Here is a 125,277-nt window from a genome sequence, read left to right on the forward strand (position 1 = left end):
CACACTGTTGTTGGCCCCACCGGTAACAAGCAACAATAAATCAAAAATGAAGAAAAGACGAACTCTGCGATTCCTGGATGCACAGGCCTGTGAGCAAATGGGGCGCTATTTATGCGAGGTCTGACATCTACTGTATGATGGGAAAATCCTCTCCTGTGGGAGAATGGTGTCGGTAAACACTCCCCCCTCCCAGGCTGACTGGCTGAGAGCAGCCCCCGTCTGGCCGTCACAGGCGTCGCCATTGGATGTCTCACACGGCTTCTTTTGGACGGTGTGCAGATCACCGGCCTTCTGTTGTCGAAACCTTCCCCTTCAAGCTACTCTTCTCATTCTTCGATATCAGATCGGCTGCAAGCTAAATAACTCCATTCCTAATGCTTAAGAGAAAGGCATTGTGAATTATTAATTCTGGCTCATATAAAAATTTAATCTGCGTTATGAAAGACATTGATGGAAAGTGAGTGAAATCAAAGTGTAGCCCCCTCACTGGCCTCATCATACGTGGAGAAAATGCATTTTTTCACTGCCCAAGTCGGTTCTCAGGGTGCCAAGGAAATATGAGAGCAAGACAAGAAAATATAGACGTGATTTAGAGGGCGAGCTCATCCTGATATATGCTTGTTAGGGTATGGTGCCGAATGTTTAATGAGGTTTCTGCCTAAATTGGCATTTCACGGGTGTCCATAAGTCTTTGGTCCTGTAGATGAAGGTTTCCCCAACAGTCCAAATTATATATTTGATTTTTTTTTACGATGACACAATCTGTTCGCGTCTGAAAACAATGGAAAAGGTAAGCCCCCCCTGGCCGGTTTACTGGTCTGTGAATTTTTCATATGACGTAAACTGGTCCACGGACAGTTAAAGGCTGGGAACTCAGACCCTTGCCGGATGCCCAGTATAACTGACGTCCCTTTGAGACATCTGGGAAGTTCGTATCCCAGCTGGGTTCTGCACACCCTGTGCCAAGTTAAATGTCGGGGCTGCCCCATTTACTGGAGATATGTCAGGGAACAGCACACTTTCTCTTTCTCCCTCCCAAAATGACAGGAAAATATTTTGCGGAATGGATGGACAAGAGGAGAGGAACTGAGGCAGAGCCTTGCATTCACTGAATGAAGCACTAAGGGAGAGGTGTTTATAGCAGTGTTGTCGAACCCGGTCCTTGGGGACCCCACATTTTGCTCCCTCCCAGCTCCTAATTTCAGTTGAATTTCATATCTCCAGCCGGCCAGCGGGTGTCCTCTGCAGCAGGTCTTCCTGCTGTCACGTGACCACGCCGGCCAACACTCCTATTTTCCCGGGAATCGCCCGGCACCTTCCGAGGCCATCTCCCAGCACCCTCCCGTTTTGTCGCTTCTCCTGGGAAACTCCCGTAATTTGCATGGCCCTCAAACTTTATTATGAATAATTGTCACACACGGATTCATAAGCTTCGTATGTTTGTCTGATGTTACCCAAGCTGCCAGATTGTCTATGCAACACATTCTAGACACACAATTCACACACTATATGCAATTTCGACCTATCTGTCACCACAATCTGGCAACCTGATCTGGCCAGTCGAATGCTGAATGAATTAGCTAATTTAGCTGGTGTCAAAATGTCAGGGAAGGACAGAATTCCATCAAAAAAAAAAGAAATACACCTACAAATTTATTTGCCAGTCACCAGGATAGTGACCATGCCTTTTGCACAGTCTGTAGGATTGATTTTAATGTAGTGCATGATGGGAAAAATGACATGAGCCAACATATCAGCTCCCATCAGCAAGGCTGAGGCATAGAAGGGAACACCGGCAATATCGACCGTCATCACCAAGGGACAGACAGAGACAGAAAATGTCTTAACTGCCGAACTCAAGATGGCTGTGCTGATTGCAAAGAACATTCTGTTTTCAGTAACACAAGTAACTTATGGCGCTATTCCACTGGCATACAGGCACCAAGCCGTACCCAATCCTCCATAAAGAGAGACTAGTTACAGCGCGGTTCCAGCTCACTTCGTTTTTCCACTGCAGAAGGGTCGGTTTGGTAAAGGCACCACTGGGTTTGGAGAGTGACAGACATAAAACCAAAAATGATGCTTATTTACTGTTTACATGGTGTACATCATGATTTACTATGTGCTAATGTCCACCAGCAAGTCTCTGAGAATCACTGTTTTATATTAGCATGGAACGCTAACGGAATTAGCATTAGCTTGCAGAAATTTGCATTTCGAATCCATTCCATTCAGCTGTTCTGTGGCACTTTTTAAGTAGGTGGGTGGAAATTTTTTAGTTCTGAGTAAGGAATGAATCAATACATTGGAATGTGTGATACTACTAATAGTGAATAGTATGTAGAATATATCCTTTTTTCCTTCAGATAATCCATGCAGATTGATGCAGAACACCAGTTCTGTATTTCGACCAATCAGATGATAGTAACACAACCAGCTCGGACTGGTCACACTAATGAGCAGGGCCATGTCAGTGCTGATATGGCTTGAAAAATGTACAATGCAAAACCCTCAGTTTGCGGTACAGCTCAGGTACAGCTGGGTTCTTAGTGGCAGTGAAAAAGCGCCATTTGTTACTCCGTTACCACTCTAGAACAAATCAGGAACTACAGTTCAATCATATAGTTGCAGCATGAAATACATGAACTGTCATGATTTATTAATGATGAAAGAACATGGGATCAGTAAATAACTAGCACTTAGTTTCTGGTTAATTAATACATCAAGTAAGCATGTACTACTACATTATTAGTACCCCCTCTAGTAAAGTGTCACCCTCTTTTCATTTTGCTAAGACTTCTGTGCAAATGTGGCAGGCATGTTCCCTGATTACACAATAACCAGAAAATACTCTTTTGGAAGGATAAAAACGACTCAGTTCCTCAAAGGTAATTTTATTGGGCTAATGGCACCGTTATGCCCTTTGCACACTGACTGTGTGATTGCTTGGCTTGTCAGAATACCGATGCTGTCAAAGAAATAGCAGCTGTGCCTGTGCATAGCCTGTATTGTACAATCGTTAAATTAATGTAAATATGTGTTATTTATGCAGAGATTTATGCAGTTTTTGTTCAATGCTGTAGCTGTAGATATTGAAACAAACAATTGACATTATTTATAACTTTTTTTTTTTTTTAAATGTTGTAAGCGCATTTGCTCTGGGGCTTGATTAGGAGGTCAGAACCAGACCAAGGCGTTTGGATTACTTACTGTGCGATGAGGCAAACAACATCCACAGAGGCGTAGATCTTGTGAAACTGGCAAGAGCGTATGATGGGAACAGTCCTGAGGTTGTCGCCAAGTTCATTGCCAGTCTGCAATGTGGCACTACAGAATTTTTTTTTTTTACGAGAACCTGGTGTTTGTCCACCCCCCCCCCCCCCCATAGTACATGACACCGAAAGCGCATTTGTCAGAAGTGACAGAATGCAGACACTAAACTTATGGTGTTTATGGGTGTCCATCTTAATGCCTGATTGCAGAGAAAAAAATACCCTAGATTCTTTATTTTCTAGTGAATCGGGCTGATAGGGACAGTGATAATTCCATGGTGAGCGTGACTTTATGAGAGCTGGCGTTTAAATCATCTTAGTTGCTAATGACGCTATAGTGCATGCATCATTTCCACTCACAGCTGCATGGGTAATTACTCAGCTTTCAAATGAAGCAGTTATTTGCTTTGCTAAATTAATCAAAATAATGACAGGCTTTAGTATGGGGGACTTCCTGTTGCTTCCAAATTTTACAAGGGGCAGTTTAAGAAATATTGCTTTCCAAAAGCAATTTCTACTTTAGAGAAATATAGGTGTTCTGCAGTATTGGTCAGTAATATGCTGTATTTGGTTTGGTACAACCTTATAAATAATACATACTGCATTCTGATCGATACCGGCAGAAGATTGCCCAGGAAGTGCTTAAAGGGCCAGTTTCTTCAGATCGTTTCAGAGTAAACATGGGAAAATGTCTCCACGTGGCACATTAAAAGTCTGCAGACTTTCTTTGCGAATCGTTCAGTTCCACTGTCAGCTAACTCTGTCACTGCTCATAAAAAACTGGGAAAAGCAATAAGACTAACAAGTTTTTTTACAAAGAGCTTGATAATCTATTCAAAGTTAAAGTCACTTAGTTTCTGTCCAACATGTAGAGCTCTCTCGCAAACTTCATAACACTTATACACATGGGATATTCCTGCAGTGCTGCCCGGAGTTGATAACTGTCTTTCAGAGCCATCTGAACTGGCTTGTAAGAAGGCACTTCATGAAATCAAGGGGCAATTTCAAATGTAAAGCACCAGTCAGCTGAGCTCACACAGCAGGGAAGCAGATTGGATACGCTGGTATGAATTAAATTTGGACTCCGCAAGGATCAAAATTGTTTCTTTTAGAGTCTTTTACTCCCAGCAGGTTTGGGCATTCTGGGTTGGTAGAAATAAATGTGCCTGCATATTGATGACGGGCACCATGGGCGCTGAAGGTGTCTCTTGGTTTTGCCAACACTCACGTTCAAAAATGCAGCCTGCAGGATCTGCTCTGACTTTACAGCAAATGGGCAACAACTCATTCCCTCAGCAGCACTAGACGTGAAAATAAAAACCAAACAGAGATGAGGCCTCTCGTAGCTCAACTTTCTGATGAACGCGGGTGCCACCAAAATGTGGCAGTCAAAAAATGGAAGAAAAGGTAACGCTTTACATTAACTGCACCTTCATAATGCTTTTATATCGCATTCATAAAACGTTCAGTACACCTTCATAATGTATTCATTAAGCATTCAGAAATCATTCATAAACATCATGCATGTATACCTTTACATCCTAACATCCCTTAACAGTTGTAATAAACATTAATAACAAACATTATATAATGATAACAAACATTATAATTGTATCATGTAATGTTTGTTATTAATGTATATTAAAGCTGTTAAGGGATGTTAGGATGTTAAGGTGTACTTACATGCTGCTTATGAATGTTCTATGAATGCATTATGAACGTGCACTGAATGTTCTATGAATGCATAATGAATGCATTATGAGGGTGTACTTAATGTAAAGCGTTACCGAAGAGAATGTATCTGAAAGTAACTGCCAGTTTATGCCTCATCGATGGACGGAAATTGTGCGACGTTCCCGCTCTTGGTTCAACTCCCCAAGGTACATTGGACAGGATGCTGTCATTCTGAATCGTTCTTGGATTTGAATGGGCACAATCTTCCCTGAGCATCTGGCAGTTTGAGGGTCTGGCTATGAAAGCAGCAAAGGCCATAGACGCATGAGTAGGTGGAGCCATGTGGAGTAGGAGCTGAGTGTGTTACACTCAGATGACGCACGCTGGACCACGCTCTCGTCAGATGAACACAAACTGGTTTCCCTGGGGACCCCACTGGTACAAGATCTATAAATGAACACCTTGGCCTTTCTGCTACAATCGCATGTCAGAAGGCAGCGAGGTAGATCTCTGTTCTCTTCTCCCCACTGGGCCCCTTCTGGTGTAGCATTTGAGGGACCCTAGGCAAGCAGAGGTGGATAGTTCAGGTTCAGAATGTAAAAATCCAGGCTAAGATTTCGTTTTAACCAATACTCTGTGACTGTGACTCTTTATACTCATCTGGTTGGTTGAAACAAAATCATGGTCTGGATTTTTACTTTCGGGACCTGAACTATATGCATATGGAGTTGGGCCCGCGCTGACTGAGAGGGACGTCTCGTGAAGCCAGATCGCCAGGCAGAGGGCTCCTGACCTTTGGCAGTGCACGGGGCCTTGTTCACCTGTGACATTTTATGACATTTCTGTTTTTATGGCACCCCCCCCCCCCCCCATCCGGAAGACGGCATCCTTGGCCAATTCATGTTCCAGACATCTCATTATAACACAATGACATCTGTCTCATCCAGGTCACAGTGCCTCTAACCCCGGGGTTTTAACTGAGCCACTCTTACACAACAAAACACACTTGATCTGTTAAGGTGCATCACTACTGGTTACCGGGACAACCAGAGAAAACTCACTAGCGCCCCCTCTGATAGTTTTTTCGGGAGAACAACGGGCACAGTAGTGTGTTCAAGACCTCTGATATCTCGGGATGGTGAGTGAGATGCTCAGAAACCCATCCTGCAGCAGCCCAGTCAAGAGGAAATGACACGGGTTACTGCAGTCGCTGAAGTCCCCTTAATCACCTGGGCACATTAGACACGCTCCTCGCAGACCCCACAGCTCACCTTCCTCGCCGCTACTCAGCATTTATGTCCTCCGCATATCCATTATATGCAGAGATAAAAGCTGCGCAGAAGTTAAAACTACACAGAAATGCTAAACCGAGTTCCCTGCTGCGTAGCCCCTAGTGACTCTGACACTTAACCACAGAAGAATCCAACTGCATTAAACAAACAAATGAACGAATGTTACATTTGTATAGTGCTTTTCAAGACACCCAAAGTGCTTTACAGAACCAATGGGGATCCAGAACCAATCCTACTGTTTCACTGTAACATTAGTGACACATGCATGATTATAGGAGACTGACCAATCAGCACACAGCAAGAAGATCACACCTTCCTGACTGTGTTATTTTTACATCTGGCCTGTAATGTGTTATCTGTACAGAACAGTCTGACTTTAGGCCATGACCCAGTAAAGACCCTCTTGTACCTTCACATGTAAGCCTTCTCCCATGTAAGCCTGCCAAGCTCAGCCTGAAACAGCCACATGGGCTCCTCTGGTAGCTCCCCACCCCCTAGGTGAAAGATGGGGGCCCATTTGGGGGGTAGACATGTGTGTGAAAGACTTTGATGGATCAGACCGGCAAGGGCCACTAGAGCTGGGAATGCGGAATGTCACCTATATGTGATTCTGTGGATTTCCAAATTCCCAAGTTAACGACAGACCCAATGTCCCAGTAAAGAGATTCACCCTGTACATAATATTTTATACACTATTTTAAAAATGGAATTCTGAGGGGTCGCTCTTCGTTTTCGAAAGTTCTCATTTACTGCAGACGATGTGCCCTTTACGGAGCTTCTCTTCACTCGGTAACATCACAGGTGAACCAGCTCTGACTTACACACAGACTCCCATAAGGCCTATCGAGCTTAAAAAAATCGGTAAATATGATGGTTCGTAATAACGAAGGCGTGCGATACTTCCTGATGCTTGTGAAAACACAGCCTGGCTACGGCGGATCGCTGGCTCATAGTACAGTACAGCAATTATTACGGCATAATAATAATCATTATTATTATTATTATTATTATTATTATTATGTACTGTGTTATTTTTCAGACTAAGTCGACTTAAAGACGAACTTACGGAACGATTTCATCGGTAACCTGGGGACTGACTAATTACACGCGAGGATTAACCCCTTCAAATGCAACAGTGTAACACTTGTGAGCCTGACATCACACAGGCGTTTGCTGTTTGTTTAGTTAGTCTTGTGTTTTTATCTATGTGATTCCCCATCCCCCTTTTATTTTCGGGAGCTAGCTTCTGCAAAGAGGGCTTTTTTTTAAACGTCGATATGTGTTTATGTATTCTGATTACACGCTAAACCCTGGCAGTCTCCGGAGCCCTTTTCCGTACATGGTAGCTGCCTGCTTGCTTATGTCGACTGAGATGTTCAAAGGCCGCAACTCAAATTTCCTCTGAGACACCTTCTGCCTGCCTTGCTTTTTCCAGCATTAATATCCAGTGTCTCCATGTTCCATCACTGCATTCACGTCGTTTCCTCCCCCCCCCCCCCTTTTTTTTATATATGGACAGAAGACGGCTAATGACCATTACATGCAACCTAACGTTGCTGGTTCAGACCCCAAGACCACCTGCTGAAATTCCCAGCTGTAGAAACCTGTAAGCCGATTTCCATATAAAGCTCGGCAAAGTAATGTAGCGTACAGATCGGCCACGACGTCGGATGGCGCGATAATAAGACAGGCGGCAGTGTATCTCAACCACAAGGTGGCGTTTTTTGCGCCCGTACACAAAGCTATTTACATTAATTATAAGCTGCCATTGGTCACACTGCCTGCCAGATCCAGCCAGCGCTACAGTATGTTTACGTGAATCTAGCTGCTCAGTAATATCAATTGTGCAATGTATTTGAATCTGATTTTGTGGCATTGCATTCAGCTATGAATGAGACTGCAAATCCATGTCACATCGCTGAGAAGGATGTCCAGAAAAGGTCCTTACAAACCAGTGTAGCTGTATGATGGCGTTATAACCTTCTCCTCCCCTCGATCTATTCTTGGCACGCATTCCCTGAGACGAATGCGGTGGGTGTGTGTGACACCCCCCTGCAGCGAGAGGTTCCATTTTGGCTGGCTCTGTGTTTCCGCCCACCCACAGCTCACAGCGTGACACGGGCCTCCTGCCCGCAAGGCGGCGGGGACACCTGACCCGGCCCGTGTCGTTTTCCAGTGGGTCCCGGGCGCGGCACAGCGTGGCCTCCCCGCCCGCTGCCGTGACAGGACGTGACCCCAAGCGCCCCGCTGGCTCTATCGAACACCGAAATTTCGATGGAATGGTGATGTTTGCCTCCTGGCGCACACGGAAGGGCGCGCGGCAAAACCCACGTGCAGTGCATTCTGGGTAATAAGAAATTCTATTTTTAGAGTTAGCTAAAAAGTCATTAACAATGAAGTAGCCTATAGGCATTTTATTATCCAATTTAAATATTACTTTAGCTTATTTAGGAAAAAATAAAGGTTGAAAATAATCAGTGGCTGTTCTGGTGATGTAACACTATGAGACGAGGGCTTTTATTTGGACGTCTTTTACGTAAGACTTGCTGTGAGTCTAGATGGAGCAGTCAGTGATCTGTCACCACTGCTGTTGGGGAGGGGCATCCTGCCACCTGCTGCGTGTGTGTATTTGTGTGTGGATTTTGCATGTTTGTGCAATTTTCCACCTGTCACCATGCAGTCAGCTGGATCTCTGTAAATGTGAGTGTGTCCTGAGATGCACTGGCGCCCCCTTCAGGGTGTTCCCAGCATAGTGCCCCTGCCTCCTGCAATGGGCTCCAGGCACAGTGTGATCCTGGAACAGAAGATGAATAGGAGTCTTCAGCCCTTTGGCTGCTCTGTTCCTGCAGGTATCTCTGGTTCTCTCTCTGAGGACCCCGGAGGAAACGTCCGTTTTGGTCAAGGAACTGCCCCAATAGGTGACATGAGGCAGGATGTTGTTTCCTCAGTGTAAACACCCAGGCCCATACCCCAGAAGCCCTGACAGCTGTGACCAACAACACTGTTTGGCTCCGTCAGCCCCACGGCAGCGAGTCCGTCACCCTGTCAGCCGGAAACGCAGCACTCCGTGAAATGTGGCTTTTTGCCGAATCGCTCCTGGTGAATTTATGGTGTGAGAAATCAAACCGAGTCGCAGAGGCTTGTGGTTTTTTTTTGTGGTTTAACCACCCCCCCCCCCCCCCGCCCCGTGCATTGGGAGTGCCCCTCAGCTCTGAGCCGTCACTGGCTTTCCGATATTTGCGGTCAGTGATGCACAGTGTTTATGTTGGGGCAGCCAGTAGGTTATAGGCTAATGAAGGATGGTCCCACTGGATGAAGGATGGCCCCACTGGATGAAGGATGGCCCCTCTTATGCCCCTCTTTTTGCCCCATCTTAAAAAAAATTCACCCCTGGATGCTGTTTCAGTTCAGAAGTGTCAGATCGTGTCAGATCGCAGGTGTGACACAGCAGTGCGTCCTTCCCAACAAGGTTTTGCAAGCGTTTTAGTTTTATTACACGCTCATCAAACATCTAATGGTAGTTTGACAAAATTATTCCATCCATCCGTGGATCCGTTCCATATCGTCCATAGCTGCTTATCCAGAGCTGGGTCATGTGAGGCTAAGCCCCTCCCTGGAGGCATAAGACTGGGAAAGGCCTAGTGGGGATACCTGCCTGTCCATCAAGAGGGATGACTGTCAAAATGATTTGATAGGCACAGATAAGCAGTAATTATAGGTGTTTATGTACGTGGAACGGATAACAAATGGATACAAGTGAGCTGCTTTAAATCCCAGCATCCCGTCGGCGTTCCTGAGGCCGGGAGCCTGGGGAGATCAGAGAGGAGGGGCTTTGCCGCCCGGCCAGTCTCGCCAAACGGGACATCGCGCGTGTTTTATTGCTGTCTAAGAGCGTCTGTGCTGATGCGCATAAATCGGATTAGAGGAAATAGCCGTGATAAGATGCCGCTGTCGATTGTGCATTAGCGTCACTGGAAGTGAGAGCCGCGGGATGCCCATTATCGTTAGGCTTCTGGGAGGGCCGAGGCCTCCTTCCGTCCTGTCATGTAAAATTAATGCTGCACTCGGGTGGCGGGGGGGGGGGGCAGCTGACCGCAGATTGGTGCGGACAGAAGCTCGGACGTCCACTGCAAACCAGGGCGTCAGTACAGAATGCTTCTACAGGTAATTTACCAGGAGAATACGTAAGCCTAAATAAAGCTACAGTATGCCACACTGACATCACTTTTTATTATTAAGCTACAACCACTCATTTAACCAATTATTAAACACACAACTATAGCTACATCCTCAGCGTGTATAATTGACTGTATAATTGAAGCATTCTTGTATGCTGACATGTTACAGGGGTGCGTATTTTAATATTTTTTCTGTTGTGACAGAAAACTATTTCTGCTACTGCTTTCATTATTTCAGTACATTTGCCGCCTTGTGCATTTCAAAGCAATATCCAATTTGCGATTTTTGTTAAATTTCCACATGCAAAAACACAATCTCAAGCCAGGAGCTCAGTGTATCGCTCTTTCTGTGACACTTCAGTTCACCGCATGGCGTTGGTTACTGAAAGACACCATCGATCCTGCTTCCCCTTCTGAGGTCGGAGACCAAGGTGAGGGGGGTACGAGACGGGAGACCACAGCATGGGGGCTGCAGGGGGGGACCCAGCATCTCAGACAGGAGCCGACACGTCTCTCTAGGTGCTGCCCATTTTCCTTCTCTGCCACTCACATCAGTCTCATCAAGGTCCCCCACCGCTCTATAGCTTTTTATATAAAGTCCAGGGGCCAAAAACGTAAGCAGCACCAAGGACAGAGCTTAGAACAGGGTTCTTCAAATCTGGACCTCAATCCCAAATCCAGGCCTTGTTTTCAGTTCTCCCAGGTACTGTAGTTAGTTTAATAATTACTGATTCTGATTGGTCAGAGGCTTCGCACCTGGCTCACAGGTAAAGGAAGGCGAGAAAACCAGCAGTGCTGGGACCTCGAGGACTATTAGGGGCTTAGAAAAAACCCTGGTAGTTTTCTTTCCCAATTCGCATTTATTTTCTCTTCTGTAATCCATTTTTTAACGCAGTGTACTTTTCTCATCTGTTTAAATCTGTAGGCGCATATTTCAAAGCTTCCTGTAGGAATCAGGTGGCAAAAATGTCGTCAAATATCATGTTGCAATGAGGACATTAATGCAGAAGTTCCTGGTTTTCCACAGCAGGGAGGAGAGAAACGCTGAATAAAGGCAAAGTCGTACCTGAAGAAGGAACTTCACACAGTGCAAAGTCTTCAGTAAATTATTGCAAATTTATTGGTTTTATAACAAAATCATTACTGTTTAAAAAATATATATTACATTAGAAACAATCAGTAGTTTTAAGTAAAATATTCATTTCAAGTAGTGACAAATAGAAACCCAAATTATAGTTCTAATAGAGCTGCTCTGATTTAAAAAGTTCATTGGCAAGCAGTCTCATTGGGTGCTTTTTAATTAGGGACACCTTTGCAATAACATAAAACAGAAACATTTGTGTTTAATATCCCTTTGGGGGCCAATGACTGCAATTGCAATCAACAGCACAATGGCAAGAACGGAACTGAATGAGTCAGTCAAAAAACATCATGGCGCTTATTAAAAAAATGTCTGTGCAGGAGATTTGTGTAGATGTGGTAAATATTGCTTGTCAATGGACTTTTGTTATGAAACCAGTAAATTTGGAACACTGTCACAGAAGTCAGCATCCCAAGACTTTCTGTGAGCTCTGTAATTACTGAGGTTCAGGCTATGATTGAGGTGTTCTGATGCTGGAAGGAAGGCAGCTCAGGAGGATCATGGATCTTACTGTGGGAATGAGGAGGCTTTTCTCCCTTCGCGGTAAAATGCAAGGAGCGCATGTGATTAGGGCTGGTTCTAAAGCTGCTGCATTACTGCCTCCATTGCAGACAAAATGCACCTTTGGGGGTGGGGTGGGGGGGGGTCTGATTTACTGCAGATTGTGTCTGTGACTATTTTCTGAAATATAGCTTCCCTTGACCCTCACCTTTGATGTAAAGCAGCTACACCCCACCCCCAGGGCTCATGAAAATGCGTACTGGTGCGCGAGGGGTGCTGATGTTATTATGGTGCAGTGTGTCTCGGTGAGGAACCCTCCATCACGGCACCACGAGCAGGCGACCACTGGCAGCAGAGAGCGGGGAAGCCTTCAAGCCCAGCAGCTCAGCGGCGGGTATTAAAACAGCCATTTTAATCTGCTCTGTCACCTTGCATTTGCAGCTCAGTCCCGGAAAAGCGGCCGGGTGAGAGAGACGGTAAGGGAGCATCCGGTTTCATAACAAAGTGGAAAATATGCAAAGATCCCTCTTCTTTATGATTGAATCAAGCGAGGCTTTTTGGGAAATGGACAAACCATCTGGTACCTTCATCATACCTGGTGGCACGGTGACGGAGGGGGCAGTGGTGTTACAGTGTGTTATTTACAGTGTCTTTGCAGCCTACTCCAGTTCCTTTACAGTGTACGAGGGTATAGCTAGAAATTCTGGGCCCCCTGACAAAATGTCACCTTGCCCCCCCCCCCCCCATTATAATTTTATAATTTTAAGTGCTCAAGGGCCCCTGTAAAGTGCAGCCCCCCTGAATTTGCCAGGACATCCGTGCCCCTACTTCACCCCTGTCATTGTTCCAAAATTGCCCACTGTGAGTGTGCCCTGCGATGGACTGGCATCCTGTCCCCTGCCTCGTGCCCCGCGATGGACTGGCATCCTGTCCCCTGCCTCCTGCCCCGCGATGGACTGGCATCCTGTCCCCTGCCTCGTGCCCCGTGATGGACTGGCATCCTGTCCCCTGCCTCGTGCCCCGCGATGGACTGGCATCCTGTCCCCTGCCTCGTGCCCCATGATGGACTGGCATCCTGTCCCCTGCCTCGTGCCCCGCGATGGACTGGCATCCTGTCCCCTGCCTCGTGCCCCGCGATGGACTGGCATCCTGTCCCCTGCCTCGTGCCCCATGATGGACTGGCATCCTGTCCCCTGCCTCGTGCCCCGTGATGGACTGTCATCCTGTCCCCTGCCTTGTGCCCTGTGTTCCCAGGCTCAGAATCATCCAGAACCATCCATAAACAATTCAAAAATGGATGGACCTTTATTTTACCAAATAAATTAACGCTGGATGATTTGACTGTAAGTTTCACATGGCATGACATTAAAAATGTACACATAAAACATGAAAAACAGAACATTCTAAATGAACAAACACATGTAGACTACATTAATCTGGTCAATGTTTGTAAAACACCTCCATTCCTATCGGTTGTTTGAAAATCAGTGAGATCAAAGTGGGCCAGGTAGCCTAATTCACAGGTTCTGGCGCTGTTCGGTCTGGCCAAATTACAACGGCATTTTCAGCTATGAGAGTGAAAAACTCACTGGAACATGTAAGAGGCACTTAATGAAAAGGGGCAGTTACTCGACGCTCTTCCTGCCACAGCCAGTTCCGTCTGCCCCGGAGCCCTACTCAAACAGAACCTCGTCGATGGGAACGTCGCCATCGTGCACCGGGATCTGGGGGCATATCTGCTCCCTGAAGGCCAGGCCGATGGTGTAGGGCATGCCCCCGGGGTGACTGGCACACCGCCCCAGGTAAGTGTCATAGAAGCCCTTCCCGCGGCCCAGCCGATTGCCCCCCCTGTCGAACCCCAATCCGGGCATCAGTATTAGATCCAGGCCCCCTGTGAAGAACCAAGAGAAAAATGTAATCAGCAAGTTTCATAATGCCGGCCTTAATTAAAATGTTGCTATCATTCTGGTTGCACCAGAAATACAAGCGAAACAGCAACCAGCCACTGCTTATACCCAGCAAGATCTGCGGGAAAATGGAATGAGATCAGCAGAAATTTACACAATGGATATAGTGACACGTGCTGACTTCACACTTGACAATCTGACACTCAGACATTGCCTGCAATGCTGTGTGTTTAATCAAAATGCATGCAGAAATGTATTTATGCAAACATATCAAATATATCAGACAGTGTATTGGACCAGAAACAGCAACTCGAAGTTGCCATGTGTGGTTGTCAGCGCCAGAATATAAATGCTCGCTTCCGTTTCAGCGCAGAGAGAATGACCTTTATTAATCAGTCACATTTCAGTGGGTATCAAGGTTATTAAACCCAGCTGTGTGTGACAAACAGAACAACCTTTTGTATTTAATTAAAAACTAAATAGATACTGTTGACCTCAACAGCTGCTCAGAATGGGGCTGGCAAATGGGGAGCGATTGACTCGCACCAGCCGCTTTACTACTAATCTCCCAAATTCTGATTGGTCTTCCATACTTCCTGTTTCCTACAGCTCAGTAATGCACGACTGACCTCAGTTAAAGCAAGATTTTTCATTTTTTTATAGGCGTTTAATTTCATCTGAAATTTGACTGGTCATGCTCAGTTTAACGGCATTACCGTAAATCCACAGGAGTGATCATTTTTCAGCCATGTTTCGAGGCCATCTGACTCATATTAACTGTGCCGAGCAACCGGCTGAACAGCAGTTGTTGAAGTAAATCAAGGCTTTGAGTCAGGCGGTTTAAGATTAACGGAAGATTAGGATTGGAAGCAAATTTGCAGCAGTAATAATCACAGTGACGTTACTGATAAACATGTATGTATCATAACATTTCCTGTGTGAAAGACTTAAAAATCAAAGGGTTTGCTCCAAACTCTGCTGCAAGGAAAATCTAAACCGATAATCATTCTCATTAGAGTGCCTCAAAAAATTCAGTACTTGGTACGTGCAAAGATCCTGTAACTTCGTGTAAAGCAAGAGCATTTTTACATCACGTACTGCCAAAATATGCTTTTGATATAAATCATTCAGAAAGCCTAGACATACACATTCATTTCTCAAAACTACTTAATTATAGATCATGGTAGAACAATAAATGATGCACGAAACCCAGAGTGGGTGGTGATATGCTGTAGGCTGTCAATCACCGATTTAATATATTTGTGTTCTGGCTCCCATTAAGTTAAACTTAAACCCAGTCCCACCCACACTGGGATTTGAAATTTAATTTCTTCCAAAAGAATCACACAGTGTCCATGTCCTGAACTGGCATGTTACTTTCTGCCCATGGTGAGTTTGTTCTAAAACAGACCGTAATTAATTGCTTTCAGCAAGATTAACATAAATGCCCATTACTTTATAATGTAGATTATTTAAAATAAATTAACTTCTGCCAGAAGTCCTCAGACAATCCAAATATAATCTTTGAAATGAATTAAAATCGTGAAAATATGTAACAATTTAATTTTACCCGAAACTTTTCCAATTATTCCAGAACTAACCAAATTACTCTTGAAAGCCTGTTGAAAGGTAACTGTTCAGAGGTCCTAAATGATGCTTACATAACTGGTACTTAGGAAGCCTTTCCGGAAGATTCCCTGTGCCACTGCAAAATTCTCAAACTTATTGTGGTGATTTTCATTTCCCTCACATTCAACCCTTGTTGTGCCCAACCTGCCACTCAAAGAGTCTGATATTTATTGAGTCGCTGCCGATAACCTGGTGAACGGGGGCATGATACAGAAATAAGTCACCCCCCATTATGTGGCCAAATCTGAGAATATTCATTTATAATCTGTTTCTGATGCATCATTTTTATCTCATGAACTGGATATTTAAATGTAGCACCATCTCACACTAAAATAATCAGCGTTCACGTGAAAGATCCCATGGAAGGATTTCATTACGTCTGAGCTTTTTAGCATTTTTTTATTTTGAGCTAATTTTGGCCCTCAGAGTACTCTGCAGCCTGAAGAGCGAGGGGATCGGGTAAAGAGGAATCTGCCGTGACCCTTGTGACATGGCCGTTATTGTCCCCCGCGCGTCCCCATCGGCCAAAATCAAGCTTGGCAGGGTGGTGGATTAACTCATTACCAGTTGGCGGGGTGGTGGATTAACTCATTACTAGGGCTCTTTGTTTCCCGGAGGGGGACACTGGGGCGACATTTGCAGGCTGTCAGATTTACTGTGTACAACGTAAATTTAATAGGACACACGCGTAATGGCAGCAATCCCTCTGAAACTCGCCTGCTGACCTTTGACTTATTCTCCTGCTCCGCAGATTGGTGTAGCTACAAGGCTAATACATGCATGTCAGTTTTTGAAAGGTTTAACATTTAGCTATATTGTTCCAGCGTTTTGGGGAAATTCATTTAATTATTAAAAATGGTGCGATGTATTTACAAACAATAAGAAGAAGGAGAAAAACAATCAGATTAATTCAGCTATAATATTTATTCACAATATAACATGATTGGGTTTCTGTTTAATTCAGGATAGCAACATACAGAAGCCTTTCCTGCGTATTAGAAAATATCCAATTTATCTGATTAAAGTAATTTTGAACGTATTGATACACGTACAGAAGTATGTTGGTATGTTGTGTGGATTGTTTTTTTGTAAGGTGCCCTTAAGGGCCTTGAAAGGCCTTTAAATAAAACGTCGGCCTATTATTTTTATTGAGAAATCCTGCTTGGTGGCCGCTGCCCTGAAAACTTAATTTCATCACCAAACACCTTTTTTCCCAATTATCCAATTACTTAACACATGTAATTTAACAATGCAACATTGCTTTAATCAGAGCCCATGAGGGCTAGGAGATGCACACCACGTAAGACATGCGGTATCCATGACCGTGATGAGGACACGACGGAAATAACGCAGAAACATCCAGTATTTAAATAGCAGCCTATATTGTCTCTGCTTGGACGCTTTTCCGCTTGCAGGAGCCGTGTAATGGTACCTCCTTTTCAATATAAACGTATTGATGTCACGCAGGGGCACCGTAAGACGGGGCAAAGTTAGGACGATTCCAATGGGGGGGGGGGGGGGGGGGGGGGGAATGTGATATGCCTTCATGGAGCCCAGAATCTCTAGTAACACCCCTGAGCTCAGGTGCTGAAGGACCTCCAGCAGCAGCAGACCCCACCACCAGCTGCTTTACATTCACGCTTGGTAACTGTGTCCGATGCAGTCGCCAATTCGTTTCTTCTCCAAGAAAAATACAAACAAAAGGCAATTGGAGAGGTGGAGTACTGAGAATGTGAAGCCTTAAAGGCACAGGTGTTATGCCGAAAAAGGCATCCCTGCCATAGAATGCATGCCGGTGTTCTAATGAGTTGAGCTTTTAGGAGTTTTTTGGGGGTTAGGGTTTTAGGGGTTTTTTGGGGGTTAGGGTTAGGGTTAGGGCTATCATTTAGCACTACAGTAGCCTAACTCGACAAAGTAGCTCAACTTGTTTCAGATCAGCGACCAATCGGTCATTTAGAGACAGGCATGCATTCTACGGCAGGGATGCCTTTTTCGGCATAACACCGGCAGCCGACAGCGACCGAAGCGGCGTTTCGTCACCCCCCCCCCCCCCCCCCCCACCCACGGGTGCCAGTTTAACAATCAGCACAAATATTGACTGCTGTATCTTATCGGGTGAAAAGGTTTTACCTTAATTTTAACACGTTTAGTATTAATTGTTTTTCTAGTATTTATAAGAATGTCTTGCACCGGTTATCTTGGCAATAAGGCGGGGGGGGGGGGGGGGGGGGTATTTCCTCTAGGCTAACTGATACTGGGGCTGCCCTCCAGGTCTGCCCTTTCTCTGATATATCCCTCTGTGGCATTAAGTCCAGCAGTACAATAAACATTTCTGAAAGCATTTCAGTCACGGCAGCACTAAAGCCGATCAAGTTTTGTGCAGAGTTTAAAAACACTGGATAGGGGCGGAGAGCTGGACGGAAAACTGAGACGTGAACAGATTGGCTTCAAACTACAGTTAATTGGACTTTCATTGTGTTCCGCTAAGAGCCAGCCGGACTGACGGGCCTAGACAGGCTGCAAGGTGTTGCGAGATAACGGCAGCTTCTTTGTTCCGTAAAGGTTATACTGTCCATAAGACTTAAACAGGTGTTATCTCCACATTTTCCTTCCTAATTACTTTATCTCGACATACCTCAGCATTTTATTTTAAAATCCCATGTGATGGAACTATGTCGCCATAGTAAAAGTACCTGCAAACAATAAAAACGCCTTTCCTCTTAACACTACTGTCAAACATTAATTAAATCAATTTTCTTGGAAACGACTCCTCTTAAGGCAATTTTTCTGCATGAACGTATAACCGAGAAATTTAACGTCACCATCGTTCTTTGGTTTTGGCACAAATTAGCCACCTTCTGGCCCACTGTAGGGATCACAGCGCCATCTTCTGGCAACGTTACGTACATACTGTTGGTAATCTAAGGTAGTATGAGAACACCGTCAAGTCGTTACAGGGGAATTTCACCAAAACGGCTCCACGGTTGGCTGCTCGTACCTCACCCCCAACTCTGTGAATAGAGCTTGACTGTACACTGGGAGAGTAATTTAATACTTCAATTTTTCAACATTTCCAGAATTTTTTTTCTTTTCACTAACAAATAAGTAATGTGTCAAAGGTAACAGAAACGCACCTCCACTGCATCCTGTATTCATTATTAATTCCATTGTAATGTGACTATATTCTGCTGAGCACATTTAAAATTGGTTCTGGAAGCAGACATCATGAAGACGTGAGTAAGCTATGTGGGGTGGGGCACAGTGTGGAAAAACACTGAAGCTAATACAGGAAACTGCAAGAAAGGCAGCAGACATATGAAATGGACTTGGGAAGGTTTTCTGAGTCAGGAGTGCTCAAGTGAGAGTCAAGATCAAGCCTAAATTCACCCAAGACAGGAATGAATCCCTTAGTATGTGGACTCAGTCACACCTGAGTACCGCAACTCTATCAATTACATGATGCTCAGTCAACATTGTGGACCAAACCTGCCAAAAAAACCTGGTAATCTAGTTTGATGTAAAAGTACACTTAAAAGCTTAATTTCATTTAAAATGCATTCACAGCTAAGCACTAAGCATTTTAGGCTATGTGATTCTTCAGTATTCTCACTTTTTATTAACCTTTTTAATACAGGATGATGGTGAAACTACTACAAACAAACAGCCTTACCTGTGGCTAACGCCTCCTCTCCCTGCTCCTCATCTCCAGGCTGGCGAATGTTCCACGACGTCACTGGCAGAGACTGAATGTCTTTGGCTTCGGTCACCTTCAGCATGTCCATGTGGCTGCTGTTGGGTAGGTACCTGGGAATGAAGCACACCTTGCCCTTCTGGAAGATGTCCTCGATGATTTCCTCTGTGTGGATCTCATCCGGCATGCTGAGGAACACTGCAATCCTGCAACAGCTCTCGTACTTCGGATGTTGGAGTAGCTAAGGAAGAAAGACTAAAGCATTAACGTTTTCAAAAGCTAAATAAACAAACACAAATAAATAAGCAATGTTCATTTGTTTCAATGTTCTATTTAAGGAATTTCGGAAGCAGATTTAGATTGTAAATGTAACTTTTTAGACATTCATCTATTATTTACTGGTGAACTCTAGAGCAGAGGCTACAATGTGTGGGTCACTTCGTAACAGTTACCACCAGAGGGCGCCATTGCACTCATAAAACTGTGATCTAAGTCCGACATTTATATATTTAAATCGGATGATGTGCTCCAAAGTTATCGCGTAGGCTACCTCTTGTGTCCTACGATAAATATTAAACCATCGATGAAACAAAAGAACCTTGTGTAAAATCTTTAATATTTAGTTTTCAATCCTGTCCTCTATTATTCACAATGCATGCATGTATTTGCACCGAGCAGCCATCACACTATTGCGATGTTTCTGCAGCGCGACACCACAGCGCTGTCACCAACCCGCGTCGGTAGACCGATACCCCTTTTCGTCTCTTAGATACGTACCTTCTGTGTAACGATACGAGACTGTCGACGTTTCTCCTCTGCGCCTATCGCGGCCAGTCGTGTCTTGATCTCCTTCCTGAGCGCTCGCTTCGCTGCATGCAAGGCGGCCATGCTGACGACGTCTCCACGGTCGGTGTCGCGCAGTCCCCGTTTCACCCGTGGTGCGAAGGCCGGCCTTCAGGGAACAAACTCTGACGTTAGATCGATACTTACCGATCACTTTTCACGTCTAGGAAAACACTCAAGAATATGCCTTACCCTGAATTTTCATTATACATGTTAAATGGGTTGGTGATGATCATATATAAAAATGACCCGTAATAGTGTTTAGACAGAGACAGCGATAAACACTGCTGTAAACAAGTTGGGTGAGTGCAGAAGTAACCAGCACAGTCACGTAACTAGTTATGGTTATGCATAGGCAGGATTTACACAACCTCTAAGATTTCTCACTTCAAGCAACTTTATATATTTAATTAACTGGTTTTCTTCTTGTATTATTGCTTGTTGCTGTTGTCAATCAACGGCTATGATGAAAACTTCACAAGCATTCTTTTTTGTCGATTTAGTATCAGTCTAAATATCATGTGTATTTCCTTTTTAATGCCTGTCAACAAAATCACAACAGGTGGTGTCTTCAGTCAATCAATATATATATATATATATAGTACTGTTTTAACCACATTGTCTTGTAATAGTAATAAACAAATGAAAATGTATCCATGACGTATTTAAGAATTTGAACAATATAGTATTTATCCATCAGTAATGTCAGCTAAATTTAACTTTGAACAATTTAGTAACCACAATACTTACAAGATAATTCATACATTAATTCGTTTAGGAGTTTTAGATGATAACGTTCATTATTTGCATTTTCAACAAACTATTTAATGGTTTGAGAAGGTTTCCCATACCCAGGTATATTACTTTTGTTCAGTTAATACTTAATTAAATTGATTTTAACTAGTAATTAAATGATATTATACTTCTGGGTATCTGCCATGCTTTTTTACATCCAGCTACCCTGTCCAGAATAAGAGGTTGGAGGATGGATGGATGGATACTTAATCGCAATAATGAATTGTACCTTTAAGACGGCTATTAAACATTTTCTGTTCGCGTAACCTACCTTTTCATAAAACGCCATAACTATGATTGATGTTTCCGCTGTGCAATGAGAGATAAGAAGGGAGGGGTGAAGTGCAATGTTCTCCAATCGAAACGCAGATTCTGTAAGTCCCGCCTCAGACGGTGGGCTTTTGGCGTTTGTAGTCAAGCTGGACTCGGTGGGCTGACGGAGAGAGGCGTAGAAAGGGGCACTAAATCGTCGGTATGTTTGATATAACGCTCGTTACCCGAGAGGAAACCGCTCAGTTTTTGTTTTCCAGTAAAAAATAACGGTAAATTCTGACGTTTAAAACTTTGCTTATTATTTTTCTCTCAGATTTCGCCGGTTACAACCGAACAAAAAGGGCACTGTTGCGACAGGAAAGAAAAGGTTGTTAAGGCGATTTGGCGAACCGGGTAGGTTAGAGACCGCTAGTCAGAAGTCAGCTTAGTCTTAGTTAGTTGATTTGCTACGAAAAATGACGGGCGGCCTTGCATGTACCAGTTTGCTTTTATGTCTTTATGTCTGTTTGTGTGAGTTTGGGAGTTGCTGAATTTTCCCCTTAACTAGCCAACTTGCTGGTACGTATACATGGCAGGCGTTTGTTAGTTACTGTAACTAGTTACATTTGCTGTATTAATAGTTAACCCAGGTATCAGCCACACTAACTAGCATAGTCGTATGGCTAAAACAACTCGGTGTATGTTCGGCTTTCTGTGCGCGGCCGTGCTCAGATGTGGTCGTTTTACCTGGCAACTAATTTTAAAGTGATTCAACCCCACTGGTCTGTCCCCAGAGGTACAGCGGTTCCCCGGGCAGGGACTGTTTGGGACAGACGTGGATAGAAAGTAATACAGGAAGGCTTTGCGGGGACATTGTAGGAGGGTCATTATCTAAGTCGCTTCTCTCAGGTGATGGAGCCCGCGTCCTGTAGCTTAACATCTTAATCCTCACAAACACTGTATTATTTTACTTAACATTCTCAACGCATTTATGCTCTAAGTGTATGAATTGCTCTTCGGGCCTTGTCACCTATTTAAAACCTGCTATTTATGATGTTTTTAATGTTTGAGGATTGCTGTGACTCCGATGGCTGAATGGTACCTGATGCTGAGAACTTAAATTTTGTTTGTGTATTCCAGGAAATTACTTAATTTTGTGTTTATTAAAAAAAATACAGAACATATGTCTTGTTCAGTTTGTTGCTGTCCGTTATTAAATTTCAATGTACAGGCTCTTTCCTCTCTATAGTTCCATTTCCTCTTCATAGTTCACTATGATTTTGCATATTTTTGTGTCTAACCAGGCTGATTTCCAAAGTTTTTGATAACGTTATGGATTTTAATAGTAGAAGTGTTTGTTGCTTCGTATCTGTCCGGGGAGGTCAGAAGTAATGTACCTGCTTCCTGGGTGTCTGTAGAGATTGTGAATTCCATTTTCATGCTGTTGTAGACTAGTACTATGGAGACGGTAAAAACATCCTTTGGGAATGACATTTTGGTTTCTTACAGGTGTCAGAAATGTTACAGAAGTGATTTCCGGCAAGTCGTTGTCACTGGGGTGCAGAGCTCCAGTAGTTATTAATCTCGTAATTGTAATATATATATATATATATATATATATATATATATATATTATCCAGATAGTAAATGGGCCAAGTAAAATGCTCATCATTTAAGAAGGAAAAGAAAACACAATCCAGGAACTGTTTTGCATTACTTGCTTGAGCTTTTTCATGTAGTGGAGGGCATTTCGTTCAAGTGTGGAGCTCTACTGAAGTCTGGTTCTGGGCCTGTGATCTGAAAGTGGCCTGATCTAGCCCGGACCGAACTTGTCATGCTTGTTGTCGTATCCCCCTGCTGGCAGTTGAATAAGGCCCTTGGTTTGTGCCCTTCAAACCGGGCATGATTGAGGTCATCTCTTAGAACTGGTCTTGGGATAAGCTGGTATAATTGTTTAGTAAGCTTCATGTGTACAATACCTGGCAATGGCTCTTAATCCTGACTTAAGAAAATTGATTTGCATGAGTTCCTTGAAGTACAACTGTGCAGCCATATGTGTGTTTTCACCAGAGCAAGTAAAAGTGGAGTCTGCCTTTTCCCCTGTTCCCTCACCTGCTGAGATGCATGATGACCCCAATGCAGTTTGTCTAAAGAGGCCATTCCCACAAGGTGTTTGTTGACCAGTTTGCCTTGGATGACATGTGGAATGATCTCACTTCCTGCTCCCCACACAATGTGAGGCCTTAGTATGTGACTGACCTGGACCGATACCAAAATGTTCCCTTAGATACCAGCTTTGGTACCTTGGTGTTAAGAAATCAGTCCTGTAGACAACAAATTAAAAGTATCAAATGATTGCTGAATTTAAACAGAAAACATTGTGTTTCCCCAAACTATGTCAGAGACACTTTGAAATAAACAAGCCTATTTCTGATTTAAACCAACAGGAGTGCAATATAGGCTTTAATATACTATTTACATTATCAGTGAAATATGCATACATTAATTAAACTCCATTAAATACATTCTGAAATTAATATGGCCTCATCCATTACTAAACCTCACTGATAACATATTTGTGTTTGATCTGTTCTTTAGCCTAGCCTACTTTTTTTACTGGGGAAAGGGATATGAATGAATTGTTATTTAAAATAAACATAACTTTTAAACTGAACCAAAACAACATAACTACTAAACTACGTCACTATGATGCATCTTATGTCCGTTATCGTCAGAATTTAGGTCCAGAGCGTAAGAGTTCAGACCAAGATTTTGTTTCAAAAAACCAGTTGATTATAAAGAGTCAGAGAGTACTCAACTGGTTGGTTGAAACAAAATCTTGGTCTAGACTTCAGACTAAACTACACACCTGTGCTTATGTACACCTGACAATCTTTAAATTCCTTATATTAATCCGGGTGAGCGACAGACAGATGCTTCGCTGAGTTAGACGTGTTTCCCTCAGCGTTTGCATACTGCAGCTGTCAGGTCTATAGGTTCACCATTTATGTTTGGTTTTAAGCAAAAATGATGCCATATCTCACTTCTGCATCCTGTCTATAAACTTCAGGTGGGCAGTAGGTAACAGTGATTTGGTTTTGTGTAGAGACTCATGAAAGTGGTGTGTTTCTCTCCAAAGCACATGATGTAACTGCGTGAAGGGGCTGTACTTTTTGATGTGTGCAATAGAGATGTACAGTACAATTTCATCAATATCCAACTGTGCAAAATGATAGAATCGTTTCATTTTTTGGTGGCTCTGTGTGATACTGATACGGTTTACTGAAGAGGGTTAATGCGCAGCCCTCATCATTGATCAGCTCATGAAGGCTTGGTATTGTGGGGCTTTGGGTGTGGGCTATGATACCAACCTCAGCCTCATCTCCTTGTTGAGACGTGCATGTTAGAGAGGAGCAGCCTGCGGGGATGTTTTGCTCCTTGTGAATGCAGATTTGAATTGTTTCATCAGATAATTTGCAGGCTGCTGTTTTCTGTAGTAAAACACTACAGCATCATGCTAATTACTGCATGTATTTACATGCTGCTTGTTTGACTGTATTCTTAAGTGGTCCAGTGATATGCTGGCAAGTCAAACAGGTTCTCCTGAATGCTCTTTTGGTGACAAAAAGACCGCCGCTTATACCAGTTGGCACAAGAGTGGGTTTCTCGCTGTGCCCCAGCGAGTTGGACGTGTCACTCTGCTGTCTTTTTTTTTTTTTTAAACACAACCTCATGACTATTTTCTGTGGCCTGGCAGATGCAGCCATTGCAGCTAATGTGTCATTGTAACATTGCAGGGTGGAGATGGCCCAAGAAACGAAGCAGACCCAAGTGCCAATGCTGTGTGCGACTGGGTGTGGGTTTTATGGGAACGCTCGCACGAACGGGATGTGCTCCGTCTGCTACAAAGACTCCTTACAGAGACAGAACAACAGCGGCACATTAACTCCACCAGGTGAGCCTCAGCGGGGAAACTTGGCAGCGGCAGTCGGGTGGCTTGCAGGTCCCCCCTCACGAGGACACTTTCAGGCTGGCGGGGAGTCACAAGGCAAAGTTTTTATAGAGTGATCCGCCGACTGGTTTGTGGGGGCTGCCGTCTCGGAGCGCCGCCATTACTACAGTGGCAGTTTGTAGCCTGCAGACGGCTGCAATAATAGACGGAATGACAACGTAAGACGGTAGCAGAGAGGCACCAATGAAGGAACCTTATATGGATGGAGATCTTTATGTTATTCAAATTTTACATATTAGATATTGGTTATGACAGTATCCAGAATTAGAGAAGGAATTGTTTTACCATCCACTACATAACTGCATTAATGCCACTACTAGCGAGATTGCATTACATCATTTAAAAAAAAAATATATATATATATGAGTTTATGACTTTGTAGTTATTCAAGATTATTTCATTGATCATCAAGCCTGTGACGAGCAACAAAATCCCAGCTACAGGTCGGTCAAAGAACTTCAGAGTTAATTAAGCGCTGGATGGGTTGGCCTAATATTGTACACTGTAACAGATGATGAGCACATTATTCGGATACCTGTCCGATACTCACAGTCCATTAACAACCATCATAATGTCGAAGTAGCTGTGAAGTCTGGGATTCCATGCAATGTCACAACTGAAGCTCTAGAGTTGTTTGCAACCAGGAATAAATACTATTGGTTTCTATTACAAATCGTTGAGGTCCTGATTTTAATGCACAATAACAGTATAGCGGATATTAAGGGTGTGCTGTCATCCCATATCGTTTAGAGAATGGATAAGTCACTGCCCTTTAGGGATGGCACGGTTCATGAAAAAAAACCGAACCGTTCGGTTCGCTTGTCTCGGTTCGGAGCATACATGCGTCGCACGGTTCGACGGTTCATGACATGCGCAATGTATGTGACGTCAATGTGTTTCCCTTTCGCGCGAAAGAATAGGCTATATGCACAGAGCGGTGTGACGTAGTTCCGGTAAAAGTTCAGCCAGCTAAGTAATTTCCGGTAGCCTTTCGTTTGCTGCGTTTAGTTCGTGTTTTCGGCGTTACCACCCTGTCTCTGAAGAAAACGTTTAAATTTCAGCCAACCGATAGCACAACATCTGAACACTGTTGTGTGCCTTTGTTGTGTGACTTTATTTAATGTGCGGTTAGGCACTTTGTTAAACCCTGTGTGGATTCCCGGTGTTTACCAGCTGTTCCTGATTGTTGTCAAATTTGTCATTACTCCATTGTATTTAATCCGCGTTTCCGTTTCTTTCTCCAGTCCGGTCATTATATTGTAATTCTGCTTTACCGCTCATCTGTGTTTCTTTTGCTCATTAAGCCCCGCATTCCCCCGATCCTAGGTCTCCTCGCCTCTGCTTCCCCGGTCAGCGTGCAAACAGTGAGCCTGCTTCCATGCTGCAATGTGAACATTTGCCATGTTCCTAAAAATTCTGTTTATTGCACAGTCTGACCACACAGACCTACAGGCTATTGCCAGATGATCATACTAGACATATCAACTGGACATATTTTGCACTATTACAGATTGATGTCTTGTACATACACAGAAACTGATTTTATCGATTACTCAAGAACATTCAATATAATTAATACCAATTTTTTATATATATATAACGAACCGAATCAGGCTTAATCGAGATAGGTAATCTATCATTTTAACGATCCCCAATTAAATTAACCCCGTGGACCGGACAAATACAAAACGAATGATTAAACATTATATGCGTCTCTTTTTGTATGTTTTCTAAATAAGGCCGCGTGCCCATACCCAACTGTAATAGCGATTAAAGCGATCTATTCTTTTAGCATTTATGTTAAGGCAAGACTTTTATTTTATTACTGTTCTGGGATTAATAATGTTTAATAATTTTTATAATGTGCTTTAAGTCAAGTCAAATTCAGTTTATGCATGATTACATGATATAACTTTTTTAATACTGTATCCTAAATTGTGGATAATTAAGCTATATATCATATGCTGAAGTACATTTCTGGAGTGTTAAAGATTAAAAGAAAAAATAACAAGAACCGTACAGAACCGAAAACCGTGACCCTAAAACCGTGATACAAACCGAACCGTGGGTTTTGTGAACCGTGCCACCCCTACTGCCCTTGTGTTTTGCACTCGCTTTTCTCCAAAATTTCTGCTGGTGTTTGAGCAGTCAATGACAGCACAAGTTCTTCCTGATTTCCCGGACATGTTTGTCAACATAACGTTAAATATACATACAGATGCCTCCGCAGTATTGGCAGCTTCTTTACTTCTGGTATTTTGCCAGGTTACTCTCTACAGCTGCCCCATATGTTTTGGTGATATTACTATGTAAGTACCAAGAAACAACCAATTTTAACTTGGTATACTAGTATTTTATGTACATCAGCCCATTATTGTGATAATAGTTTTCATATTCTAATTAAACTGTGTAACACCCTTATTTCAGAAAATTGGATTTTCGTGTGTAACTGTAAAGGCTGATTTATATTTTGGAGTAGCTGCAAACCCTGCTCCATAGCCCGATGTGCACCCCCCCCCGAAATGTAAATGCATGCAGACTGCCACAACTGTCATTGGTCTGCTTGGTACGTTCTGCGGTACCCACTTCCCCTATGAGACTGTGTTGTTGTTTATTGTTTCCAGCTGGGGGGATTTTAGTGTGTGACAAATTCTGTTTTGCTCATTGTTAGTCTGCTGTTACCGCCATGGTTGCAGCCGTTCACGCTGGCAAAAAAGAAACACACACACACAGTTGTAGCTGTTCACACTAGGACTGTATTATATCGGAAAATTTCAAATATTACGATGTGATATTTTTGCAATAAATAGTGAGGTTTATAAAGCAGTTCAAAATAATACATTATTCATAAACCATCTATGACTGATTTAAACAGTGTGGATGAAAATAATGATGATGCAGAGCTCATGCAAAAGCAGCAATAAACTTTAAACTGATATTTAAATGTATACTAGACAATACTGAAAAGGAACAGTCATTGAAATTGCAGAGCTTGCAAAGTTTTGTTTTTCGTGATGGAGGAAAAATGTTTTGGTGACACGTACAGCCTCCTGTGCTCAGCCAATGCACAAGTATAAATGCTCACGATGCACAGGCCACTTATGCAGGCCAGAATGTAAGGTCTTCACACCCAACTACAAATCAGCCTTAAATAATAGCAGATAACATGTTTAAGAACTTAGAACAGTTTCCTGTTCATTCTTTAGGACAAAGAATAACCTTGAGTAAAGTTTTTAACCTGAGCTGCCCCAGTAAAACGTAGCGCTGGGTAAAAACATCATTGGGTCTCAGAGTCAGTGTGGCTGACGCTGGGCACTGGATCTTCCCTTCCAGTGGTCGAGGTCGGCAGTAGTGAAGACTGTTTGCCCGCACAGCATTCTGAGAGCGGCGATCCACACTCAGCCCCACCGTTCCCTACGACGGACACCCCATCGGAGCAGAACAGGTACCAAGCTGGGTCTTGTTTGGATCCAGCTATGCACTTCTGCCAGAGCGATGTCTCTGCCCTCAATTCTCACACCCTTTCTGTCGCCTTTTTGGTGCAGTTGAGTCTCTGCTCTAGTTGTCTCACAGACTACAACTAAAATAATAACTGAAATGATTTCATCTTCTCCTGTAATGAGGTGGGACTGTAAGGACCCTAGTCCACTATGGCAGCCCCTCTGAATGCGTCATTGCATGCAGCAGAAATGCACCTTTAGTTCTATTGCAGTTTTTTTTTATATATATTTATAAACACTCTGGGCTTCTTGTAGCGTTGTGTCCAGCCTGACTCTGTCATCACAAGCCTCACTAACGTGTTTGGAAGAGTGTGAGCCAGCGGTGGACAAAGGACACAGAACAGAAGAATTAAAGGGTACAGTGTTTTTCTCAAGTACAACTAACTGTCTCCTTGTCCTGCCTTCAGTCCTGGGTCTGTAAAAGCTGGTCCTCGTAAGCAGATTCTCCCCTGTGGCGCGTGCTGAGAGATGCAGTAACACACACTGTCACAGACGCACATCCTGTAGTGGAAATCAGTCTCTCTTCCTTCAGGTGCTGTTGCCATTTAAAGTCTTACAGCTACAAACTCTCAAAGTATGAGGGAGTGTATCAAATTAAGACCAGGAAAGGTAATTGCAATGAAACTAGACACAATTTTAGTCTGTATCCTAGCCTTGGGTGTTTAGTTATGTTGTTTGACACATCTGGATTTATTTACCAACTTTGAATGCCAAAAATGAACCAAAGCGTGAGGAACATCAAATTGGAACGACAGACCCAGGTATAGCGTGGAACGTAAGCATCGCTTGCTTGTTTGTAAACGCCGATGCTAAGAGGAACTGGCACCGCGGTCTGCCGCTCACTCGCTGATTGTAGACCACCCAGCTTGGCGTGCGGTCATGTACTTCATCACGAACCTCAGGGAGAGGCTGGTGATGCACAGTTACTATAAAAAGTATGTAAAAATGTTTACTCTGTCTAGGAGGAAAATAAGACAACTGAGCAAAATTAACGTGAAACTGGTTAGTACGTTTTGATTTCATATTTTGTGGTAAAAATGTAAGATGTGGTTCATTTCTCTGGAGAGAGACTTGGTGGGAGAAACTCTCTTTAATGCTAAATCGCCCACTTCTGGCTGACTGTTGTCACTCCCCTATGGTTTTGTTAATGCAATGGTTTTGACAGGGGGAGACTCGTTTCATGAAGGATGGACCCCATTACAGGTTTATTTGCATGACTGCTGGGGTTGTGATGTTTCTCACCGTATAAGCGACCGTCAGCTTTTCTGTCTACCTCTCTCTGTAGCTGTGGCCACGGTCTACCCAGACCCAGACCCAGACCAGGGCTCTGCAGAGGCACGGGACGGAACCCTGGAGAACCTGAAGCAAAACAGAAGTCGCTGTTTCATGTGCCGTAAGAAAGTGGGACTCACAGGTGAGGGGAGGCAGTCTTGGTGTTTTAATGCTCACTTCCTTAGAGAGGACTTGGCCTCGCCTTAGAGGGACACCCCTCTTTAAGGGGCTATTTTCAGTGGCAGTAAATAAGCAGTACTAATTGTGAAATGCATTGAAAATGTGTGTTTTTTAATTTGCCAGGCACCAATCTGAGGCTGATTATGTGCATTGCTAACATTTTGTATGATCTGGGTTCACTTATGATGGTTTGACTGGGCAATTCTAACTAAGAATCGTTTGATTTGTGCATGTAAACTAACGGTCTAATATTACAATTATGATTTTCAGTTTAAAACAAATATATCTTCATTGTGGCACCTCCCTGCCTTGCATGGCTCTGCTCTTCTCCAGTGATTCCCTCCTTAATCCCCTTCCTTTGTTTGCATCTCTGTTGCTATAGTAACCTGCATTTGAAGGCATTTTAAAGGTTGCCATGTAACATTCCAAACTTGGTTAAATATCAGTATCTTATACCTATGAAGTGGGTTTTCATTTGCGTTCAGATCAAAGGTAAAGAGAACTTACAACTGTCTCCCATTACTGAAGAACTGCCGTTCTTTTCAAAGCAGGACAATCACTTGTGTGTGTTTGTGTGTATTTTCTTTAACACAACCAGATTTTATTGACGTGAGATTAACACTTTGCTTTAGGAGGTTTGCCATAACGCTCATATCACCCTAACAAATCATGCTTGATTTCACCTGGTTTTTGATTTTTTTTTTGCCATGTTGCTCTGTTCCTCTCCATTAATGTGGACTGCAGTGATGCATATATCATAAAAACCGATGCAGTGTGCCCTTGTTATTGGGTTTGAAATGGTACCGGTCCCCGGATTCTTTACCACGGTTAAACAAACGCCCAGACAGCTCTGCTGAAAGAGCTGCTGCCATATCTGGAGTGCTCTGTCAAGGCAGCCGGTGGGGAATACGCATTGATTTTGGGTATGATTTCGTTTTTGGGGGGTTCATTTTTAAATTTTGTTTTACAGGTTTCGACTGTAGATGCGGAAACGTGTTCTGCGGTACCCATCGATACTCTGATGTCCACAGTTGCACCTTTGACTACAAAGCAGACGCCGCCGAGAAGATTAGGAAAGAAAACCCTGTAATTGTTGGGGAGAAGATCCAGAAGATATGAAAGCCCTTCGCTGGACTTTGCTAAAGCCAGTTTAGATATGCTTTTTCTTTCTTTCCTGAAATCGTTCCCGATTTGTTCTACATAATTAAATTATGCATGGCACCTACAACGCGTCGTTGAAACTGTGATTCTATTAAGTTGCGATTATTCGGTTTCTTTTTCTTCTAAATGTTGTGCTTTGTGAAATCGAGTTAAATTGAATGAATACAATTTAATGCCGGCGTCTTCGAATCATTTAGGGCTGTCTTTGCGATTAGGTTGGACGCCTGCAGTGCGTCGTGTGAAATGCATGTCTTACGTCAATCACCAGTCACTTTTATACTGTAAATAGTTTCTACCAATAACTGAATGTATGATGGGGCAGATGTCCAAGTGCGTTTTTTCATTAACGGCTAAAAAGCGTTTTGCGTACGTTGGAACATTTTATTTCCCATTACTGTAGGTGTGTATGTGTTTCCTTCGAGTGGTAAAGTCAGATCTCTGCATTTTCTTGCAGTCTTTGAGTGAAAGCGTGAGTATACTTAATTTCAGAGTCCGAGATAAGTATGACCTCACAGTACTTTTGTTAGTTTGTTCAGTTTTAACGTTTATTATAATAAAGTTTAATCAAAATTTTCCCGTTTGTTTGAACAACACATGTGCAACTCATCTGTGTTTGTTTTTTAAGTATAAAGAAGGTAGGTATCTGAATGAAATAAGCATGAGTCTCATAGATGCCAGTAAATATAGCGCAGTTGCATCTTTAAGATGTGTATCATGAAATATAGGCTATATAATATTTCTGCGCTTTAAAATTAATTGTGTTGGGTTGTATGTTCTTAAGCAAAAACAAAAGAATCAGGTTTATTGGACAAGTGTGTGTGCGGCACACACAAGGAATTTGTTTGTTGGTGTCTTACAATGCAATAGAATAAAACAGTACAGATTAAATACAATATAAAACACATCTTATTTACAGACAGACAATCAGGTTTCGTTACGAGCTTTGCAAAATGTGTTAAAGCACTAAGGAATGGTAAATTACGATACATCGAAGTAAGACTTCTCCTTTCAAAGTGCAATTTTGCCGAGTCATTGAAATTTGCGTTTAATTATTTCCCAAGTTTGGGGGAAAGGGTGGGTATCGTAAGGGAAATCCCTATTGGTTACTCATGCAGAAGGGGGCGGCCGTCACTGTGAACATCTGGAGAAGGTTACTGGTTCTCCTGCTTGGACTGAAGAGCATCCAGGAGCCGCACTGCAACTTCAAAATGTCCTTTATAAAAGTTGACGAAAACTCTGACTTTTCATTTCATAATCTACCTTACGGCGTGTTTTCGACGCCAGATAATGTAAGTCAAATTAAGAAAAATAGTTGTCGCCTCGCAAACATTTAGGTTTATAGCGATGTATTTGTTATAGTGTTGTAACATAGATAAAAGCTACAGGATACTATCACAGACGTAGGAGCTTGATTCAGATTGTTCCGCTAGTTATTCGAAGCTGTTTTGTATTCTGTATACGCATGCAATGTCATAGTTATGCATGTGAAAACGGATTGCTGAGAAGTATTGGCGCATGCATTTTAAGTACTTGTGGACGTGTTTACGCACGGTTATGTATAGGCTTACTTAAATCAATAAGCACTCAGCAGAATGATGTTTATCACGTGCTCAGCCAAAGCACAGGATCGGTGTTGCAATCGGCGACCAGATCCTGGACCTCAGCGTGATCAAGTTTCTCTTCGACGGAGCGGTTCTTTCCAAGCACCAGGATGTGTTTGACCAGGTGAATAAAACGTTAGCAAGTAGCTCTCCCACATTTAAGCAGCTTTCATTAATAACTCCCTGCAATTTACAGCATTGTAGAAACACAAAATGTTCCTGTTTTTACACACTTGTAGGCGACGCTCAACGCGTTTATGGGGCTGGGACATGAGGCCTGGACTGAGGCGCGCAGCACCCTCCAGCGGCTGCTCTCTGCAAACGAGAGCACGCTGCGCGACGACGTCAGCCTGCGGAGCAGGTAGCCCAAGTCTCTCCTCGTCTTGCCTGTGCATGTGCGTCTGCAAAGGTGTGTTTCTCTAATCCAGTGGTTCCCAAATTGTGGTAAACTCAGGGCTGGTCTGGGATTAAAAATCTACCCTGGACTTTGCAGTCTTCGCGATAAATTTTGCTGATGGGGTTCCCCCACGATAATGCCAGGCATGCCAGATGTCCTGTTCAGGTACACTGAGTGCACCAAGGGGGTACGCTAGAAGACTGTGGAAATGTGTCCACTGAATAAAGCTGGAATTGAAAACTGAAATCAGCTTAAAATTCCTTGATGATATAATTATTTTCAGATTGATTATGATATTTTTCATGTCCTCTATAATAACACATCTAGAACAGGTTAACATAGCCTATTCAATACAGCACATGGAAATTGCAGAGCTTTATTCTGCGTTTAAAGCTGACAGCACTCATCCCTCATATCTCAAAGCATTGGCATGCCATACAGGCTCACCCTTATTGAAATGGTGAAGTCTGTGTACGTACGTACACACGTGTATGTGTGTGTGTATGTGTGTGTGTGTGCGCACACACAAAATTCACTCTGCTGCTGGGGTAATAAAATTGATGTGATCTGGGTGTTTCCAGAGCCTTTGTCCACCAGAGTTTGGCAGTGATGCACCTCCCATCAGAAATTGGTGAGCTTTCCCCTCATCATCATATCTTATATATCCTTTTTCTTAAAATTTTACTTACAACAGTCATAGTAATGTACTATACATGCCTTCATAATGCATTATAATGGTTTGTATAAGACATTATAATGCATTATGAAGGTATTTATAGTGCATTATAGATGAGCTTCATAAAGCATACATAATGCATAATAAATATGGCTATAATGTCTTATGCCTTTTTATAAATAGCTATAACTACGTTTGTAATACTTTATGTATGAATGCATTATAATGCATTATGAAGGTATGTATAATGCATTATGCACAGGTACTTTAAGTAAAATGTTACTCTTCATTCCTTCCTTCATTCCTTTTAAACAGACTCCAAAATAAACCGTTTCAGCTGTTGCTGGACGTGGTTGATGTTTGAACCAGATTAGATTTAATGAAAGAAATAAAACCGGGATAGTATTGTTGCATTTTTCTCCGTTTACAATGATTGACTTTTTTTTTTAGTAAAATGAATGTATCAAGCCACATTATGGACGTAACACCAACCAACTACAACAAGCTGTTATGTTGCCACCATCCGTCTGCTTTTAACCGAGTTACTGAAGTAATTACGATGGTATTTAGTTACCTCGACTCTTGGCTCGGCTGCCCTTCCGCTGGTAATTAAAATATATTCCCTAAAACTTGCAGGACAGCTCAATTACTTTTTTGCAGCATATCTTCCTCAGAGAGTGTGATTTAGAATATTCACCATAAGGGGGCGTTCTGGACCAACATATACTAACCTAATCAGAATTTGTTTTATTCGAAAGCCTATCAACATCCAGCGTTTCCCGTTACATTTTATAAGTGAAAATTCTTCTTGTGACTTTTTTTATATTATCGCATAATTTAATACGCTTGTATGATTTGACATCTTGATTTTCACCCATAATCCTTTTCAGGGGACTACACTGACTTCTACTCATCCCGGGATCACGCCACCAACGTCGGCATCATGTTCCGGGGCAAAGAGAATGCCCTCATGCCTAACTGGTAATGCCCCCCAGGCGTAGCCGCTCTGAAACCCCGAAAGCTCTTTGAATTGCCCTGTTTCTCAAAGTGCATTAATAGAAAGTCATATTTGTTTCCCAAAAACTAGTTTTATAATTGTGTCACTAGGGAATAGCAAAGCCACATTGTGACAATCTTTTTTCTTCTTTAATTGATTTTAATTCTATGTTGTCTGGGCATGTAGAGAAATGATAGTCCACACAAATCAGAGCCACGTTCATGCCAGCTCTAAGTAACTGAAACACACACACACACACAGAGGAAGTGTTAAATCACCCAGGTACCCAGTGTTAAATCACATCAGGTATGATGACTCTGCCATCACCTCTGTAGTGCCTCTGCTGTCCCCTAAGGATCTCATCAGACTCTCGTTATCTCCGCTACTTCCACATTCCGTCTTTCTGCCCCAGCTCCTCAGGTTAAATAACCCTCTGCAGCTTAGAGTCCTAAATACACTCCTGATGCTTTGTTCCCCAGAGTGTCCCGCATGCAGCTGCCATCCACCGGCAATGTGCAGAAAACAAAAGTCATCATTATCCATTAGCTTGAATCTGACCGTGCCCCCCCCCACACACACTCTGTAAAAGAGCAGGGTCCTGTGCCATTTATACCCTGGAATCATTGGACTCCCCACTTTTAAAAATCCCCGGTGTCCATCCGAATGAGAGAACCTGAAAAATAATGTGGAAATGTGGAAAATCGCAAATCTTTTTGGGTCCAGTGGCTCCAACATTATGTAAATGCGGCACCTACTCAAACAGTCATTACCTCCCGCTCGCGCGGCTGGCGGCTGATGATCCATGACGTTCCCAAGTTTGAAAACACGGCAGATGAGAAATTGCCCAAGTTTGCAAGTAAGCAGCCCTGCCACCACGGGGAGTCTCCATTCGCCAGGGCCAGATGACACTCTTGTGCGCCAGCACAACTGGGCATTTAATGAAGGAGAAACGCATGAGATCGCGCACGTTTGAAGGGGAGCGTCGCTGAAACGCGCAGCTGTCGCCATGGAGCGATGTTTACCTGGATTTTAGCCAGTCGAGAAGAAACGTCACCCTCAGGTTCCTCTCGGCATCTGTCTGATGCGTCGGCCCCGCATCTCGCTCAGCCATTTTAGAAGATGTTCTCTGTGACCTTTGTTTGTGTCGGTGGTGGGGGTGTCAGCTGTGGGATTTGGGGAATGTCTCCATAGTCAGAATCTCCCAGTTAGGTGGGAAGGGAGGAGACAGATGGGAAAAGGGTCAGAAATTGGTGCCTCAATGCCCATAGGAGCAGGATGATGTCATGCCCAGCAGGGGGCGACGTGCTAACAGGGTCTTTGACGTGCCCAGCAGGGGGTGACATGCTAACGGTCTTTGACTGCAGGCTCAGGCTGCCTGTTGGGTACCACGGCAGAGCCTCGTCGGTGGTTGTGTCTGGGACGCCCATTCGGAGACCCATGGGTCAGATGAGGCCCGATGCAAGTAAGTGGGACGAACACAGACGTCTCTGCACGTGTGTGAATGTGTGCCGCCCTGGTGAAGGGGCTGCAGACCCTTGACACCTGTGTTTCCCGTTCTCCGTTGCAGCTCAGCCTCCTGTGTTTGGGCCGTGCAGGCAGCTGGACCTCGAGCTGGAAATGGTGAGTAGCTGATCCACATGCCGTTCAGTTTTACCAGATCTCTCAGGTCCATCTCTCCGATTCAGTTTTTATGTGCCGTTACATTTTCATTTGAAAAGCAATATTTAAACCTGGAATTAAAACAGGAATATGGTGCAGCTGCATATATGTAACAATGAAACTATTAATCCTAACCGAATGTTGTTTTGAAAGTTTTCTGTGCTGGGATCTGAATATTCACAGTAGTTTTCCTAGCGCTCTGATGAAGGTTTTTCTGGAATGGGAACTGGAGATCAAAGGCCTGTCGCCTCGGGCAGAACCTCCACGTCAAATATGTACCGGCCAGATCGTCGGCGTTATACCCTTGACTGTGACGTGTTTGCTTTTTGCTCCTGTTTTTGGCTTTTTTAGAGCTGGGGGCCTGGAACTCCAGAACTGGACCACTGGAATGCTTTGAAAGTGGCCCAAAATGCAAATAACTTCTGAGAACCCAACCCTTAGAAGCGAGAGCTAATACAAACCTTACAGTTGTTATGTTTTATCCCTAAATGGAAAGTGAATATCAAAGGACCCGGGTTACTTTTTTTCCAGCTCCACTTGGAGTTTCAGAAACCAGAGCAGAACAAGAGCACTGTGCTGACATGTTCTTATTAAATTCCCATTCTTGTTTTTCCCATATTTACCACTGTGGAATTGCTTAGCTTACTCTTAGATTTGGCACTTTAGCACAGGAGCGGCTCAAGTCGCCTGCTTGCATGAACAAAGGTACAAGAGCAGAAGACCTGAATCCCCGTTTCTGGTCTCCCCCGCAGGCCTTCTTCGTGGGACCAGGCAACAAGCTGGGCGAGTCGATTCCCATCGATAAAGCGCACCAGCATATCTTTGGGATGGTGCTGATGAACGACTGGAGCGGTGAGGCTGACCCCCCTCGACCCTTCACCCTGACCTGAACTGGTCCCCGGGACCACCGCTCGCACTGACCGTGACCCAAGGCCGCTTCCCTTACAAAGCAGCTGGTCATATTTAGTGTGGGCTTATGCCACGCTTGACGTGTCACGTCAGGAGGTCCTTCTGAACCCAGTGGACCTTAACAGTAAACATCACGCTAGGAAGAACACCATGTAATGATACGCGTGTTGGAAATCTCGGGGCTTTCAGACCCGTGCTCTCACCAGCGAGGAACCATCATGCTGAGCCCTTCACGTTGCTCTCCCTTCGTCCTGTGTCCCACCCCGTGCGTTTAATCTCAGGCGTGTGATAAATCGGCAGCCGACAGGTCCTTCTATGAAGTAGACTCCTAAACAGCAGCACAGATAAAAGATGGAAGCTTCTTCTTTTCTTCGTCTTTAGATACAGATCTTCACCCGTTTTTATCCTTTAATCTGCTGCTGAGCATCTGCAGGTCATCCGCTGAATGTCCCAGTCGGATGAGAACTTGGATGGGATGAATGACACAATTGTCATCTTCAGCGGTGGTGAGCCAAGGGCTGGACAGAACTCTGCTTGGCATGGAGTGTGCTGTTGCCTCCAATCCCTCCTTTCAGACTTTTTTTTTTTTTTTATACGGCTGTCCGTGGCAGAGTGCGTTTCTGGTCTAAAGGGGCATTCTTCACCTTTGATTGTTGTAGAGTTTGGTCCCAGAGAGTCGTCACTGTGTCTCAGTGACGGGTCTGACTGTGGGATGGAGGAAGGGCTGGGTACTTATGGACGTCACAGACACATCCGTACCTTGGAGGGACCTTCACCACATCCACCTTGGCAAACTCCGAGTTTCAGCCTGGGCTCGCCGTGATTTAATGACAGTGTTTGTCAACGTCAAGTAGCTTTTCTCGGTAATGAATGCCGTTAATTTCTTTCATTATTCCTCTGTCAAAGCCAGGGATTGATTTCCTCCGAGTATGCAAGCCGCCGTTGGACTTTTATGACCCATCTGTAGATCCGTGGAGCCATGAAAAGTCAGTGCAGTTATGGAAAGCCCAGCATAAGCAACACATACCTTCGATTGTGTATATAGCGACTCATGTGTCTGGGTCCCCAGAGAGTTAAACTCCACTGGGCCGTCTTACCTGCTAAAGTATAGCCTTTCGTTAAATCGCCTTAGTACACTGTCTTCAATATCCATCTAGCCGATGACGTGTATGGATTGTTTAATTTGTTAGAACCACATCTGAGCTGCTTCCTTATTAACTAATGATTTCCAGAAGAATTTATCGCTCCCTTTGCAGTTCATGTGTGGCAGGAATCCTTGCAGGAGACATATATACATTAAGCAGATTTGCCTGTTGTTATGATAGTTGTCCTCACATGACCAAGTTTTTTTGCCCGGTTGTACCTAGACCCCCCTCCATTACAGCACCAAGGATTTCCTGTAGAACTGAGAATCATTTTTGTGTTTTAATTAATCACCCCATTACCCTACAGGAATCTTTTTTGTACTGAGTTAATCAACATATTGATGGACTCAAATGCCTTTGTGAATGCAAGTAGTGGGTGTTAATACGTGATAGAAACTTTGCAAAGCACAGTCATTTTTCTACACAATGATTTTAAGTGAAAGGGAAGTTTCTCCTGGCTACAGCAGAAGGTAATGGTTATCTGAAATTAATGTGCCAGGTCGAGATACGCACAGTGCAGTTTCCATTGGGGATAAAATGAAAATGAGTGTAGCATCAATGCAAGGGAGGAGGGTGTCCTTTTAAGGGCGTAACACTGCCTCCTGCCCATTGGCCGGAGTGAAATTCTTGTATTAATGGTGCAAGTCTATTGGTGCCTTTATGCACTTATCAACAAGGGCCAGCTGCTCTGCTTAACTGCCTCCTTGAATTGTAGGTGTAAGATGGACCATCAGTCACATGTGATGCATCCAGAGAATGAGCTTCTTTTTGCTGTATAATGGAGTTTGGAAATGGAACTTGTGTTTCATGATTGCATTTTGAGGGGAGTATATTGGCTTTTACTTTTAAAATCTCTCCATGTGACACAACCATTATTAATAGCATGCTTTATTATTTCTGTGTATGTGATGCAACGCATCAAAAGATTCTGCTTACCTGAGTGTGTTTATGGACATCGGCGTATGAGTGCATGGAGAGAGAGGTGGTTGACAGGACCTGTCCGATGTCTCCCGCCCCCCCATGTCTCCTGTGTCTCTTCTCCCAGCACGAGATATCCAGGCCTGGGAGTACGTGCCCCTCGGACCTTTCTTGGGCAAGAGTTTTGGGACGACCATCTCCCCATGGGTCGTGCCGATGGAAGCCCTGCTTCCCTTCGCTCAGCCCAATGAAGCACAGGTGAGGAGATGCCGCTGAGAGGAGCACAGGTCGCCAAGGAAACGACGTCTAATAAGAGTCAGCGGGACTTCTTAGTAGCCACATTATCCCCTGGACAGGAAATTAAATTCCTTTGTAGGGGGGCGACAGGGGTGTCCTTATCTCTGGGCCCAGCTCACCTCCCCCCCTCCACCTCCGCAGGACCCGGAGCCGCTCCCATATCTGCGCCACGATGACCCCTACACCTTTGACATCAACCTCTTTGTCTCAGTAAAAGGTGACTGTCCCCCCGAGCGTGTTAATTAAGTTCAGGCGTGACCGCTGTACCACAACCTCGAGGGCCACGAGAGGTCATCAGAAAGCCTGCATCACACCCGTGAGGCTAGGTTAATATTACGCCTGGCTCGACTTGCTGCTGTTTGATTTGCTTGTCTGAGTGTCTTAGAATGTGTGTTTGTGTGTGTGGAGGACAGATATACATTACATTGTGGGGACCAAATGTCCTCACAATGAGATAAAGACCTGTTATTTTGATGTTGTAGGGACCATTTTTTTCAGTTCAATTGTATAAAAATCTGTGACTGCAATCAAATAACTAAAAATGCCAAAAGTCTTTTGTTTTTGTTATGTATGGTTAAGGTTAGGGGTTAAGGGTGTCATAGTTGGGATTAGGGACATGATTATGTGGACTGTGTGTGTCCATTTTGGGGCACTTGCTGTGCTTGAGGATTGAGAATTTATTTAATTCTACGACTGTTTAACTGGCTGATATCTGTAGCGATTTGCTAATCTCCGTATCCTATGTGAGTCAAACGTGAGGGTCGCGCTGCGAATCGGGCATCGCCGTGGGCCACCATTGTGCAATCGGGGAGGCTGCCAGAGAGCCCCGTCCCGTATCTATGCAAATAACAGTTTGTGATGCCACAGTGGGCTGGGGGGGGGGGGGGGGACGGGACATTCCATTAATCGGTAACTTTCCTCAAACAGGCGACACGATGAGGGAGGCGACCACAATATGCAGGTCCAACTTCAAGGTAAGATGCTCGTCTCTCACCCGGGGGACGAAGTCTCTGGCTGGAGTCAAGGTCGGAAGGCACTGAAATAAAAGCGCTGCAGTTCTGGCACGTTTGTGCTCTTGGGGAGTGAGATGGGGAGGGGGGGGCGGGGGGTGCCGGCAAGCAGGGGAATTTGCTCGTGTCGTTCTGAAGTTCTCTGAGTCTGCTTATCTGTGGGGACGTGACATGGGTGAAGGAGAGAGATGATGACACGTCACTTCCAAAGTGGCCAGACAGGCAGGATCTGGAGACGGCAGGTAGCACAGGGCTTAAGTCCCCCCCCCCCAGGTACCTTAGAACAAGACGCTAAGCTGGAATCGCAGGCATGGATCAGTGGTGCTGCTGGCTGAGCATAAAAAATGTGAATGAATTGTGTATATATATATAATGATGATGATAATGAATAATAATAATAATAAGTCATTCTCGTAGTACATGTATTGGACCATGAAGCAGCAGCTGGCCCACCACACTGTTAACGGCTGCAACGTCAGGGCCGGAGACCTGCTGGCTTCCGGAACCATCAGCGGCCCGGTGAGTAAGGGACCCCTGTCTGTGCGGTGGCCAGGCGCACTTGGGGCAGAGCCAGCGCACGCCGGCCTCACATCTTGCCAAATTTTGCCGCTCAGGATGCGCACAGCTACGGCTCCATGCTGGAGCTCTCCTGGAGGGGCTCCAAGACCATCGACCTGGGCGGTGGCGAGACCCGCACCTTCCTGAAGGACGGCGACGAGGTCTCTCTCACAGGTCTGCGCCGCCATTTCAGAATTATATATTGTAAAAGGTTAATATTTACATACTGTGAAAAAGGTGTTAATTTTGAAAAGTCAGTGTATGTAAATAATGCAAATTAATAACCAAACCACATAGAATTGACCCAGGTATTTGACCTAGTTCAAAATAGGAGGGCCACACCTGAGATTTGATGAAGGACAGACCGTCTCATCCATCTCTTCATAGCTCTGTATCCACCAGAAAGAACCAAGAAAAGTATAGCATTAAAACCTGAATGTGTACCAGATTGGGAGAGTTTTATTCCAAGTAAGAGGCAGTGTAGCCTTTTAGGAGATGTGATGTCAGGCTGTTTTTTTAAGATAAAAAGGGAGCGAAGAGTGACTTCCTTCAGAACACTGTGACTCAGGAACATATCAACACCGGCTCTGGTTCCTGCTTCAGGTTATTGTCAAGGCAATGGGTACCGTGTGGGCTTCGGGTCCTGCAAGGGGGTCGTCCTGCCTGTACTGCAACCCTGAGGCACCGGCAGTGGCCTGCGGGGTGGAGGAGCCGGAGCTGGATGGGGGCGGCAGAGGAGGTGCAGCATGGACGTTTGCGTCAGGGCGCCTCCTGTAGACGTCTAAGGCTCTTTAATTAAAACCATGGTGAAGACAACCCTCCGTTGCTGTGTTTCATTTTATTTTCACAAGCGTTTTGATCATATTTTCAAAGACAGCCCTTGTTTGTAATTCTGAGACATTATCTGCCGAATTGTTTGTGCCGTCGCACGTGTTTTGAAATTTAATTACGCGGTCCTCATCTGATTTCTCCCTGCGCTATCAGTTCGGCCCATTTTGTGCCGTGGTGATTAATTAGCCCTGATTCTGAACATGTGCCGATTATGCGGCCTACGTACAAAGCGCGGTCTGGGAAACCATATGCAATTAATGAAGATAAACGAGAGAGGAGGTCTCCTGCTTCAGAGAGGACCTAGATTTAAGATTTATCAGATTTAAAGAAAAATAAACAATGCATTTGTGCACTGGAACTGTTACAGAACGCCTTGGACTACAGCACCCAGAAACATTGCTGTTGTTGGTCATTGAGTCCTGTTCCCTTTCTGGGCATGCATGACATCCAGAATGGGCTGTGGCCGGGTTCTTCATTCTAATTAAAGAGGACAGCAGTGGTATATTGGGACTGGTTAGTTTAATTGGCCAACTACTGGCATAGCCTATGTTAATTATACTCAAATTGACATAATTATGTATTCCTTTCCTGACCTCAATAATTGGACATGATTTGTTCATTACGTTGAGCATTCAGTTAGTCACTGAGATCAGTATTCATGTGTTAATTTTGTTATAATCACATGTCTTACGGTGGGGCATGGGGAAGGAGAAATTAGCCATATACTGTAGCGGCTCCAACAAACCAGGGTTTATTTAACAAAACAGAACACAAAGAGAGAACGAGAACACAAAGGGATCATGAGTCAAAACTCAACTAAGTCAGGGAGCAACACCAAGAACAACAATACCAAAGGAAGGGAGTAACTAACATGGGGTAGCAACAACTGATTATCAGACAGCTAACACAGGAAAACAGCCACAATAAACCACTGAGAAACAGAACAAGAGCAGACACTTAAATATATTACTAATAAGATATGGTGCAGGACAGGTGAGAACCTTAACCAAATGAACCAATAACCAGGATTCAGGGCAACAAGGAACAGATGAGAACCTTAACCAAATGAACCAATAACCAGGACTCAGGGCAACAAGAAACAGATGAGAACCTTAACCAAATGAACCAATCACCAGGATTCAGGGCAACAAGAAACAGATGAGAACCTTAACCAAATGAACCAATCACCAGGATTCAGGGCAACAAGAAACAGGTGAGAACCTTAACCAACTGAACCAATCACCAGGATTCAGGGCAACAAGAAACAGATGAGAACCTTAACCAAATGAACCAATCACCAGGATTCAGGGCAACAAGGAACAGATGAGAACCTTAACCAAATGAACCAATAACCAGGACTCAGGGCAACAAGAAACAGATGAGAACCTTAACCAAATGAACCAATCACCAGGATTCAGGGCAACAAGAAACAGATGAGAACCTTAACCAAATGAACCAATCACCAGGATTCAGGGCAACAAGAAACAGATGAGAACCTTAACCAAATGAACCAATCACCAGGACTCAGGGCAACAAGGAACAAGTGGGGTATATTACACCTAAAATGCACTAGAGACTAGGAAACATTAACAACGACACTAGGAGCACAAGTAAAATAGAAAATAAGGCACGGGCAGGGTAACCATTAACAAGGACTCAAAAGCAAAGACATTAGCAATACCAGACATGTGGGGATTAAATAAAACTGAAATACTTAAGAAGAGGTGAGACTGGCCTCGGGCCGCCCTCAAGCTAATGATGCAGGGGGTTTCTGCCTCTCAGGGACATGCACAGCCCACAGAGCCACGCTGTGGCCCCAGGAGCAGAGGGCAACACTGAGTGGGATGACCAGCGGGAACTGCTGGCCAAACGGGGAAGAGGCAACTGGGACAGGGCCCGACAGGCACCGACCCTGACTAAGTCCCTGTGGATGAGTTTTTCTAGAACATCATTAACTCATTTACTATAAGCAGCTTCTTTCATTTGTTAGATGCCAGAGTTTTCTACTATTCATGTGGGCTCCTGTGGCCACAAGTAAAACCATAGGCCTAGTAAATTCATTCAAGCATAAAAATATGTCACACCTTTGAAAAAACAGACCAGTTTCCACTTCGTCTGGTCAGTAAGGGAGCGACTCAGCTCAGTGATCACCTAGGTCAGGTTTTAAAAGTTTTTTTCCTCATTTAAACTCCTCACTATTCAGACATACCTCAGGTAATAATGAGCTTTTTCCCGCGCAGCATAAATCACACGGGCTCATATATTGACGGCTATATCTTTCACATCTTTTTTTTGTCTGTTTTGAGTTTCCTTAAGGATTCCCAGAAAGGAGGAACTGAGTGTAGAATTGCCACCCGTCCCAATCTGAAAAATAAAATGCTGTGTGTCATTTTGTACCAATATGGGATGCGATTTCTCCGGTATTTTCGAAGGTGGTCACCCTAATCGAGTGAAATGCAGCCATAGTCCCAGGCGGCTTACATTCCTTCACTGTTTTTTCCCAAATGCTTCACGTACCTTTTCTGTACAATTCATCCAGATGGAGGTTATGATTATTATTGAAATAGTCCGGACAAGCAGTGCCACTGCCCGCCCCAACTCTCGGGTGAACGGCTCTCATTTGTCCATACCAAGTGATAATCTCACTTAATGCCTGCCTGTACCCCCCCTCCCCGACCCCCCCCCCCCCACACACACACCTCCAGCAGGGATTCTGAATATGGTGCCTCATACTCCGCAAAAACCCAACACTCTCTAGTGAAATCATTCATGCTCACACAAACGATGCAAAAATGTGATTTACCTTTAATGCCACATTAATATAATAATTTGATCAAACCATTCCAAACCGTTTCCAAATACCATTCCAGCAATAAAGCAAGACCAGAGGCACGGCTGACTTGGTTACACAGTGCAGTTTCAAGAAAACAAACAAAAAAAAAAATTGCCTTGCAGCATGATAGCTGGTTAACTCAACATCTGCAAACAGGGAGAACATTGCGAAATGCGGTTGGAAAAAAAAGTCATAATTATGCATAATAGATGCACTCCTTTCCACATATGGAAAATCTGAGTGTGCACAGCCCTGATCCCAGTTAACGCCGGCAGCAGAAGAGGCCAGATATAGCAGAACCGCCAAGAAAAATACAGGGATACGGCATAGATGTTGATAGAAATACAGTAAACCTACAGGAGATATTCTTGACAAGGAACAGCCATGGAAGGATATACATATATTAATATACATATGCACACACCAACCTGCATACTCAAGTAAATAAAATGTCTTGCCACATGCAATATATCATATTATATATAATTAATTTATCATATTAATATCAGTGGTTTATGCTTCAGATTTCCAATCATTGATCAAAAAAAACGGAAATCTGTTTGCATTAAACAAGGGCTGAACTCAGCGGATCCAATGAGCTAAAGTGAGTTAGAGCTGCAGGCGCGAATCGGCCTTTTCGGCTGCTAGCCTCCCATCCATAAATCAGTTATCACTTCATTTAACGTTCGAACGAGCTCTCGGTGTCTCGCACTCATGTCCGTTCATTCATAAAAAGATTTAATACGCTTGTATTAAGTCCTGGAAGTGCTGGAAATACCTGCTTCTTCGGCTCAACAAACATTTATCCCGGATACAGAAATATGTCTCCATGCTGGTCAGTAAGTAATAATCCACTGTCGGGTGTAGGTCTACTTAACCCGTGTGTTGTGGGCCCGATGTCAAAAGGTATTTATTTACTTCATGCGTAAAAACTGTAAGGAAATGAATCACCGATTAGGTTCACGATTCTAGCTGTCCGAGGTTTAACAGTAACCCGTTTTTTAAACGTTAAGTGACATTAAAATGATAAAAATGAACCAGCCTAGAGGATGTAACCAGTGAAAATATTATAAAAAAAAAATAAATACAGAACTCGTGCGTATTTTAATACTGATTTTAATGGTCAGTTTTTTTGTCTGCTGAATGTTACACCCACTACAAGCTGAATTTTGCTTGTCAATGTTTGCACTGCGCTCTGTGGTTCTGCCCCTCACAGTGTGCTGAGGTTTAAAGATGGTTCTGTGGCTTTGGCTAAGGCTCTTTGTGGCATGCAACCGAGGATGTGATCTTGTGAGCGGTTTGAAACACTTCTCAGAGACATAACTCAACGGTACCAGAAGGTACTTAGAGCAGCTGACATGGCTGCTTGGTCAGACCCCTTAAGCATGGGAGAGACAGTTTGATTTGTGCCCCCGTGTTACTCCTTCAACCAATAGTGCTCATGACCGCTTTGGTTTTCAGTGCTGGAACAGAATGTCCATTTTCGCTCTGGCTTCAGTAAGATGGTCTTATATGTGATTTTATAGACAGACCTATACTCTCAGAAAGTCACCTGCAAATGACTGGAGGAGAGCAGCTACAGAGACTCAAAATTATAACTCAAATCATCACGCATATGAATTAAATGTTTCCAGGAAAGTGAGTAATGAATCCCGTGGCTTTTGGCAGTCAACTGTGGGGCCCCCTGCTTATGACCAAACATTTCAAAAACCTCAGCTAAATTTCCCAAAGTCAGTTCTGGCAACTTATGCTGTCTAGGTATATCCACAGAGCTAGCGGTTAAACCAGAGAGTGTGAATACAGAAGTATTATGAATGTTACCTTTCGTCCGACAGACCTGCCAAAAATATCATCCTATTAACCTGAACAATATGAAAAGCATATAAGTGAGATGTTTTGGCAAGATGGATGATGTTTGTGTTTACAGAGACACGCTTCTTTAATTCCAATGTGCAGGTAACATTTTTGACTGGATGAAACATAACCACTTCCCCCGATCTGGAATGATCCGGAATGATCCGGAACGGGAAATGGGGAGACGTCTCCCCATTTGACACAGGATCTGTTTAACACGTCCATCATGAGGCTCTTCGTTGGCCCTCTCTTTTGGGGGGTTCTTTTAATGGGGTCAGGGTCCTTATAATGCAGGGTAAAAATGCCCCCCCACCAGATCAAGCCAGACTGCAGGCCTTTTCCCTCCATCAGGCGAGGCCCATGGGAATCTCTGGGGCTTCTCTGCCCAGTTTCTGCCGGTTCACCGGCACGTCCCGGGGGGGCTTCCCCCCACCCATCCGCTGCGCCCCCCCGTTAGTCATCCAGGTGCTGCTCCTCCCAGGTGGAGGTGGGGATGGCGCTGTACGGATCCATGATGACCTTGGCGCAGCGGATGATCATGGCCACCAGCAGGAAGCAGAGGAAGGCGATGCATGCCAGGGTCAGCCCCTGGTCCACGTCGACAAAGGCCGGGTCAGGGGTTGTCTCCTCCATCGCTTCGGTGTGTCCTCATTGGCCGCCTCGGCTACCATCCTGCTGTTTCACCTGAGAAGCACAGCGATGAAGGATAGACGGCAAAATGATCTACTTCAGCGTTTCCCAGTCCGCTCCTTGGGGACCCTCAGACAGTCCGTGTTTTTGCTCCTTCCCGGCTCCCGACTGTCCGGCAGTCGCCAAGGGTCGGCTTGGCAAACACTGATCTCCTTCACATAGCGGCCTCTGTAGAGATGTTGTTAATGGCTAGTACATGTAGTTTACCTCATATTTACCCGTAATTGCATAGGAGCAGGATGATGCATCTTTATTAACCCAGTCTAAAAAGTCTAATCTAAATTTACAGTTGCTTATATAGCAGAGAGTTATTTCCAAATTGACATGCAAGTGAAGCAAATAGCACATTACAAACAGAGTTGTATTTTTATTAAAATAAATGCTAAAAGACATCTGGTACTCATTGAAGTCTGAATTTTAGGCATTTGTAACATACTGATAGGTGTATCCATCACGCACAGTAGCTCAGTGGGTGGGCCTACAAGTTGGTACCTGATTACCAACCACGTGCGGGTGCCCTGCATCGGACTGACATCCTGTCTGGGGTGTTGCCTGTACTGAACAGGTGATATGTAAGATGGATCTGTCAAGCAATCAATATATAACACTGGCATTTCAATTCGGCACATTTTAAGTCTGAAGAGGAATAAAATCTTTAGGATCAATTAACGATTAATACTCCATGCACATCTTTTAAAAAAGGGCTACATTAAAAAACAACTGCATAAACGTGTCTGTTCAAAATGTATCTTGACCGTGTAATATACAGTGTAAAGAGTGTATGTTTATTTGCCAGAGTGTTGTCCTATTGCAGTTGGCACCGTATCCTCTGTGATGCATCGCCACTCAGAATATCCTACAGCTGATGATGCCCCCTACGTGCACTTTGGTACCGGTCCAGATCCCGCAGCCAGATCCGCGCTGGTGCTGCCAGGGCTTGGAGCGACCCTGCCTGTGCAATCAGTCTGATCTCTCTGCGCTCAGAGGTCACCCGGTCCTGGATCTAATAGAATCTGATCAATCGCTGGGGGCAGAGGATTCAAATCAGTGTGTCAAGAGAAACGGGGGCAGATTAAAATTACACTCGAGGCAATTTAGTGCGGGGGGGGGGGGGGGGGGATGGGTTACTGCTTGGTTGCTGTAACTGCGCGAAACCCAGGGTGGATAATAATGGGCTGAGAGGATGTGCTGCAACAAGCGGGTTGCTCGCGGGAGGCTTCTCGTGCTACGCAGGTCAGCGAGCTTGGGCGTCATTTACATTCACATTTACATGTATTCATTTAGCAGCCGCTCTTTGTCAAAGCAACGTACAAGCAAGGCAGATAACACACCACAAGCAGGTGAGGGACCTCAGCGAGGCTAAGCTTCCAGTGAGGGACCTCAGCGAGGCTAAGCTTCCAGTGAGGGACCTCAGCGAGGCTAAGCTTCCAGTGAGGGACCTCAGCGAGGCTAAGCTTCCAGTGAGAGACCTCAGCGAGGCTAAGCTTCCAGTGAGGGACCTCAGCGAGGCTAAACTTCCAGTGAGGGACCTCAGCGAGGCTAAACTTCCAGTGAGGGACCTCAGCGAGGCTAAGCTTCCAGTGAGGGACCTCAGCGAGGCTAAGCTTCCAGTGAGAGACCTCAGTGAGGCTAAGCTTCCAGTGAGGGACCGATAAATGCTGGACAGTGGTTTAGCTTCCGTTTGGAACGTTTCTCAGCATGAAAAGTGTAACAATACTAATGCTTCAGTTTATTAATGTTGGAGGTTCGACATGGCTGTCTAAAATGAGTTTGCATTGATGAATCGCACACGAACGCTTCGGCTAATTAAGCTCAGTCTGTAGGTTACTGTTGTAATTGTGTCCCTCAAAAACAGTGCAGCCTGTGTGTGTCTAGCTATTCAAATTTAGCTGGGATCCAGTTGACCACAGGAAAGTTTTCCGGTTTGGGAGCACTGGGGAATTACCGCACCCAAACGTGACACGGGGGCGGGAGCAGCCTCCTCCAAACCTGTCAGCTGCCCAGTTTCTTTAACTAGTTTTGTATTTTTGTTATTTGCCACTGAAGTAAACTCACAAACAACATGATCTGATGCTGCTTTACTAGCTGACAAGTATACAGTTTTACACAAAAGATGATTGGAAAAAAAAAACGACATAGCTGAGCTTAAATTAAGGGAATTGCGGTCTGGGGACTATTGTGACATGGTCATCAGTTGAAGTTGTTGAAAACCACACAGTAAAGATGTGCTGGAGAGATGGGCCTGGTTGAAGGAATTCACATTATCTTTTTAAGGCCTTAATGCTTAGAGAGAGCAAATGTTGCTCTCTCAGCAGAGCCGTATCTATCATCCTCCCCAGCAGAGCTGTCTGTATTGTTCAGAGGTAGATTAGTGTAAAGTGGCTGTCTATCTGCCTCAAGTGCAGCCCACTCTCTGCACACTGCTCTTGGATGTTTGGGTACCAGTGAAACCTTGTGTGTCGATTTACTAAAGCGACTCATGCAGCCGTTTATCCGGAATCGAGGGCTTGTGGAGAAAGTCTGCAGGTTACAAAGCGAATGACCGAATTCCAAAAATGTAGCATTATAGCTGAATTAGCAGGGTCAACTAGATCACCTCGTGGACGCGGAGTGCGGCCCTTTCGTCGCTAATTGCATCATTTCTGAGTCACTCTGCACCAGATTCTGACCACTTTTTTAGGGGCGAGTCAGTAGAAAGCTCATCAGGCTCTCGTGGGGAGTGCAGACGGAGCTTTGTGATGTACTGCGATGCCAAGTAGTGGGCTGATAGTGTCTCTTTGACGACGGTGCCTCCGGATGCATGCTAATCGCCTGTGGCTAGCTGCAGCTGGAGTCTACGTGCCGCTTTATCTTATTTTGTTATATACGACCTCAACAGAAATGCATTTCTTTCACTTTCAATCTGCTGCTACTCTTCTGACATTAATATCCCAGAGTCCAAAGAGTCTGAAAATGCCATCTATCCATGACTCCCCAGGGTAAATGTTTACTTGACTCCTTATACTTGGTGATGTCAATTATTTTTTAAAATACCTCTATTCCACCCAAGGCTTTGACCAACTGAAGTCCGTTCTGGGTCATTGCTGATTGGCTGGCCTGTTCTTCTCCTCCGGGAAAGCCAATCCCAATGCCAGTGTCTATCATTCTTCATTCTGATGTGTCCATACAGACTCACGCCTCTCTCCCTTTTGGCATCGGGTTATTCGGGCTGAACGGTGAAGGAATTTGCTCCCCTGCATGCTCGCTCCGAAGGCAGGACCACTGAAACGCACGACCTCCCGTGAATCGGAGTGTTTAAGGCAAACGATGTCCCAAGCATTCTAATAACTATATTCCTCAAAGTCATGAGTCAATTCCCACAAGAAATGCAAAATATAAATAGGATAAATGCTAGAGTTTATGAATAAGTAGCTTTGGCAAATGTTGAGAGAAAACAGTAAAAAAAAAAAGGTGTTTGCACCCTTTTCAGGGAAACTCTGTTATTTCGTAAAAATAGAGAGTGACACACAGGTCACCTGTGTTAGTGAACCTGGGTGTTATTCAGAGACCTCTCAGAGCGCCCCCTACTGGCTGGCTTGGGGCTGACACCTGGGGCCCTAAAACCCTTGGCTCCTGCTTGAACTCAGACAACGAGGAGGCCCCTCTGTTCCCTCCCCTCCTTCCCTTTCGGAATACCATACCTGCTTTATAATACTGAGCAATTTTGTTTGCCAGACATTTCTACATGTGCTGTTTCTGAGCCATAATTATTGCTTTTTTCAAGTACTTGGGCAAGTGTAACCTTGGTGACAGCATTAGCAATTTAATGGAAAATTAGGGCTGACTCTGTCAGGCAAGGACCCCTGTACAGGTACCTTTCATCTCCGCAGTGACTCAGTTCTGATCAAACATTTTTAGGTGGTTCTTTGATGTTCCATCTCTGCATTATGCTGCGGACTCCCGTCTACAGAACATTACCCCCGTCTCCCCCTGTTGATTTTAAAGCCAGGCGCTGGGGTACGCAGCTCCAGGTCGGGCTGTCATATAGCATAAGGAAGGTTAATTTATTCTGTTTAAAAATCAAGCTGATCAGAGCTAAGTGGCGTTTCCAGCATTCATATTTTCTGCACGTCACAGAATTGTTGTCGGAAGGCGAACGGAATGGCACATAAATGCCGTAAGAGGATATGTGGCTTTTGTCGTGAAATTCAGGAAATTCAGAGTGTCACGTAATGCAGATGCTGGTCTCTCAGCGGGCTCCGCAATTGAGCTGTGGGGTCGTTTTATCCAATGTCCATTAAAGAAACATGTCCGGCTACAAGGAGCACTGAAAAATGGGGCTCTTAGAAGGAGGTGGTGGTGTGGATTCTCAGGCAGGACAGTCAGGGGGAGGGACAAAGCAGATGGCGGCAGCCGCCGGGGTGCTGGGAGCCGGTGCGGCTCAGATGTTCAGGGATGCAGAGATTCCACACTGACCCCTCCCACGCTGACCCCTCCCACACTGACCCCTCCCACACTGACCCCTCCCACGCTGACCCCTCCCACGCTGACCCCTCCCACACTGACCCCTCCCACACTGACCCCTCCCACACTGACCCCTGCTAACGGTCCGCGGCTGCAGTATTGGTGCAGCATGCTGCAGCTCAGATAATCTAGGGGTTTCACCCCCACCCCGCAGCCCTGTCACAGGAGATGGATGACCCACCCCCTCCCCCCCCCCCTTCCTGATTTAGACCTTGTTAATGCACGATAAACAACCTCTTTCTGGGAATTCACTGCCAACATTCCAGTGTGCATCCTGGTGTCCCGAGGTATCTGGCGGTGCGTGTTCCAGGGCCCCGAGGTATCCAAGCCCCGAGGAGGCCTTTTGGGGCCATAACGGAGTTACGAGTGCTTTGATTGGTCACTCCTTTTATTCATTTTTCCTCGACATAGTAATGGCAGTTCTGCAATTTCCGTCTGCTACGAGGAAGCATAGAAAGCCGCGTCTGCTGTTGGTGACATTACGGGAGGAAATAGCTTTCCTCTCAACCGCAAATCGATGCCTCCGATCGCACAGATATGCTTGTCCTGTCCTCCTTTCAGTGCGTAAAATGGTTTTTGTGTCCTCCCGAATTCATTAAGGGCTGCCGGATGTCCCCTTTTTCACAGACCGCCAGCGGCACCGAGGTGTCACTGGGATGGTGAGAGGTGGTGTAGAGCGGAGGTAATGCTGCATAATCGATGGCAGAGCTGAACGAACGATTCACCACTACGTAGGTTAATCGTGGTCACACCAGAATTCTGCGGGGATTCATTTTGCAGGCCGCCACGTCCCCCTGGGCTAGTGTATTAATAAGATCTACTGACCTGGCAAAGTTTTTACAAAAGAGTGTTACAAAAAGACTAACTATTAAAGATGACCAAACTGCTTTTGGAACTTCCTGGGCTACCGAGGGTCAGCCAAGGTCGGCGTCCCACTGGCTTCCTGATTAGTTTCCTATTGGTTTCCTGCTGGCTTCCTGTTAGGTCTGTTGCCATTTTAGCATAGTTAAGGTCCTGCCGGGGCCACTGGGGATCTCCCGCTGTAGCCCGCTGTCCTAAAGTAGGCTGCTACGGGAAGACAGGCGTGTTTGTCCTAGAAACGCCCACTGTGTCTGTTTCGGAGTCCCGGGCCCTGCCTCTGTGCCCTTGTCACCTTTGGTGGGGCTTTCTGATTCTTAAGAGGGCGTCAGGGGTAAAGTGCTGAGCTGATACAGGCATCCTGACAGGTTGGGATGGCCTGACTGTGAGAAAGAGAGAGAGAGAGAGAGAGAGAGAGAGAAGAGAGAGGGAGAGAGACAGAGACTGGGGCTTCTCCTGAGAGAGAGAGGGGGGGGGAGGGAGAGAGCGAGCAGGGGGGAGGGAGAGAGAGAGAGAGAGAGAAAGAGAGAGAGACTGGGGCTTCTCCTGAGAGAGAAAGAGGGGGGAGGGAGAGAGAGAAGGAAGGAGCTAGAGGGAGAGAGAGAAAAGGAGAGTGAGGGACGGGGGCTTCTCCAGAGCTTTCAACTGCCAGGTGGACCTATCTGTGAGCTTGCTGTCACAGAAAGGGTCGATAGGATGACAGGGAGGATAGTGTGACAGGAACAATGAGTGAAAGGCAATAGTGTGACAGGGACAGAAGGGCTGATTTAGTGACAGGGATGAAAGGGAAGATCTGTAAACTGAGAAAGAGGTGATGACCATCATGAGCCAACTGTAACCTTAATAATGCAGCATCTGGAGAGATGACTTCTGTGAGACACTTCTGTGAGCAAAGGTCTGGCATAGTGCATAGTTTGTTCATCATCTATCAAATCACTGTGTACTGATTCAGTATCTGTGATCGCTCAGTCTTTGGAATGGTGCCCTTTTATAAGAGATTAAAGAGCCATAGGTGCACCTACTGATAGCGATAATCATTCTTAAATAGTCTCTTAATCTTAATGGCAGCCCATCCTGTGGGGGCCAGTGGGCTCCTACCCTCCACCTCCCAGGCTCCGCACTAACCCTCGCCTGCGTTCCAAGTTCTGGGTGCCAGGCGAAAGCATTCGGGACGTCATGCTGCCTGATCGCGGCTCCGCTCACCCACCGACGGGTCTGGCTGCCCGCCGCACCTTTTTATGAAGTCAAATTTATGAAGGCATGTTTCGTAACGTACGACTACCTCTCTGCCAAATCGTAACTCATTCGTATGATGGATGGCTGAGGATAAATCTTCTCGGAGAGTTAAAGTCGGGGTAATGCAGCGGTGTTTGGCACCGAGCTCCGAACTCGGGCAGCAGTGTAGAGGAAAAGCGGGCCGTGTTCATGGTAAACAAAGAACGACAGAACATGGAACCGTAAAAAACAAGAATTAAAGAAATGGGTTTATGCATCCTTGATCATGGCAGAGACCCAGTTTTAGCTGGAACCCCAGTAAAGTTCTGGCTGCCCCGTCGTCACTGGTGTCACGCAGGATAGCGCAGTGGACCGGGGGGGTTAGGTACGCCTGGCTGCCCCTAGAACCTCACTGCTGAGTCTATCACAGCTCACCTTCACGCCAAACAGCCCCGTCAGGCTGCACGACACCTCCATCACACCTGCCGGAAAGACAGCCACCTGCCACTGGGATCCTCTGTCCCCACCTGCCACTGGGATCCTCTGTCCAGTGCCCTGCGTATTAACCGACTCAAAGACTGACGCTTATAAATTATGGACACTGCAGAAGATTATATGATATTTATTCCCTGCATGTTATACTGAAGCAGAATTTGAAATCTGCCCCTAAATGAATGATTTTCCCCTGCTTATCAGTTCCATACCTTTATTCTTAATGCCTGATTTCTATGAATACTGACAACTTAAAGCGAGCAGTGTTTCTGATGTGATGACAGCCCACTACATCAAACAATCATGTTGCAGACACAAACAGATCTAATTTCATCATGTATTTTTGTAAACACCTTAGAAGTCTCTTGACCCGTTATTAATCTTTACAGCTTTTCATACGTAGTCAAAATATAATACGTCAAGACCAAGAGAAAATTGTCCATGACAAATTGGTCTCCTTGCCATGTTTAGCTGGACCAATCAAACTAACATCTACATCAGTACATCAGAACATGGATCCTTGGGTTGACAGAAACTTTAAATCCCTGCATGTTATTTTCCCTATGAAATGCTTCCACGTACCTTGTTTCAAAAATGATTCTGTGAACTTTTCTGGTGCTCAAACGCAGAACGTGCCCCTTTCGGAATAAAGCACGGGGGCACTGCATGGCCCGGACGGATCAATCCAGAAGCAGTCCATAACATGCCCCCCCACGGTCTCCCCGGGGTCCCATGCAAATTGAGCGGAGGGCTTTCATCCTACAAAGGCTCGGGCAGTGTGAAAGGATAGCTGGCCCTCACTCCGAGGAAAATCCCAACTGCCGACACAGGAAGCACAGAGAAACCAACGACCCGGCACTGGGCGACCAGTCTTGGAACGGAACCCCCCCCCCCCCCCCCCGATACGGTTTGAATTATATCGAGGAAATGAGGCAGAAAGAAGAAGAAAAAAGTACCTCCTGGTTGCCACGGCAATAAAAGAACAGCTTTACCTGACCGCTCTCACATCCTGTGGAGGGGAAAGTAGCGACGGTGGTTTGCAGCGCGGCACCGGTAGCCGGAGTGCATCGCCTATTGCTGCATCACATCAGGGCCGATTCACTGCATCTCCTCGCCAGCGTGGCCGGGGAGCGCCGACCGGCTCGGAAGGCAGGAGAGGGAATTCCATCCGCCGGTGCTGCCGCTGACTCCTCACACGCGTCCTCTGCCTCTCACCCGCCGGCGTGCTCCCAGCCACCACTGTCTGTGCCGTGCGCGCGTGTCTGTGTGTGCGTGTGTGTCTGCGCGTGTGTCTCTGTGTATGTGTGTGTGTGCGGCTGCACCACAGTCTGCCCATCATCCCACCCAGGCTGGACATTCTGAGGCTTACTGGCTCCCCCCCCCCCCCCCAATATTAGATTGCTCTTGGGCCCACTGTCAAACTCAGAAGGCTGCAAGGGGCCAAGCTGCAGGGGGTGGGGCAAGACCCTGGCAACAGGTGACAGAAACCATGACTCAATCAACCTTATCTGTCCCCCCCCAGGTCATGACGGCTCAAGCCACTGTCAGGGACCATCCCACAAGCGACTCCACACCCAAGGACGACCGGGGGGGGGGGGGGGGGTGGTAAATAAATGCACAAATAAACATGTCCCCTTCAGATTATCGTGACGCTTGTTTCCATAATTACCACATCATTTTTTGCCTGGTCAATAAATGTATTCTCCACTTTGATTTACAGTCAAATCCCATTGTAGGAGAGAATAGGAGCCAATGACAGATAAGAGAAGTCCAGCATAATTTATTGTTTCAGTTCTGTTGATTAACTATAGATGGACTGCAGACATTTTAATGTGCATGGCTTTATTTTCTCTGTTTGCCAGGTCACTGCATTGTACTGCCTGATTGTTAATGAGGCATATTCACCACTGGTTACGTATTAGTCACTTGGCATGTCCGTAAAATACCAGCCATGGGATTGGGACCTCCTACATAAGGACACACCTCAGTGCTGGTAAGGACCCAGTTAACCATGGTTGTCAGGGTCGCATGTGGCCTAAGGATCTGATCTATGGACCGGATCAAAGCTGCTTTTTGTTTACAGATTCACAATCGATAAGATCTGGGAAGGGAGGGAGGCAGGAGAAATGAAGCGAAAGGAGGTCAGTACAGCGCCAAGCTAAGACGGCTTTGCCAGATGTTACAACTACCCTTTGCTGAGGCAGTCATAGCCTCTGAGGCAGTCATAGCCTCTGAATGTTCATCAGGCTCTTCAACAGATATGTACTGGATTAGGTAAACCATAGTAAACCATGGACTGCAGAATCGTGGGGGGTGAGGGGAGTGGGAGGCCATGCCAATGTCCCAGTAACTTTCGGAGCATCTTTGAGAATGCAGTCATGAACAATCATGAAAAAATTACCTCCAAATAATTTTATGCAAAACAATTAAGTTTTTATTTTTTTAAAAAAAAAGCCTAAATTATGTCCTTGCATTTTTTTTAGGTGAGGCGAAAAATATTGCCAGGTGTTGCGATTTGATATCTGCCAATCAGTGGTATTTTTAGACTTATATTTAATGTCACGTCATCATGGCATTGGCAGGCATCGGGAGGAGGGGAGCAGCCTTTGACGGGTTAGGAAAAAAAACAGGAGGCAGAAGGTTATATCTGAGTTTCCATGACTTAATTCCCTCTCCTTACGCTCGCCCCCCAAAATGTGTCCTATGGATCATGAGGAAAACACCAAAACCCATTTGGGGAGACTTCTGTAATCCGTAGCCCTCCCTTGGTGTGATTGCATCCTGCCATTTGAGAAAACCAGTCTTAATTCCCATTAATTGCAATATCTCTGCACTACTGCTCCGAGAAGAAGTCAAAGGAAATCAATCACTGGGAAAGAGAGGCTGGTTGCTAGGTGATTATTGACTTATTAATAACCATTTGTCATTTAAACTGAAATGCTCTGAGTTTATATACTTCATACACGTTTCTGAATCTATCTGCTAGAGCAGAGAGGAGGCTTACTGTGCGACTGGCTCACCGTAATCCTCTGCTGGTCGGAGTGTCACGTCCTACAACTGTTAGATCTCATGAGAAAGTGCTGCCTTGTACTGTTTTACAAAACAGCTCCTCACATGGCCTGTGCTGAGCATGAAGTAAAAGAGCCAAAATAAAAAAGGAGAGTGACCACTGACTGCTACTCCTGAAGGGTTTCTGAAACTGGGCGTGACCTACATTCTGCTCCCAGCAGCACATGGGGGGGGGGGTTACATCAGGAGTATGCAAAAATCAAAAATAACTCCTGCCAGCTTAGAGGCTTGCCTTTTGCCTGGCATGTGTGTGCGAATCTTGCCTTGGGTTGGGCCGCTTAGGTTGGCACTTTCAGTCTGACAAGATACGAGTCCCACGATATGATTTTGCAGAGTTGGGGGGAAGCTGATGGTAGGTATTGGGCTCCTGGAAGTGCCAGGGTATCTATACCCCACTAACCACGGTGAAGAGTGGATTGGTGAGTGTGTGTCCGCTGACGGACTGGCTCCTGTCTGGGATGTCGCCCGCTTTGTGCCACGGCGGCACTAGGAGCCATTATGGAAGATTGTCAGGGTTGGTGCCTGTCCGACCATGTCCTATGTGTCTTGTCCAATTTTGGCCAGCAGGTGTCGCTGATCATCCCGTTTCCACCCTCTCTGTCTTGTAGCCCTTCAGCTCCTATAGCTCCCCCATTCAAAACTGGCCCTCGATTCCAAATCCAGACCTTGTTTTCAGTTCTCCCATGTAGTTAGTTTAATAATTACTTTATTCTGATTGGCCAGAGGCTGATTCACAGGTAAAGGAAGGCCCTTGAGGGCCGTGATTTGCATAGCCCTGTCCTCGAGTGTTTCCCTGCTCCCCAGGCCGCCGTTTAGCTCAATGGGTTGAGTGAGCGGCTCTGAGGCTGCCCCCTCCAGTCAGGAGTCACCTGTTATTTAATATGTATTGGTTACAGTCCTGCTTTTTGTTGTGCTCTGGTGCCTAAAGTTTTGTTTACTTTGTGGTTTCTTTAGTTTGTTCTTAATTTTCCTGTTTTGTTTTTGAGCCCTCATTGTCCCTTTATTTTGTGGTTTTCCCCTCTGCATTCTGTTTTGGTTAATAAATCCCTTTTCGTTTGAGGCACTCTGTGGATTGTCCCTCTTTTCCCTCCTTCACCCACCATAACGGAAGATGAATGTTTCTGCTTAGGCATCTTCAACATCTAAACCTAAACAGGAGGTATGCAAACTATCTAAAGCTAAATTAGCAATACTGATGTATAAATATGTCTCCTTAGATACGCATCTATTATATCAGTAATGATAATTCTGAACAAAGATAACTATCTTTTTGCTTCATTTCCTCATGGTTAATTCATTTCCTTCAATTAGAACCTAGGGCATAACTTTGGGTTGAGCACTGGGGGGTTGAGGTCTCCGTCCATTTAAGGGGGTCCAGGGGGTTGTATTGGCTGGTTTTGATTATTGGGCGAGGGGTTACAACCCCCCCCCCCCCATCCCCCATAATTTACGCCCATGATTAAAACCCATATAATTCCTAGCTCTCCTTTGTGTACCTGACCAACGTGGCAATTATAATAGCACCAGCTGTTCATTAAAGTAAAATATATTACCGTAAATTAACAACCTATATTTTCATCCGGTGATAAATCGCTGTAGGGAAATGTGAGAAAGGTCCGTTCAAGTCGAATAAAACCTAAATGAAATTGAACTCTTTCACGCAAGATCTTTATTTAAAAGCATTGTCACACATATAAAACGGTGCCAGTACGGCGCAGGGAAGAAATTAATTTAAAATATTTATAAAGCCTCAGCGAAAGGCCACTTGTGTCCCTCAGCATTCCTGCTAAAGTTAATGTTGACTATGTAAACAGGGGAACAGACCAGTGAAGGATTGCTGCTTATGACCCAAATTAAGTTAAATTACAATCTATTCACGACATAATCTTAATCGTTGCGTCGAAAGGGATTAATCGGGAATTCCCGATGGACATTTAAAGTAAATTAATCCCTGACATTGACAGCAGCGTCCTTGGGAAATCCCATCGGGGACTCTGCAAAAAAACACGTTATGTTTCTCGCAACTGGTACCAGTTACGCCGAACATGCAGCGGGGATACCACGGAAACAATACTAATTCACAATACTAATTTCAACTATTAATACTTAAAGGCCTATATCTTCTAATCAATATAATTTGTAATTATTATGCAGAAATATATGAGTCTTGGTAACCGCATACAAGTTTTAGACTAAATTATATGTCTTTGGTGTAAACTTTCGTTTACTCCCTTACCTGAACTAAAGCTGACTACATTTATTCATATGCATCCTTAAATTAAATTTGATTTTACATAATTTTATATGTCTGTTTTAATAAAAGCACCAGTCGCCTTTTTGGGGGTTTGACAGTACCAACCCGCGTTTGTCAAGTACGTCACTGCATGTTTTATGTTAATCGTATACCATAACCTGCGTATACCATAACCAGCGTATACCATAACCAGCCCATATCACGATAGCGTGAGCGCTCGCTGGCACGGACGGGACCGTGACGCAGCCCGTCCAGATCCGAACCGTCCAGGCTAGACTCCGGCTCTTCACTGTATTAATTAATTCAGGGCAAGTCTCGCGGTGTTACCTCTCAGACATCTTGCATTTTTCAGTCTGAGAAAGAAAGAGGCGATTTATCGCGTAGTCCGTCCGAAACGGGTCGCCGCTCGGTCCGGAGCAGCTCCGCGCTTCGAGGTGCAGATCGCTTGCCTGCCGCTTGCCGTGCCGAACCCGGCAGCGGCTCGCCTTCCCCGGGCTGTCCTGAGTCCTGCGTCATCATCTTTTCTGCATTTTCGCCTTTTTCTCCCCAATCCGAGACAACATGGCAACACCCGCCGCTGTTAATCCGTCGGGTAAGTGTAACATTCATTTTGAAGGGAAGCGATCGGTCGCGTTAAAAGCGACGTGAGACATCGCGTGTAATGTTGGCTAATTTTTCTACGGTAACAAAAGAATCGCAGCTCCGGTGCCTTTTTTCCCTCCGACATCAGAAGGGACTGGCTGCCTGCATATGTGGGGGAAGGGGGGATGCTGCCTTTATAACAATCTAACATTTAACTCATAAGAGCTGATTTTTCATTTTTTTGTCCCGTGATCTGCCAATACATGATTATTTGTCTCTTACATTTTCCGTATCCTGCTAAAGTCACTAATTCTGACTTGCATGCGATAGTTTGCGACGATCAAAGGTTCTTTTTTTGTAAATGCAAATTGTGGATTTTCTGAATACATTAGACAGCGAGCAGTACGTGATTGATTTCCTTGATTAATCTCCTTAAGAACACAAAGGTCCTTTTTGCGCAGGCTAAGGCTTGCCTTGCGGGCTTAAACCTCCTTCACTGTTAGTCGGACGCTGCCCCTTACTTTCACTGCCTGTTGATTCCAACATATACAATCGTTCTTTTAATTTTTTTCCTTTTACTTGCGGTTGATTATTTTAAAGCAAACATATGCTACAAAAAAGGGCATTTGGCGCTACAGTGTAACTGTTGGTGAAGAGTTTAGACAATGCAGATGGGCATGACTGAAAGGGTTATGTAACAGGCAAAAATTGGTGTATCGGTCCGCTCTCCTTATGCGCGTGTATGTGTTTGGAGGTTGGTGTGGAGCACGCAGCAGATGGAGTTTCTGGCATCTGCAAAGATGCTGTGGTTGGTTTCCATGGAGCTAAAAAAAAAGAGTTAAGTCCGGTGATATCAGCTATGTCAGTAGGCAAGCGTGGGCTGATGATGATAATTGTGATAATGATCTGGGCTTCTGCTGTTTTGGAAAAGCATTAGGAATGATTCAACAAAGGTGTGTATATATACATATACATACATATATACATGAGGGCAAGTTTGAGGCTCAGGAACTGAAAATGGACTCTCTGCCATTAGTTTAATTGTTTACTCATTACCTACCGCAGAGAGATCAGTGTGCTGTCAGCAATCACTAACAGCATCACCCTGTAAGGGCTGCGGTAGCCAGCAAGTGGAGTTTGGCTTTTAGGTCAGTGCTAAACACGACCGATTCGGACTCGGGAGGGCCTGTTTGTTCAGGTGGGGTTGGAGTATGGTGAGGAATAGCAGGCCAACAGCTGAGAGAAGGCTGATGTCAGACATGGAGGAGGCGCAGGAGGAGTGGAGGAGGATGAGGAGGTGTGCTGCTCCTCTTCAAGGCTACGTCAAGCGTCTGTCTGGAAAGGGGGAACACTATCGGCATTCAGACATGACTAGACTATGTGCTGTTCACAGCCACTGCTGTTTATTACCTGTGTAATGGTGCCCAATAATCATTTTGGAATAATACTAAACCACATAGAAAGTCCTGTAGTGTTATGAAGAAATGGCAATTTATATAATTAAAATTCTGATTAACACCGATATATCGCATGGTGTGAAAATACCTACAGAGTGCAAGCAAAGTCTAGGCTGATATTCCCATCATCAGATTATTTAAACTGAAAAATAACCAAAGAAATCCTGGTGTAAAGGTATGTTTACATATAACAAACATTTTCGAGTACGATTTCTCAACAGTGGCACTTGTCAGCTGGTGGAATGACTTGGGCGAGACAAATGTGTATTTTTTGCGTCTGGGAACAGAGTCACTTCCACAGTCACCTGTGTGACAGCTGGAACGGTTTAAAGATCGCAGGCATTGCTAGGATGTGCTGACGACATGTTTTTTTTTTGTGAACCTGTTTATTTGTGGACAGGTATAACAAGATTGTATCAGAATTAGATTGTAAGGTTGCAATGAACTATTAGGTCTAGCGAAATTACAATCGCGTTAGCCTGGTTAGCATGACTGACTGCTGTATCTTGCAGCATAGAATCACACTATACCGGTGACTAAAACCAGCACTAAACAACATTAATACTGAACAACGCTCATTCATAACAAGCCCATTCTTTGGACTTACTTCAGTCTAAAGGTTTTTAATTTGTAGCAGAGCTACAACACAGCTAGCTCTGTTGTTGTGGAAAATGAACAGTAACCTTGTCACTTCTTCATTGTGGTTTTGACACTTTGTCTCAGTGGAAGAGCCTCTTCTGAACAGAGACCATTAGTTGTACATAATAATCTTATGTTTTGCAGTTTTAGTCGATGCTGTTGTTTATGACTGCAGCTAATGACTTCCCTTCCTGTTTATGTAGTGTTTGGTACCACTCTGCCTGGAGTCTCCTAAGACCTGTCAGGGCTGGGATGTTCAAATAAAATCACCTGGGATTCTTTTCCGATACGGCCATAGAAATTCTGTGCTTGTGCCTTACCTACGTAGTAACGAAGGTGACGGCGTGATTGATCTTAAGCAAACAAAAAAGTTCAAGGTCTCTCTGTCCCAAACTGTGGCCCTTAGCTGTTCCATGTGTCTCCCATGTCTTCACTTACATGTCTGTAAGCTCTAATATACATGGAAAGCATTTTTCACACTTTCTGACACTTGACAAAAGCTTCCCTGTGATTTGCTTGTGAAATGTATTTTTGTTGACACTTCACAAGATTGGTGAGGTGATTTTTAATTCCTCAGATTCTCTATGTAGGTTCAGGCTTTTCTTGTATGAAACGCCTGATTTATCTGTTTAAACCACATGATAATTTCCATTAGGCAGCTTTTAAAACACACAACACTCCTTCCATTTGTTGCGTTGGTATTCACTCCACACAGGCGCTGCTCATTCAATCCTGAAAGCGCAGCAAAGGTTACATTAATCATTTGTTAAAATACGGAGGCTCGACTCTCCATCAGTAATTATAGTGCAAATGAAAGCTTTATTATGCAAGGAACGAGGGTCGTGATTCATAGCCGTGGTTACAGGAAACAGAATCGTCAGCATATATAAACATAGCCTGTGCTAGAATGGAATGTGTCTACGAGATTTTTACTATGCTAAACAAATAAAGCGAAACAAAACAGGCGTGGTATTGTAAAGATGGTGGAAAGAAAATGGTTGTTGTTGTTGTTAAGCTGTTTGGCATGGGGGGACGGTGCCATGAGAAGCATGTACACATCCATTCCGATTTTTTCTGTGACAGGCGCGTGTTGAAGGCCATTCGGCTGCTTGGTTTGTTTGGGGCTGAAAGACTGCTGAGGTAACAGGACATAGGAGGCCTGCGGCCCAAAGTTTTTTTTTTTTTTTTCCGTCCTATGAGATTTGATCAGTGGCATGAAGTCTTAATTTTAATTTTGTAATTATAGTTGAATACTGCCTACAAATCCAGCTCCAATTCTGTCTTCTGCCCCCTGCTGGCAGATACAGTAAATGCAACTCAGACAAGAATGTTGACAGCGAACAATGTTAAATATAGAAAGGAGTAAATTTCTTTTGTTTAGTTTTTTTTCCCAGTTTGTTTGACAGCAGCTTGTTTGCTATGAAGAGAATGAATGGAGTCCACAGTAGAGAATGTTGATTTGGCCCTGGAGTCAATTACAGCAGCTGCCATTCGTTTGTTTGTTCTGTCTGTTGCGGCCAAATGAACACAAGCACCTTCTGGGGTGGATGTTGATTTTTGTTCTGTTCGTGTTGTCATGTGCTGGCATGCAGAGATGGCCACGGACCTCCCTGGACCCGTGACGATGCCGGGCACTGTGGTGGGGGCAGGGCAGGTACGGATGGCTGGTTCGATGCCCGGCCGGGGCGGCAAGAGGAGATCTGGAGGGTGAGTATTTGGGAATAGTGAACCAGTCTTCCGTGGGGAATCTGGCGGTCATGCGGCTATTTCAAAAAGGTGACTGTAGCGGGTTTGCTGGCCGGCTTGGGCAGGTGGGCGGCCTCATCCTCCCAGCGCTGTTCTGGCGTGCGCTCGCCCACGCCCCTGTCCGCACGACTGGCGAGCCCTGGTACGAGTCAGAGCTCGGAGCCCCCTGTGCGACAGCCCACTCGTCAGCGTGCGTCTGAAGCCTGAAAGCGGCCCTCGCACACGCTCCTGTGGGTGTGCTTCAGAACGGCCTGTTCCTGGCGCTCCACGTCCTGTTACGTAAATAGCATGGAGAGGGAAAGGTGCCGTGGAAATGGAAGTGATCATGGATCTGATTGGTTAATTGTATGCTTACGTTTCACCCACTTGGGTCACGCGGGGGGCAGATTGATGTTGCGATGACTAATAAGAGTAAATAGGTTCTTTGTTTTTCATCAAAGGGGAATGTTTATATAAAATTATTACAAATTTTGTTTCCTTTTCATGGAGAAATCTGGAGTGAAGAGCAATAGAAGTTAAAAAATAATATATAAAAATAAATAATAATGGTTGTTTAAGTCTGTCCAGTAACCAGAGTTTAAAAGGAACAGATTGTTCCCTGTGTTAGTTTGTTAGGTGATTGCTGTGCTGATGATGTCCACATGAGAAAAGTTTCCCCCCTGTGAGAATCTGGATGGTTCTGCCCCATGAGGCCAGCAGGTAGCTTGTTGAACTTCCAACAGCATCATGGCTATGTAAGCCCTGATGATCCAAAATAAGAATTTTTCTCTTTGATTTGGAATAACTATGGATTATTTGAAGAAAAAATAAAAGATTATTCAGTCATCTATTTTTTTAAGTTTTTCTGATCCCGCTTTAATTTAAATGTTCTTAGTTCTTAGTTCTTAGTTTTAAAGCACTAGGAGGAAATCTTGAGTAAATTTGAATGCAACAGAAAAGGAGTCTGTACAATATAAAATCAATTGTAAACCGACAGTCTAATTTCGTGCAATCCTAAATGTAGCAGCCTGACATTTATTTACATTTCAATCGACTTGTAGGTGTTTGATAGAGGATGTCGCATTGGGAAATTTTTCACCTTCGTACAAGAGCTATAAGATTAACAGCTGACAATTAAACTTCATTTTCTGAATGGGGAATTATAAGTGCGCTGCGATTGACCTTGCACGCTGCAATACCGTGCGAATCGTTTCATAAATGTTAACCGCAAAAAATGTCACGGCTAAAAGATGTTTTCCAAACAAGCTGCAATAGGCTTTTTGTTGTCTGTAAGTGGACGTGTTGCAGTTTTCAGCTTCACGTTGATATTATTGTAGCTACTAGGCCTAAACTAAACGCATTATTTAGACAACAGCCACTGAATTAAGCAGTTACATTGAAACTCGGGTTTTCCTGGAATGGAGACAGTTCTGCTGTTTTGCTGCCGTATTATACAGTCAGGAGTGCGTGACTAACCCGCCCACCCAAATGTGTCAGATTGTATTAACGAAGCCTGATGCTTTCACGTTTGGCGAAAAGCCGGCCGGTAAATTAAATTTGCGATTAACCGCGTCCGCAATTTAAGGCGATTCTTATACTACAAAGACGCCATGTTCGGATTAGCGCTCGGCTTTATTTCCACACACTTTACGCGACAGGGACGTAGATGGAGTGGGTTTGGTGCTGAGGAGATCGATCGCGCGCACAGCACGTGGCGCGGGCAGCACTCTGCGCTTCCCGCGGGCGAAGAACACGCGCCTCCTAATTATAATGTACTGATAAGTGCATGGAGGCTGTGTTACCTGTAGATGCGTAAAACCGTGTAACTAAAGTTATCTCTAGTAGACTGAGCTGGTAAATTTGCAGTCAGTGTTCGTTAAATGTTAATCGGTCCAGAAACGTTGAATGAGTAGCGCCATTAGGAGCCCTTCCTTTTCTCACTACTTTATTTAATAACATACTCACTACTCAGGCGTTTTAATGTTTTCAGTTCTATTTTGTTCTGTCTGCAGTTTGAATTACGTTTTTTTTTAAAGTACACGTTTCAGGCTTGTTAGAAAAACGCATAGGTTCCTCCAAGGTGACACTTTTACCCAAACAGGCTTACAGTTTTACTCCAGTTTATATAGCTGGCTGTTTACTGGAGCGATTCAGATTGAGTGTTTTGCTCCAGGGTATAACAGCAGGGCCCCTCTGAGGATTTGAATGACCAGCAGTTGCATGCATGCTGACTGCTACGCTATAACCCGATGCCCAGGTAGGAAGCAAGTGAGCTGATTGATGCTGTATGTTACGTGGCCATCTCAGCTACTCCAATCTTTAAGTTTGAACCTGACAGCCTGTTTCTGCGGCTCGTTTTGACGTGTTAGAGTTGGGGACTTCTACCATCCGGCACCTCCATCCATGAGCGTTCTCCCTTTCTGTCTCACGCACATCTTCTAATTCTGCGGAATGTGACTGAAATGCCTCATGGGGTGGACAGGGAGACAGGCATATTATTGGACCTCTAAAATTAATGTTATGAGGTTTAAAATTTAAATCTGCCTGTTTTTAAATATATTTATGGAGAAAATTTAATTACTGAAAATACTTCCAATATGGTGAAATTTTGTTTCTAATTGTTTCTTTTCAGAATGGACTTCGATGATGAAGACGGAGAGGGACCCAGCAAATTTTCAAGGTCAGGATGCACAGGACATGCTGTTCCATGTGGACAAAAGATACAAATTTATATGTTTACAGCATAAAGTCACTTATTTTGTATGACGTGTCAGTGTACAGTAACATTGAAAATTGCTGTTATATAGCAAAATGTTATTCGTAAACAATCCACTTTCAAAAATTTGTGTTCATATACATGTATTTTTGTTTTGGTTTTTTGTGAAAGTCATTGCATCATCAGTAGCTTTGCTTACGTCAGCCATCCGTTCTTGTATAGTTTTTTTCTGCTTGGTTATTGTTCTGTTGTGTGTTTTTTTCGTTAAAGCATCTGTATCCTTCCTTATTTGTTCAGAACTTCCATCAATTGTGTTTGCTTTCTGTTGACTCGTGTGGGCACTGTAGAGGAGAAAGAGCCCTCTGCTGGAGAGAAGGAGAAATACGGCACTGTTTCCTGAAGATCTGTCTGACGTTTTTCTGCAGAGGGTGTAATCTTCTAGTTTCTTGTTCTAAGTGCTGTAAACTGACATTGTCATGATGCCTTGGAGAGGGTGTGCCATTCATTCTCAGTGGTCATCATAGCAACGTATGTGTACAGTCATCCTTGTGGCGTCCTTCTTGATCCTTCCATGCGGGGAGGGGGGGGGTTTGTCCCGTGGGAAAGGGGTCACCATGGTTCAGTTGGATCTGCCTATCAGAGGGGCCCCACATGTGGTCTGGAGCTTCTGTGCTCTTCCTGAATTAATTTAATTTTATTTATTTTGGGGATGGTCTGTTAGAGGACACGTCCGCCTCGCATGCAGCTTCTCTGTCATCCATCATCAGCTGTCTCGTGGCTTGTCTTTGAACTTAACATTTTGCTATATGTGAGCTTTACCTGTCACAGTGAAAAGCAGTGTGGGGTCAGTCAAGTAAAAACGCTTAGCATGTATGCCTTTAAAGTTGCCTTTATTATTACGATGAATTAATAGTTGGTTTTTGAAGTTTGTTAAAGTTTGCTGGCTTGCTGGTGTAGCCTGTGATGTTTATTTCTGCCCTGTTTTCCTTGCAGGTATGATGATGATGATCAAATCCCAGGTGATAAGGAAAGATTTGCCAGGTAGGGCTAAGCTAGCGGCACCCTTGAGGATCCTTAGCTGACAGCTGTCGCTCAGGGCTGTCGGCGAGGCTCCGGGCTGGGGGATCCAGTTCGCCTCATCTGCTCTGCTACTTTTAATGCGCTTCTTGAAAACTCTCACATTGTGCTTGTCACCTGGAGAGCCGTTTTAGTAAGTGCGCATTGAAATATCCGTCCGTTTGTGTGAGTCACTCCTCTGTCCGTCATTTCTGAGGGCGTGCACTAGGGGGCAGAGTGGGGCTTTTGCACCTGAGTCTGGGAAGGAAAAGACTAGCGTTGTTCATAACAGATGTTTTTCCATAGATTCGCCGTAGCTGAGCTAAAAACTCTACATATACAGGGATGCACATACGGTAACTGGTATGCAAGTATGCATTCACTGTATAAAGCAATATGTGTGGCAATTTCTTCACATAACAGCGCAAATGCACGTAAAGTATGCATTTGCACTGTTGCGCCAAGAAATGATCTCTCATCGCTTTATACGGCAAATGCGTACTTGCGTACCAGTTATGTGCATCCCTGTACATAAATGTCTGAATCTGTTAGCTACTTTGTTTTGATGTATTGACTTTAACAAGCTGTTCTTCATTCTCAGTGCGTTTGCCGTTCCTGAGAATCCGCAGAAAGGTTAAAACTCGCTCGTAGGTCCGCCGTGAGCGACGCGGCGCCCTTCTCACGATGTCGTGCCGTAGTTAGGGTGGCGATGGCTGCGGCCATCTGTGGGCCAGGCCCCCCTTCCTCTCCTGATCGTCTCCCGGGTTCCCAGGGAGAACCACAGTGAGATCGAGAGGCGCCGGCGCAACAAGATGACACAGTACATCACGGAGCTGTCGGACATGGTGCCCACCTGCAGCGCTCTGGCCCGCAAGCCCGACAAGCTGACCATCCTGCGCATGGCCGTCTCGCACATGAAGTCCATGCGGGGCACGGGAAACACCTCCACTGACGGGGCCTACAAGCCGTCCTTCCTCACCGAGCAGGTAGGGGGCCCTCCTCTCAGTCGCCTGGTGACCGAGGGTCAGCCATCGCCATGAAAACTAGAGCGTGATTAAAACAATCATCCATCCATTTTCTGTAACCACTTGTCCTATTCAGGGTTCGGGGGGGATCCGTAGCCTATAGGCACAAGGCAGGGAACAACCCAGGATGGGGCACCAACCCATCGCAGGGTAACAGTCACACACCATTCACTCACACATCCACACTTATGGGCAATTTGGTAACTCCAGTCAGCCTCAGCATGTTTTTGGACTGGGGGGAACCAGAGCACCCAGAGGAAACCCCACAGCAACACGGAGAAAACTTGGAGCCATGGCAGAGACTCGAACCCTGGTCTCAGAGGTGTGAGGCAACAGTGCTAACCACTGCACCACCATGCTGTCCTACAGTCATTAACCACTTCATTTTATGTACAAAATGTGTAATTTCCTAAATTGAAACCAGTTATGTATGGTTCTGTATGGGAGGAAGAAAATCATACAGTAGGGAGGAGAAACATGCTGGGGGGGGGAGGGCAGCTATGAGCCAGCATGTGATCCTCATTAAAAATAAACCTGCATTGATGATGCAAATCCCACACACACCTTGTTCACGGCAGAGAAGCTGACTGAGGTCCATTTCAGCTATGCAGCCATTTTCAGAATTGGGTGTTTTCTTGGACCCGGAACATGACATAAGTTTTCAAAATTAAGCGTATTTGGTTGCAGTTTCCCTTGACTGCCACTGGTGGGCATCTTCTCTCTCCTCAGGAGCTCAAGCACCTGATCCTGGAGGCCGCTGACGGCTTCCTGTTCGTGGTGTCCGCCGATACGGGCCGTGTGATATACGTGTCGGACTCGGTGACGCCGGTCCTCAACCAACCTCAGTCTGAGTGGTTCGGAAGCACCCTGTATGAGCACGTCCACCCAGATGACGTGGACAAGCTCAGGGAGCAGCTCAGCACCTCTGAGAACTCCATGACAGGTGAGCAGGAGCTGTGGAAAGCTCCAGAACGTCCTAGGAATCGCATGGCCGACTTCTCTGGCTGAATCCTGAAGTCCCTTTTATCTTAAGTGCTGCAGTGCCATGTGTCTACACAAGAGGGCGCTACAAACACACGAAACAAAACTGGAATATTTTAGTTACTCTAAAACCAGACACCCACATGTGATAAAATTCCTTTTTAAATCTCTTAAGCATGCCATACAGAGTAAAATTAATTCATGAATTTATTGCCTGAGCTCATGATGTGTTATGTTCTGTGAAGTCAGAAATAATGGGTAGTCAGATGTGGTAAAATTCAATCAAGGAAGCCAAAGTGAGCTGTTATGGCTTAGTGGACACTTTTTAAAATCAATCAGTTCAAGCAGACATCCTGATGTCATTGAAAAGTGACAATTACCTAGACCTGAAAAGGTGGTGTGACCACTGTGAAGCCCCTTGGTGTGACTGACAGTTGAGGTTGGTGACGGATTGAAGCTGTCATTCCATGGGCCATATTTCCGGATCAGGACTGCAGGTGTAAAAAGTGTCTGAAGAGGCCTGATCATCACTCTGATGTCTTGCTGATTGTGGTGCAAATATATCATTAGTATATTAGAGGAATGTTCTAGACACGACCCACGCGAAATTACTTTTGGATTAGCCGAGGCGCTTGGGGAATTATGCACAGAGGTTACATCACTGTGTTTTTATGGAAAGCCTGAATCTAATATTGAATTGTCGTGATGTTGACAGCCCAGCCGTTTCCCGTTATGAAGTTATGAGCTGCAAATTAATTTTTATTTTTTCTCTTGTCGTTTGCTTAAGTAATTTTTCCTCCACAAACAAACATCTTATTTGCGAGATGGCTATTTAGACAAACATTCGAGGTTGAGTATGAAAAAGCTCCTTGTAGGGATTCCCATCTGACAAGCCTGTGGTTAACCCCCCCGCTCCCCCTGCCCCCCCACCCCGTCCATAGGGATCTCTCAGCTCACACAGTCTGTCCCCTTTCTGAAATCAAGTATTTAGCAAGTGTTTGTTAGACCAAGGAACTGAAAATCAACATTGTACAAAGCAAACGTTTTGCTACGTCTACCCAACAACTTATTCTGTGATGTTTAAAAGGTAATTTACCTGTATATTTAAATAGCTAAATAAGATCTAGGGAAATGCTTTATGAACTAACAGGTAGTGTACAGAAGTTTTATGCAGAAGAACTTGTTTAACCATGTTTTACGGTCTTATGTTTACGTCTGATTACATACATACATACTTAGCATTTACTTAGTAGATACTTCTATCTAAAATGACACAAACTGAGAAAGCAGGGCCATGCTCAGGACCCAGTGGTGACATCATTCTGCAGGCCGGGATTTGAACCAGCAACCTGATCACAGACACAGCGCCCTGACCTGCTGAGCATAACAGAGATGTTGCATTAATGGCATTTTTTCCCAAAATCAACAGAATGTGTCACATGTGGTTATAGGACCCCAGTAAAAGTCACTTCCCAAGTGTTTCATTTGAGTGACAGATGTTTGAAAGCGCTAGACCTGGTGAACTGGAGCATTTATTGGCTAATGGCTTCCCTCACGTTTCGGCCGGCCCGGGCACTGAAGGAAGACCACGGAAATGCAGACAGCTGGATCGCGGTGGTGTGAACGTCACCGCTAACGTGGACTGTCGCTTCCCGCTCACCCGGCACAAGCCTGTCGTCAGCGAGGAATCAAATCTTCCAGACATTAGCGATTAGCGCTTCTCTAAGCATTCTGCCCACGTTCTGCTTTGTTATATTTCCTCGTTCTAAACGACAGCTACAAAGCACTTTGTTTTACTGCCTGGGGATGCCTCTCCATCGCTGTCTCTCTCCGTCAGGGATGTAATTAGGCTGCCCGCGGAGTTTCTCTTCCAGGGAAGGCTGCAGAGAGAGTGGATGAAAGCTCTCTGTGGGCACACTGCCCGTCTCTTTGCCTCTTTTCACACCGTTCACGTTCTTCGCGGTATTTTCCTTGTGGTGTTTTGCCCCCTGTGTTTTCTAAAACCTCCTTGCAGACTGATGAGCAGATGGCCCTGTCACTGAGGATCTTTCGTTTTTCCGTGTGTGGGGTTCTGAGTGACCCGTCACGCCGCATTCCGCTCTGTCCATTATTAACCACTGTCCGTTTCCCCTGGGGCTTCCGCTGGTGCTGTCAGTGTCCTGACATTTCTAGCTTTTCTGGAAGTATCCGCCTGGATGTGCAGGTGGATGCATGGTGGATTGGGGGTGGGTGGGGTGGGGCTTGGTGGTGTTTTCAGGCCCTGCTTATGCGTGCTGTCTCCCTGCAGGGGGTCTCATAGAAGTGAGAATGAGCCCCTTGTCCCCAAGGATAATGGTCTGGCGTGGGGTGGCTCTGTAGCTGCTCGATAGCAGGCCCCCGGGACGCCTCGATCACTCCTGTCCTTCCCTTTCTCGCGAGCGACCGCTCTCAGGCACTTCTGGGTGGATTCTCCTGTCCCTCGCCGGCACCTTTTCCCTTTAGCAAACTTCCAGCACATTCCATAGCCTCTCCTGAATTTTCTTGTCTTGATTATGTTGATGTTTCTTCTTTTAATCCAGTTTCAGGCTGAATGTTGTTTTTTTTTTTTTTTTTTTTTTTGCAGCTCATTTTTGTAGTATAATTTATTAGGGTCACAGAATACACCAATTTCCAGCATATGTAAGGTTTGCTATCTGTCCCCCCACCAAAGTCACCGCTAATTCTGTAAAAGAACGATTGAGACATATAGTGTGAGCACAGGTGATGTGCCTATTGCTTCCTGTGGTGTCCTGCTGCTCCACACTTTCACCGTCGCGACGTCTTCCAGTGGCATCCTGGTACTGCCACTGCTCTGCCCCAGTGTCCCCACTCATAGAAAAATCTTAGGCTGTAAGATTTATTCTGGCATCAACCCTGAGGGTTTTTCACATCAAATTAAAAGTGACCTGTTATCAGAGTCACTACACGATTACTCCTGTGGCTACCGCTCCGGAACACGGAGGCTTGGTTCCTGGGAGAGCGTCTGCTGAGTGTAGCTCCGTTCTGCTCGCGGTTCCCAAGCCTCGTGACCATCCTGCTCCCAGGTACGCTGACAGGGCCCAGCCTGTAACTTCCGTAGTTCTCCGGCTGAGATCCAACGATGCCGTCGTCGTAGAGACGCCCCCCTGCTCCCCGTGTCCTCAGCAGGGACGGTGCTGTTTATGTGACTCATACGGCCTCTCGCTTCATGGGTCGCGCCCTGGTAGCATGGCACTCTTGTCAGGAGACTGATCAGGAGAACGAGGGGCCCATTTTTTTCCCGTTTCCCTCCATCTGGAGTGAGCCGCTTCTCATGTTTTACCGCGTCGGCTGACCCTGAACCACGGAAATAATCTGCACGGACCTTTCCCTACTTTCCGGTCACGTGTGATTCCTCAGAAATTTGAATTTAATCAGGGTCCAGGGTTCTGGCCTGTGTCTGCTGGGCAGGTTAGGGATCTTGTATCACTGCTGGACCCGTAACCCAGGGTGCTTTTCCACTGCACCAGGTGCCGTACATGGTACCGTACTTTTAGCAGTTCATGAAAGTACCAAAAGTACAGTGCTTCAAGGTGTTGGTTTTCCACTGGCGTAAAAACTGGTACTGGTGCTGAATAGCATCATCAGATCCCGCGAGGCCGGATATTTTATACTGAATTTGAAAAATAGCTGCAGTACCTTATAGAGCCAGATGCGATATTAATACCTACATCACGTTATGTACATGCAATTGTCACATCACTAGTCAACTAGATTAAGATTCGGCTTCTCATACTTTCATACTGAACAGATATAACGCCAGAGATTTCAAGCGTTTTTTTCCCCTCTTTCTTAGGAAAAAAACTTAGCAGATTTTAATGATTATATGATTATATGGGACAGTATATGTTTAAAAATCAGTTTAAAATGTGTTCTCACTGCTTTTGCATGAGCGCTGCATGTGTTCTCTCAGACAATCCTAACAATTTTCATTCTTGCTGTTTAAATAATTCACTTCTTGATTATATTATATTATTTATATTAAATACCCCATTATTTATTACAACAATCACAATCCTAGTAGCTATATTATACAAAATACTGTTTCTTGTCATGACATCCTGATTTCATTGTATCTGTTCTTGTAACCACACAATGAATTTTTTTTTTTTCCCCCCTCAATTCATTTATCATTGTTTACTGAGGTTTGTCACTTTCTGTACTGGAACTTTTGGTACTTTGGTTCTCGACCGGAACTAAATGGAAAAGGGAGAGTGCAGGAAATACTGTTTCAAAGGTACGGTACCTGGTGCGGTAGAAAAGTGTCCCCAGGCAGACTGGCTGGCTCCGCTCTCTGACACCACGCTCTGCTCACTATTGTGTCAGACGCCAAATCAATAAATCAATGTAAACATAATCTGGAGCATCTTAAGCACCAGCGTAGTACAGTGAAGCCTTCAGCCAGCCAACCGGCCTAATCCAGCCCGCTCGGGACCCAGTGTTCCCCTCTTCCTGTTTGTTTGCCCTGATTTATTCCCCCAGAACGTACAGCTCATCCTTGCGCGGTGTTTTGGTGCCAATGTGCACTCGTCACGGCTCGACACTGGCCTCGTCCCAAATAAATTCCATCTTGGCTTCATTTGTAGCGGCAGAAGCGCTAAGTAAGAACAGGTCCCACGTGGTTCCCGTTACGCGGGAATGCGGTTCCAGACCCGTTCGCTCCAGGCTGACATTCCCGGCACGTCCCTCCGAAACTGCAACAACAGCTTTCACATCTCCCAGATTGTGCGTTGGAACTTTCAGTATACATAAATATCAAGTTGGGAAGGTTTCTCAGAAGCAAGGAAAAGAATAGAAAATTAAATATAACACAAGGAATAAAGTGTCCTAAAAGATTATTTATGCCAGCAATGTAATCTTATGAATGAACGCTTCCTGATTAGCAGCAGAGGGTGAATTGAATTAAAGTTTGATATTGGTTATAATCAGGGGTAAATGGATTTCATTCTGCTGCAGTGTGAATGTTCCAGAATTGCACTTTGCAGAATCCAATTACTTTCTTAATGAGATAATATGTTAAAAAAGCACGTTTATCTCGAGTACTGCTGATATGTCAGAGTTTGTCTGTATGTGGTTGTGTTGTCCCTGATGGAGTGCTCACCGCTGCCCCCTACAGGGCGCATCCTGGACCTGAAGACGGGCACGGTGAAGAAGGAAGGCCAGCAGTCCTCCATGCGGATGTGCATGGGGTCCCGGCGCTCCTTCATCTGCCGCATGAGGTAAAGCTTTGGCTGAAGCTGCCTCGGTGCGCAATACTGCCACCTGCTGATTCAACTCTGCCGTGTTTGATGGTACTCCATGTTTTAGGTGCGCTCCCCACCCCACCCCGGAGCCATCTGGGGCAGGAAAATGTTGTTTGCGTTTGCTCGTGACTCTTAAACCCAGAGAGTAACATTCCTCTGTTGGCTAAAAATAGCGCTTGTTTTTAAGGCCTAATTTCATCTTGAGAAATGCCTCACTTCGACAATTAACAACCGATGTTGGTTCCCAACTGAGAAGATCGCCGCCTCTTGTCCCAATCTGCTTTCGCCCGGATCCTGTATGAAATCAGCCCCGTCTCCAGCTGTCACGAGTCATTATTCGCCCCGTAACTGCAGTCCGCTGTCTGCCCAAGAATGTGTTTTTGTTTAATGTTTGCTATTTGAGGCGAGTTTCATATGGGATCAGCATGCGGGAAAGGCGGTGGCGGCACGAGTGTTGGCGGGAGGCTCCGCGGGAACGGGGCGGGTCCTGGAACGGCACGCGGAGCGGTCGGGCCACTGTGACCGTATCACCACCAGGACCTGCATGCTTAAGGTCTCAGCATTTGTTTGGGCCTGAGCAGAGGTATCCCACCATAGAAGCTCCAGCACGCTCTGACATGTGAGGCCCCAGCTCTCCGTGGCTCGGTTCGCAGATAATTCATGTGAATTCCAGCCTATGGGGACGCGGTGCGTGACCCCGGCGTGCCGGTGACAGGCAGGGACAGTGCCGGTGACAGGCTGGGAGCTGGCTGCTCAGGCTCCCTGTGCCTTCATTAGGCTGAGATTTCTCTGGACCTGGGAAGCGTTCCTCTGGCATTGAGCTCAGCTTTGTCTCTCTTTCACAATCTACCTGTCTCTCTGTTTTGCGCTGTGTATCTCTCTCTGTCTATCTGTCTTTCTCTCAGTCTCACTGTCTCTGGCTGTCTGTCACTGGGTCTGTTTGTCTCGCTCTGTATCTACTTGTCTCTCTCTTTCTGTCTGTCTCTCTTGCTCTGGGTGTTTGTCTAATTGTCTGTCTCTAACGGTCTATCTGTCATTGTCTGTCTCGCTCTGTCTCTATCTCTCCCTCTCTGTCTACCTGTTTGCCTGTTTTTCTCTCTTTGTCTGTCTGTCTCGGTCTGTGTGTCTCTCTCTGTCACTCTCTCTGTCTACCTGTCCGTCTCTGTCTCTCTCTCTCTGTCTTCTTTCGAGCCCTTTCAGGTTGTACTTCAGAAGTGGCTTCAGGTGGCGCAGTGAATGATCCTCATGTTTTACACTGATAAACATATAATATATCTCTGCTGTCTCCTCCTGTTCTCCGCAGGTGTGGGAATGCCCCCTTAGACCACATCTCCCTAAACCGTCTGTCCAACATGAGGAAGAGATACCGGTAAGTGGAGTAACCCTGTTAACTCTGGTAATCTGGCTCATCTGTTGACTGAACATTTTGGATAAACACATTTTTTCTGGAAGTGGAGCCAGTGACGCATATACAAGAAAGAAAGTCCATCTGCTTTCTATCAGATTATAGTGGATGATCTGCACAGACATCTTATCTGTCCCGTAGAGGTGGACATACCGCGCAGACGGCCCCCTCTGTCCCGTACAGGTGGACATACCGCGCAGACGGCCCCCTCTGTCCCGTACAGGTGGACATACCGCGCAGACGGCCCCCTCTGTCCCGTACAGGTGGACATACCGCGCAGACGGCCCCCTCTGTCCCGTACAGGTGGACATACCGCGCAGACGGCCCCCTCTGTCCCGTACAGGTGGACATACCGCGCAGACGGCCCCCTCTGTCCCGTACAGGTGGACATTCCGCGCAGACGGCCCCCTCTGTCCCGTAGAGGTGGACATACCGCGCAGACGGCCCCCTCTGTCCCGTAGAGGTGGACAATCTGCGCAGACGGCCCCCTCTGTCCCGTAGAGGTGGACATACCGCGCAGACGGCCCCCTCTGTCCCGTACAGGTGGACATTCCGCGCAGACGGCCCCCTCTGTCCCGTAGAGGTGGACATACCGCGCAGACGGCCCCCTCTGTCCCGTAGAGGTGGACAATCTGCGCAGACGGCCCCCTCTGTCCCGTAGAGGTGGACATACCGCGCAGACGGCCCCCTCTGTCCCGTAGAGATGGACAATCTGCGCAGACGGCCCCCTCTGTCCCGTACAGGTGGACATACCGCGCAGACGGCCCCCTCTGTCCCGTACAGGTGGACATACCGCGCAGACGGCCCCCTCTGTCCCGTACAGGTGGACATACCGCGCAGACGGCCCCCTCTGTCCCGTACAGGTGGACATACCGCGCAGACGGCCCCCTCTGTCCCGTACAGGTGGACATACCGCGCAGACGGCCCCCTCTGTCCCGTACAGGTGGACATACCGCGCAGACGGCCCCCTCTGTCCCGTACAGGTGGACATACCGCGCAGACGGCCCCCTCTGGCCCGTACAGGTGGACATTCCGCGCAGACGGCCCCCTCTGTCCCGTAGAGGTGGACATACCGCGCAGACGGCCCCCTCTGTCCCGTAGAGGTGGACATACCACGCAGGCATGCCCTCTTTCCCCTCTATGTTTCCCTCCATCTGGATGGGAGCACAGTAGTGCTTCCCTGTGAATATGTGCCCCCCTCCCTCTCTGCAGGAATGGCTTGGGACCATCGAAGGAGGGAGAAGCTCAATACTCAGTGGTGCACTGCACGGGGTACATCAAGGCCTGGCCCCCCGCAGGTATGCCTCCCCCCCCCACCAAGCCTCCACCTCTGACTAGGCCCCTGCCCCTCACCCCATCCCACCATTGATATGGCCACACATGTGCCACGCTGCAGACCTTCTGGAATGCGTGTACATGCGTGTGTGTGTGTGGTGTGTGCATGTGTGCGATTAGAGCTGAGAAGAGACCCTCCCACTGTACTTGGCCTGTTCCCCCTGAATTCTCCACATGTGAGTTCCGTTCTGACGGCACAGTGCTCCCAGAATAACTCCAACAACAAAGCAGAGGGGTCACCCATGAGGTCAGCAGAAAGATCTCACCGCGCTCACAGCAGGGGCATGTTGTGTGTTGGGTCTGTACATCTTAAGGCTGCCGTATTTACTTAAAAAATGTAGGTTATTGTAATTAATGACAAGTTATCATCCTTTGTGACTTCATCCTGTAGAAAACATAAGGTTGCTGTTACAGGTTATTACAAGCCACTGGTAGCTATGGTGTGATGGTGTCTTTGGTCTGACCTCCCGATTGAGGCTTGGTGATGGACCCAAGTTGCTAAAATGTGTTGTCATGTCTCACCGCTGCGACAGTCCTTCCTCTGCTAAGACACTGCTGGGAATTCTGCATGACTTCCCAGCATAATGACCTGTGGAATGAAAGTGAAAACGGGGCTGGGAGGCATTGTGCTGTAAATCTGATGCTGGATTGTTCCGTAGCGATTCTGTGTGGCCAGCTGAGGGTGAGAGCTCTTTTGAATAGCCTAGATCAGGGGTGTCAAACTGCAGTCCTGGGGGGCGCAGCCCTGTGTAGCTTAGTTTTTTCCCTGTTCCTCCATAAATGATTCAGCTCAGGAGCTGTGTGGTAATTAGCACAAAAATGTGCAGGGCTCTGGCCCCCCAGGACTGGAGTCTGACACCTGTGGCCTAGATGGAAACTGGGAGGATTCCGACCTTTTTACAATCGGGGAGAGCAGAGCATCCTTAGCAAAGAACATAGACCCCCTCCCCCCATGATCGACATCCATTTGTCTGTGTGATGCGTAGGGGGCTAATGTGTAGCGTGCGGGTGCTGAAACCAGTGCGAATCTGCGTGCAGACTTTAGCCTTTTCACATGAGCTTTTAAGGTTTTTTTAAGGTTGCCAGATTTCTTTTACTACCTCTCTGTCAAAACATCTGCTGATATAAATTCTCCTATTTTTATAAATGATGTTTACGTTCAAGCCGTGATGGAATGTGGGATAATGATGTCTGACTCAGCCTGTCAGTAAGGCCTTTAACTCTGTATCGTCCGTTTTATAGACGTGCCTGATCAGGATCTTTCCCGTCAAGCAGAGTAGCTATGGGATGTTGTTTTTTGTTGTTGTGTGACGCTTGCCGTCCTTCTTAGGAATGACCATTCCTGACGAGGACGCAGAGGCTGGGCAGAACAGCAAGTATTGCCTTGTCGCCATCGGGAGGCTGCAGGTATGAGTGGGTGGCAGGGTGTAATACCACACTCGGCAGGATGGGGGCAGTCACGGAATTATCTGACTGAAGGGCCGGGCTCATGCAAAATACCTGTCCCAGTGTCTGGTTTTAGCAAATGGAATAAATGATGCCAAATTACAGAAGTTAAGTGATTGGGTAATTGGAGGGGGTCGGGGCACGGTAATTAACTTTCGCTGAGGCTTTAATTAGCTGGTTCAGAGGCATGTAAGACGAGGCCATCGGGCCCCAAGGTAACACAGCCTGAGCGCTGCCTGCTGTCTCCATGACAGGTCACCAGCTCACCAGTTTCCATGGATATGAACGGCCTGTCCGTGCCCACCGAGTTCCTGTCACGGCACAACTCGGACGGCATCGTCACCTTCGTGGACCCACGTTGCATCAATGTGATCGGATACCAGCCCCAGGTCAGTCTGGGGTCCTTAACCGCCACACCCCCTACAGCCGAAATGGGGTAATGTTGCAGGAATCCATTCTGCATCTGTAATCATTCAAGCACATTTAAATGGCGGGAAAGAAATAGTGGCAGTCTGGTGTAACACACCTGCTTCAGGTAGTCAGTGGATTCCTTGGGGCGTTCTGCCCCCGTTTGCCCCAAGACTGTACTCTTCATTGTCCAAATTCAGATGCACATGTCTCCTTCCTGCTCTGTGCCTCCCTCCCCCATCTGCAGTATTAATATGTTAGCACCTTCCTCAGGACCTTTTAGGAAAGGACATTCTGGAATTCTGCCACCCTGAGGACCAGAGTCATCTACGAGAGAGCTTCCAGCAGGTATGTCCCCACTGGGGGGGCAGCCAGGGTCACAGGGACACATCATGTCCTGGTATAGACGGGGAAGCATTGTGGTCAGGAAGTACCCCCAGCTCACACAGTACCGCATGCATGGGATGGGGGGCGCTGATTGCTCAGCTCGTGACAGCATCACATCCGCCTCACGGAAGGGAGCCACATCACTGGGAATCACTCGTGCATTTCACTTCCTGGAAAGAGATGTCGGGGGGGAGGGGGGTGGAAGGGATGGGAGTGTCCCCTCATTCCCTGAGGAGTAGCAGCTGCCTTATCAGCGCTCACAGAGAGCCTTTTTCTCTGGCAGAAGGAAGGTCGCACTGTGAAGCTCAGCCTCTGTTTTCACTGGTGTGCTAGCTAAGAGACAGTATGATGTCATTGGTGTGCTAGCTAAGAGACAGTATGATGTCATTGGTGTGCTAGCTAAGAGACAGTATGATGTCATTGGTGTGCTAGCTAAGAGACAGTATGATGTCATTGGTGTGCTAGCTAAGAGACAGTATGGGCGTTTTTCCACCGCACCAGGTACCGTACTTTCGGTACTTTTGGTACTTCCATAAAGTGCCGAAAGTTTGGTACTTCTTTCATGTCGGTTTTCCACTGGCGTTAAAAATGGGACAGGCACCAAATGACATCATCAGTGACCGCCCCTGACTGACAGCCCAAAATTAAAACTAACAGTTGAGGCTGGAAAATGCGGTTTATTGTTATGTCAGCTTCTATCACAGTATAAGATTCAGTAAAATCCAAATCATGCTGCCATCAATTACGTTTACGTAGGTACACTTACTTTGGCTAAGCCGATCAAAGCAGTAAGAATTAGCTTACTGCTAATTCAGTCTTTTAAAAGCAAACAAATTATTTAATTATGTTTTTTGATTTTCAAGCGGCATTGTTCGGTGTTTCGCTTGTGCCCCATTTCTTCAAAGCGGCTTGGTATTACGGTGTTCCGGGCAATTCAGTTTACCTATGTTTCTCCTGTCTATCAGGAAATAATGTTTCCCCTAATATTAAAGCAAAGAGGTATGTGAATTGTCTGAAAATTACTCAGGTACATTATTACATGTAAATATAGTAGATCGTCATGCATAATATAGTCTTATAAGCAATACTATACCGTTTTCATCAAGAAATATCTCTATCCAGCGAATTAAGTAATTTCATTTATTATCTGTAAAGACAAAAAACATAGAAAAGGCATATGATGTTTTAAAATTAATATATGGCTTGTTTACCTCAAGAGCTTCGTAAAAAGACATGAAAACAACAGCGAAACCGTGTACAAATCAGCGCGCGACAGGGGACACATAGGGAAACTGAATTGCCCGGAACAGCAAAAACTTTTTTATTTCGAGTTGTGCCACCTAAATCCCGCTGAATCTGTTCATCCGACCAAATGGCGATTAAAGCCTGTGTTTCCTCGTTTGTCCATCCTTCCATTTTACTTTTTTATATTTTTGTTTCTACTGCTTTTTATTTTGTTTCTCGCTGTGATCGCTCTGTTCGTGTGTGTTTCAAAACATGGAGGTTGTACTTTGTGTTTCAGCGGCAGGCTATATGCATAACCAATCGACAGCAAATACGTTTGCAAGTCCCACCCCAAAGTACCAAAGAAGTACCCCAACTGGTTTGGCACTTTCGGTACTCGAGATTTCAGTACTGGTACTCGACCGGAAATCAATGGAAAAGCGAAAGTACCGTACCGAAAGTACCGTACTTTGTGCGGTGGAAAAGCGCCACCACTAAACGATGCCTACATTCTCAGGCTCATCCATCTCGAAAGAGGAAGGCTTACCCCGTTTCATGTACTCCAAAAGTGCTCCATGTTTCGGGTTGTTCTGGTTGCATCACCGTCTGAGATCCCTGTTTCCATGGCTCCCAGGTGGTGAAGCTGAAAGGCCAGGTCCTCTCGGTGATGTATCGCTTCCGCATCAAGACCCGCGAGTGGATGCTCATCAGGACCAGCAGCTTCACCTTCCAGAACCCCTACTCCGATGAGATCGAGTACATCATCTGCACCAACACCAATGTCAAGTGGGTCCTCTCTCACTCACACTTATTTAAAATGGATGTTCAAGAAATGTAAATGTTGGCTATGTTGCCTGCATTGTAGCCTTTGATTTTAGTGAATGATTAAGCTTAACCAGAGACACCCATGGCCTGTACTACGAAGTGGGGTTACTGGCTTATCGGGGTAACTTGTTGGATTTAAGGTAGTCTGGGCAAAATGTAAGTGAACAAATATCAAGTCCATTTAAACTGTGGTATCTTAAATCCGACATGTTACCCTGATAAGCCAGTAACCCCGCTTCGTAGTACAGGCCACCAGTCTCTCCTTGTCCAGAACCGGGTGTGTCTTGGCAAGCCAGTTTCGACTCCACCATGCTGTTTGAGCTCTTGACCAGGAGGCACGGTGAACGTGAAATTGACCTCTGTTCTGTCATACGGCTTCATTGGCTGAGCCCTGCATTGCCCTACAGCTATGCGGGGCAATGCAGTGAGAGATTATTTAGCCATTTGGTCAGTCCAGATTGTGCAAAAAGGGGCCAAGACAACTGTGCGTGAGACCTTAGAGGCCAGTCTTTGGTTGCATGTCAGTGTTTTGTTGAATGTTAACTGACTGCAGTTTGCCTCTTCTGTCTGAGGAGCTTAAATGTCAGCATTGCTGAAAATTAAGTAGATCTCTCTTCTTCTGTCATACCTGTTCTTAATTATGTTTGTATAAAGGTCTTCTAACAGGTATTTGGTGTTAGTGTATGTGGGGGGAAAAAAAATCTTTGCACAACAGGTGACATGTCAGTGCAGGTGTGTTATTTTGTTTGAAATACCTCTTTCTTACAGTAGAGGGCACGTGCGTGTGTGCGTGTGTGTGTGCGTGTGTGTGTGTGTGTGTGTGTGTGTTTTTAAATACCATAACCTTGTGTAAGGAGCACTTTGGAAAATTAATACAATCTGAGACATTGATTCAAGGAAATTATGAGCCATCTGAATGATACATGTTCATCCAAAATAAATATTACAAATACCTTGGAAATCTTTCTTTCCAGTCCACTTAGTACCTCTCATACACAGGTCGACTGTGTTTTTACCGTATTAGTCATAAAGAATTTTAATTACATTTAATAATATGAATGTGTACGAATATAAGAAGCCCTGGAGGAGATGCTATGAAATGAGCCAGCACCATGTTCCACTTTTAACTGGAGGACAACCAGTGATGGGGATCTCAGCAGGTGCTTGTCTCATGGTCCCTGAAAGCCAGCAAAGGCTTTCTCTGGTCACCCCAAAGTTGCCCCACCCCATGCTGTGATTGGACGGATCTGGATGTGATTGGCAAGGTTGGGCACAGGACAGGAAGGCAGGGGAGGTCGGCCGATCCGTTCGGGACCAGCCTGACGTTTCGGTTACCGGGTGACGGTGGAGCGAAGCTGTTTACTTAAGCTGATGCTTCTCATATCATGGCAGGCGTGTATGTCGGTGGGTTTTATAGAAAACCAAGTATTTCAAATGAAAAGTTGCTCTGTGGTTGGCGCCCCGGCCTTGCGTGTGGCCCCTCTGACGGCCGCTCGTGCTGTCAGTGATCGCTTTGGCTTTTCAGTCTCATTCTGCAGAGCGGATCCGCCGCTCGCTTTTATTGTCCTGAACTCTGCCTGACTCGCATGGCAGCCTCAAACCCCCCCCCCCCCCCCACCCCTGCCAAGCTTAATCTATCTGCATGGAAAAAACATTTTAGATTATTTTTTTTGTCAGAGAGCTCTCTCTCTCGTGAAGCCGTTACAAAGGTGGATACTTTGTTCCAGGACTCTGCTGGCCGAGGAGATACGTGACCGATATTCCGAGCCCTTTCAAAGCCGGTGTGTTCTGGCGGCTCTCAGCCGGACCGGGGCCTCGCAGTAACATTAAAGCTGTGGTCCGCATGCTGGGTGTCTATCCCCCCCAGTGCGCCTCGCTTTCTGCTCTGTAAACTCTGGGCTTCGCTCGAGGTTGCCTCTCTTAAAAATTCAGTTGAAAGTTAAGTTTTTCCCGGCTGTGTTCGCTTAGAACCGGCCCCAGTGTTGAAAGAGCCACATTCCTTGTCCGGTAAATGAGTCCCCAGCTGTAACCTCGTCACCACCTCCGCCGGCAGCCGGAAGCTTAGCTCACGTGCCCAGCGCTGCGACAGAATGGCCTGTGATAACTGGTTACCCTGACAACCAGCCTCTGTCCATCTCTCCCCCTCACATTTTGTGTTTTGCATCTAAATAGTGCTATTTAATTAGGCCCCTTTTTGTTTCCGCCCCTGCGCTCGGACCCACTGGCCTCTCTGAGTTCCGTGCTGTTTTCCCGCTCGGGATTGCATGATTAGATGTTCTGCGGGGGCCCTGTGGACCTCCTCTCATCTTCCCGTCTGGCCAAGAAATCTGGGATATTTGTACATTCACCCTGTTTGTGTTTGGGACGGATTTCCATCTGTTTCCTTCATGTAACAGACATTTGGATTAATGGCCCCAGCAGTGATTGATTTTTATGCGATTTTTGTTGTTGCCTTTAAGTGCAGCTCTGTTCTGGTAGCCTGAACAGGCTGTATTAATCGCTCACAGACCTGCATTCTCTGGAGCTTTTCGCTCGCCTCCCGTAGACGCATTCCTGCATGTCGTCACTCTGTCCTCCTTTTGTTTTTCGCTCGATCATCAGTGTTTCATACATTTCAGAGACGTAAACAGGCCCCCTTTGGTGAGTCCTATTTGCTGGGACTTTTCGCCTCCCTCCCAGATTGGGCCCCCCCTCACGGTCTGTCCTTGTTTTCGAGAAAATTCCAGAAATTTAGAAGGCCTTTGCTGGAAGCCTCTCCGTGTTGTTTACAAATCTGTATCATCAGAAGCATATGGTCTTCCCGTCTTTCAGCAGTGCAATTATCACTTTTTCCTTGTAATTGAACTGATTTTTAGCGGGTACCTGGTGGCGGATGAGTGGTCCGGTTGGGCCCTACCAGATGGGCCGTGGGGTTGCCGGGTTGCCGGGTTACCGGGTTGCCGTGACGCCCCGCTGATGCACTCTGTCTGCTCCTGTCCGCCCGCAGGCAGCTGCAGCAACAGCAGCAGGCCGAGCTGGAGGTGCACCAGAGGGACGGTCTGTCTGCCTACGACCTCACCCAGGTACCACAGCTCCCCCCCCCGCCCCCCGCCGGCTCAGTGGGCCCACACAGAACCATCCCCATGTCCCCGCAGGTCCCCGTTGCCAGTGTCCCCGCCGGAGTCCATGATGGGGGAAAGGCCATCGACAAAACGGAAGCGATTTTCTCGCAGGAGAGGGACCCCCGCTTCTCGGACATGTACGCCGGCATCTCTGGAAGTACGTGTGCACGGCGCCTTCCACATAGTTTACACAACACACACGCTCAGCCTTGACTGTTACTGTCTAAATGACTTTGAATTATGACGACTTGTCTTAAGTGTTGTGAATTTGACGGCCTTATTCGTCTCCTAGGTGTATGTCTGTCAGCACTTGTTTTTTTTATTTTTTATTTTTCATTCTTTCAGCCGATAAGAAGATGATGGTGCCGTCATCCACCACTGGGGGGCAGCAGCTGTACCCCCAGGGGAGCCCGTTTCAGCCGGGGCATGCTGGGAAGGGTTTCAGGTGGGGGATCGCTCTGTGGACGGTGCCCCTCTTTGTTTAGCTCCGTGCCCTATTTGCTGCCTGTAGGTCAGAGACAGGCCCTCGAATGACAATTTCAGTTGTGGCCCCGAGCAGAGCCATGTGTGGGATGGGATGGGATGGGATGGTATGGGATGGTATGCGGGGGGGGGTGTCACGATGGAACCTTGTCCCTTCACGCATGAAATTGGGTCCTGTGTTGCAGTTCCTCTGTGATTCATGTTCCTGGAGTGAATGACATTCAGCCCTCGTCCTCTGCGGGCCAGAACTTGGCCCAAATCTCGCGGCAGCTCAACGCGGGCCAGGTGGCGTGGACCGGAAGCCGCCCCCCCTTTTCTGGGCAGGTGAGACGGCCGGGGGTGGGCGAGCCGTGGGTCTGTGGATGTCACCTCTGTGCCAGCATCTTCACTCACGTCACCGTCCCTTCCCCTGTTACCTCAGCAAATCGCCTCCCAGTCCAGCAAAGCCCAGTCCTCCCCGTTTGGCATCGGGTCGGGCCACAGCTACCCAGCAGACCCATCCTCCTACAGCCCGCTCTCCAGTCCTGCCACCTCCTCCCCTAGTGGGAACGCCTACTCCAGTCTAGCCAATCGTGGCACAGCTTTCGGTAAGACACTCTGCGTGCCGTCGTCACCAAGCACCCAGGGCCTAGATTGGGAGATAAGGACCGTGGCAGGAATCGGGATTATATGGTCAGCGCTTAAACCCCAACAACCCATGGCCCCACCTTAAACAATCAGCGTTTCAGTCACATAGCCCCTCCCCCGCTGTTTTTCCCATTTTTCAAACGAGCTGCTGGTATATCTCACACCCATGAAGAGCTCGGCCTGTTGCAGGCTTGGTTTATGAAGTGTGAGGACTCGGTTTACAAGATGCGTGTTCTGCATTAATGCCGAAAGGTGTCGGAATTTCTAAATGACTTTTATTCCTGGTCAGTTCCAAATGCTTGTTACACTTGGTATCTTTTGGAATGAAACGAATCCTCATGGCCAGTTTTTCTCCATTAAGCCGCAAAATGAAAACTGTTGCAAAAGAGAATTTGGATACAGAAGGAAACATAATGATGTTGTTGTGCTTGCGATGTTTGCGTATCCATTTACCCCAATCATGGAGTCTAAACGCGGCATTTAGGAAGCATGAGTTCATCATTCGGCCAGAACCACTGATCGGTCCTGGGGAGCCCACGCCTTGTTTTCTGGACTGTTAAAATCTTTCTCGCTGGCAGGCAATACCCTGTTGCCCCCCTATAGTCTCGTAGCAGCTGGTACAGTCCAGATGCTTATTTTTGTGATATTCTGCCATTACCCAGATGTATTTTTTTACCCTTTACCAGCAATTGTGGTTTGGGTGCTTATCTTGCGAGAAAATTAGTATAGAAAAGGTCGTAAGTGCATTTCATGCGAGTCGACTACCTTCTTTTTCAACAACAAGAAACTGAAGTTTTTCTGTGGAAAAATATTCAGACCAGCTAATTAGCTCTTTCTGCACTTGCCTGGTGTGTCCTTTGGAAGCGCGCAGGGAATTGGCCTTTCTCCAGTAAATTGCTGCTCCTCCGTTAGTCAAGAGGTTGAAAAGCCGATAGAAAGGGATTCTTGTCGTCCAGCGTGTAGCCTGGCATGTTTAACATGTTGCTTAGTGTGTTTAGTTTGTTCAGCTTGTTCAGGGGCAGGACATCGCGAGCAGAATCTCTCTCGCTCAGAGAGATTCTCACAGGTGTGCAGTCAGTATTCTGCTAGCGCCCCCCAGTGGTATGCATGTAGAAAATGCGGCGAGCCCACTGAATTTCTGTTATTGCTGAGGCCTGAAACAAAGTCTATCTGCAGGTTTTGTTGTGCATCAGAATTTCTTGTTTTTATTTTTTATTTCAGATTATATTTTGTTTCTGAGGTATCAGCAAGATGATCAGCTAAAATCTCTACTGTCCTTTAGGTTTCTCCATACAGTTTTTGATCTGGTCCTTAAAATGACTAATATGATATTATTTGTTCTACTAATTAGCTCCCTGAAAGGGCATTAACAAAATAATTTGCACAGTGGGTTAGTTTCAATTATGTAGCGCAATTATCTAACATATAAAAGACAATTCTGATGTCCTGAAAAGGCATAAATTGAAAGAAGGAAACAATTCATTTTCTCACACATACACACAGATACGCACAGACGCGCGCAACGCACACACAGATACGCACAGACGCGCGCACGCACACACAGATACGCACAGACGCGCGCGCGCGCACACACAGATACGCACAGACGCGCGCGCGCGCACACACAGATACGCACAGACGCGCGCGCACGCCCTGAGGAGACGCTTTGGCTCATTATGCGCATTAGGTACTTGATAAATGTAAATTCCAGATGAGCAGAGGCGTATTAATTAAGGAGGCGGAGGCGGAGCGCGGCTGCGTTCACATGCGGTGCTGAGAGGCACCTTTGGGACAGGGGCGGCGTTCCTGCCCCAGATAAGTCGCGATAAGCTCTGTGTTAGGCTCCGAGCTCAGGGCCCCTGGGGAATGCCGCCTGAATCCCCCTGGTGCCGGCGGCTCGGGACACGTGCACAAGCCGCCTCCTGAAATACGTCGCCCACCCCATCACATGGTTCAGTTCGCTGGTTTTTGCTGTCCTGTTGAATTTTTGATTTCAAAGTTGTCCCTAAATGGACAGTCCACCCACGCCCCCCATCCAGAGTACTTGGGGTTTTGGGGGTAGCATAGTGGTTCACCACGGGGTGTCATCTCCCGCTCACGAGTTTGTGAAAAGCATGTCATGGTGTGAGTTTTTGGACCGCAGGAATTCTTTGGGGCAAACGTAAACTCATCATGGTGACCCCCTGGCTCAAAGGTTTCTTAAGGGTATTTGTTAAAAAGCTTTTTTAACTATTTCGTGCATTTTATCCTGCAGTATAAGATGAGGCAGGTTTCCCATAGATACGTTCTTCCGGCATCTTCTCCAGCCAAAGTTCTCTTGCTGATTGATTTGGCTGAAATGAGAAAACGTATCATGCGAAAATGACACCGCTGTGAGATAGGAGTCGTGCTTTACCCACCCCTGTCTCCCACTACTGATGTTGCAGGTGAAGGCAGCCAGAGCGGGGCGCAATTCCAGGGTCGGCCCTCTGAGGTGTGGTCACAGTGGCAGAACCAGCACCACGGCCAGCAGGGCGGCGATCAACATGGCCACACCCAGCCAGGGCAGACGGAGGTCTTTCAGGTAATGGCTGATTGCATGTCGTCACACGGTGAATGGTGACGTCCCCTGGCGCTGTTATCCGGGCCTGAGTGGGCGTGTCCCTCCCCGTGTCGCAGGACATGTTGCCGATGGCGGGGGATCCCACTCAGGGGACGGCTAACTACAACATCGAGGATTTCGCCGACCTGGGGATGTTCCCGCCGTTCTCCGAGTAACAGCCACATGCCAGAGAGAGAAACTCTCCCGGAAAGGAAAACGTCCTCATTCCATCAAAGCAAATGCCGCAGGACACCACGTGGAATTGGGAAAGGTGGTCGACGGACACACACACACACACACGCACACACAGCATGCTCACCGGCAAACTGCGCAGGGTGCTGCACCAGCGCATCATGTCACGCAGGGGAGCGGCCCGGCCAGGGAGCGTCGCCTCGCTCAGGCCGGCGTCCCGGACGGGAAACGGGACTCGCCTGCTCCAGGTTCGACTCCAGGAGGATATCAGCTCTTCGTCTTTTGATTACCTGACTTCCCGCGTGCCAAACTGTGACGTCGCTCCTCTGCTGCTCCTCACTATATGAAGCTTTCAGTACAGAAATATCCGATTAGTAGCACATTCCTTAACCTGGATTGAGTAACACGGCTCTGGGAGCGTTTAGTGTACTGCACTAAAGTTTACCTTTTATTTTGTCTTTTTTCAAAAAAAAAAAACCATAATGTTGCTGAAGCTTGGGGTGAAACATTACAGTAAGTGTACATCAAGCTATATACTATAACTTGTTTCCGACCCCTCTCTGGCAGGGGTGGGCGTGGGGTCGTGGGCAAGCGATCGACGCACGGGGGTCCAGCGGGGGCCAGAGGCGCCTGCGCTTCGGTTCTTAGAGGGAGCGAGAGCGACTCCTACTGACGGAGCTTTTTCACACTGAAAGACGACCGTTTAAGGAGCTGGGTGAGGTGAGCTCAGCTGGGTGAGGTGAGCTCAGCTGAGACCTCTTCGAGGGCCGTGGGTCTTTGCAGCTTTTGTTAAATGGATGTTTTTGTAAATAACGTGTGATTTTTTAATTTTTTTTTCCTCCATGTTAAGTTTTCTTATGTATGCATCCATACATATTTGTGTAGTTTTAATATCGTGTACAATGTGAGTGTATATTTAACTATTTGTCCTTAGGTAGTCTGGTAATTGTAAATTGAGGTTAGACTTGTAAAAACTGTGTAAATGTGATCCATTATTTTTGTGTAACTTTATATAAGCAAATGTGCGTGTGACAATAAATTCCTACTGGTTTATGTGGCTGTCAATCCATAAATCCCAGCAGTGTCCAGTGAGTTCCTTCCAAACGATCTTCTGGATGTGTTTTTTCTGGACAGGCATGACTGTGGGCAGCCTGGCTGTCAGCACATGACCGTTAGGATCTGCAGGATGGGAGTTCTGGGTGTTTTTCTGGCCCGTAGCTGTGCTCTTCCTGGAGGAAGCAGGCTGGATGTCCGTACTGCTTCCTGGGCAGAGATGGGATGGGATATACGTCTATTGACAGATACTCGCGTCACATGTGTTCCCGTGTTGGCAACCTCTGACCTCAAATACATCACGCGAGACTGATGAGTACTTAACCCCTGCCCTCTGCTGAGGCGGAAGGAGAAAACTTACACACTGACCCCTGTTCTTGTCCTCCCTGTTCAAAGGAAGGTAGTTTCCAAGATTAATAGATTCTGATTGTTTAAATCTTGTTCGCATTGTACGAAGGGAACAAGGCCACATTGAAGAAAATCTGTCCACTACCTTTACTGACAAATGGAAAGTTTAATGATTGAAATAGCAGTTTCTTTCACAGTGACAGATTAGATGTGACGTTTTACGCGACGTTTCCTTGAATTTTGGTGAGCTCTTGCAGTAAATGGGATGCCAACGTCGGATTCAGGCCGAGGAATGACTGCAGAACCACATGACCGTGAGCTCTATGCAGTCAGGCCTCGAGTTCGACTGCAGAGGTATCTGGGCTGCGTGACTGAGCGGAAATGTGACTGAGGGAGGGGCCAGCTCCGGGCAAGATTTGAGAGCGTGCGAGCGCTTGATCTGTGTGTCAGGACAAAGGTGGGTGGGGTGGGTGGTACCGTGGCGTTTCGTGTGAAGCCCGTCCACATCGCCGCACTCCTCTTGAGCACCCTCAGCCCCCCCCCCCCCAGCAGAGACACAGCAAGCTCTCAGCACTTCAGAGCACAGCCGTTGATGACATACTGTAGCGCACTCTACTGGGCTCCGTCGCTCTAGTGTCTTGACCTTGGGATGCATGTGACAGGAGGTGAGTCAGGCTCATTTCCTCTCTGTAGCACATCCGTCAGGCAATGTCAGGGTTGCAGGAATCTGGTCCTGCAGTCAGGATTCTTGGTGTTGCTACAGGAGTGTGCGCGTCGGCTTTTTGATTTCCCAGCTGAGCCGTGGGACCTTCCGGAAACATGGCCAGCGGCACAGATCTGCTGCTACGTGTCCTGCATGCGTCCATACTCAGGAACCGCAGCTGGTGATGTCACACAACCCTCCCCCTCCCCCAAAGTCTGCTGTGATGTATGAAGATCAGATCAACAGGAAGACGTATGGATACATCAACCTTATGGGCCTCCACTGCCTGTTAAAATCCATGTTTCTCATCCATATATTTTACCACGTTCCTCATTTTCCTCCTCCTTGGTGGCACTGAGGGTGAAAGCTTTGTTGGAGGAGCCGGGTGGAAGCTGTAGGGCATGTTTATGAGCAGAGAGGCCCAGCTAAGGACAGGTAAGGCTGACGTTGTTACTTTTGATATACAGCCTATAACGGCCTGGTCTGGGACGTTTCCCCAGGAGTGTGGGGGGAGGGGGGGGGGGAATCAGCCCAGAGCAACAGCCCAGCTCTCCATGCACCAAAAAAGGTGCCTGCCTGTTGTATCTTGGATTTTTTTTTTTATTATTTTTGCTGTGGGTTCCTCAGTGACGCCCGCATTGCCTCATCTGCTCCTGCATTCCCCTCCTATGCTTCCCATAGTCCAGTTCCACAAAGCAGAGGTTAGTCCTGAGGGAGGGGCATCCTGCCCAGAGTCTCCTTTCTTCCTCACCTTGACCCCGTACCATGCAAACAGATGAGTGTGGAAGCAGAAGCTGAAAATCCTGTAAGATGTGTCTCTCCGCGATGGACGAGTGACGATCAGTCTGTTACTAATGGCAGAATTCGGAAGCCATCTGTCTCATTTCAAAGGGCGCAGCAGAAGTTATGAGGATCGAAAAGGAGGACGGCCAGCAAGAGCAGTGAACCGACCGGAGCTTATTAGCCTGTTCAGTGGGCTACATGTGGGCGGTGGGGGAAAATGAGGGGCGTTGCCCGTTTTCTTGAAGGACACCATTGTTGCAAAGCCTTATGGGAGGGCACCAGTGTGCTATGCGTGCAATGCCTGTTGTTATAGCGGTAAGAGCCCGTTACGCCCAGTGCTGGTTATACGCTAAGCAGATAATGCTGTTATCTGTGCTCCGGCGTTAGGCTTCATATTAAGCAACCACAGGGAGTCGGGTCCCAAGAAAGCTGCAGCACCCCACTGTATCTGGGAGGAGCAGTTACAAAGAAATAAAAGATTTTTCTGGGTTTTCCCTCTAATCAGAGTCCCTGTAGACCTTCCACATAGCGGCTGTCTTGAAGTTCTGGAATCTTCTCCAGTTTCTGAGGAACAGATTCGGGAGGGCCTCCCTCACTGCTTTGAAGAGTAATTCTTATGAGAACCTCCAAGAAAACAGTTATAAAACACTCATCTTTTCATATTCTAAATACAAAACACTCAAGAATTCCTTTAAACTCGAGTGCTATGCACGGAGTTTTACCCGACAAACACTGCGGATGGCTGAGAGGACACGGCGTATAAATCCGGCTTTGGAGGTCCCCAGTAGATGTTACTGATAGTGTCAGAGCCACTGCAGAGGGGTTAATGTTCCCAAAAGGAATCTGTCTGGTCCGGTAACCGGCTGGGTTGCTTCAGGCCGGTGTCCTGGCTGTTCACGAGCTGCAGGAGGGTTCCTGGCATCCAACGTCCATGCCGTTTCTACTGCGTCTGACGGAGGTGGGGGTGCTTCCGCCACCTGTGGTGCTGACGTGTGATAGGTGATCCGGGAATCCAACACTCATACCCTATGGTGCAATGGGGGGGGGGGGGGGGTGTTGTGACTGAGGTCACACGAGATCAGAAACATAGTGAGGGCTGGAGATGAAGAGCCCCCCCTATCCCATCCAACTACGCCGTATTCTGCAATGTCAACCATCATGGTGAAGATGGTGCAGGGTGGCACCCAGGACGGTATTTGCCGAGCCCCACAGTTTGTTAGCATTCTGCGTAATTAGCCACACTTGAGTCTACCTCTGTAGATGTGGCAGAAAGCATGAAGCTATCAGCTCATGCGTAATTAGCGAGCCATCTGTCACGGTAATTGGAATTTTTATTCGCAGCTGTGCAGAAGTGTGGATGTATCGCATAATTAAACAAGACCATGGAAGCACGGGACTAGACGGGGGAGCGGAGACGTCGCGGCGGATGGCTTTCTGCAGATGCTGCCCGCCACTCAAGTATTATTATTGATGAATGTACAGAATGTGCAGCTGGAACAGAGGGATCCCGGGAAAGACGTCCACTTGCACAGAGTGTCACACACCAGGGACAGCTAAACATATTCCATTCCGGCACCTAAAATCCCTGTGACTGGGACGGGGGCCGAGGGGAGTCTTCTCTGATAATGCTGGCCATTCTGCAGCTCTCTGTATCTATTGCAGCCTTTATAGGATTAGTGAAGTTCAGGATGTGGATATTGGATTTTGTTGTGTCAAAGGCATTATGGTCAATACCGTTGCTTTAAGTGAGAAACCGGAATGTTCTAGAATCTAGATTCCGGAATTCTTAAACACTAACAACTGGTTTGGAATGAGGACTCAATCTTTAATTTTAAGCTCAAGCTTATTAGTGTCTTTGCAGTGTTGCTTATATAACAGACTGTATGTCTCCTGCTGTTTTCGAGATGGGGTTAGCACCTCATGCCAGTGTGATCTGCTGGACGTCGTCTCTGAAGGCAGTATTAGTATTAAAACATTGCTTAGGGTGCAGGAAGTAACTTTCTAAACCTAATGTGAAGCAGACCACAAGACCTCAGTAAGTGTCCAACAAGCCATGTTTTTCTTGCTTAAGAAGTGGTTTGAAGTATTTGGTGTTTTGGATTTAGATGTTGACTTGCTGATATCCTTCGGTCAAAATTCAATAAATATCCATTACACAGAATTAGGTAAAAACAGGAAACCGTCTCCTCAACAAAAATGATGCAAATGAATTCCAGGTTTCAGGTTCAGACACTGTGTTAGTTTAACCTGCTAAGTCCTGGTTCCATTTTCAGTGTGTTTAACTCTGTCAGCATAACTGATTGAATCATTGGACATGAAACATTGTTTTAAATGACTAAGCATTATATCACACTGGAGGGGATTTCACTCCAAACTGGAAACCAAACTGACATTGGGAAGACATGATCTGAGAGGAACTTCCTACTCTTTAAAGTCTTGGAGGAGGTAACGTGAAAGGCTGAGGTGAGGAAAGAGCCTACTGTCGAACAAACGCTTAATGCTGTCACGCTCCTTTACGGGCGAAGACAGGCAGCACGGACAAACCGATGTGCTCTAAACTCTGAAGCGTTTCGCAAGATGAGACCCGTAGTGATTAACATCCCACGCGCCAATTAACATAAAACTGATCAATTGCGCTCAGGTAGCTCCGCACCAGATCGTTAGGTGTGTTTAGCAAAAGAATGATGTCGTTCACCAGGGTAGCTGCTGCCTCCGAGTCTCGGGAGCCGTGAAATCCGGGCTCATAAACTCCACAGCTCAATTAAAAGTGTATTAAATCTTCTGACACCCATGGCGTCTTGGCACCTGTGATTAAACTTAGCGGCACGTAAGTTTATATTATAAGCGCAATGGGATGTTGGCTATAGCGCTTGGGGTGAAGGCCGGTCGGACTCTGCAATGCCCCCGGTGTTCACATCCCAGTGGGTCGTCTACCTTTGGGCCAGGTGTATGTGGGGTCTGGTGTTTCCCGTTACACTGTCTCTGGTGTCGTGCGAGGAGGTGATGGGGGTCTCCTGTGTGTCTGGGGGGCAGCCAGCTGAGACCACCTCCCTAGGAAAAGCTGGAAAAGCCGTGTGTGGATATCGAGCAGTCATTAGATCCACTGACCCAGGACATACCTGGTTGACTACCCTGCAGAAGAGGGGTAAGGCAGTGTTAACCATGACTATAATATTCTACAGATGGAGCTCACTAATAATGGGGGGGGTAGCAACCTACAGGTCTGCACAGCCACCACAGTGACTGCCGTCTGCCCGCATGTCGGCCGACTCATCAGGCAGAAGAACAGACCAGAATGCCACACCCAACCCCCACGTTTATGTCCCTCTAGTCCATGACCTCGGGTTTGACGCCTAGGGAACTCAGGCTTTTTTCAGCTTCCAGACACACGCGTCGAGGAACAAAAAAGCAGCCAACTGGAACCAGATTAAAATAACTTGTCTGTCTAAACAGGCGGTGAGAAAGCCATGATAAATGAGCAGGCGCCCGTTTGCCTCCAGAGCGAGAGCGTTGCCGTCCGGAACCCGCCGCTGACATCTCGTCCTCCTTTCGTTGCCTGTCTTTCTCTTGTGTGAAATGTAAGTCCTGTCAGTGTGATATCTGCTCATAACATGAAATTAAAGATGCTCTCCTCTCCTCCCGGCACTGGTCAGACCTTCAGGGAAACCTCAAAGCGGTTTTTCGCCACATACGTGACTCCCAGTCCATCAAGCCTCTTGATAGCTCCTATCTACCCAATTCTTGGCGCAATAATCTCCCCGCACACCTCCCCCCATATGTTTGTCTCCGATAGGAGGGAACATGCAGAGTCAGCAGCCCATAACTGGTCCTGGTGCCCTGGTGTTTTTTTGACATCTTTAAGTTCGACCTAATAAATGGCCGACTCTCTGCTCCATCCATTGTCTTAGGAACAGCAGAAAAAAAAATACATATGAGCAGGAACAATGTGCAGGAACCTCCTCTCTTGCCCATTGAATAATTTGAATAACAGCCTCCAATGACACAATGTTCTTCTTTATGTGTTTAAGAGCACACGCACACACACACACGCACACACACACACACACACACACACCTCCTATATCAGTAATTCTGAGAGGATAGGTAGAGCTTCCCATCACTGGTCACATGACAGTCTTCTATTGGAGAAATAAGATGAGTTCCTGACTCTCTTGTCAGCTGGCAGGACTGTTTTTTTAGGAGCGTTTCATTGCCCAGCGTCCCAGGAGAAGATGCTTCTTATCTTAGAAATGAGAGAAGGTAACTCTCCTCAGGCACTATCACTGAGTGAAAATAGAACTTCTCCCACATTCTCGTGCCTAATCCGGCCACCGATAGCAGGGCCGACGTGGCATATTTACAGAATCCTTGCACTCCTCTCCACCTGATGAACATCTACCTACTAAACACTTGGCCTATGCCGTTGTTAGGCGTTGAATTGGGGCCCCGCTGCCTGTTTTCAGTCCTTGTAGCATTTCCCTGAAACTCTCCATCTCTTGACGTATTTCCCGTTCTATTAATTCAGGGGAGTGGTCATCGAGGTACCCGATGCCCGGGTCAGCCATCGGTGTTTTTCATTTTCATTTCCCAGAAATGGTTATTTTGGGAAGCGAACTGAATGACTCGATTGGTATCACAGCAGTGTGAAACTCGTGCTGTAAATTGTTCCCTGCGATGGCCCGACCTACCTCCATCACATATTCCTCCAGAGAGCTGATGCCCCCCTAGTCAATAAACAGTTATGGAAAGCGAGTGGTCTTTTATCCCCTGTAAATTTACTTAAACATACGTGAAAGCATACGTCACATCTGCTAAAAACTCGGGAAAACCGAGTCGGATATGTTCCATTTGCCACAGAAGTAGCAATACCATGAACTCATATGAAAAAGCAAGATTTTTTGCTTAGCTGGACAACTTGTCGGATTTAAGGTACCTCAGTTTAAATGGCCTTTATCTTCGTTCACTTACAATTAGCCCGAACTACCTTAAATCCGACAAATAATCCGACTCATCATGAAATCCAATTCTAGCCCGGTTAATTGGTAGCCATTGTTAGCAATATCCAAGGAACACAATTTCCTCTTTGTTCATATGTCTGAAAGTTCGTAAGTTGAAAGTTCATAAGTAGAGGAGCGTCTGTATTTTATTATGATTATCATTATTACTACTTAGTAAATAAGCACAACTTTCAACATCTACCCACATTTGCTGTCCCTTCACAGTATTGAGACACTTTAGGGACTCCAGATCTCAGCAATTCGAGGAGAGTGTGACAGAATCACAGCGTGTGACTGAATCACAGAGTGTGGGTGTTGTCTCCTGTCCCCAGACCAGTTCAACCGAATCACCTGCTACCTTCTCTCCTGCGGTCGACACTAGCTACGATTCAGAAGTATCGCCTTAAACCCTTAATGTACAAGAACATGGAAACTAAGCCAATAGCTTTGTCATTTTCCAAAATGTTATAAGGCCTTGTAATTTAATTAGACAGGTTATATTTTCTAAATATTGTAGCGCTGGTGAGGTGGCTCCGCATAGCAGAGCCCATTAACAGTAAGGAGGATGCTGGGAAAACTGTAAATAGCCCCTTGTTTGTAAATACTTGTTGTGTTCCCAGTTGTCATGTGTTGCCCTTGCCAGTGTCATGCATGAACCCTGTCCGACCCTTGTATGTCTTTAGCCATTGTATGAATTACCCACCGTGTGTGTGCCTTACTGTCCGACGTCTGACCTCCCTGCGGTTTCAGATGTGAAATTGTTTGTTGTCTGTGTTACACCTTTGAGGTCTTGATAAAAAGCCATTCGTTCCCTTTAAAACTTGTGCTTTGGCACTGCAGTGATTCCTCAGTCTGCCAGACGATTCATATTGTGTTTGAGGGTGGGTAGTACTGTTTCTGCCCATTTCCTGGGTTTGGGTTTTGAGTTCCGTTTCTCCTCTATATGTGTATGTGTGTGTGTGTGTGTGTGTGTGTGTGCACGTAAGTATTATTTGGAGTTGTGTGCATGTTCTTTCCGCGCTGTGCAGGTTCCTTGCTGTAGTCCAAAGACGCAAAATTAGCTTAAATGGAGAAACATCTCTGACATTCCTCATTTCTCCAGCCGTCATCCTCTATGGGTTTGTAAGAGGGTCAAACACATATTTCCCTTCAAAATACTGCTTGTACTTTTGTGCTGTAAGATGCTGAATACATGATATCAGACACTATTTACTGTTTCTGTTTGTTTTTGGGCCTGTTTCCCATGTTTTTGCGAAACAGATCAGTCTGCTCTATCTAAATTCATATTTTATACATAAAAACATTTCATTGTCTCCCTCCCTAATTACCTCTGTTCGGTTTTCTAAGCTGTTCGGAGATCACGCACGCCAGGAGGAAAGAGTTATGACCTGTCTGGCTGTAGGAATTCGCGCCTCCTGGGGCTATTCGCAATCGTGACATTTGCGTGTGAGAGGCTTCGAGGTCTTATTTTTACGGTAATAGGAGCTCTGGTATTGCGCTCATTCTTATCCTTTCTCTGAATTTCAGATTGGCACAAACTTGCATTCAAAATCCTATATGTTTTGTCATGTATGTATGTTTTGTATGGTGCCTAGGTACAGTCCTTTAAGTTTGCTAGTTGACTTCCTGACCCCTTGCACCTGCAGAATGCATTCGTACCAGGCGCGACACACATCTCCTTTACTCCTTTTCCTTCCACTTAAAGGCACGTAACAGGAGTAAACTGCCAACGAGGTCCCTGGACTGAGAAACACAAAACAGATTGTCAGTAACAGTTTCCACATTTGCTGAAAATGCAATATACAGGTAACGGACTGTTACATTGCAGCCAGACCCTGAAAATAGCCTCAGTGGAAGAATAACACATTTCACTTAGCCTTGTTTTTGGACAGGAACTCGAGGTATTTCGATTACAACGAAATGCTGACTGTTCAAAGACATAAATGATATCACCTGCGTACAGAAGGCTATAGATCTCAAGGGTTAATGTTTTAATGATATTTGGCATTCGGGAAATGACACCAGCAAGTGCCATTGGACTCAGAAATTGGACTCCTGGATGTCATATCTCACTTATGACATCTGGAAACATGAAACCAGCAAAATTATAAATCAACTGAAGCAATTTCAGCAACTATTAACAACATGCTGAAAATAGTTTCCTTCACCATTTATACTCTGCATTACAAATATACTATAAATCAATACAAAAAACAATTAAAGGAGAAACATTGTTCATATGTCCTGTGTGTGTGCAGGTTAACAAGACATCGGTGTGGGCACTACAAAGAATAGAGTGTCAAATAAAAGGGTTATATTTGCCTCATGAATATCTGAATGCAGAAAGCGTTCCTACAGTCTCAAGGACTCCGTGCGCTTTAAATTATCTACTAAAATATTTATTTGTCCAAGCTGCAAACACATTAACTTCATTACCCCATATGCAGCGAAAAAAATCGAGATAACATCCAATGATTTCAATACCCCTAAAGAAAGCTGCAAAATGTGTTTGTACACAAGGGATTATCGAAATCTTTACTTCAGTTGAAACAATGGTGGTAGACCAGCAGTAGCCGATAACGTCTGGAATTTGATTACGCATTAACTTAATAATAAGGGCGCAGATTCCGCTAATCCATTTCCTTCTGTTCAAAAAAAAAAAAAAAAACACGTCCCTAAAGGGACCTACGCACAATAATATAATATAAAAATAGAGGGGACTATCAGTTTTCTGCACTATTCAGATATCCAGCACGTGAGGTCAGAACTGCGATTCTGTAAGGTGGTTTTGTCCTTCCCAGCATCGATTGCATACTCGCTGAACATAAATTAAAGTCTTAATGGAAGTTTGTATTGAAAAAGAAAATAAACAGAGGATATTGAATGGCTATTGATTGTAGTTTAATCTTTCGAGATTAAATATTTCAGTAATGGGATCTTATTCTCCTCACGAGCTAATCAGCTTGGGGAAAAAACATCCTTGCAATCATGAAATCCTTTTCATGTGATCGCTAAATGCAATCCACTCTCACGTTGAGGCTTCATTTCATTGTGTTGGGGGGGACCATTTCTCATCTTCAATGAAAGGAAGCCGAGGAGAGAAACTTTAAGATGGAGGTTGCTCTATAAACGCAGATGAACGCTGTGTTCCACAAACATGATGGGCCTTCATAAACTTCAGTGTTTATGCCGTGATTGCAGTGGGAGAGGGGAAAAGATGGGGTCCTGTTTCATTCCCATACTGGTGGAAAAACAGTCCTCCTGCAAGCACTTCTGAACTTTGCCCTCTAAAACAGAGCACTGGGTTTGGTGGTGTTTGTTTTCTTCTGCTGGCGTTGCGCACGATGGGATATTTCCCCCACGGCAACCCTAATGTTGTTATTGAGATGGATAGTTGGAGCATTCTGCTTACGCGAAAAAGGCCTTTTCAGTCCAAACGACAGTAGACCGAAACCGCAAAAATGGCAAAACTAGGTCGTAATGTTACGCAAAACACCTGAAAATGATTTGATGGTGTCGTTTATGATGACGGTGGAAAGACAGCTGCACCCCAGACCCCTTTTATCTCTGATCAGATCTTTCATTTCGATAGATGAAAGTACTTCAGTAAGGCTAGACAAAGCCCTAAGTTCAATGGAGGCATATAAGGAGACCTGCAGTATGATACGATTTTCAAGGGCTTCAGAAGACAAGGCTTCACCATCTTTTATGCTGTTAATCATATGAACAAATGGATCCTACCTCCCTTTTCCCAATTCTCTGCATTGACTCATAGTGGAATTCAGGATACATTATAAAATTCTCATCCTCCCCTACAGAGCCCTGCATGGTCCGGCCCTGTTAAACAATGTGGATGTCCTGCACTCCACAAGCCCTTCTTTCTGTCCCTTGCACCAGGCTAAAGATGCATGTGGATTTTACATTTCAATCAGTGGCTCCCAGACTGTGGAACAGTCCTACACCAGCACTGAGATTTGTGCAATCAGTCGAACAGTTTAAGGCCCAGCTAAAGACTTATCTATTTAAACAAGCCTTTGGATAGCTTGTGTTTGAATATTCTATTTTATGCTCTGTATTTTAACTTGCATGGCATTTTATTTATTTCATTTTATTGTTCAGCGCTTTGTGATGTCTGTCTCTGAAAAGCACTTTATAAATAAACTTTACTTGTTTGCGTTAAAGTAATATCAGAGTTTCTATGCCGCATATGTTCTATTTTGACACTTAGTTCACTTCACTAGAACAGTAATAATATTGACTTTAGTAAGAAGGACGAGACCTGGTACAATTCACAGGTAATGGACCGAGGCTGGGCATTCCAGAAGGTTCTTCGTGATGGAGTGTCCTGCATCCCCATATGACAGCTGAAATCTGTGGATCAGCTGGAATTGAAAAAGCAATAGATCACAGACCCCACTGCTTTGTTTGGACAGATGGACAGGGTCCTATCAGAAGTGACAGGACACCCCAACGACTCCAGAACATATGCAAATATTTTGATTTTTTGAGAACAACACTGGGACGTTGCAGCAGCTGGTGCAGCGCTCGGACCTGACAGGATATCCTTGGGAGGCAGTGGAATGGAGATTTAGGGCAAAGACGACATCGCTTCTTCAGCATTGATGCTGCCAATGGCTCAAACCAGGGATTAGCATAAGGTCTACATGCACCGAAACAAGCCGTCAAGGCCGAAGGTTTAAAAGCTGTTCATTTATATTCATAACTACATGTATCATGTGCTTTCCAGAAGCTGGTATGCTGTATGTGTCCACTGATTAAGAACGTGAGAAATTACTTTGTATTTAATCACTTATAATGTTTTTATAGTTATTATGCCAAACATCACTGCTGTCATGCATGGTTTCACATAAGAACCATGTTCTGTGAAATTGCACCGTGACATTTGAGAAATTTCGCAGACAAATTGCAGCACTTGAATTACCAGAATGTTCTTGTAAGTTTGGTACGATGGGGTTACAAGGGAAGGGTGTCCATGTCTTATGACAGTCAAGCGGTAAATCTTCAGGGACTGTTGACTCTTAAATCACCTGCCTAACAAATTTTGTGTAGGTAAAGAACTGCTGGTACCTGGTTGATGCCTGTCTATTAGGCCTGGACGATATGGCAAAAATTTATATCACGATATATTTCTTAATTTTGGTCGATACGATATAATTCCGATATCGATATGGGTAATATTAAAAAGCCTCAGGAAAAAACTGCCGAGGACACGCACAATGGTTGTCTGCAAACTGAATTTGCAAAGTCTATAATACCTCCAGGCTCCTCCTATTAAAATTATATAATTTTTTTTTAAAATAAAAACAGTACAAAAAAAAAAAGGTTCACTTTTTTTTTGTATTTAGCCTTTACAAACAAGAAATGTGAAATAAACTATCAAATAAATAAAACTCTCAGACTCAGCTTATTAACAATAATATATTTCCATTTAAACTAGAACAGGCTGATTATTCATATACAGTCGAACCCGGTTATGTCGCCGGCCTAGGGGGTTGCCAAAAAGCGTCGAGATAACCGATGATCGAGATAACCGAAAACCAATATGGCAGCAATATATTAGCATGTGCTTGAAATGTATTTATGTGCGTTAATAACTGAGAATGTACATGCACGGGTTTTTGGCATTGCCGCGATTTGTTTTACGCGATCGGCATGCTATAAATATGTACATACATCGGGGCCGGTTCTAGACATGCATATATGAGGGGGCAGACAGAAATGTGAAGGGGGCACATGGTGGCGACAAAGGCGGGAAAGGGGTGGGGTGGTGCTCTGGATAACTGTTTTTGTCATGTAATTGGATTGCACTTTGTCAGGCCTCTGCCCTAAGACCTGTCCAACTTGGGTGTCCCACCTGAAGGCTAAGCTTCTGCTGGTGTAGCTCTTAGGGTCACTGAGGCACGCAAAGCCCCTGACCACAGTAAGGTGGCAATCCCACAGGGGGAAAACTGAAAAGTAAAACAAAAAATAAAATAAAATATTCCTCATCAGATTAAAAACAAGACATTTACCTTAATTGGATGGCCTATATCAAACATATTTGAACCCAACAAAACACTTTTCACTATTGCCAATATTACCAAAACTAAAAAGGGTAGGCTAAGTTATGAAAAAGAAAAAATCAATTCACCGAGTCTTGAAATATAAAACTGAAAAATAGGATCGGTCAGGGTTCATTTCACTACATGTTGTACTTGTTATAACTATGTATGTGACGAATAAAGAATCTTGAAATCACAACGAACAAGTCGCTCAATGAGAATGAATGACGTAACCGACTGGCTAAGCTGCTTCTAGCGCCAAGGTGGTTCAAATGGTACGATCCACACTAGGGGTGTCTAAAATCGTTTTACATAAAATTTTCCTACAAGGTGAGGTTCTTTCTTAAAAAAAAAAAAAAACAACAAGAAAAATGTTAATACCCCCCCCCCCAAAACTGCTATTTTTGTCTATTTGGGGGGGGTCGTGATCGGGGGGTACTGGGGGGTACAGTACCCCCCGATCAAGACCCCCCCCAAACAGACAAAAATAATTCGAACCATGATCTCACTAATCACTATGATTTTGACGAGAGAGATTGCTGTTTCCTCCAAACCTTCCGCAATCACGCAGCTCATTTCGCTTTGCCCTGCCTACTGAGAAACTGGCTCATTTGCATACTAACAGTGATTGGATGTTTAGCTGGGGGGAGGGTGAGTGGGGGATCTGCCGAGTGCTGCGTGAGCCCGCGCACAAACAGAACGCGGAGGGAAAGAGCGAACAAGAAGTGAAACTTATCATCTCGTTTGTGCCTTTTTCAGTGGATTTTTCAGCTACTGTAGTAAATCTTGTCCATATTCAGTTTGTGGGTAATTATTATTTTCTTCCTCAACTTCTAAAAGTTTGATTTAAGGGGGCAGGACGTTTGCTTAAGGGGGCGTTGCCCCAGCGTAGAGCCGGCCCCGACATACATGTTGGCTAACAAAAGGCATACCACCAACTAACAGCAGAGATTTACCAGTAAACAATAAAAACCACCGTCGTTTCTTGATACAAACCTTTAATTATATTCTCCAACATTGAAAACACAAAGATCGCTCACAAAATCACAAAAAACCTGCGGGGTGTACTGTAGTTCGTTTTCACAAAAAGCTAACCAGTGTCAAAATTAAATTCACGAGTCATTTCCCTCTGACGCAGCTCTGAAAAGTATCATACACGTGGTTACTATGGTTTCTTTACAAAGTCTAAAATGCTTTGTTGCTTTTGCTTTTAACAGTCTGCTTAAACAAATGCTTCAATATTATTTATGCTGTCTAAAAAAGTTTTACCTGGATCACGTTTCACAGCTGCGTTGTTCAGCAAATTACCATGCAAATGCGATTTGAATACGCGCTGTTTAGCACTTGTGATACATGTAAAAGTATATCGAAATATCGGAAATGTGTTTAAAAATCGTATCACCGTTATCGAAAAAAAATATATCGCGATATATATTGATATCGAATTATTGTCCAGCCCTACTGTCTATTGGGGAAAAAGTTGTCATTTAGCCCTATAAAGAATAAGTAAACAGTTCTCAATGCAGACCTAAAATTATGTGTTTTTATCTTTCCCACTGCAGGAACTCTTTTCCAGAACCAGGACTTTTTTCAGGAACCAAAATTTTTTGTCACGTCCTCAAGAACTCAGACTAACTGCAGTTTCGGAACCTTTTTTTTAGTCCCTACTCTTGACTAAGCCTGTGCCCCAATTCAGAGGCTGCATCCTTCAAAGGCTGCATGTGAAAGCTGTCTCATTTCCTAGGCTCCTTCAAATGAGGTCTAGGAATGTGTCCTTCTTTTCCTGCTCTGCAAAGGATGCACCTGACTGATCCTTTGTGGTCCAGTCTATCCCAAGATTCATTGTGCAGAGGTAACGTGGGTGTGTCCCAGCTGGCTAGCACTTCCTGACTTGGGTAAGGATGGGAACAGCTGGTGATGGAAATAGGAAATTATCCTTAGGCCAGTCAATCCCATTTGACAACACTTTCTGTTTGACCTTGAAGAACACGACCTACAAAGGGCACGCCTTCATACACTTTGTCCTTCAAAAGGTTGCAACCCCTGAATTGGGACACAGCTTAGGTACGTTTTTGTTCTACCACAAACTACTGGCCTATAGTGATAAACCTTGCTGACTGGTTGACCACAAGCACCTTCGCTAACTTGGAAGACATGCCGGAAGTGCGGGAAAGAGGGACAGAAATAGTGGAGTGAAAATTGAGCAGATGGAGTTATTTTTGAACCTCAGTTACATTTAATGCACCAATGAATGCCTTTTTGCCTACATCTCCGTATTTCTACATTGGAAAGTTTGATCAATAACTGAATGTTAGAGTTATATAGGGCATTTTCAAGACACCCAAAGTGCTTTACAGAATCAATGGGGAGCCACTTCAGCCAGCACCACTGTGCAGCCCCCACCTGGATGATGCGCCACAGGCTGCACCAGTACGCTCACCACACAGTAGCTAAGGTGGTAAAGGGGCACGAGAGAATTCACCAATTAGATATAGGGGATGATTAGGAGGCCAGATCTGATAGTGCCAGAGTGGGCAATTTTAGCCAGGGCATCTGGGTACCCCCCCCCCCCCCCCACTCTACTCTTACAAAAGATGCCCAGGGACCTTTGATGACCTCAGAGAGTCAGGACCTCGGTTTTACGTATAAAAGTACGTCATTCAGTTGTTGCTCAGGTGGGTGTATATAGTTTTTGTCTGAATGTTCGCTCACCGTGCCTCCAGAGAGCTTGACATGCAACGTTCTTCTGCTGCAGGGCTATCGTGGACCTCAGCCAGGAAGCAAGAGGCACAGCGGTGGGCAGAAGCCGCTGGAAAATGATCCGTGCGTCCATATGGAAGCAAGGCTGGCAGGCTCGTTGGACGAGGTGAGTCGCTACCCCTGAGTCATGTGTCCTGGAGGAAAGAGGCATTCAAAAAAAACAAAACAAAAAAACAACACAGCTGGTTCCGACATACATGGGAAAGCAGGTTTCCTGTGAAGTACCTTCTACCCCCCTGACAACCAGGCCAGCAATCTATAGGAAACTGTCACATCAGCAGTGATGGTAAGCATGGGATTTTAGACTGGTCTGGAAATCAAGACGGCCACTAAATGATGCCACAGCTCACTGTCAGCTTTGTAGTAATATCAATTTTAGCTTAATAGTCTAGAAGAATGGGTTTCACACTGTTGCCATTACTAACCTGAATTAAACAGACCTTTGTGCTTTTTTTCATCAGTATATATAGATTGGAGGTGGTCATTATGGCATCCTGACAGAAGACAAGATTCCAGTTGCTTTCACTGATGCACAGGGCTCTGGTTTATTTCACACAAGTCAACTCTCCTTCGGCTGGTCTTGGATCCGCAGGCTGTACAGGACTAGCGGCTAAAATCCATACAAATTGAAAAGAAGTGCATGAGTGGTTCTTATTCAGGAGTGATATTCTGGGTGTTTTCTAAAGACAGCTTTTCCATTTTACGTGATGTTCTACAGGAAGGTTGTGATCTATCTGGTTAAAGGAGATAATGCAACATTCGAGCTCAGTTTTTATTTCCCAGATAGTAGTGAAGTGTAATATCTGCCCTTCCATCAATTTCCAACCACTTATTCAGTACAGGAGAGCCAGAAGCCTGCAGTCAATCTGAGGAAGCAGAGCTGGGGAGCGGCTGGACAGAATGGCAGTCCAGTACAGCACGCACACACCAGTGGCGGAGCCAGGAAATATTCAGTGGGGTAGCTGGGGCGGGACCAGAGGTCATTTTGGGGCGGCACATAAATCAAAATATGAATATAAGGCATCTAGAAAATAAGGGAACATTTAAGGCACATAGACGCTATAACTCTACATTGTTTATTATTCAGGCAGTGGTGGAATTATCAAATAAACATTTAATTTAAATTCAATTCCTTGCAGTTAAGGTAACAAGCGTACACTAAGCACAAGATTCCCAAACGTCTGCATTGCTGCCGTTCTGAGAGCATGTTTAGCTCAGCTGTGCAGTGAGTTTATTCCTTATCAGTACAGTAAATCATGAACAGAGAAACAGGTACGGAGTAAAAGCAGTTTTTAAGTCAAAGTCTGAGTTAACCACAAAAAAGCAAATATGAAAGGGGTGGCCAAAGGGGGGGACAGATTTCAGTCTAGGAGAACCACGGCCGGCTCTTGCCCCCCCGCTCCACGTATGGCACACACATTCACACTCTGGCCAATTTAAAGTATTAATGTAAATTTATCAAGCTTCTCTGAGTTCCTGACCTGAGAGACCTGTCTTTTATTGATTTTGTTGTGCAGGCATTTCTTAGTAGAACAGCAAATATCACCACTACACCTAAATCATTTCTTCTAGTTGCCAGTTATTACGTCTGAGTTTGTACGCAAAGTTCATTTTGTACTTTAAAACGATGCATTAGATTAGATCATGGATATTACATTTGGAGAGACTACTCATAGTGCAAATCAGACCACGGTCTTTGTAGTTACACCGTGACCTGTTATACATTAAGTTTTTTAACAGTCTTTATTTTTATCAGCTGAGAGTATCGTGTTTTGGGCTTCCATTCTGTTTATGCAGCGTGTGAATAATTTAAAGAGCAGAATTTCACTACTGCCAGCTCCCCGCTTATTACAGACAGCAGCAGAGCAGACTTTGGAGCCGATGTAAGATATTATCGTCACACTCTTAGGTATAAATCTGATTTATATTCAAAGCTGACATTTCATTGTTTTGTTTTCTCTTCAGCTGGGGCGTAGAGTCCTGCAGTACACGCAAACATTAATTACACACGGTAAAACGAAAACCAATAAAGGAATGCAGCAAAACATAATGATTTTAAAGCGACTTGCCTTTGGCAGATTAAACTCATTTTTAGTTTCAGGAAAAAAAAATCATGTTCTGTAAATAGAGTTTGCAGAGAATACAAAGCGGCGACCTGCAGGGTGTATTTCTAGCGTATTACCCTCCACACCGTCTGCTTATAGTCATCTCCGCACCAGACGCGAATATAATATTACCATTGAAACATAACCCCAGATACCATTGTTATTCTTGCGACAGTTATATGTTAACTATGCGTTTCGCACCAACTCTCATACTGGCATTTGTCTTTGCACGCATTGTCCAGGGCATGGTGCTTTAATAATCATTTAAATAAATGAGTAGCTTTCAGACCGTGTGTTTTGAGTTGTCAGCCTTAATTCAGGCGTACCAGTCGTGTTTCAATTATTTGCTTTTAATCAAAAAGTGTATTGATTTGAGTCACGCGGCCATGGTTTTAGTTGAGAATAAAAAATATTTGTGAACCTGGAGTTTAATGTGGATTTTTTCCGCCATCCATACCCCTCCTCCAAAAAAGCCGCATGCGTGTGACCAGGCGATCAAGTCTGCAATACCCAGGCCTTGTGCATTGCATTACAAACCACGGCACAAACGGTTCGTATTCAAGCTGCACAGTGCTGCACCAGCCCTCCGGCTTCCGATCGCTTTCATTTCCCGTTTACAGGCGCCTTTTGCTGGTGATCCGTGTTTTAAAAAGGCACCCAGTCCCCGCCAGGCGCTGCATGCTGGCCGGCTGCGGTCACTCCTCACGCAGCAGTCATCGCGTCTCAGCGCCGCTTCCCGTTAGTGCAGGCAGGCGGTGAGCTCCGTACAGAGCCAAAGTAAATCACGCCGTTTAAGTGCTTTTCCGAGCGCATGCCGCGATATTTCGGGTTTTTTTTAAAGGCGTCGTTTAATCTCTGTCCAAAGCATCGTTTTCTCCTTCCGCTTATTGATTCTGCGGATAAACTAAACTTTACCCACACTTGCAGGGGTCCCCGTGGAACCCGGTCCCAGGGTTGCCAACTTTGGTCAGCCGGCTGGAGTGAGATTTTCAATTCGCGTCTGCACAAACATGCACACGCATTTACATGTATGTAAGAGTTTTATTACCATGTAAATAGTCTGCATGGTTTGCAAACTACCCCAACGCTTTTAATTTAGCTAATTTTAGGTTTGTAATGGAGTAACATAGATCTGCCGAAAGATTCCTTGCGTGAGTCTGAAAGCGTGAGTGTCAAGCCGGATGAGTGAGATCTGGCAACCCTGCGGTCTTCAAACGCCAGTTCTGCAAAGTGCGCGTTTGGTTGATATGGTCACATTTCTGTCCTCCAGGGAGTGAAACATTGACGGAAATCCTGGATGAGAGATGAGTGTTTCCAGGTTGTTGTACAAATAAGAGATTTTCCGGTGTGGTGCAGTCCCACTGTGGCATATTGAGAGGCAGGGGCGCTGCTAGAGATTTTGGGCCCCATGAAAGCATATCATATTAGGCCCCCCAGTCTAAAGCAATCCAGTTATTTTCCTAATTTTTTAGGGCCCCTGTCGCTCAGGGGCCCTTGGAATCGTCCTAGGTTTCCTCCCCCTTACGGCGCCCCTGTTGAGAGGAGAGATATAACCGGCTCTCCGACTGGTATTTCTTTGCCACTAGCTTCTATTACGCCACTGCGTTTGATAAGACCTCATAAGGACAGGACATGTGGCGAATCCAATGTCTTTGTTAAAATTACAATTGATTTTTCTACCTGCGTGCCGCTTTGCTTTAGGGAGTCGAAATTGTAATTATATAAGCAAACATGAAACAAAAATGCATAAATGGAATGACGGCTTTGCTTAACCTAGACTTAAAAACTCGACTTGTTCTGCAAACACATTCCTGAAGAAAATAATTGCACAGTTTAGCCTGTACACGAATAGCACAAGGACTCTATTAAGAAGCCTGGAGAGCATTAATTGAGGGTTGAATTAAGGATGTTCTGTGCTGTGGCTGCATTTTCTTGAGCCCGACGTAGGATTTGAGTAGCTTCATGGTATTTTAGCTGCCTGGAGGACATTAGATACGATGCTTCCCCCCTACTGGAGGAGACAACCCAAACCTGAGTGATTACTGGAAAACATTCACTTCCTGGAACTGGGGCTGTAGTTAAACCAAGTCCCACCGCCACCCAGTTTCAGAACAAGACAGAACGCAGAGGTGGAAAATTCATGTCCAGAAAGTACAAATCCAGACCAAAATTTTGTTTCAACCAACCAGTTGAGTACTCTGGGATTGTACTGTAACTCTTTATGCTTAACTGGTTGCTTGAAACAAAATCTTGGTCTTGATTTGTACTCTCTGGACATGAACTTCTGACAAAGGTAAATGCTTACAGTGCAATACAAAAACTCAGCAGGTGAACTGTACAGCTGCTTTTATTTGCGAAGCGGTGGTTTCATGGAGGTGGTCTCAGGCACACATGTTCAGGGGAAGAACCTCCATACACTGGTGCCTTCACACTTACCAAATCAGAAAAAAACAGCTTATCAGTGTAGGTGTCACATTTCACTGTAGATGGGCTGTGAGGGTGGAGGGGGGTCGTGATAGCTGAGCTTTAAGACAGGAGCGCAGCATATGGCACCCTCACGCAGTTTTGTGTTGACCAGACATTCTTTCCTTATTATTGTCTACTGCTGTCTTGCTGATTTTTTGTCACTTTTTTTAAAGGGGTTGTGCAGTGGTTTGCACTGTTGCCCCACACCTCTGGGACCAGGGTTCGAGTCTCCGGCATGGCTCCATGTGTGTGGAGTTTGCATGTTCTCCCCGTGTCGTCGTGGGGTTTCCTCTGGTGGGTTGGCGCCCCTTCCTGGGTTGTTCCCTCCCTTGCACCCATAACCTCCAGTATAGGCTCTGGACCCCCTGCTCCCCTGAATAGGATAAGCGGTTACAGAAGATGGATGGACTTTTAAGAAAAATCCTTCAGGCCCATTGTACCTGGGGCTATTGAAGAAGGAGGTTACCCAGGGCCCTTAATCTTTACAGGCTTGAAATATTAATTTTCCCCAATGGCGCAACATCAAAGCGCTCTGCAGTTTCACCTGTTTTTTAAAAAAATTTATGAATGCTTTTTAAAAGGAAACATTAATTCTGCCGTGTGTCGCTGTCCTAGTTTATCGCGGCAGAGATGGCTTTGCAAGTGGATTGATGTATTTAATCCAGTCACAGAAGTTGTCCTGCCCGTAGTCGTCGTGTTAAGACGTTCATCTCTGTTCTGGATGATGTGAAAGGTAATCGTTTGCTCGTTCACAGAAGTCTGCTTCAAACACGCAGGCCAGCGGGTTGCCTCATGGATGAAGAGCCAGTGCACGTGTCGTGGGGCTCACTGGATCGTGCCCAGAAGGGGATCACACAGTGATACCAGAGCTTTGTCAGTAAGGCAGGGGTAGCCAGTTTTACCCAGCAAGGGCCACTGTGTTTGCGCATGTTTTGCTTCCTCATTAGAGGACTGATTGGCTGAAGAGTCCTCACACCTGGGTTTGAGCAGCTGACCTAAAGGTTACCCCAAACACCTGCATACACACCGACCCTTTGCTGATAAGATTGCCCACCCCTGCAGTAAAGTGTCCTGAATGAACTATATCATTGTTTCCCAGTCTGGTCCTCGTGGACCTGCGGACAGTCCACGTTTTTGCTCTCTCCCAGCTCCTGGCAAAAATGTGGACTGTCTGGCATGGAGCCGGGATGGAGCTAAAACACGGACAGTCTATGGTTCCCTGAGGACTAGGTTGGGAAATACTGAGCTATATAAATCGTTAGTCTGATTGGCTGACGCCGTCGACTCGGTCGGTAAATGTAAACACACTGAACACCACATGAAATGTGGCTGAATTTGAGATGAATCTGAGTTAAGTGTTGAATGTCATGCTGCTTAAACTTAACGTACATAGTCAGGTTTAGAAACAGTTTTGAACCCGTCATGAGGTTGGATCCTCTCTGAATAGACCGGACAGACGAGTGAGTTAACTTCACTGCGTCTGGTCCTGACACTAAGTCATGCGTTTTTTTTAACCTCTTGTACTTTAGTCTTTCCATTAGCTTGGCAATGAAGCTTAAATATGTATATAATTTTAAATCAGACTTAATTAATTAACTGTGACTGTTTTTCCTAGAGTCATGAACATTGAACCATATCAACTAAGGATTAATTATTACAGAATTAATTAAAATACCAAAAGTATATAATGTATATTATGCGCAGTATTAATCCATTATGGTGGCTAAGCTATGTTTGGGATTTTGAAAAATATAATGTTAGGTTACTTCTATTGTCATGCAAATTAAATAAATAAACTTTTAAATTATGCCCATGTGTGACATACTTCCCTGACCGTGTCATTTGTAAGGTAGAATCAAATGAATTATAATGTTTATCTATTTTACTTAAATGTTTCTGCTATACATGTTATATACATACATACACATTCTTAATTACCGCATTTGTGGCATTTAACCAGGAATAGCTGCTCCCTCATACACATTAATCTCTCGTTTACTGTCTGTCAGTAGGACACCGCTTCTCCAGCAAATCCATGCGCATCTTACCTGCCTTTGCCAATTTTAACAGTAATAGGATTTTGGAAAGTATTTTCTCCAGCAAAGTCCAAGGTTTATTGTTCATTCAGCAGCTGGAAGCGGGTGTTTTGGAGGTAAACTGCATTGGCAGGTAAATCAGACTGCATGCCTAACAGAAGAAGCATGTTTTGACAGAAAACGTCCTGAGAAACGAATGTGCGCTAAACAAGAAAGACACTTCTCTAATTGTGGTGTCTGTCTGCTGCCGATTAGACCTCAGACCTGTGCTGAATGGGTATGTAATGAAAATATGGCAAAGTAAATGGGACAATTGCATAAATAACACCCTATGAAATTACCCTTGGGGTGGCATGGCGGTGCAGTGGTTAGCGTCTGGGGCCTGGGTTTGGTTCTCCACCGGGATTCCACATGTGTGGAGTCTGCATGTTCTCCCAGTGCCGTTGTGGGGTTTCCTCTGTGTACTCTGGTTTCCCCACACAATCCAAAAACTGAGGCTGAGGCTAATTGGAGTTACCAAGTTGCCTGTAGACATGCATGTGTGTGAGTTTGCCCTGCGATGGGTTGGCGCTAGGGCTGGGTGATATATCGATATTACATCGCGCATGCGTAATAATCACCAGGGCTTCAGATGACAGACGAAGCATTTGGCCGGACGCCAGCTTTTCGGTGCTATATGGACATTTATTTATGCCCACAATTTGGTAAGAAGATTAGTAGTATGGCTTAAATGTTAATGAGATGCATTTTGTGATAACCAAAAGTTAATAATCGGAATAAACTTTGTTTCTTAAATCCGATTAGCGGAGCACACCACATAATATTGTTTTGGTATCTACGGTTTGGTATACTACGGTTTGGTATACCCGATGAAGAAGAGCAGCCGCGACATCTTTTAAAAGAGGAGATCTTGTGGATAAACAGCGTAAAAAGACGTCGGTGGTGTGGTGGTACATTTTGCAGTTCAAAGTCTGACACATTTATTAAACATAAAGATATGCCGTATTTATACTAATAATGATTTTTGGGCGTCATACAAAGCCTCATTAATATTTTAGCCATATTACTAAACTGCTTAACAAATTGTGGCCATAAATAAATGTCCGTTTAGCACCGAAAAGCTGGCGCTTGCCCAAATGTTGATATCGCCCAGCCCTTGAACTTGGCGCCCCATCCTGGATTGTTCCCTGCCTTGTTCCCATAGGCTCTGGACCCCTTGCAACTCTGAATATAAGTAGTTTCAGAACGTGGATGGATGGATGGATGGAAATTACCCCTGCTTTTACAAATGGGGCAGCAGTTTCCAAGCATTGGGACCAGGTCGTCTATTCAAGGTGTTGTATTGGGAACACTGGGCTGACCCACTACTTACATCCACCTGTATGTCCTGCATGTAAAACTCCTTTAACTCATTTTATTGCATTGACCTTCTTTTAACTCCCTACAGCATATTTACCATTTTACTAACTCTTTAAAAGAGGTTTTTGGTCAATCTAGGGGCTTTTTAAAGATTTTTTTAAATCAGAAACTCATCATATTTAGATCATTTTAACTGTTTGCAACATTCTGTAATCCACAGGCTCTCACCATGAGTATAACCTTAGTCGGTGGCATGGCGGTAAAGTAACTGATAACTAAATGTCTTTAGCCTTTTTAAACATTAAACCCAAATGGAAGCCCTTTGTCTGGATTGGCTGGCTGACCTCCTTTCCATCATGTGTCCTTATTTTGACAATTCACTTTGTTAAAAAAAGCCCTCCCCTTTTTCCATGGTCCCACCCTCAGCACAATCAGCTTCAGCCTTTTGCTGCTATGGTGCTTTCCAGAGCCACACGATAATTTTGATTTGAGCGGCTCGGATTATTTTATTTGGTTTTCTTCTGCAGGCTTCCGTCTGAACTCAGGCCACGCTTATGGTGCACACTCATGTTTTCCACTTTCGGATCCAGGCAAGAGGCTGTGATTTACAGAACATTTTTTTTTTCCCTCTCAGTTCATCTGCTTCTAATTTTGCCGTTATTTCAGTACCAGATACTAATTTGGTGTTTTGGGTTAGAAGGTTTCAACTTCTTGGTGTTAAAATGCTCCAGTCTGTGTGCCTGGATAAAAAGGTGATTTTCCCAACATTGTGGGCCCACTGGATCAGGACTGTTGTTTACACGCAGAACACAAAGCATTTCCCAGCATCCACTCATCAGATTTTCCTCTGGCTTTTAGTAAAACTGGGAATTTCTGGAGCTGCAAAAATATTATTTTCTTTGATGATTTTGGAATTTCAAATAATGACAATATTGCTTGCAGAGATGGAAAGGTGTGTGGAGTTTAAGTCAAGGGAGGTGATGCTACAATTATACAATCGTTTGGTAAGACCCCACCTAGAATATTGTGTGCAGGTTTGGTAACCATACATACATATATAAGATTCTAACAGGTCTCGATGCTGTTCAGCCAAATGGCTACTTTAATATTAGTTTAAATACTAGAACTCGTGGCCATAGGTGGAAATTAGCAGGACAACATTTTAAACTGAATTTGAGGAAGCACTTCTTTACACAGCGTGTAGTTAGAGTATGGAATAGTCTTTCTGCTAGTGTAGCGGAAGCTAAAACCCTGGGTTCCTTTAAATCAGAGCTAGATAAGATTTTAACAACTCTGAGCTATTAGTTAAGTTCTCCCCAAACGAGCTTGATGGGCCGAATGGCCTCCTCTCGTTTGTAAATTTCTTATGTTCTAATTGTTCTTCATCATGGGCTGGCCCCTCGTCCTGGGTTGTTCCTTGCCTCGTGCCCATAGCTTCCGGGATAGGCTCTGGCCCCCCGTGACCCAGCAGGATAGGCGGGTTGGAAAATGGATGGATGGATAGATGTTCATTAAATACGCTCCTTCTGCCTCTTAAACCATTTCACATTTCCGCACACAGTTTGCCCATTGTAAATCCCCGCGGCCTGACTTGCCACTGTACTCCGGCTGCCTTCAGTGTTTCCTGACTGTTTGTTTGCTGCATTGGTCACATTTCTCTCCATCCATTTCTCATCTAGTTGCTTATCCTGGTCGGGGGTGCAGGGGGCCTGGAGCTCGTCTCACGCAGCTGAGGGCTCGAGGCCGGGGTACACCCTGGAAGGAGTGCCAACCTCAGGTCGCATTTGATGACTTTCCTCCCAAAGCATTCGCCGGCGTTTGCGATTGGCCGCGTCGAGCGTGCGGTGAGCAGGCTGCTGTCATGATGTGTTTGGGATGTGCCGGCTGTGACATCACAATGCTGTATGCCACTGTGCTGGGGGGGTGGGTACTCGACTTATGTCGCCTAATTATTAAGTGTCACTTTTGAGCCAGTATTCTAAGTGTCACCCTATGGTTTTATGATGCTTTATTTGGCCATTTTCTGTTTCTATGGAAAAAAACGTAAAAATGAAGCTTAATTTAACTAAAACTTATTTAATCTGTCAGATGTAGAGGATGTTAAAAAATACAGCATGTTTCTTTGTATCGTGATGTAGAGTCTTTTTATAGGACTGTAGCAAGAGCATGTTTGTTTTTTTTAAGGTCTCTGGGAGGGTTAGGGGAAGGTGAGGCAGAGGGTCATTGTGGAGTCAAACGGAAGACCCCCAGTTTTTTTACACATCTCTCACAGCTCTTCTTGTGCCTCACAACAGCCTTCTATGGGCAGAGTGTTGGCACAATGCCCACCTCAAACCTGGCTACCCATCATGCATTGCTCCCCATTCATGCCCAGGCTCTGGGTCACCTTACCTAACAACACCCGCGAGTCCCAGCCCTTGGGCTGGCTTAGGGTCAGCCGTTCCGCTCAACCCTGTTTTTTAAACTGGCGGGGGGGGGGGGGGCTGGACTGGTCCAGTTTTGTCTGCTGCTGCTGCTGGAAATTGGTGCCCCCTTTAGACCAATCACTTCCTTACATATGCTCCTGCACCAAGCCACAGTAGCCCCCCCCCCCCTCCCAAATGCCCATTTTGCAGCTAGGCTCCACGTCATGCTGGATTCCAAAAACCCAAAGAGGGCAGCCCCCCCCTGTCTCCAGACCCCCGACACAGCCTCCCTATTCACTGTGCCATTGACATTCTGTCAGTGCTGGAGGCTGCGCATTGAATAATCCTTATGTCCTCTTAAGTTGCATTAAGGTTTGATGAGTTTGAGGTTCTTCACTCGACGGCCACCCGCAAGGGAGTCACGGAAAAAAGACCGACGAGCTTCTCTACCCGGTGAGCCAATGTCCAACAGACCTACTTCTGCAAAAGCATTTCATATGCAGCTAAGTCAGTAGCTCTAGTTCTTACATTGTCATTAACCTGTGATTCATATCTGCCTCATTAATAATTATCCATCTTTTCATTTAACTCTGTCTTTTGTATTTAAAGTGTTTTTCTTTGCTATTACCTTGGGACTTCTGGCGGAATCAGTATCCAGCCTAAATCCGCTTTCCTACGATCTTTCTGTTCTTCTGGTCTGATCCGGCCCAGCAATCTATGTGTGGATCAGTTTTTAGCAGCTGGGTCTGGGATGTGGTTTCCATCTCAGCTTGTCCTCGAGCCCATTTTCCTTTCCCTTGAGGAGGCTTGGGCTACTTTTGCGTCTACCTTGATGGTTTTTGGCAGACCTGCCAAGGAGCCATCACCCTGCCTTCTCCTGTCTTCAAGCCGCTAACCGCTAACAGGTAACATGTCCCTGGGGCGATGTCAGCTGGAGTGCTGGCCGTGCCAGGGCTGAATGTCATGTCATTGTCATGGTGACTGTCACGTGGGTGCCGGTGTCACAAGGGGTCTCAGGTTGCCAGGGACCATCAGGGAGACCCTGCTTCTCCTGTGTTGTTGTGGGACTGGCACTCAGAACCACGCGGTAAAGGCTGGGTCGAATAAATCATCAAATTGTAGCAATTATCTTAAAGAGCAATAGTTTTGTTACAAAAGCCACCATTTGATTGGCCAGTATCCTTTAGCCCTAAGATCCAGTGTCTTGGCTGTGAGCTCTCTTACAATATGGCCTTTTAAGTGTTCCTGCCCCCCCCCCTCCCACCTCCAAGGCTTGCCACAGAGCCAGAGCATACGGTGGACATCTGCCCGGTATCCCAGAGCGGGGCTCCTTTGCGGGGCCCAAATGCCGTCCACGCCACATCCCCAACGGATGCCCAGGGAATCGGCAAATGAAAGACTGGAAGATGGTGCCGGTGGCGGCATTGCGGAGGCGCTGTCAGGCCGTATGAAACTTTAATGATGTCGCTGTCTCAGGAGATTTTCGGAAAGCGGAGTGGCGTGGCCCAGAATGTTAAAGCGTGACCACCTCTGGTGGGGGACGGAGCAGCCAGGCGAACACTTGCCATTGTGGCCTGCATGTCAAAGGACGGGCGACTGATGGATGTTAGAACTCTGACAGTCGTGGATTTTAGGAAACTTTATCAATGGCCGCGCCTTGTATCGGTCTCGGTCCTAGAGGGTCTTTGAGGTGTTCGGGCCGCAGTGATTGCACTGGCATTTATCGTGCAGCCCTAATCATCGTTATGATATATATTTTTTTGCAGTTGATTAATGAGTCTGTGAGCTTCTGTCTGATTGCCTGGCTCTATCAGTACAGACAGGGCACGACCTCAGCTTGTGGCAGCTCTTATAAAATAGGAGCCTATGACTGCTCTCTTTCCTTGGTTTTCATTTTCTTTTTTGACTGAAATGGCTGCCTATACTAAACCCTCAGCAGTCATCGCGGGCAGGTGTTTGTTTGCTCCTTAGATATGGTGACACCCCCCGCCCCGCTACCCATCCCCAAAGTTGCCGGATCATAAAATGTGGTCCTGTTTCCCTGCCCCTAGGGGGCAGGATCATTCAAAGGCCTTGGACAGCATCCCGCTTTTTGTGAGAGTATATTACCTGGAGCCATTGAGCAACTGGCCAAGTCTAACCTTTCGGCAAACACCGCATTTAAAGGGGGAGAGACAGTCCCCCAGAGCTCTCTAACGGTTCCCTGTTGCAAACCGTCTGTGGTTTAAAATTCAATTAGGCCGTCATGCTTTACACGCATTAATCTTTCAGCTAAGGCTAATGCAAATAGCTCCGGTGCTAAAGTAGAAGATAAGCAGCCATTTGTCAGGCATAACCCAAAGCTCATTAACATGCAAAACTGAAATGAAACATTTGAACAATTCCCCTCAGAGGCTCCGGGACGTGATGAAGGAGGTAAGAGAGGCTCCCCACGGCCTTTTGGAATTAAGACCTGCTTCCGTTCCTCCCTGGGGTCATGGCTTCCTGTCACAGTGCCACCCCCCGCCCCCCCCCCCGCCCCGGCCCTGGACTACTTGTGACTTGGTGTCCAAGGTGGTCCACGGCGTGTAGGACGAGGTCATTGACTTCTCGCACCACCTAGTCGGCCAGACAGAGAGTGGGCGAACACTCTAATGCTGTTTTTCAGTTGCCCAAATGCATTGTGGGATGTTTGTGTTGCTGCAGGTGACAGGGTTGGTCTGCTGCTTAACCTGGCCTTACTCAGCCTCTTCAGGTATGGCAGGAATTTGACATGAGGGTTTTTTTTTTGACATTTTGGCTGCTTCGGTAGCTTAGGCTGTTTTTTGTGTTTGGTCTTGCTGGAATTTGGAGCTGTTGTTTTGGAAGGAAAAAGACATTCAGACTCATTTGCATTTAACTCCCACTGTTTTTTCGACCTCGTTTTTAAAGAACAACATTAAGAGGTCAATGTACAGCCCTGTCAACTACAACTCTGAAACAATGTGGATAAACAGTGCAGTCTGTGCGAGCGGTACGGAGCGCCGTGCAGAGTTTACTAAATGAAAAGGCCCTAAATGTACTGGCAGTCTACTGAGCCTTTTTGTGGTTTGCTTTGTGGGCTTTTCACCAGGAAGGATTGATTTGTAATTTATTTTTTTTTAATTATCTTTATACAGACACTGCCCAGGTCACGATGGTCCGTGTTACGATATTTCGACTTTACGATTAGTATTCCAGTTCCATTCTGTTTTTCATTTCCAGTACATTATTCAGTAAAATACATGAGATATTCAACAATTTATTAAATAATATGCTTCGTGTTAATGACTTTGCCCAACTGTAGGCTAAAGTCAGTGTTCTAAGCATGTTTAAAGCAGGCTTGGCCAGGCTGTCATGTTTGTAAGATTCAGTGTACTGTATTAAAATGCATTTTTGCCTTACGATAGGTTAATCGGAACATAACCCCATCTTACCCAGGAAGAGTCTTTGTGTGTGTGTGTGTGTGTGTTATTATTATTATTATTATTTTTTACATGTTGGTCAAAAATTTGGTTTTAATGTTTCAAATCAGATGTGGGGACCCTCGGTGTCGGTGTGTACGGACTTCTGCGATGTCAGATGGCAGCACATACATCTGACGAAGTTGCCTGTCTTCAGGCCCCATCTGTAAGCTGCCCTTCACTGTGCCTGATGGCTGTGTCGTACCCTTAGCTCGCGTCTGTGAGGACGTGCTGCCCGCCCCTGCCGCCCTCGCCCTTTCCAGGGGCTGCAAAAATGAATAACTGGCTAGGAAATTAAATAGAGTAGCACTTGGCCGGCTTTGTGCGCCCGTGTAAATGACAAACATAGCAGTCTAGCCTCCTAATCTCTATAAAATACATTTCCAAGATGTGCAAGAAACATATGGATGACAAAGAGGTAAAGATGATAAGGAGTCATTTGAATAATTGCATTTTGTTCCCTGAGCGCTAAACCACGGAAGTCGGAACATCGGTGCAACATGTGTGTAGCAGAGAGAACAGCCTCTGTGATTGCAGTACCCAGAATGCACTGCACACGTGCTCCTGAGAGATGCCACGCTGAGCTGTATTCGAGATGTTTTTCAGTGTGAGTAATCAGTCTGAAATGGTGGTGGGAGAATGTGCCTTTCTTGTTTATTGGTGCCAGTATACACGTTTAAATCTGCAGTTAAGTTTATCATCAAGTATTTTAATTGTTTTGAGCCCCTGACTTTCTTCTTGATATTCCCTGACATCTTGCCTTAATTTTATGGAGGAACTATTGTTTTATCTGTTGCTTTGAGCTAATGTTCTTTGAACATTTTAGGACGACAAGGCAGGGGACAGCTTGCAGTTGTGTTCCGGTTATTCAGATGTGTAGAGCGGAGTAATATGCCAAGAACAACGGAAAGTCGCTGGCTGGCGAGGTGGACATTGCGAAATCTGAAATGGATAGAGATAACCCAGCCTGCACATTCTCCACATCGCAGGATGTGAGCTCCTGACGAAGCACAGGCCAGGCGATCCAAATGCTTCTCTCATCCATGCAGAAATTCCATCCCTGCTCTAGTCAGAAGTAACCCTTTTTCCAAAAAATTATAATATTACGCGTATATGTAGAACTTTTCTTTTCATAATTCAGTGAATCTTTGAGAAAGCTGATGATACTGTAAGTGGGGTGACCTCGAATCTGTGGAAGATTTAACAATGAAATTCTAGTTCAGTGGAAAAATCACAACTGTGAATTATTTGCATATTTGTTTGAACGGGCAGTTCTGGTAGGAAAATGTACACCATCGGAGATGTGATGTGTTAATGTTGTGTATCGCTGGGGCATGGAGTGAGGAAGCAGGGACAGGACTCCAAGTGTTGGGCAAATACGGGTTTTAATCAAAGGCAGGATACAATCAGAAGACAACTACACCACAAATAATGTCAATGACCGGACTGGGGAAACATACTGTAACGTGGACTTAAATACACAGGACTAATTAACAACAACGAGAAACAGCTGGTAACAAGGGGATTCCACATGAGCAGCGAAGGGGCGTGGCACACGGGAGGATCATACAAGCAGGGCATGACAGTTATTTTCTCGTGGCGCTGGGTAAACGACGGTTCTGGTGTCAGTGTGACTCGGCATAGCGGTTCTGGTAGCAGCGGGTCCTCGAACCGATCCGGCCTCGCCTAGACCGCCCGTGCGGCTTGTCTATCCACAGTCGGATATGATATAAATGCCCCCTTAGGCTTTCCGGCTCTATAGTCAGTCACCCACTGAGAGTCTGCTGGCAGGGGGACAGCATGAGGCAGGCAGGGGGGCATTAAAACGCAAATCCGTCTTCCAGTGCTGGGGCACAGGGTTACTCTGCATTAAAATGTATATGAAAATGTTGCTAACTTTAATTATGAGGTCAGTAAGAATGTCTTCTTTTAAAGTTTGCCATGCAGCGTGCAGTGTTGCCCTTTTGCAGTGCGAGTAGGATCTCGTGAGGCAGTGGTGGGTTCTCAGGCTGCTGGATCATGGTGTGTCTGGATTCTGAGCCAGGAAGAGCGGATCGGGGCAGGGGACACGCTGGGTAGGATGCAGTCCTGGACATAACTTACTGATTATGTGTTTCTGCTGAGGATGTTTGCTTTTGTTTGTTTTCCCCTCATTTTTCCCTTTTCTCTGTACAGCTGTATTCTCAGGCTTGCAAGTGGCTTAAAACTGAAGCCTCCACTAAATTGCCAAGTAGGCATTTCTGCCACCACATGGTCCCAGAGCAGGCCGTCCCGTGGCCAGTGTGTTAGGGCAGCCAGCGTGTTTGTGTGCTGGATCATGAAGGAGAAGATGAACCTTCAGTGGGAACATATGTTTTTACCCACAGACAAACAACCTGGGTCTGCAAGCTTTTCAGTTACGCTTCATGATGCAGCGAGGTGCGTATCAAAGCCATCCGTTAGTCCAATCAGAACCAGCAGAAGAAGCAATTTGAAGTGTTACACCACCTGATAACTGAAATCACACTTGAATTTCGTCCACCCTGGGGTGAGAAACCTCATGTCTCCAGCAGCTGAGCTGCATCGTGTGAAAGTTTCTCACTCATTCCCAAAACTGCACAAATCTGGGCTCTGTTGCATGTTCTCCTGTGTGTTACCAGCTCACGCTGTGGACCATCTAAGCTGGTGCATGAGTGGAGTGTGCGGAGCACTTCTGGCCATAAATTTTGTATCTCAGCAAGGTCTCCCCTGGTGAAAATTCAGCCTTTGAACTCTGTCTGTATTCTTCTTTTAAAAGGATCTGGCAAAAACCGCCAGATTCCTGTTTACTTTGATGCGTGGGCATGAGGAGGCATGAGGCACGAGGCTGCTTCTGTGACAGCCTCGCCTCGCTTCTGTCCTCGGGACGTACAGGTGAGTCCTAGGTGGCGACTAGGCTCTGTCTCCTGCAGCAGGTGGGAATGCCAGGAGCCAGGCCTACATTCCTGGGCAGGATCCCAAGATGAAATTTTATTAGGTCAAGGATCATTTCAGCAACATTCCTGATTCTAGATATGCGTGCACCTGTTTTAGCTGGAATATGTCGGTTCATGAAATAAACTCTATTTCAGCCAATATGGCATTTATTGCCAGTGGCCTTTTTGAAGAGGTCTTCTGAGGAACATCTGAAACAGTTTACAATGGATCTGCATGTAAGCTCCTTATATTCTAACAAGTAGCTTCTTCTTAACAAATGATGTCGGTCAAGGCTGTTTTATAAATCACCTGCCATCCCAGTGACAGACTTTCCAGTCCTGTCTCTGAGCCTTTTTGGGAAACTTCCTTTAAAATGCTTCAGGAGGATATGGGAACCATAGCAGGATTGGCGGAAAATGGCAAAATGTGATTGGCTTGAAAAAGCCTTGTGATTGGCTGAATTTTTCAGTCTCCATGTGCTGTGTGCAGGTATCATAGGCTATGATCTGGAAGGTGTTGCAGGTCATTACCACGTACCCCCCATGGTTCAAAAACGTTCATCAGAGTCAATTTCTGTACCTTAAAATGCACCTTTACCTACAGCTAGGGTACAAATGGCAGACCCTTGAGGGTACAGTCCCAGTCACAAGTAATTGTACTCTCAAAGGTACAAATTTGTACTTTTTTCTGACAGTGTACCAGCAGATAAAACCTAACCACCCAAAGTCAGAACCACCGAACCAGACTTTGCCTGAAGCTACCTTCCAGTTCAAGTTGTATGTTACAGAAGATATCTCAAGTTATGCCTGGAAAATATGTAGCAGTAGGGTTTTCACTAAAAATGGATAGAATAATCAATCTCTTGCCGTAATACACTGGAGCAGTGATTTTGAACCTGAATATTCTGTATAAATGGATAAAGTTGTAATTTGCTTTGGGTAAAAGGATCACCTTATCTGGTAAGTCAACCTGTTTTGTAATTTGTAACCTGTTTTGGAGGATCCTGAACTTAAGTGTTCTCTCAGAGACATGAAGCAGTATGTTTACTTACTCTGGCAAAGCTAGCAAACCCATGTTTCAGTTGGGATCATAGCATGCCAGGAAAAATAGCATTCCGGCACTGCTCTCCCAAATGAAGGGAATAAATTCATGCAATTTATTAATTATACAGATGACTGTACTTAAAAATACCAGCAGTTGTATGTTTATATATAGCTCTGTAGAATATCAGGTGAGCGCCACATTGGTTATCCAGAACCTATTAGTGCAGAAGATCGCTGCACTATGCTCTGTAACCAAACAGATACATATGAATATAAAGGGTTTCTGAATACATAACAGCTCTTTGCACTTTGTTTATATTTTGGTCCTGCAAGACCGGGAATGCAGGTACTAACCTAGATTTTGTTTTTCTTTTTGGGGGGGTGGGTGGGTGGATGTTTTTCTCTATTCTGGCATGGGATTCCCTCTGAGTAATCTGATTTCCACAGTCTGAGCAAGTTGCCAGGTTACCCAACTCTATGTTGGTCTTGCGGTGGCCTTGTACCCTGTACTTCCTAGTTTGAGTCCTCAATGTCAGGGAAAAAAGTACCAATCTGGACCTCTGAGGGTACAATTACTTGTCACTGGGGCTGTACCCTCAAGGGTCTGCTAACTGTACCTTAGCTGTAGGTAACTGTAGATTTTAAGGTACAGAAATGAGGAACATATCTTTGTACCATTGGGGTACATTAATGATATTGGTACCAGGGCTGCACCCTTTTTCTGACAGCGTACTGATTGCCCTCCTTCTATGGCTGTCCATGTGCTGCAGGGATCTTGGAAGATTAACCCATCAGTTATAATTTTGCAAGATTATGCAGATGCTTAAGTAGTAGATTATGTCCCCTAAAATATTACGTAATTAAGTAAAAAGAAATAAATACCTTAAAATAATACCAGCCTCTGAGTCAGTTCTGTCAAAGATTTCTGCTCCCATTCACACAACTGCAACCACTGTAACCAGAATGTGAATGTTATGAAATTATTCTCGAAGCGTCAGTAGAGTTCTGGCGAAATGGGATCAAGCTCACGTGCCCGTCGCGATTCGCGTTTTGTTCCCGCGTTGGCAAGGACGCCCCCCCCCCCCCCGAAATCGTACTATAGGTCCTACGGCTTTGTCAACGCATTGAGGTCCGTGTCTGTCACCAGCAAAGAAAGAAATGCCCCCCCCAACCATACTTTGTCTGCGAGTATCCAGTGTTGATATGCACAGTGTCATCTTAT

General features: G+C 45.5%; 5 protein-coding genes and 1 long non-coding RNA gene across 16 annotated transcripts; 4 read left to right on the plus strand and 2 right to left on the minus strand.

Annotated features, from left to right (window-relative positions):
* Positions 1–11,513: 11,513 nt before the first annotated feature.
* On the minus strand, positions 11,514–21,280 carry mthfs (5,10-methenyltetrahydrofolate synthetase (5-formyltetrahydrofolate cyclo-ligase)). 3 transcript variants are annotated; one of them, XM_023814030.2, is made up of 4 exons: positions 21,195–21,280; positions 20,063–20,237; positions 19,265–19,526; positions 11,514–13,949 (listed from the first exon to the last, which is right to left on the minus strand). In XM_023814030.2, the coding sequence occupies exons 1-4, from the start codon at positions 21,200–21,202 to the stop codon at positions 13,732–13,734; spliced, it is 663 nt and encodes a 220-aa protein (XP_023669798.1). In that variant the 5' UTR covers positions 21,203–21,280; the 3' UTR covers positions 11,514–13,731. The 3 variants fall into 3 exon arrangements, with proteins under 3 accessions (XP_023669798.1, XP_023669799.1, XP_023669796.1); XM_023814031.2 differs by lacking the exon at positions 21,195–21,280 and adding an exon at positions 21,153–21,171; XM_023814028.2 differs by lacking the exon at positions 21,195–21,280 and adding an exon at positions 20,321–20,463.
* Positions 21,268–31,873, plus strand: zfand6 (zinc finger, AN1-type domain 6). 4 transcript variants are annotated; one of them, XM_023814024.2, is made up of 7 exons: positions 21,268–21,395; positions 21,510–21,589; positions 24,973–25,130; positions 28,521–28,632; positions 28,943–29,043; positions 29,973–30,101; positions 31,110–31,873. In XM_023814024.2, the coding sequence occupies exons 3-7, from the start codon at positions 24,980–24,982 to the stop codon at positions 31,256–31,258; spliced, it is 642 nt and encodes a 213-aa protein (XP_023669792.1). In that variant the 5' UTR covers positions 21,268–21,395; positions 21,510–21,589; positions 24,973–24,979; the 3' UTR covers positions 31,259–31,873. The 4 variants fall into 4 exon arrangements, with proteins under 4 accessions (XP_023669792.1, XP_023669793.1, XP_023669794.1 ...); XM_023814025.2 differs by lacking the exon at positions 21,510–21,589 and having other exon boundaries at positions 21,308–21,395; XM_023814026.2 differs by lacking the exon at positions 21,510–21,589 and having other exon boundaries at positions 21,336–21,465.
* A 539-nt stretch (positions 31,874–32,412) lies between these two features.
* fah (fumarylacetoacetate hydrolase (fumarylacetoacetase)) lies at positions 32,413–42,283 on the plus strand. Its single transcript, XM_023814023.2, has 14 exons — positions 32,413–32,589; positions 32,915–33,025; positions 33,141–33,262; positions 33,880–33,929; positions 34,865–34,955; positions 36,336–36,433; positions 36,539–36,591; positions 37,383–37,482; positions 39,730–39,860; positions 40,041–40,116; positions 40,827–40,873; positions 41,327–41,428; positions 41,524–41,641; positions 42,071–42,283. Exons 1-14 carry the CDS (start codon positions 32,509–32,511, stop codon positions 42,145–42,147), a joined length of 1,257 nt encoding a protein of 418 aa, XP_023669791.2. The 5' UTR covers positions 32,413–32,508; the 3' UTR covers positions 42,148–42,283.
* A 3,948-nt stretch (positions 42,284–46,231) lies between these two features.
* Positions 46,232–56,077, minus strand: LOC111844947 (cortexin domain-containing 1 protein). Of its 2 annotated transcripts, none has more exons than XM_023813903.2 (2): positions 55,736–56,077; positions 46,232–47,669 (listed from the first exon to the last, which is right to left on the minus strand). In XM_023813903.2, exon 2 carries the CDS (start codon positions 47,616–47,618, stop codon positions 47,439–47,441), a length of 180 nt encoding a protein of 59 aa, XP_023669671.1. In that variant the 5' UTR covers positions 47,619–47,669; positions 55,736–56,077; the 3' UTR covers positions 46,232–47,438. The 2 variants fall into 2 exon arrangements, with proteins under 2 accessions (XP_023669671.1, XP_023669672.1); XM_023813904.2 differs by having other exon boundaries at positions 46,232–47,843.
* A 4,160-nt stretch (positions 56,078–60,237) lies between these two features.
* arnt2 (aryl-hydrocarbon receptor nuclear translocator 2) lies at positions 60,238–90,613 on the plus strand. Of its 5 annotated transcripts, none has more exons than XM_023813853.2 (20): positions 60,238–60,658; positions 64,337–64,451; positions 67,102–67,149; positions 68,179–68,226; positions 69,014–69,227; positions 69,996–70,209; positions 75,400–75,502; positions 76,830–76,895; positions 78,144–78,229; positions 79,597–79,673; positions 79,967–80,101; positions 80,394–80,468; positions 82,366–82,517; positions 85,543–85,618; positions 85,691–85,814; positions 86,003–86,102; positions 86,326–86,464; positions 86,562–86,727; positions 89,194–89,330; positions 89,426–90,613. In XM_023813853.2, exons 1-20 carry the CDS (start codon positions 60,628–60,630, stop codon positions 89,522–89,524), a joined length of 2,205 nt encoding a protein of 734 aa, XP_023669621.1. In that variant the 5' UTR covers positions 60,238–60,627; the 3' UTR covers positions 89,525–90,613. The 5 variants fall into 5 exon arrangements, with proteins under 5 accessions (XP_023669621.1, XP_072574014.1, XP_072574016.1 ...); XM_072717913.1 differs by having other exon boundaries at positions 86,562–86,726; positions 89,184–89,330; XM_072717915.1 differs by lacking the exon at positions 68,179–68,226 and having other exon boundaries at positions 69,026–69,227; positions 86,562–86,726; positions 89,184–89,330.
* A 13,377-nt stretch (positions 90,614–103,990) lies between these two features.
* Positions 103,991–108,726, plus strand: LOC111844952 (uncharacterized). The gene is made up of 4 exons (XR_011993680.1): positions 103,991–104,293; positions 105,049–106,161; positions 106,242–106,352; positions 106,708–108,726. It is a non-coding gene; the product is annotated as an uncharacterized lncRNA (long non-coding RNA).
* The last annotated feature ends 16,551 nt before the right edge of the window (positions 108,727–125,277 follow it).

Source organism: Paramormyrops kingsleyae, chromosome 11 (assembly GCF_048594095.1).
Source record: "Paramormyrops kingsleyae isolate MSU_618 chromosome 11, PKINGS_0.4, whole genome shotgun sequence".
In the NCBI taxonomy this organism is placed as follows: domain Eukaryota; kingdom Metazoa; phylum Chordata; class Actinopteri; order Osteoglossiformes; family Mormyridae; genus Paramormyrops; species Paramormyrops kingsleyae.

What these genes read in the sequence shown, in the direction of transcription:
- LOC111844947 (XM_023813903.2), bottom strand. Translation starts at nt 47,618, where the DNA reads ATGGAGGAGACAACCCCTGACCCGGCCTTTGTCGACGTGGACCAGGGG.
- arnt2 (XM_072717913.1), top strand. Translation starts at nt 60,628, where the DNA reads ATGGCAACACCCGCCGCTGTTAATCCGTCGG. An exon ending in TGATCGGATACCAGCCCCAG is followed by an intron (nt 80,102 to 80,393) that starts GTCAGTCTGGGG and finishes CACCTTCCTCAG; the next exon opens with GACCTTTTAGGAAAGGACAT. An exon ending in GTACGCCGGCATCTCTGGAA is followed by an intron (nt 85,815 to 86,002) that starts GTACGTGTGCAC and finishes TCATTCTTTCAG; the next exon opens with CCGATAAGAAGATGATGGTG.
- fah (XM_023814023.2), top strand. Translation starts at nt 32,509, where the DNA reads ATGTCCTTTATAAAAGTTGACGAAAACTCTGACTTTTCATTTCATAAT. An exon ending in TGGACCTCGAGCTGGAAATG is followed by an intron (nt 36,592 to 37,382) that starts GTGAGTAGCTGA and finishes TCTCCCCCGCAG; the next exon opens with GCCTTCTTCGTGGGACCAGG. An exon ending in TATGCAGGTCCAACTTCAAG is followed by an intron (nt 40,874 to 41,326) that starts GTAAGATGCTCG and finishes TCATTCTCGTAG; the next exon opens with TACATGTATTGGACCATGAA.
- mthfs (XM_023814028.2), bottom strand. Translation starts at nt 20,364, where the DNA reads ATGATCATCACCAACCCATTTAACATGTATAATGAAAATTCAGG. An exon ending in ATGTATAATGAAAATTCAGG is followed by an intron (nt 20,238 to 20,320) that starts GTAAGGCATATT and finishes TGTTCCCTGAAG; the next exon opens with GCCGGCCTTCGCACCACGGG. An exon ending in CTCGTATCGTTACACAGAAG is followed by an intron (nt 19,527 to 20,062) that starts GTACGTATCTAA and finishes TTTCTTCCTTAG; the next exon opens with CTACTCCAACATCCGAAGTA.
- zfand6 (XM_023814024.2), top strand. Translation starts at nt 24,980, where the DNA reads ATGGCCCAAGAAACGAAGCAGACCCAAGTGCCAATGCTGTGTGCGACT. An exon ending in CAGAACAGAAGAATTAAAGG is followed by an intron (nt 29,044 to 29,972) that starts GTACAGTGTTTT and finishes CTCTCTCTGTAG; the next exon opens with CTGTGGCCACGGTCTACCCA. An exon ending in TAAGAAAGTGGGACTCACAG is followed by an intron (nt 30,102 to 31,109) that starts GTGAGGGGAGGC and finishes TTTGTTTTACAG; the next exon opens with GTTTCGACTGTAGATGCGGA.